The sequence below is a fragment of the Macrobrachium nipponense genome, chromosome 47, assembly GCF_015104395.2.
Source record: "Macrobrachium nipponense isolate FS-2020 chromosome 47, ASM1510439v2, whole genome shotgun sequence".
In the NCBI taxonomy this organism is placed as follows: Eukaryota; Metazoa; Arthropoda; class Malacostraca; order Decapoda; family Palaemonidae; genus Macrobrachium; species Macrobrachium nipponense.
In genome coordinates this window covers 33,823,244-33,946,220 of record NC_087222.1, presented here as the reverse complement: position 1 = coordinate 33,946,220, position 122,977 = coordinate 33,823,244, and the positions used below count along the sequence as shown (strand labels likewise).

General features: G+C 42.2%; 3 protein-coding genes across 9 annotated transcripts in view; 2 read left to right on the top strand and 1 right to left on the bottom strand.

Moving 5' to 3' along the window:
• The first annotated feature begins 3,021 nt into the window (after positions 1-3,021).
• On the top strand, positions 3,022-60,518 carry LOC135204858 (BMP-binding endothelial regulator protein-like). Of its 7 annotated transcripts, XM_064235072.1 has the most exons (15): positions 3,027-3,580; positions 3,679-3,724; positions 6,857-7,128; positions 17,993-18,930; positions 34,281-34,372; positions 40,575-40,674; positions 41,133-41,300; positions 47,067-47,249; positions 47,562-47,938; positions 48,265-48,378; positions 49,886-50,017; positions 50,207-50,336; positions 51,449-51,788; positions 52,806-52,939; positions 53,086-60,518. In XM_064235072.1, the coding sequence occupies exons 4-15, from the start codon at positions 18,024-18,026 to the stop codon at positions 53,292-53,294; spliced, it is 2,886 nt and encodes a 961-aa protein (XP_064091142.1). In that variant the 5' UTR covers positions 3,027-3,580; positions 3,679-3,724; positions 6,857-7,128; positions 17,993-18,023; the 3' UTR covers positions 53,295-60,518. The 7 variants fall into 7 exon arrangements, with proteins under 7 accessions (XP_064091146.1, XP_064091142.1, XP_064091145.1 ...); XM_064235076.1 differs by lacking the exon at positions 3,679-3,724 and having other exon boundaries at positions 3,022-3,052; XM_064235075.1 differs by lacking the exon at positions 3,679-3,724 and having other exon boundaries at positions 3,027-3,289.
• An 866-nt stretch (positions 60,519-61,384) lies between these two features.
• Positions 61,385-101,135, bottom strand: LOC135204857 (26S proteasome non-ATPase regulatory subunit 5-like). Its single transcript, XM_064235070.1, has 8 exons — positions 100,807-101,135; positions 98,534-98,678; positions 86,470-86,712; positions 85,993-86,245; positions 71,096-71,296; positions 65,475-65,584; positions 64,496-64,685; positions 61,385-62,218 (listed from the first exon to the last, which is right to left on the bottom strand). Exons 1-8 carry the CDS (start codon positions 100,983-100,985, stop codon positions 62,010-62,012), a joined length of 1,530 nt encoding a protein of 509 aa, XP_064091140.1. The 5' UTR covers positions 100,986-101,135; the 3' UTR covers positions 61,385-62,009.
• A 14,866-nt stretch (positions 101,136-116,001) lies between these two features.
• Positions 116,002-122,977, top strand: part of LOC135204856 (ERI1 exoribonuclease 2-like) — a 20,653-nt gene continuing 13,677 nt past the window's right edge. The window contains exons 1-4 of the mRNA XM_064235069.1: positions 116,002-116,092; positions 117,739-117,894; positions 119,056-119,117; positions 119,446-119,646. Coding sequence (XP_064091139.1) covers positions 117,872-117,894; positions 119,056-119,117; positions 119,446-119,646 — 286 coding nt within the window. The 5' untranslated portion in view covers positions 116,002-116,092; positions 117,739-117,871. The remainder of the gene's footprint in view (positions 116,093-117,738; positions 117,895-119,055; positions 119,118-119,445; positions 119,647-122,977) is intronic.

Genomic DNA, 122,977 nt, shown 5'->3' with positions numbered 1-122,977 from the left:
CAAAGTAAAACAGAAATATAAACACGAATTATCTAAATAAAATTACAGCAACAATGTCAGCCACTGAACCCAGCAAATTCCAGACATTGTATGAAATACTCCAATCTTTAGACGGTCCCTTTTGGGTCTATTTATAGCCCTGACACCCAAAATTCTGGGAGGAATCGAGAGGAAATTGTCCCTTGTACGTGTAACGTGACTGTACATATCCTGAGAGACGGGGGCGGGGACGGGGGATGGGTAGGAAATTGAATTAGCGGACTTATAAGGACGTATAAGACTACATTACGGGGTCTGCTATGGATGGCGACCGTTTGTATCGGTGACGTCACGCGCACGCGCGTTCGATGAGGGATGAATTCATACCTCTCTCTCTCTCTCTCTCTCTCTCTCTCTCTCTCTCTCTCTCTCTCTCTCTCTCTCTCTCTCTCTCTCTCTCTCTCTTATTGTCAATTCGTTCCGCTGTCATGATTTCGCGCCCGGGAGACGGAGTTGAATCTGTTTTTATGACGAGGTGCGTCTCTAAAAAGAAGAAGAAAAAAATCCTGGTATTTATGTGATTTTCGAATGTTTATTTTTTATTATTTTATTATTTTTCGTCCGTGCTCGAATGGGCAGTGTCTTCTTCTTCTTCTGTGTTATTATTATTATTATTATTATTATTATTATTATTATTATTATTATTAGTTTTCTAAAGCCGGTAGGACCATGGACCATAGGCCTACGAAAATCACCAAGTTGTAGTATTTTTAACAGTTTTCGTACTGAAAGTGACTCAATATAGTAATGAATAATAATAATAATAATAATAATAATAATAATAATAATAATATAATAATAATAATAACATCAACAAACAAAAGCCCTGACCTAAAATAATATATAATATAAAAAAAAGACGAGCCGAACGCGCCCATACAAACAAAGAAGCCACTGGCTGACTAAGCTCCAATAATTATAACTCTCTTTGTCTGCCGTGTCGTCATTGGTACATTTTACGCTCGTTGTTTGTCTTTTTTTAATTTATTTTATTATTTTCTTATTTTTTATGTAACGAAAACGGATATAGCTTCGGAATTACCACGGATGCGTTTACGTATTTTCCCTTTTTTTTCTTAAATAATGTCTTTGTTTAAGACGTCATTTTAGTGGTTTCAATCCTGTAGAGGATGATAGTTTTATATATATATATATATATATATATATATATATATATATATATATATATATACATGTATGTATGTATAGGTTGATAGATAGATAGATAGATAGGAGCAAACTCTGATAAACGTAAGCCTATAAAAACGGCCAGCAGCGATATTGCCTGTTATAGTCCTGATATATTATAATCTTAATATTTTTCAATATTAAGACTTCCTACTTCATATAAATATATTAATTATATATATTTATATATCATCACCTATTATCACGTGGTTTCAAGGGTCAAGAGAGGAACCAATGACTGTGGATCCTTTATAAGATTCGTCAGGAACCAATCTCTCTCTCTCTCTCTCTCTCTCTCTCTCTCTCTCTCTCTCTCTCTCTCTCCAATTCAGGGCTAATCATCTAATCGTCACGATTGGGGCATCCTATCCAATATGGCGGATAGGATTCAATTAAGCCCGATTAGCCTAATTAAGACCGGGGAACGTAATTGAGAAGGTTCTGGCCCAAGCGCGTATCACCGAATTGGACCACTGTGGGTTTGCGGGAAGAAAGTCTTTGAAAGCTCCATATATTCCGAAGCATAGACTTTGGTTTTCTCCAACAGTCTAAGCTTGGGGAGAAAGCCTTAACGATCTGCATAATCCTAAGCCTAGACTTGGTTCTCTCCAACAGTCTAGGCTCAGGAAGAAAGCCTTCAAGATCTACATATTCCGAAGTCTAGACTTGGTATTCTCCAACAGTCTAGGCTCGGGAAAAGTCTTAAAAATCTGCATAATCCTAAGCCTAGGCTAGATCTTCTCCCACAGTCTAGGTCTAGGAAAAAAGCCTTAACATTCTGTAGATATTTTTAAACTTAGACTTCATTTTCTCCAACAGTCTAGGCTCAGGAAGGAAGCCTTAAAAATCTGCATAATCCTAAGCCTATACACTTCATTCTCTCCAACAAGTCTATGGAAAAATGTCTTCCAATGTTATAGGCTTAGAGGCAGAAGCCTCCGACACACACACACACACACACACACACACATATATGTATATATATATATATATATATTATATATATATATATATATCTATATATATATATATATATATATAATATATATATATATATAATATATTATATATATATGTAAAGTTTCCAAAGTGAGATCTGTTAAAATAGACCTTCGATCTACGTGTTATAGATAGATACATCAATAGGCCTACGGATCTTAGCTGTCAGATCTGACGGAAGTCTGTCGGGAAAACTTATCTGTTTATGTTGACATTTTAATCAAGTTTTATGTCTTAAATTTCTTATGAGAAAAACTAGACATATTATGTTTATGTTGACGGATTAATGAAGTTTTATGGCTAAATTTCTTACGAAAAGAATCAGACATATATCTATGTTGAAAGATTAATGAAGTTTTCTCTAAATATCTTACGAGAAGAAGGACTAGACCTACTATATTAGCTTAACCAAAAGAGAGACGCTAATCAATACACAAACGTCTATAACGAAGCCGAACCAATCTACGGAAATATTCGTTAAACATCTCCCGTATAACGAAGCTATATAACGTAAATAGAGAACAATAAATGGCTTATTTAATTCAAGAGGAGGAGATCGCCATTAGTACGAGGATTACTCCCCGCCAATTATTTTTTTTATTTAAAAGCACAGCTGCTGCTGCTGGTGGTCCTCCATCGACAGCAGTAAGTAGGATACCAGGAGTAGCAGTGTAGGATTCAGCAGGAGCAGCAGCAGCAGCAGCAGTAGTAGTAGTAGTAGTAGCAGTGATGGTATGAGGGGAGGAGGAGGGTAGACCACTGGTATATCATGGAGAGCCTCTCTCACGGTCAATCAGTAGTGGTTACGGTGTCGTGGAGTGCCGACGTACGCGTCCCGCGCTCTCTCTCCCTCCCACCCTCTTTCTCTCTCTCTTTTCCTCTCTCTCTCTGTGCCTACCTACCCCTCCCTCTCTCTCTCTCTCTCTCCCCTACCCGCCGTTCGTGTGTGCATACAGTGTATATATATATCCCTGCTAGAAAAAAGGGGGAGAGGGGGGGACACGCCCCCTTTCCTTAAAAAGAAGGGGGGGTGGTACGAGAACATACATATATACCTCTGCAGGTGCTTAAAGGAAGAAGAAAGTGCCCAGGGTCTCATACCCTGGTGCACTTGAGGAGCCCCCTTGAAGGGGGAGGAGGAGGGGGGCATTTAGGGGGGTTAACCCCCTCCCTCCCTTTACGCCACATGCCCAAGTCCTGGGCGGAAATATAGTCGCCATTTAGAGAGAGAAAGAGTGAGAGAGACAGGGAGAGAGAAAGAGAAAGAGAGAGAGAGAGAGGGTTGATAATAGTTGTAGGAGGAGGAGAAGGAGAGAAAGAGAGAGAGAGAGAGAGAGATAAACCTGATTTCCAGGTAAGGGGGTTGATATATATTTTTATGAATTGATTTTTTATATTTATATCTTCTTATATTGAATATTTCTCTCGTGTTATATTGTGATCGTACGTCAGGCAGCGTCGTTCCGTACGGGACACCCTTCTCGCATCATGCCCAGGTGTAGGTCACAACACCTCCCTCATTCTCTCTCTCTCCCTCATTCTCTCTCTCTCCCTCAATCTCACTCACTCCAACATCATCATCATCACCACCACCAGGAAGCACTTTTAAAAAACAGTTTGATTAACTTTTATTTATTGGCAATTTTATAAATACTTGACAAGTGGGCTCCAACCACCATCACAAGTGGTTTCCAACCTTACGTAAGTTGCAGAATGGACGAAGGGGAAGTACTTTATTCATCTTGCAAGTTGCAAAGTAGGAGAGGGAAGTCCTTACTTTTTTAAGTTGCAAAAAGAGGGAAGTAACTACTTTTTTTAAGTTGCAAAATGGGAGAGGGAAGTACTTTTTTTTAAGTTGCACAATAGGAGAGGGAAGTACTTTTTAAAAGTAAGTTGCTAAATAGGAGAAGGAAGTACTTTTAAAAGTAGCACAATAGGAGAGGGAAGTACTTTTTATAAGTAGCACAATAGGAGAGGGAAGTAACTTTTATAAGTAGCACAATAGGAGGAGAGGGAAGTACCTACTACTTTTTAAAGTTGCAAAACGAGATAAAAGCACCTTTTGTCATCTTGCAAGTTGCAAAATACGAGATTAGTACTTTTTAAAGTTGCAAAATGAGAGAAAACACTTATATCATCTTGCAAATTTCAAAATACGAGAGGGAAGTAGTACTTTTTAAATTTTAAAGTTGCAAGTTATATATATATATATATATATATATATATATATATATATATATATATATATATATATATATAGTAGTGCGTGTGTGTGTACTGCGCGTCTTCACTACTGCTTTTGTGGCGCAGGACCCACACGAAAATTGGGCGTCCCGCCCATGGAAGGCATTTTAAAATGGCTGTTTTAAGATTAAAGAACCAAGGTGATACGTGCTGCCCTTGGGGATGGGCGGGTGCGGGGCTGGGGGCGGGGGAGTAGGGGGTTGGGAAGAAGGGCGGATGAAAGAGATGGTTGTAAATGCTCTCTCTCTCTCTCTCTCTCTCAGCCTCATTTTCGAAGGTGGTGAGTAGCCTGTTGGGGGTCGCATTAAGAGAGAGAGAGAGAGACGGGGGCATGGGGCTAGGGGGGAGGGAGATAGAGAAAGGTTAAGCATATATACCCGCATACCTTTCAGGAAAGTGGAACGGGTTTGTAGTAGTACTACTACTTACTACATTTACCCTTAGGCCTACCTAGGCCTAAGCTAAATTGGCTTTTTCTTATTAGCTTCGAGAACTCTCTCTCTCTCTCTCTCTCTCTCTCTCTCTCTCTCTCTCTCAGAGCTTATAGCTTGGAAAGTATTTTTTTTGCCATTCTGGGAAATGCAGATAGGTCTAAATGTGAAGGTAGGTAGGCCTAGATGTGACCCACCACAGTGACCTGACGGCCAGATAGGTGGACAGGTCAAATATAGTAGGTCTCACAGGTTAAACAGGTCAGAGGGGCAGGTCAAATCGGTCACAGGGCAGATTAAACAAGGCACAGGTTACGGGTCAACAGGTGCATAAATGATCGTGTCTGTCAGTTCAGAGAAATATGTCTGTCTCAAGTATCCTAGTTTCTCTCTCTCTCTCTCTCTCTCTCTCTCTCTCTCTCTCTCTCACAGATCTTACGCACACACGTAGTAATCCCATCACGTTCAAGCGGTCACTCCCCGTAACATGTTGTGCATGCTTGATACTGTGAATGGAGAGAGAGAGAGAGAGAGAATTTTGGCAAGGTTTATGAAGAACTTTGACCAACTTTAGTTTAGTCTTCGGGGGGAAAATTGAGTTTAACTTTGAACTAGGCCTAGTGGGTTACTGGAACCACTGCCAGAGAGAGAGAGAGAGAGAGAGAGAGACCCATCCCCAACCCCGCATCACCCCCCAGCAAACACACACACACACACACACACACACACACACACACCTTCAACCAGGTGTTGCCTGGTAAGGTTATCATAACTGGGCTGGGGGTGGCCATTGTTAAAAGGTTCGGTCTAAAGCAAGACTGGGACAGTACGAGAGATCCAATATATTTGGTTTCTTTCATTCCCTAATCATTCATTCCTTGTTTTTTTTTTTCCTTGCCTTTTTTCCATTGTCTTTATTTCTTGTTTTTGTTTGTTAAAAACAGCTGAAATAAACATATATACCTCGATCTGTCTCGTCAACAATGTTTAGGCCTATATACGCGAATCGTAAATTGAAGTGATTTCGTGAATTTTAGGCCAAAACGAGATTAGTCTTGAGCATGTACGCCTTCGATATTCATCTATGCGACCCTCGCGGTCATTAAATGCCCATGTAGAAGCGTCCATGCTGGCATAAGGCCTACTAAATCAGAATAGGCCTACGGGCATCCTGGTTTAAGTTACGCATATGCAGTATTATCATCTTAATAGGCTTAGATGTCCCCCTGTTTTTAGTGTGGTTAATGGGCGTAGGTGACCATTATAAGGGCGGGGTTGGGGGGGGGGGTTGAATGTAAAGGGGGGGGGAGGGAGGGGCGCATGCCCAGGTGTTCGTATAGCAACCCGAACGAACGCACCCATCTTTTTTTAAGAGAGAACCTCTCTCTCTCCAGGCAGCTCAGTTCAGTTCAGTCAGTCAGCACGTAATGGCGGTTGAAGTTACTCGTCGGGGGTGGGGTGGGGGAGCTTTTAATCATATATATTCCTCTCGTCTGCCCCCTTCGAAGGAGAGCTCTCTCTCTCTCTCTCTCTCTCTCTCTCTCTCTCTCTCTATAAGACACTTATTTTATGTAGATTTTAGATCTTTTGTCAGTACTAGACACGTGCTCAATCAGAAGAACTGTCTTTCCCACATATATCTTTTACTTTCGTATTGATTTATCATTATATCTTTTATTTTCGTCATATTTTATCGTATTTTACGTATTTATAAAACTGGAAATTAAATTACGTGTTTAAATTTTTAAAAAAGACGCATTTGACGTCAAAGAAGTGAGATATTTAAATATTTCTTAAAAAAAAAAAAAGTGGAATGCGCCTTGAAGTGGAATTTCCAGGGAAGGTGGATTCTAAGTAGTATAAAGTGCTTCCAGAGTGATGTTAACTCGCGTTTATATCTAAAACTTACTTAAGTTTCCACGAAGTGCGTCATTTAATTTTGCATTATTCCTTAGATGAAAATGAGTCGACCACCATGCTGTCTGAACCGTGTTATAAGAACGCTCGGCTAGGCCTAAGCCAATGACGCTCGTGTTCGAACAGTTTGGAAAAAAAGGAAAATAAATAAATACATATATTTATATATATTAGAATAAAAGAAGTCTATTAAAGATAAAGTGTCCCAACCTGCCAGAAAGTGCTCGAGATGATGATGAAGGTTGAAGAACGTATATAGGCCTACGTGGGCCTACAACGTCGTTCGAAAGCGATCAGAAGGCTTCGTTTGGTAAGTTTGAAATCACTTGATTTTGTTAATGGGAATTAACATAATTATATATATATATAATTTATGGATTTTTTAACGTAATTTATAGTCTGGATGACTCTGCTTTGTTCATTTTAAACTGTAAAATGTGAAATATAGGATTAGGAATATTTTAAATAGTTGGTTATGGAATATTTATTTAAAATATTAATAAAATATTCGTATATATATTTCGTTAATAAGTCATCTTTACATGTAGATATGTGACTGTATTAATTTTTGTATAATTGTATGTATATTATATATATATATATATATATATATATATATGTATATATATATATATATTATATAAAGAGAGAGAGAGAGAGAGCTCTTCAAAAGTGGACGGGATGTAAAAAAAAAAACTGTTTTAATTAGCGTAATATATATGTTGTCAACATCCGGTGTGGTACTATAGAGAGAGAGAGAGGAGTACCGTTGACGTATATTGGAGGGCTGTCCCCCAAATGATAATAGTAATTAATAATAATAATGATAATAATGGCTGAGAAGGGTTTGTTTTTTTTCTTGTCTCAAGAATGACCAATATTTTTCTAGGAAATCAAGCTCTCTCTCTCTCTCTCTCTCTCTCTCTCTCTCTCTCTCTCTCTCTCTCTCATTCCACGAACCTATGAAGAAGTATTTGGAAACAAGTTTTTTCGTGGAATAATGAGAGCCTCTCTCTCTCTCTCTCTCTCTCTCTCTCTCTCTCTCAATATGTGACTATATTATAAGCGTTACACTGGTGTGAATGGCGTGGTCCAGCGGTTAGAGGGCTTGTCATCTTTCTCGTAGCTTCCTCGGTCATTTTGCTTGGTGAGACGTTCCCGCGCACAGTCCGATTAATCAACAGATATCACGCGTTTAACATACGTCTAGAATTTGAGAAGTATCTAGAAGTGTTCGTGAACTGTCGGTGATAAGATTAGTGTGAAAAATAGTAGGATAAAGCGTCTAATAAGTTAGTTTATCAAGTGAAATACTGGAAATCGGATCAAGATGGCGTTAAATTCCAACTGTGGTAAGAAATGGCGAAATTTAGCGTGTTTAGCAGATTCGCAATACGATGAGGTAGCAGGAAGAGAGCTGGCATTTCTCATCTATGAGATCAACAACAGCCATAACCAAAAAGATACAAAAGCATTCATAGATATATTAGAAGGATATAATCCTTCAAACTGGAACAAATCAACAGAAAACATCTTGAAAATAATTGAAGAAGTTCCAAATAGAATCCAAGTGGTCAAGAGACTCATAAAGAAAATATACATAAATCAACATATTCCGACAACGAAAATGAATAAGGTGAACATTGTAAATATCCTAATGGATGCAATAGGAAAAAGAATGCCAAAAGCATGCAAACTGTGTAAGGTGTGGTACAGCATAGTTAATCCACAAAACCTGATCAGAAAATGTGCTGCATGCAACATTCCGACGCATCCAGAATGTGCTGAGGTAATGCAAGATATGAGAAAAGATACCAGAATATTTTGCTCAACGTCTATCATGGATAGACAATGTTATTAAATCAAGAAGAAGAAGAGGAAAACAAAGAGAAGTAAACAAAACTGAAATGACAGAAAAAAATAAGGAAAACAAAGAACAAGATAAAAGTATGGATGCAGAGATACTCATTGATACTACATATGAGGCAATCAAACAGCATACATACGAAGAAATAAATTACGACATGACAACACAAAAGAAAATCCCGAAGAGGCTCTACCCAGATTTGAACAATGATGGGAAAGAGGAAATAATAGACAAGAAAGACAAAGTCTGCAACCTTTTGAAAATAGGCAATTGCAGATTAGGAGAAAGATGTTACTACAAACATCCTAAGGTATGTCACAACTATGAAATATATGGTAAATGTGCATACCTAGACGGCTATGAGGATGATTGCAGAGATCTACATCCAAAAATATGCAAAAACCTAAAGGAAGGAAAAGGATGTAAGTTCGCCAAAAAATGTAAATATAGGTATGCACCCTGTAGCCATGAATCAAAATCAAATAAATAATCATTCAAATAATAAAATCCAAAATAAGAAAGAAACAAAGAGAGGAACAAAGAATATCAGGTGAAAGAAAAAACCAAGCCATCAACGCAATATGGTGTGTCACCAAAATATTTCCAACCATCAGCTCCAAGATACAACTCAAGAGATAAGAACTGTATTTATGATGCAAGAGGATATTGCAGATACGGAAAAAATTGCAGATTCAGACACAAAATGAATAATTATGATGAAGGAAGATCAAATATTATGAAAAAGTTGGCTTTTTTAATGTCAGAATTACTGGAAATGAAGAAAAGAACAACATACCAGAACAGGAAAGAGACATGGGAAAATCCTTATTACTACCAATATTAAATGAAGGAGAAAACACGCAAACCATCATAGTGATGAATGCGCAGGGTTTAGTTACTAGTAACTCAAAAAGAAAAATAGAGTACTTAGAAGAACTAACCCAAATTGAAAAGAAAATAGATATAATGAATATAAGTGAAACCTGGTATTCCCAAGAGACTGGGAATGATGATCAAATAAAAGGGTTCCAAACTTATAGATCAGATAGAAAAAAAAAGGAATCAAGGGGGAACCACAATATATTTGAAAGACAAAAAACAAGGAAAAATATATGAGAAATATAGTAACTCAGACTGTGAACTAATAGCGGTAGAATTTGAATCTGAAAAATTAATGAGCATAGTAATATATAGACCTCCAAATACTAAAGAGTTTGACATAATAATAGAAAAATTGGATGATATATGTAGAAATCACAAGGACTGGACTATTCTCTTATCTGGAGACTTTAACTTTCCTTTCGTAGACTGGAAAGAACGAATAGGAGATTGTGGTTGTATTTATACATATAAAAAAGAGAGTAATAGTAGTGCAGAAGATAAGAGGCAATTCGAAAAGCTAATAGATATGCTACTAGAATACAACATTCAACAAATAAATCACCTGCCAACAAGAAAGGAAAATACTTTAGACCTGAGGTGAATTATGTTAAAGAAATAATAGTTTATAATGCGAGTATTTCAGACCATAATGTCATAGAATTAACAGTCCATTCCAAAGCAAGTGAAAACAGAGATAAGCAAGAAATGAAAAAGTGGGAAGGATATGGAAAATGCAACTTTTACAGTAAAAAAATCTAAAATGGTCCCCAAGAAATATCAAATGAAGAATTAAACAAAGATTGGGATAACATTTTCGCAAGTGATGACATAAGGGTAAATACGGAGATATTATATAAAATAGAGAAAATAGTGGAAAAATATATACCGAAGAAGAAAAGTAAACATCAGTCATGCATACCAAGAGACAGAAGGATCTTGTTCCAGAAAATCAGAAAGTGGAAAAAAGGTCTTGCAAAAGAAAAAAATGCATGGAAAGTTATAGAACTAAAAAGTAAGATAGAAAATGCAGAACAAAGATTATACAATCATAAGAAAATGGAAAAACGGGACTTGGAAGAAAAAACCCTAATAAATATCAAGCAAAAAACCCCAAACTATTATACTCATACGCGAAAAGATGATAAAAGAAGAATAGAAATAGCCCTCTAAGGAATTGAAGGGAGATTAACGAATGAAAAAAAGGAAATATGCAACATATTGGCAGAACGATATAAGAGAGAATTCACCCCTAGAATTGATAATGAAGATAATGATACAGAAGTAAGGGAAGAAAATAGTGAATATTTAGCTGACATAGATATTAATGAAGCTGATATTGTGCAGGCTATTAATGAAATTAAAAATGGAGCTGCTGCAGGTCCTGATGGTGTTCCTGCTATTTTGTTAAAAAAAAGTAGTTCATTCTATCGCAAAGCCACTTGCAATATTATTAAGACAAAGTGTAGATACAGGCAAGATTTATGATGATCACAAATTAGCATATATTACCCCTACTTTCAAAAGTGGATCAAGACTAGAGGCAAATAATTATAGGCCTGTGAGTCTAACATCACACATTATGAAAGTGTATGAAAGGGTAATGAAGAAAAATATTATGAAACATTTAATAAAAAATAATTTGTTTAATATAGGACAACATGGTTTCGTACCCGGAAAAGTCACAAACCCAACTGTTAGTCCACCGTGAGAACATATACAAAAATATGAAAAGCAGAAATGAAACAGATGTGGTTTATCTAGACTTTGCAAAAGCTTTTGACAAGGTAGACCATAATATATTAGCGAAGAAAATTAGAAAACACAATATCATGGATAAAGTAGGAAGATGGTTAAAAGAATTTTTACACAACAGAAAACAGATAGTTATTGCAAACGATGAGAAATCGGATGAAGCTAAGGTAATATCCGGTGTGCCACAAGGTACGGTGTTAGTTGCAATACTGTTTGTTATTATGATTGTAGACATAGACAGTAATGTTAAGGACTCGGGTAGTGAGTAGTTTCTCCCCCCGATGACACAAGAATATATAGAGAAACTTACTTCGTGGTATGAAAGATTAGGTGAACGCTCTTACAAAAGAGTCCTTAACAAAGTATATGATTGGGCAGAGGTAAAGTAGGCATGGTATTTAACTCTGATAAATTTGAATCAATAAATTATGGAGACAGAGAAGGAAAGTTATATGCAATATAGGGGACCTAATAATGAGACAATCACAAATAAGGAAGCAGTTAAAGACCTTGGTGTGAGACGAATAGGAACATGTTATGCAATGATCAAATAGCAATTCTATTGGCCTAAAATGTAAAGCAAAAATGGGAATGTTGTTACGGCACTTCAAAACAAGAAAAGCTGAACACATGATTATGCTTTATAAAACATATGTTCGTAGTCCACTTGAATATTGCAATATGATATGGTACCCACACTATCAAAAGGATATTGCACAAATAGAGAGTGTACAAAGGTCCTTTACAGCTAGAATAGTAGAAGTTAAGGACCTTGACTACTGGGAAAGACTACAATCATTAAAATTATATAGTCTAGAAAGGAGAAGAGAACGCTACACGATAATTCAGGCATGGAAACAGACAGAAGGAATAACCGAAAACATCATGGAGCTAAAAATATCAGAAAGAGCAAGCAGAGGTAGATTAATAGTGCCCAAAACTATAACAGGAAAAATAAGGAAAGCACACAGGACATTAATCCACTACGCACCAGCATTGATAATGCAGCGTCTATTCAATGCGTTGCCAGCTCATCTGAGGAATATATCAGGAGTGAGCGTAGATGTATTTAAGAATAAGCTCGACAAATATCTAAGCTGCATCCCAGACCATCCAAGATTGGAAGATGCAAAATATACCGGAAGATGCACTAGCAACTCTCTGGTAGACATTAGAGGTGCCTCACACTGAGGGACCTGGGGCAACCCGAACAAGTTGTAAGGTCTCTCTCTCTCTCTCTCTCTCTCTCTCTCTCTCTCTCTCTCTCTCTCTCATCGGTGACCTCATGGTGACCGCATCGTAATTTTTTTAAATATATTTTTTTTTATAATAATATTTTTCCAACCATAAATCTCGTTTGTATTCACACACTTTTCCTGGTTGTGGTTGGGTTGTGGTCGTAGTTTGGGTTTTGTATGGTTGATTCATCTCTCTCTCTCTCTCTCTCTCTCTCTCTCTCTCTCTCTCTCTCTCTCTCGTATTAAACTATATTTCTCTCTTGATGTAGTAATCTATAATATCTCTCTCTCTCTCTCTCGTTTTAATCAATAGTTTTTTGTCTCTCTTGATGTATTAATCTATAGGATCTCTCTCTCTCTCTCTCTCTCTCTCTCTCTCTCTCTCTCTCTCTCTCTCTCGTTTTAAATCAACTAGTTTTTTGTCTCTCCTTGATGTATTAATCTATAGGATTCTCTCTCTCTCTCTCTCTCTCTCTCTCTCTCTCTCTCTCTTATTAATCAATAGTTTTTCTCTCTCTTGATGTATTAATCTATAGGATCTCTCTCTCTCTCTCTCTCTCTCTACTGATGTATTAATCTATAGTTTTTTCTCTCTTTCTCTTTCTCTCTCTCTCTTGTATTAATCTCTCTCTCTCTCTCTCTCTCTCTCTCTCTCTCTCTCTCTCTACCGACGTATTAAGCTATAGTTTCTCTCTCTCTCTCTCTCTCTCAGTAAACGGAATTCAAATAATTCTACCTGTGCCGACTTCAGCAATTGAAAATACGTACCTGATACTCAGTCGACTAATGGGGGTCGCAGATATTTTGGGGAGAGGGTGTGAGGCTAGCAGCCCCACCCTGTTAGTAGTAGGACGTGGGCGGGCGGGAGGTTTATAATTTTCCCCCCTGTCTGTGTCTACTATGTTAGTAGAGAGAGAGAGAGAGACCTTACCTTACCTTACAGACCTTACATCTCGTTCGGGTTTCCCCAGGTCCCTCATTGTGAGGCACCTCTGATGTCTACCAGAGAGTTGCTAGTGCATCTTCCGGTATATTTTGCATCTTCCAATCTTGGATGGTCTGGGATGCAGGTTAGATCTCTGTCGAGCTTATTCTTAAACACATCTACGCTCACTCCTGATATGTTCCTCAGATGGTGCGTAGTGGATTAATGTCCCGTGTGCTTTCCTTATTTTTCCTGGTATAGTTTTGGGCACTAGTAATCTACCTCTGCTTGCTCTTTCTGATATTTTTAGCTCCATGATGTTTTCGGCAATTCCTTCTATCTGTTTCCATGCCTGAATTATCATGTAGCGTTTTCTCCTCCTTTCGAGACTGTATAATTTTAAAAATGGTAGTCTTTCCCAGTCAAGGTCCTTAACTTCTTCTATTCTAGCTGTAAAGGACCTTTGTACACTCTCTATTTGTGCATTGTCCTTTTGGTAGTGTGGGTACCATATCACATTGCAATATTCAAGTGGACTACTTACATGCGTTTTATAAAGCATAATCATGTGTTCGGCTTTTCTTGCTTTGAAGTGCCGTAATAACATTCCCATTTTTGCTTTACATTTTGCCAATGGTATTGCTATTTGATCATTGCATAACATGTTCCTATTCAACATCACACCAAGGTCTTTAACTGCTTCCTTATTTGTGATTGTTTCGTCATTAGGTCCCCAATATGCATATAGCTTTCTTTCTCTGTCTCCATAATTTATTGATTCAAATTTATCAGAGTTAAATACCATCCTATTTACCTCTGCCCATTTATATACTTTGTTAAGGTCTCTTTGTAGCGCGTTCCTAGCTTCATCACAAATAATTTCTCTACTTATTTTTGTGTCATCGGCGAAAGTGCTCACTACCGATTCCTTAACATTACTGTCTATGTCTGCAATCATAATAAACAGCAATGCAGCTAGCACCGTACCTTGTGGCACACCGGATATTACCTTAGCTTCATCCGATTTCTCATCGTTTGCAATAACTATCTGTTTTCTGTTTCTTAAAAATTCTTTTATCCATCTTCCTACTTTGTCCACTATATTATGTTTTCTAATTTTCTTCGCTAATATATTATGGTCTACCTTGTCAAAAGTTTTTGCAAAGTCTAGGTAAACCACATCTGTTTCTTTTCCGTTTATCATATTTTTATAGATGTTCTCATCGGTGGACTAACAGTTGGGTTTGTGTAATTTTTCCGGGTACAAAACCATGTTGTCCTATATTAAACAAATTATTTTTCATTAAATGTTTCATTATATTTTTCTTTATTACCCTTTCACACACTTTCATGTGTGGTGTTAGACTCACAGGCCTATAATTACTTGCCTCTAGTCTTGATCCGCTTTTAAAAATAGGGGTAATATATGCTAATGAGAGAGAGAGAGAGAGATTGAAAACCTTTAGATAATTTCTTTAGTATATAAAGATGGAGAGAGAGAGACAGAGAGAGATTGACTGACAGCCGATAGGGAAATATGCCAGAAGAGAGAGAGAAAGAGAGAGACCAACACCAACAATCCTCTCTCTCTCTCTCTCTCTCTCTCTCTTACACACACACTCATTTACTAGGAACCACCATTCAGATGCCCCAATCACTCCATTATCATAGGAACCGAGTGCGTGTGAAATATTTGGGAGCTATATATAAAACCTACATCCATCCTAGACCCACCAGGTCCAGCCAAGGACAGGTCTAGCCGGGTCTGCCGCTGGAATGCCGGCTAGGCAGGGGCACACACACACACACACACACACACAGAGCCTTTCGGTGCCCAGATTCAAATGAAAATTGGGCATTTGTAAATGTCCCCCGTGTATCAACCACGTAACACAAGACTTGGGGGTTTTGTATACGCGAATAATAATATAATCATTTAGGGTATTTTTTCAAGCTGGGTATGGGGTAGGGGCATGGATAGAGGGTGGGGGGTTTAAAGAGTCAAGATTCCCACGCATGTTCGTCATACAGTCCCGACCCCCACCCCCCCTTACCCCCCTCTCACAGCCCCCCCAAACTGACGGAACTGTTCGTAATGACGTGACTTATCGTCTTCCGCGAGGGTATAACAGCTGGTCTGGGGTATTTGTTATTATTGTTTATAATTAATATTTATCCAGATATTAATTTCGCCGGGTGTATCGTGTCCTTGTGTTGTAGACACGGCACCTGGCTCTCTCTCTCTCTCTCTCTCTCTCTCTCTCTCTCTCTCTCTCTGTAGTATTTATTTATATTTTGACGTGTTAATCTATAGGCTTTCTCTACTGAGGTATTAATCATAGGTTCTCTCTCTCTCTCTCTCTCTCTCTCTCTCTCTCTCTCTCTCTCTCTCTCTCTCTCTTAATATTGATGGAGAGAGAGAGAGAGAGAGAGAATATTCTGAGATATCTAAGGCATAAATGAAATTCTCGTGAATTCACGTATGTAGTAACACGCTTGCATGAGAGAGAGAGAGAGAGAGAGAGAGAGAGAGAGAGAGAGGTCTCAGAAGGCACCATCTGGCGAAAGATTAATTTTTTAATTTCTGATGTGACTTGAATTACCAACACTAGATTTAATTGAATTCAGCGGAGGGCAATTGAGAGGGAAACTCTCTCTCTCTCTCTCTCTCTCTCTCTCTCTCTCTCTCTCTCTCTCTCTCTCTCTCTCTGTCGTATTTACATAATCTCACAGGGCAGAGGTCACGGGTCACAATGAGAACGGGGCACATCCTTATATGCTTTTGAATAACACCATTAATAATATATTTTTACTGAATATTTTTTTTTAAGCAAGGACGCGTCCGTATCGTATGACAGCATACGTGACCTTGGCTTCGCCCCGTCTCTTATTAAAAGTGAAATGTTTTCACGCTGATTCATCGTAGACAGACGGACACGTAGACGGGCACAGACACAAAAGACAGACAGACAGGCTAGACAGACGCACACTACAGACAAAGACACGGATATATTTACACTGTTCCATCTCACGATCGGATACGGACAATGAATATTTACCTTCGTAAATGGTACTACACATTTTGTTTATATTCTTGTACCAGTTTTATCATTTCTGTTCGTGTAGGATATGCATAGGATGCTTAAACCTTATCCTACGTATCCTATTAAGCAGAGGCAATTATTATTATTATTATTATTATTATTATTATTATTATTATTATTATTATTATTATTATTATTATTATTTCACACTCGAACGCTCTGAGTCTAAGTATCCTACGCTACAGTTGCCAGTTGCCGCCATTTCGGACACATTTGATTTCATTTTCCTTTAATAATAATCTCGTAGAATCCATTACTTCTTTTTAAAAATCTCCATTCTTAGGACGAGAGAATAAGAAGGTCGTCTATCCTTTACTTCTCTCTCTCTCTCTCTCTCTCTCTCTCTCTCTCTCTCTCTCTCTCTCTCTCTCTCTCTCTCGTAGATAACTGGAAGTTGCCACTTCGCGCCATCGAGGATTCCCACCAGCAAGCGTCTTCGTTTGATCACTTGATATACCGCCATTCGAGAATGGGCGTTCTTATAATTATAAGCAAATCGTCCGAGAATGTCTTTCCATTTCTCTGATTTGGATAAGAAGTAGGAGAAGGAGGGGAAGGAGAAGGAAAGGAGGAAAGTAGAAGAGGAGGCGGTTGGCCCTTGGAACTGTGGTGGTGGTGGTGGTGGTGCCCCTAATTAACCATTGCTCAACTTCGCAGCATGAGGGGTAGTAGTAGCCGTCAAAGTCTCTCTCTCTCTCTCTCTCTCTCTCTCTCTCTCTCTTTCTCTCTCTCTTTCTCTCTCAGGCAGATATCCAGTCGGTGGTACTGGAGGAATTATAAGAAAGAAGAGAGAGAGAGAGAGAGAGATGGCGAGAGAGAAATAGCAATGGCTCTTCTAGACCTATAGTGACCTATGCAACGGCCCACCGGGAGCTCTTATTGCAATGCTTCTGAAGAACTTGAAGGAGCGTAACACACACACACACACGCACACTTGATAGGGTGAGGGTATCTCTCTCTCTCTCTCTGCTGCGCAGAAGCGTGTGCGCAGTAGCGCTGGGTTCATTTGGCGCAAAACTATTCCCCTGGGAATCGTGAAATCGTGTAAGGTGGCACTGTGCTTCGGAGGCTCCGTGTCTTCGGTCCGGATGCTGACTTGAATTTTTTAAGAGTCTCTCTCTCTCTCTCTCTCTCGGGGCAGTCTTTTATTTTCCCCAGCTGTGCGTCCCTCGAGGGCAAGGCTGGGCATTTAATGCCCACATTAATGAGGCAATTACATCTGCATTTGGCACGTATGTCTTGGAGGGTCGTTTAGCATAGCCGCGACTAGCTGGCTGGCTCTCTCTCTCTCTCTCTCTCTCTCTCTCTCTCTCTCTCTCTCTGAACTTCAGTATGTGTCTGTATGGCCTGAAAATAACAAGGATTATTAATTAATAAAAATAATAATACTATTTTTCTTCTTTCAGATTGTCGAAAAACCTGACCAGGCACTCCACCATGATAGTGACCAGAGCACCAAAACCCAGTAGTAGCAGCAGCAGCAGCAGCACCCCCGTCCCTTGTGGGGGGAGGCCAGCCCTGTCCCAAAATCCTGCCATTTGTCTCCTCACCTGTCAATCACCCTGTCATCCGTCAGTCATCCAGTCAGCCTCAAATTCATCAAAGCTTAATTCTTCAGGTTCATTATTATCTAAATCTTCTTCGTCTGGTTCCCCCGCTCCTTCGAAGTGCCCTCGCGAGGGTCCTCTTGCCTTCAGGAGCCAGTCCGAAGACGCCGTTGTCCTCACGAGCAATTGCGAGGAACCTGTAGTCCTCAGGAGCCATTGCGAAGAACCTTTAGCCCCCAGGAGCCATTTTAAAGCACTATTTGCCCATGAGAGGAGCCACTCCAAAGCGTGTTCCTGTCTGGTGCCCGTAGAGGGCGATGAGATGACAACACCCGGGGCAAGGCTTCAGGGCGCTGGACCTACCGCAGAAGGAGGAAGAGGAACGTGCCACATCTCATCCAGGGATCCCTCGTCCTTACTGTGGGATTCCAGCGACGTCCTCGACGGGTCTCGCGCATCCTCAACGTCTGCTCCCTCTTCACTCGCATCTTCATCATTGTCATCGTCATCGTCATCTTCTTCAAGATCCTCATCTAACATGTCGCCTCGGGCGCCGTTACCCACAGCAATGTCCTCGGGAGGCGTCTTCAGAAGGCTGGCTTCCATGGGAGGCTCTGGGCGACCTCGGACGCCCTCCAAGGGCCTTGCTACGCCCTTGTGGCCTCTCCACGCTCAGCAGTCGTCTCGTGCCCATAGCTGGTCCTCGCGTGGGCGTAGTTTGCTGGGTTGGGCATTTCTCTGGATGACCTTACAGTTGGTGGTGCTCCGTGTCACGCCCGTTGGTGCCCAGGTGGTTGGTGAGTACCTGTCTTGTCTGCTTGTTTGGTTTTTAATTCACTTTTATAGTGAGTAACGTGGTTGCTTAGAAAGTAAGTCAGTTGGGTTTTGTAACATATTAAGTAAGTACTTGTTTACTTGGAAAATTTTAAATTTGGTTTTTATGCTACATATTCAGTAAGTGACTTGTTTACTTAGTTACTTAGAAAGCAATTAAGTGTTGTGTTTATGTGATTATTTATTTATTTATATATTTATTTAATGAGTTGATGTATATATATATATAGTTAATATATATATCTATATATATATATATATATATATATTATATATATATATATATATATATATATATATCTATATATATAAATAGATACCCAGTATGGGTAAAGCAAATATCACATAAATAAACCCAAAAAGAACATAGTCTGATGTGCTTTAGGTTAGAACAAAACCAGCAGGCCTGAAATAAGTAACGTGTTAGTTGTGAAAATGAGATTATCAATAGATAAAGAGAGAGAAAGGAGATTATTTTTGGAGTCTAAAATAACTGAGATGTTAACTTTAGAAATATATTTTTAATGATATATTGAAATATGAGAATATATTATTAGATACTAAATGAAAAAAAAATTGTAATAAATAAGAAATTGAAAATATAACTTTGATTAATAGATGGAAAAATATATTTTGAATAGATTGAAAATATTAGAATGTATTCATAAATAATAAACTAAAAGATTAAAAGAATATTTTTAATGATATATTGAAATATAAGAATATACTTTTAGATACTAAATGAAACAAATTTTTTTTTTTATTTTAAAGTTATTTTACATGTTAAATTGAAAATTTTATAAAAGTTATTTAAATAATATATATATAATTTGTTTAATTTATATTTTAAATTAAATATATATTTTTTTTTTTTCAATAAATAAAAGATCATGATATATTTTTCTAAATGACAGATGAAAAAATATATCGTTTTGGTACATAAAAAATTAAAATATATTTCTAAATAATAAAAAGGAAAAAATATATCTTAAATCAATTAAAATAATTATTAGAATATATTTTTAAATACTAAACTCAAATATTAAGAGACGCAAGAATTTATTTTATAGACTTTTTTAATCACCTGATGAGTTTGTCTGTCTCGTTCACTGACCGTTGCATTCTGGGATGAGGGTGCAACCCCTACGCCCTAGGACACAGCAACTGCGACCCACAAGGGTTGACTATTAGCCTTTTCTTTTGCATATGTGTCCTACTGTCTCTCATCTGTGTGTGTGTGTCTCTGCTTCTGTCTCCCCCAGCACAAGGGGGAGAGGACAGGGGGGGGGGGGGGGTAAGAGAGCAACATCAGCAACAGCAGCTGTGTCTGTCTGTCTAGGGGGTTGGGGGATAGGGGGGAGGGGGTGGTATTGGGGGGTCTCCTTATAAGGGCAATGACCAGATCATCCAAAGAATGCTTTCGCTAAATAGCTGTGTTGATAAGGTCTGCTGGTGGCTTGTTTTTTTTTTTTCTCTCTCTCTCTCTCTCTCTCTCTCTCTCTCTCTCTCTCCTGTGTGGGGGAGGAGGAGGAGTGCCCTTTTGCCTCTGCCTTCTTCTTTCGAACACTTCCCCCCCCCAACCCCCCCCCCCCCCCCCTCCCTTTTTCCCTCCCTCATCTTCTTCGTCTTCCTTCTTCTTCTTCTTCTTGTTTTGTGGTCGTTTCTGGAGGGTATTTTTGGCTGTTTTTTTGAGGATTTTTCCGTTTTCGTTTCTTGATTTTTTTTTATATATTTTGGGGGGTGGGGGGCCCGGGTGGGTGTTGCTGTAGTCTCTCTCTCTCTCTCTCTCTCTCTCTCTCTCAAGCTAATCCGGCTGACAAGGTCTGTCAAAAAATACGCGTGTCGAAATCGCCATTTCTGGGAAGCGCGCTGTGACGTCATCCACCTCCCGTGCATTGCATTATGGGATGAGATCGCAAGGCACCCGAAGTCGTCGCCAAGATGAGCGTATATATTATTTTTTGATCGGGTTTCATCCGCCGATCGGCGCCTCTTTCGCCGAATTTCCCGAGAGGATTGAACCAAGATGGCCCTCCCCTAGGGGTAGGTATATACAATCCCCAATCATCGCCTTCTCTTGTCTTGATTTCATGGCGGATTATCGAGTCGTCCGCTTTCAATATCGTAATGGAAAGCCTCTTCTATCTCTCCTCTTCTCTCTCTCTGTATCTCTCGGGGCTGTAGGGAAATCGTCGTACATCGGGCGACCCCACCGTCTTATATAATGGACTCTAGTCTCATAGCAAAATGCGTCGTTTTTTTTCTTTCTTTCTTTTTCTTTTTGAAAAGCAGCGGATATTTTTGCGCCAATGGGGACTTTAGGAGAGAGGGGGTGTTGTGGGGGTGGATGGGCCTTTCCCCCCACCCCCCATAAGTGGGGAAGGGGGTGAATGAAAGAAAGTAACAGGACGTCTTGTCCTCTTGAGACATCAGGATCGCTTTGATGTGGCTTCTACAGTTTATTAATTACCGGGACGAGAGAGAGAGAGAGAAAGAAAGCATCCAATCACCTGTTGCCAACGACGAGGACCCGTTTTGGCCTATATCTCGTATAAATCTGTTCTTTGACCTGCAGGTCAACTGCACAGCTGTGTTTACGTGCAAAGCATCTGACCCGTATCGGGTCAATGTCCTCTCAGTGTTGCTCAGGTCACTCTTGACTGGCAGGCAGTCGCTCTGAAACTCTGTGAGGTCATAGCAAACTGATGAAGTGGGTATGGACCCCATGGGACTACCCGGGTACTGTGATGACCTGACCTGACCTGACCTAGGCTAGGTTGTGACTACCCAGGTACTGTGATGACCTCACCTGACCTGACCTAGGCTAGGTTGTGACTACCCAGATACTGCGATGACCTGACCTGACCTCACCTGACCTAGGCTAGGTTGTGACTACCTAGGTATTGTGATGATCTGACCTTATCTGAACTGACCTAGGCTAGGTTGTCAGCTGGTGGGTACTATATACCCATACATACCCCTAATTCTATCACTTCTTAAGCCAGAGGGAATATTTAGCAAGATTGTTGTTCCAGGTTTAGTGAACTTTTATTTGACCGATGGGTGTTGTTCCAGAGAGGTCTTTGGCTGGGTTCGATTCCAACCGTGGGAGGAGAATTTCTTCATTCGATCATTTCCCTCCTTGGGTTCCAAGGCTTCCTGTTGAAAATTTTATCCAAAATAGCATGAGAAGTGATAGCGAGACGTGTAGTATTTGCTGTGCATATTTCTATACATTGTAGACACTTGTGTGTGTTATTGTGTTGAACTTATATACAAGTTTATTCTTCATATGTACGTAGTTGTGATGTATGTATATATATGCATACACATTTCTAATACTGTATAGTATGCAATGCATACTTCACTATTCAAAAGGCATTAAGATTTTGACAGGGACGAAGTGACCTAAAAAGAAAGCAAACTCTCTCTCTCTCTCTCTCTCTCTCTCTCTCTCTCTCGAAGACAAATAACCACGCCACATCCAGATGGCAAGAAGAAGAAGAATACAAAGAAAAAGAAGAAGAAAAAGAAGAGGATCTCCCATCGCCCACCCAGCTGGTTCATGGCGGGATCAAGTTATAACTCGAAAAAATATGGCAGACGTCTCTTTCTCTCTCTCTCTCTCTCTCACACTCAAGGTCCTTCTCTGACCCTTCTTCGTCTTCTTCTTCTTCTTTTTCTTCTTCTTCTTCTTGTAGAAAGGGAGGTCACCATGTTGAGTATTTGGTTCTTTGCTGACCAATTTGACTAGTACCTCTAGCCTCCAGACTTGGTGTGCTCTGTCCAAATGTTTTTGGCCTCCTTTTAGGGCCCTTTTTTTTTTTTTTTTTTTTTTTTTTTTTTGTTTTTTTTTTTTTTTTTTTTTTTTTTGCGACCAAGGTCGACCTTGGAGCCGTAGGAAGGTGGAGGGTAACAGGCAGATAAGTATCTACATCTGCACAGTGGTGTGTTTGTCCATATACGTGTCTCTCTGCCTGTCTGTCTGTCTGTGTTCTGTGTTTCTGTCTTTACTGTCCAGTGTGTCATGTCCATTCATCCAGTTAAGGTCAAGTCTTCTGAAATCCTTTCAGCGCAGAGACTTCAGAGATCTCAACTATGATCTGTGAACGATTGGTTCAACGTAGTGACGGAGCCAGAGGTCTAGGTCAGAGGTCATATGCAGCAAGGTCTTTGGCTGACGTCCGTTAAGCACTGACTTCAGCGACACTTGTAGAAATCAGGCGTCGCGCGGCGGAGAGACAGTTGCCTTAGGGAATGAGCCCATTAGAACCGGCCCCATTCATGTTCTGGAAGAAAGAGCAGAAATATATTGTAAATATTATAAAAAACTTCAAGAGGACAGCCATAGGGGTCCCTAGACCGAGAGACTTGCAAGCAGCGTCAGTTCAGACGAAGGCACGACAAGCGGTGCAGACGGTTCCTCCTCGACGGATTCCTTCCTGGCCCGTTCTGAAATAGGATCTTGTTTGTACATCTGACTGGTGTGTTTGCAGAAGCAGGAGCTATGTGGGCATGGGCATTTGATGACAGGGTATAGCCTCAGAGAGTGGCAAAATAAGCAGGATCCATTGGCTGTGGTGTCAATGAGGATGGAGGAATGCGTAACGGGGAACGACAGATGTCGTGTACCCAGTTTTAGGATTGTTGGAGCACGAGGACCTGAACCCATTTTGTTTTTTGGCCTGGGTAGGCCAGGGTATTGTACCCAATTCCAAGAACGCAAGGGCCTGAATCCATCTGGGTTTGGGACCCTAGGTAGACTAGTGTTATTAATTTCCCAGAAATGCAGCCATTTCTCCTGAGACCTTCTGGAAATGTTAAGTTGGCTTGCATAGAATTAGGTGACACTCACCCCTCTCTCTCTCTCTCTCTCTCTCTCTCTCTCTCTCTCTCTCTCTCTCTCTCTCTCTCTCTCTCAGCCTTCCTCCAAACAAGCAAAATTAACCAATGATGAGAAAATTACCCAGACTGCATACGAACGGTATACAGGTCAAGGGGTTTTACTTTAATTACAGTCCTTGGGATATAGTTACATCTGGGGATAAGTAAGTAACTTAAGTAACTTGATCATTCTTAGAAAAAATGGTGATGATATAAGAAGAAATCAGTTTAGACTGATTTTGTGTCGCTAACACTTTGGCAAAGCCCACGCCTCTATGTGTAGTTTACCAGTATTATTGTAGCTCCTACTCTCACACGGCTACCTGTCTGTCTGGTTTCATGGGGTTATTTAACCTGGGCCCCTATTGTACAGGTGATTTGATATCAGCTGATTGGAAGGTCCAGTTGTGTGTAGTTATATGACCAATTTAGGGAGAGAGAGAGAGAGAGAGAGAAGAGAGAGAGAGAGAGAGAGAAAAGTCTAATACCAATAATAATTACAAATACAGGAAGGCGAGGGGCCAGTATTTAGTGCCCCGGTATATTTACAAAGCACTTGAACTGGGGTATTCAGCCATGCCCCGAAATAGCTAACCTCCCCCCCCCCCCCCCCCCCCCCCCCCCCTCTAAACTCTCCTCTCTCTCTCTCTCTCCTCTCTCTCTCTCTCTCTCTCTCTCTCTCTTTGTCAATCTTGATTACATATGTATAATCACTCAGTCAGAAATCTTGTCTGGATATTTCTATACATGAGAGTATGAGAGTATCTCTCTCTCTCTCTCTCTCTCTCTCTCTCTCTCTCTCTCTGTGACTCCCTCTGTTCTCTCTCTCTCTCTCTCTCTCTCCCCCGTATACCGGATCTAATTTTATCTTTCGCCCACCTCTTAATTCCTCTGCCTTTTCTTTTTCTTTTCTTCTTCTTAATATTATCCGGTTTCTTCCATATCCTCTTCAGCTCTCTCTCTCTCTCTCTCTCTCTCTCTCTCTCTCTCTCTCTCTCTCTCTCTCTCTCTCTTCTTGTTCTGTATAGTCTTTTGGTAATGATGATAATGATAGAGGTATTAGTAAGTGCTTTTATTTAATAATAATAATAAAAGAATAATAATTTTTCTAGGTCAGGGTCAGCCTAGGAGGACAGAGGTCAAAATGGGAATAACACCTCCCCCCTCTCTCTCTCTCTCTCCTCTCTCTTCTCTCTCTCTCTCTCTCTCTCTCTCTCATCAGCCATACCAAAGGGTTGACTTTGTATTCGTATAAATTTATCAATAATAGAGTGATAGACAAAGAACCCAAAAGAGAGAGAGAGAGAGAGAGAGAGAGAGAGAGAGAGAGAGAGAGAGAGAGGGGCCTGATTGGTGGGTATGGCTCATAATGAGAGTACTGTGTGAGGGCATTTGGTCGAGATGCCCACTCCTAATTTGCTGCGCACGACCTCTCTCTCTCTCTCTCTCTCTCTCTCTCTCTCTCTCTCTCTCTCTCTCTCTCTCTCTCTCTCACACACACACACACAAATACACATTTTTTCAACCATTTTAACTTTAAAATTTGATTCTCATTCAAACCATTTAACCAATTTGCACCAAAATGAACAAATTGGTATTATCCGAAGGCTCCATTCTCAGCAACTATATGTATTAACTCATTTATACCGGATTTTAACTCCTTTATGCTTCATATAGAGACCATTTATGCAACTCATTTAATCAGTTTTATGCATATTTTTAACCCTCTTACACCATAATGATGATGGTGATTGATATGTTAGCCATAGGTAACCCATTTAAATTGTATTGAATTCATTTACACCTATTTAACCCATTTAAACTGTATTGAACTCATTTCAATACAGTTTAAATGGGTTACCTATGGCTAACATATCAATATGTTGTAAAAAAGTTAAAAACTGTTAAACTGTATTGAACTCATTTACACCCATTTAAAGTATACTAAACGCATTTAAACCTTTTTAACCAAGTTAAATTACAGCTCGTTTAACCTATTTAACAGAGTTAAAACCGAACTCATTTAAACTTATGTAACCCACAGATATGACATAGTTACCCACATACACCACGTTTAAATGGTACACCACATTTAAACCATTTAAATGGTAACTCATTCATGCACCTAACTCTTTTAAACTATATTCTGTAAATTTAAACACACCCTTTTATTAACCTACAGAAGCCACACTTTGCCCACGTATATACACAATTTAAACTGTCACTCGTTAAACTCATTTAATGCTTTTAAACTTTACTTATCTCATTTAACTCGTGTATTTAACCTGCAGGAAACACATTTTGCCCACTTACACCACATTTGACCCATTTAAACTTTACCGATATACATATATATAACCCATTTAAACTAGAACACCTTTATATATATTTTAAGACATTTAAACCACATTTGACCCATTTAATCTTTACCAATTAACATATATATATAACCCATTTAAACTAGAACACCTTTATATACATTTTAAGACATTTAAACCACATTTGACCCATTTAAAACATTAGTTAATTTACACTTTTGTAATCCATTTAAACTACATTTATTCCACATACACCATTACTGAACCCATTTAAACAGCAACTCGTATACATGTATTTGACCCATTTAAACTACATTTAACCCATTTGAATCATATTTAACTTACACTCTACTGAACCCATTTAAACATGAACTGGTTTACACCTTTCCAACCCATTTCAACCGCATTTAAACTATTTAAACTACAATTGAACTATTTAAACATCAAGTCATGTACACCTGTTTAACCCATTTAAACCACTTATATCCCATTTAAACCATATTTAACACAGGGAAAACCACATTCATCCCATTTGAAGTACATTTGACCCATATAAACTGTAATAGATCTACACCTGTTTAAGCCATTTAAACCACATTTAAACCCATTTAAACCATTTAAACCACATTTAACACAAGCAAAACCACACTTATCCCATTTGAACACCTATTTAACACATTTAGACCACAGTTGATCCATTTAAGTAGTAAATCACTTACACATTTAACCCATTTAAACCACATTTTAAAACTATTTAAGCCACATTTAACCCACTTAAAAGCACATTTAACCAATGTCCACACCACCTACACCCATAGATTTGGAGACCTGTCATACCATTTACACCCTACTGATAAAAAAACCCCTTCTCCTAACAACTTACACCACACTTACACCGTCTCCCATCCTCCCCCTTCCCCACAACCTTTAGGGGGAGACCCTCTTTACCCCTTCCCCCCCTCCCCCTTGGGTAACCATGGAGTCCCGAGGTTTGTTTACAAAATCCAAGGTCGGAGTTTTTTTAAAACGCTGTGTACAAATTTTTACAAGTGGCTTCGCTGCCATTATATCCTCCTCCTCCTCCTCCTCCTCCTCCTCCTCCTCCTCCTCCTCCTCCTCCTCCTCGGAGAGAGGAGGAGAGAGAGAGAGAGAGTTTTTTTAATCCACAAATTACAAACTCGACCACGTATGCATATTCGAGGTACTAGTGAGAGAGAGAGAGAGAGAGAGAGAGAGAGAGAGAGAGAGAGAGAGGTTATACCAATTCCCAGAGAGAATGCCAGAGGACCCACTGGGGAATTTAGGGGACCAGGGCCAGGGAGGTGGGGAGGGGGAGGGGGCGTGTTTGTTAAAATCGACCAGGACTTCTCAAGCGAAGGCACAGAATAGCAGTATATATAGAACAGTCTGAGCACAGCACATAAACAGCAGTAGAACAGCATTGAAGCAGAACAGCAGTAGATGACAGCAAGGATGTAGAACAGCAGTAGAACAGCCCATAAGAACAGTGGAACAGCGCAGAACAGCAGTATTACAGCAGCATTACAGAGCAGAGTAGCATAGAACGTCAGAGAATCACAATGACATCACTGGACACCATAGCACACCTCAGCACAGCATTGCCACAGCAGCATTACAGAGCAGAGTAGCATAGAACGTCAGAGAATCACAATGACATCACTGGACACCATAGTACACCTCAGCACAGCATTGCCACAGCAGCAGTAGTAGAACACCACAGCAGCAGCAGCACAGCATTGCCACAGCAATAGAACAGCAGCACAGCGTCGGAGGGTAGCGACAAGCAGCAAGGAGCACTGGGATTTGACAGACAAGATAAGGCAAGAAATAAATGCCCTTGTGCAGCTGTTGCATTCGTCTCAAATGTCCTTTCTCTCTCTCTCTCTCTCTCTCTCTCTCTCTCTCTCTCTCTCTCTCTCTCTCTCCGGGAATTACATTGACACATTTCCCTGAGGGTTATTTGTGGGTTAATATGTAGAAATTACAAGGGATTGACGGGACGGAAATCAATATAAACGAGGTCAAGGTCGTCAATCCGGCGAGGTCAGGGGTCACGTGGGTACCTGTTAGGTGCATTAATCTGGGTCTCGTCAAGGCGTAGTAGGTTAGGGGTTCTGTGGTGGGTTGTGGATCCCATGGTGTTGGAAACGTCCCTCTGAAATGTAGTATGATGAACCGAAGCACTGTTACCGGGTTAGACTTAATCCTCATGACTCTTTCTCACCACCGAGAGAGAGAGAGAGAGAGAGAGAGAGACTCCCCCAACGGCATCTGGCCGTCGTTCACGGTAGCCCATCCAGGCGCAGACCAGACAAAAAAAGAGCGTAAAGGGAAGATGTTCTGAGGTCACTTCGAAGTGATGTCAAAAGTCTCGATTGTGTGTGTGTGTGTGTGAGTTTGTTGGTTCGTGTGGATGCTCATAGACCCCTTGCCTTTCTCCTCCAGGGGGGAATTTAGGGGATAAGGGGATTAGTAGGGGCTGGGGGTATGGGGGGGTGGGAGGGAAAGTGAGAAAGGGTTGCACAACCATTTTGCAGAAGAGACGTCCCCTTGTTTGGATGAGGTCTCCTGTTTGCTGTTCGCTGCATCGTGTGTGACTACTAACAGGTTTTAGCCTCACACCACCACCACCAACTATTTATTTATTTATCTATCTTGCAAAGAACATCTCTCTCCCTCTTTTTTTTCTCTCCTCCATAATCCGCGAAGGATCCATTTTTTTTACAAAAGTCACAATCTAAAAGTCACCATCCAAAATGAATGATCCCCCCCCACACACACAAAAAATATGTTTTAGAATATTTTCAAATCTAGTCAGGGACCAACTCTCCCCCTGCCCGCCCCTCCCCTTCGCAAAATTCGTATTTAGACCCGTCTCGTCCATTCAGTGCAAGAAAGAGCCCGTGCGTGCCCTGGCTATCATAGTAAGGTCAGGTCAGGTCAATAGCGAAGCGCCTCTTTTCGAAGTGGGACGTCTCAATAGGTCATTAGACTATAGGTCACACGGTGGCAAGTTATACTGAAGTCTTGAAAATGAGAGAGAGAGAGAGAAGAGAGAGAGAGAGAGAGAGATTCTTCAAAGCCACTGACTGGCAGACGACGAGGAATGCTTGCAGACTTCTCAAACTACAAGCGCAAGAGACGCCTCCGAAGTCCTACGGTAATGGGATGAAAAAAAGAGAGAGAGGCGCGTTATGACCCCTGCAGGAGATCCTACTGTCTGCTGTAGGACGCGTCCTAGATGAAGAGGAAGAAGAAGAAGAAGAAGAATACAACATCAAGGGTCGTCTCCCGCCCTCTTGAACGCTATCCTTGGAGACTATGCAATGCGGATTCAAGGATTCAAGCTTTCTCAAGTACATGGAGGGCATATCGAATGTGCCCATGTGCCCAGTCCGTTTATACAAAAGGAGAAAAAGGCCTGGAGGTGCTTTCTCTCTCCCTCTCTCTCTCTCTCTCTCTTCCCTCCCTCAGGCTGAAGTCACTCTTATATTTAGATGCGTTCAAGTGAGTCGACTTTCTTCTCTCTCTCTCTCTCTCGTCTTTCCATCCAACCAGTGAGAGAGGAGGTACCAGTGTTCTCCCCCGTTATAGATAGATGTTCGAATCTCCCAAAATTCGGGTGTTTTTCGCCCCCCCCGTCCCCCTCCCCGTCCTCCGGCCCACCTTAGATCGACAGTGTCACTATATCCGCCAGTTCGTATATCAGGAGAGGTCAGTCAGCCTTACCCCAAGGTCACTGTAGATACAGTGAACATCACCGCGTAGGAAATCGACCTTCTGAAAAATACTCCTTTGGATATGTGGGGTGATTTGGCTGTCCCACAGAGAGAGAGAGAGAGAGAGAGAGAGAGAGAGAGAGAGAGAGCCAGCCAGGCAGCCGTTTGTTGATTGATCTGTGCGTCGGCAGCAGCCGCCGCCGCCGGCATTTCCACGTGATGGTTGAACTCGGGTACTGGTGTACCTCAAGTACAGAACAGATGACTGGGGACCTCTTCTGTTTTTCTTTCTTTCTTTTTTCCTAGAGGGGGGGGGGTATGGGGAGGGGGGAGGATGGAGGAATGGGGGCGACCTCGCCTCACGAGGACATCTGCTCTCTCTCTCTCTCTCTCTCTCTCTCACTCTCTCCTCTCTCTCTCTCTCTCTCTCTGTCATCCAGTGGGGACGGAGATGAACCTTGTACGATCATTGAGGCAGTCATTTGGCTGTGGTTAAGGATATTTAAGGTCTCTCTCTCTCTCTCTCTCTCTCTCTCTCTCCGTCTGGCTGGCTAGTAACTAGCGTCGTGACGTCACGGCGTTCCTATAGTAGTTAGTGGATGTCACGTTGTCAGTGCAATTAGTACAAATACCTTCTTCTTCTTCTTCTATCTCCAATTTTCTGAACCGATCTTGTAGCCTGGGAACCAGAAAAAATGTCCCTCTGGATCTGGGTGAAAATTTGGGGGGGATTTGACCCCCGGGGCCAAGGAGTAATTGGTCAGATCATATGAGGCAAACCCGGATATATGTGTTAGAGGTAGCCTGTGTCACCTACATACCTGCCTTCGTCAACCCGTAATTATGAGGGCATATGGCTACTATACTCTACTTCCCTCTCTCTCTCTCTCTCTCTCTTAGTACGACTCCAGTATAGGGGACTCTAGCAGGGGACCCCCCCCTTCAAAACCCCCCGTACCCCCCCCTACTCCGACAGTCATCCTGGGTCACAAACCAAATTTCCCGGGGAACAAAAAAGGGTTCTTCCCTTTGGTTTTTTTCACAAAAACAAAAAAAAAAAAAAAAAAAAAAAAAAAAAAAAAACACATACACATACACGTACATACGCACAAACACGCATACCTGAGGACCAGAAACCATAATTACAACCCCACGGGTACAATGAAAGACACACAAACAAGTCAAACTCCCAAGTAATTTCCCCAAGGGTACAAAAAACAAAAAAGCTTTAGACGCAATAACTACCTGTTTACCTTTGTGTGTGTGTGTGTGTTTTTGGCACCTATATGCGAACGTTGACACTGTCCTGGCAAAATTACGGATGGAATTCCGCTGCCGTCCGCAGGACGTTGCAAATATGCGGAAAAATCTTTAGTAGTATCATCCGAGTGATTGCCCACTAGGCCTAGTATTTGAGCTTTGGGCATTTGTTTACCTTAGACCAGCTCCCGTTAGCTCATTTAATCCCTTTCGTACGTTCAAAATTTGGTTTCTAGGGACATTCCTCTTTCCTCTTACCTCTTGAAGAACCCCTACTGCCTTCCCTTGCTTGCCTTAGACTCAAATATAGTCAAATTTGTACCACCAAACCAGTCAAGTGATTATTATCAGTCCTTGAAAAGCTACCAGGAAACTTTTGCAGATATATGTGTGGGCATGAAGTTGATCTAAGCGTTTCTGTTCATTATTATTAATGCCTCTCTCTCTCTCTCTCTCTCTCTCTCTCTCTCTCTCTCTCTCTCTCTCTCTCTCTATCGAAGTGGCTATAACGCGATAAACTTTATATTATATAGTTTTAGTCTAGATGTCAGACGAACTTGGGTTGATACCTTCATTTTTTTAAGAAAAATAAAACTACGAACTAAAAATCATTAGATTTCTGAAGCCGCCATTCTAAAGGGGACAGCGGATGATGATTAATTATCTGGAATGACCAATAAGATGCGATAAAGGAAGGAAAAGAGCAGTAATTCAATCAGATTATCAGAACGGAAAAGAGAGAGCAGAGCGTCCGTCCTGTCCATTTGAAATCAAACTGCCCCGCGCAGTTAAAATATTATCAACGGTCACTTTTCTATTACTGTATTTAAGTGGCCTCGTAGTACTTAAACCGTAAAGTAGTAGTTACTTATATAACTCCAGAATGAACATTGGGAAACTGGTTTAGTTTCCCCTGAGGGGAAACTAGACGTTAAATATAAGAGGAAAAAAAAAATACAGAAAAAACCATTGTGAACTCGTAGGTGACACGCAGTCTGATCTTGGCGTCTAGTCTGGGCCCAGAATTAGTGATAATAGTAGTAGTATGTATAGTATTAGGGGGAGGGGGGGAGGAGGAAGGGCATGTCCATATAACGGCTCTCTCTCTCTCTCTCTCTCTCTCTCTCTCTCTCTCTCTCAGCTACCCAGCTGCCAAAGGACGATCAAGTTACTTCCACCAATTTATGCATTTAGCAGATGAGAAAGAGAGAGAGAGAGATAGATAGATAGGGAGAGAGAGAGAGAGATAGGGAGAAAGAGAGAGAGAGAGAGATAGATAGGGAGAGAGAGGAGAGCAAATTCCAAGACGAGCACAGTGAGTGACGTAGGTTGTTTTTTGTGTCTTGTCGAGTAGTGGTGCGTCCTTGTTTAGTTATGGCTGGCGTTCGCTGCAGTCACTTTTTTTTTTCTTTATATTTATTTTCTTATTGTTTTTTTCAAACGCATTCGCGCCGTATTTTGCGTTTGTTTGTTCGTGCGTTTTTTTTCATCAGCTTATTCTTATTATTACTTCGAGAGTAAAACGTTTTTCTTTTTTTACGGGGATTATACTAAGGCGAATTAAGGAAATGTTGGAACATGGCGCTGATTGTCGTCGAAAATACGTTCATTTAGTTGTTTCATTGAAAAATAAAATAGAAAAACGTTCTCCAGAGCATATTATTGGAAATATTAATTAAACAATAACTTAAAAAACCTAAATAAAATATGAGTTAGCAAGAAAAATTCAGTTAAACAAGAATAAACAAAGAAAACTTCTCGTCTGTCGTGGCGATAACCTTACTGAACGCACCCTCCCCTGATGACGTCACAGCCTCTCTCGCTCAAACCAAAACAAAGAGATAACAGTTTCATTCTCAGAAAGTAATTTAGGATGGGGCTGCGTGCCCGCCCCACGCCCATCCCCAAGGGTGGTCACGACCCCTCACATGCGAGTAACGACCTCGCGCGTGAATTTAGGCGCAAATAAGAGCGGTGGTTGTCTCTCTCTCTCTCTCTGGCTGTCTTCATTAAAAACAATCACGGTTGATGAGTCCAGCCAGTGGTGGGACAGTCATTTGCAATGGCTGGATCTTTTCTCGTTCGAGATGGTCTTTTTTTAAAGTTTCTTTGTGGTTGTTTGGTTCGGCTTGGTTTCATTTTGGCTGTGAAAAAGGAATGGTTTAGTCTTTAGACTATATTGTTTAGTTTAGAGGAATGGTTTTAAGTGTTTTCGTTCCTAGCAATTAGAATTCTTTTAATTAGTTTAGTATTTTATGGGAAATAGATTAAATGAGTATACATTTTTCTAAGCAATAGAATGATTTAGAATTATTGTTATACAAAGCATGAACATTTTTTAAAATGAGTTGATTGCTGTTTTACCAATATAATTATTTAAATTGGTTGTTTCACCTCCTGTCAGACGAGCGCCTCAGTGGCGTGGTTGGTATGGTGTTGTCGTCCCACCTCTGTGGTCGCGATTTCGATTCTCGGCCATTCCATTGAGGAGTGAGAGATGTGTATTTCTGGTGATAGAAGTTCACTCTCGACGTGGTTCGGAAGTCACGTAAAGTTGTAGGTCCCGTTGCTGAATAACCACTGGTTCCATGCAACGTAAAAACGCCATACAAACAAACAAACATCTCCTGTCAGACAGAATAAGTTAAAATGGCTCAGTTGCATCCCATCGAAGTGAAGAATTGTTTGTTTCAACGTAAAAAATGATTTAAAATATTTTTATTCATTTATGCAGGTTTTGATATATATATATATATATATATATATATATATATATATATATATATATATATATATATATATATATATTAGTTTCCTGCAAGCAGGTGGTGGGTCATATGAATGAGGTGATTGTCACTTATAACTTCCTGTGTTTAGTTACATTTCATATAAGTTTCGTTGTCTCTGACCTACAGAATGATTTAAATAAGTTCAGTGCAGTTTCATCTAAGCCACAGATAGACTGAAATGAGTTTAGATTTAAAAAAAATGTTTTTAAAACAATAGTTTCATCCAAATGACGAAACTACCTAGAGCTAATTTGAATGAGTTTCGTTTCATGTGACTGACACTGATCTCTCTCTCTCTCCTTCTCTTTCTCTCTCTCTTCAGGTGAAAACATGCGGTGCCATCAGGAGGGAGAGGCCGTGGCAGTGCCCAAGGAACTCTTCAAAGACAACCCCTGCTTGGAGTGCGTCTGCGAGGTGAGTATCCTTCAGTCTTTGAGGACTTTTTTGTGGATTTAGAGGATAAGAGGAGCTAAGTTCTTCGAGGAGGACCTCGGTAAGGATTTTTTTGGGGAGGACTTGGAGGACGAGGTAAACTACCAGATCCTTTGAGGAGGGGCCTTGGTTGGAATCCTAAGCGGATCTCCGAGACTTGGGGACGACCTCGGGAGCTTGAAGACGACCGTAAGGACTTGAAGACGACTTCGAGGACTTACAAAACGACCTCAGGATTTTGGGCACTTGGGGACGACCTCTCGTATCTGGGGACAACTTAAGGGCGACCTCTGAAACTTGTGAGCGATCTCGGGGACTTGATGCTGACCTCGGAGATTGGAGGACGACCTCAGTGATTCGAGGACGACCTCGTGGATTTGAAAAAAAAAAGAAACTCTGGGAATCGATGACTACCTCTGGGTTTTGGGAAACGACCTCGTTAACTTAAAAAACGACCTCATGTAGGCTCGGGGGCCTTCGAATCGAGGCGTGGGATTCCCTTGGAGTTTTGTAGTACAGCTAATGTTGGGGGGGTGATTGCTCTCTCTCTCTCTCTCTCTCTCTCTCTCTCTCTCCAGTTTTCTTTACAAAGAATTTTAAGCCAAGTTCTTCCAATGACAAAATTCTGGTAGAAAAAAAACTGACTTTAGAGACAACAAAACAAAAAACACGAAATTAAAACTAGCAAAAAAAAAAAAAAAAAAAAAAAAAAAAAAAAAGGACAAAAGTATCTGAGAAAAACTAAATGAATCAAATATTAGTATAATAAAGAATAAAGTATAGTTAGAAGTAGGAAAAAAACGTCACGGTTTGTTCGTTGAAGTTTATTGGCCCCTGTCTTTTTGTTATCTTCAGGGAGGCTGGTTGTGCAGGGGGGGGGGGGGGGGGGTGTTTGGTTAGCTAGTAGGCAATGTGGTTTGGGTGGTAGAGAGAGAGAGAGAGAGAGAGAGAGCCAATTGGTCTTGATTAGAATTGGTGAGTGGAGAATGGCGATAAAAGATTAGCAAGCAACAGTTTAACGAGAGAGAGAAGAGAGAGAGGCCCCTCTCCTCCCGTTGCCATGGTTACCATGACGCACACATTGATGCAACAAAGACCCTTCCTTGAGAGAGAGAGAGACAGAGAGAAAGAGAAGATATTAGCAAGCAACTGTTCCTAAAACTGTCAAATTCACTCCAAGCAGGTGTACCAACCTTCCAGATCCCTACCAGCAGGATCTCGGAAGGGTTGGCAACCTCGTATACCCACAGGGATACCAACCTACCTCGCTAATGACAAATATAGCTCTGGTTCTTAAAAGTGAGTTATTCTTCTCGTACTCTTTGAGGGAACGGAGGTTTTTTTCCCCTCATTAAAAGGGAGATTATTCCCAAGATAGGCAGCGATGTCTCGTCCCGAGAACAAAAGAAGACGCCTTTGTTTTGGTCAGAAAGACGAGCGTTTCTGTTGGTGCTTGCTACGGGATCCTTGGTTGGTCTGAATTAGGTAAAGATGGATTATTCAGCCTTGGTCAAAGTTTTCACGCGTTATAGGTATTGTGTGCATATATATATATATATATATATAATATATATTATATATATATATATATCTATATATATATATATATATATATATATATATAATATATATATAATATATATATATATAAACACAACTTATGGCCCAGTATCCAAGACAGTATCCTCAAAAACCTGAGAAACAGGTTCGAGTCCTTTAACGGAATAGACATATTCTGCGCATCTGTTGGCCAAAGTATGTAACGGAATACTCGATACGCGACTGTTCATCAGACTTCGGTGGATCACAGCTAATAAATTGCTAACAAAGAAACATAAAAATTTATATGTTTATTTGATGAAAGATCAGGAAAGACGTTGCCAATAAGGTCAGCCATTATTTAAAACGACCCAGTCTTGGAGAAGCCGGGAGAAAAGGTATCTATACATATCGTGACCCTGGTGACCTTGTGACCTTGTCTTAATAGCCATTAGATGAAGTTATTCCCTACTAGACCTGCAGGAATTATAATACCAGTGTACGAACTTGTATGCAGAAGCGAACCTACGCGGAAAGACACACGCACACGTCTGCGTTTGCGTCTGCGCATGTCTGTTTGCAAACCAGGGACAGGAAATATAGAGTTACAAGCTTAAGACAGCCTTAGCCACAAGAAAAACAGGGGAGTTGATTAAAAGAGCATCAGCTCTGGAAAAAATTAAATGTCAACAAGCAGCGATGGTTTATTGAGACAACAAAAAGCCCTGGAGTTTCTGATTAAGAAGAAGAAGAAGAAGAAGAAGGAGAGACAATATGGCCAGCTGAAGACAAAAAAAAAACTCCTGAGGCTAATCGCTCGTGGACACTGTGATTCTGTTTTGAATTGGATCGACACCTGTTTGGGAGAGAGAGAGAGAGAGAGACAGGACGTTGTCCCGAGAGAGAGAGAGAGAGAGAGAGAGAGAGAGAATAGTATTTGTTGTTTCACCTGCCAATGTCGTCAGCTAGCGGACACATCCACACCTGTCAGCTGTCAGCATCTGGTGATGTATTTATCCTGCCAAATGGCGAGCCCACCACTCCGGAGTCTCGGCCTGACACCTGAGGGCAGTTCAGATGTCACATTCCTCTCTGCCCAATTGACTGGGGCGCTCTTAAATGCCCATTGTCGATTGCTGCCTTCCCCTCGTGGGTATTTCAACAGCCTTGGCTGTCGTCTCTTGAGCTACGCTGTCATATTAATGGTGTCTTTGGTGAGGATTCTGATAAGGAATTCTGTCTAACTCTGATACTAGATTTATTAAGTGGTCTTTTGTTAAAACACAAATCAAACTCATAGTATCTACTATTCTACTTTCTTTATAAGTAAATTGAATAACTACTTTAATTCCTATAGAAGATTGGCTGAATTTTTATAGTCTGTTTGTCAATTATTAATACTATTTTAGGCTGCTCACTCGCACCAGGCCATTTTAATCTAAGCTCAAGGCTAATTCTTTGCTTACGCAGTCAAAATGTGGTTTATTTCTTGTCTTAAACGATAGGTTCAGTCTTCTGAGTAGCGTGGGTTCGATTCCTGTCCGGGGTAAAGAGTAGGCTTTGTCTTTCGAGCAGCGGGGGTTCGAATCCAGCCCCAGGGAAGGGAATAGGCTCTGTCTTCTGGGCAGCATGGGCTCGAATCCTGTTTTGGGAAAGAGAGTAGGCTCTCTTCTGAGCAGCGTGGGTTCGAACCCTGTCCGGGGGAAAGAGTAGGCTTTGTCTTTCGAGCAGTGTGGGTTCGAATCCAGCCCGGGGAAGTATAGTTTCTTCGCTTGCTTCCATTCGGAATTTAAGGCTTGCGGTGAAACCGGCGTCGCATAGGAATTAGTTAGATAATAATAATAATAAATACACACAAAGATATATTGGTAGTTCATGGTGTACGTTGGAGAATGATATACAAATCTCTCTCTCTCTCTCTCTCTCTCTCTCTCTCTCTCTGGTAGTCTGCACATTGGCTGATTATTTAGAATGTTGATAATGAGTTTGTTTGTGGAATGAGACAGGCCGCTCTATATTTGTTTGAAGTCTGAAGGCCCCAGCTCGACGTGACTTAGAGAGAGAGAGAGAGAGAAAGAGTTAGTTAGTTAGTGGGCGCGGTCAGAGTTCGCCACATCTGACCACGCCCTCCCTCCCTCCCTCCCTCTATGACCTCAGAGGAATCACTGAACAAGGAAGATAGATCAATACTATATCATAGCAATGCATTTGATACAATCGTCGATGACGTCAGAGCCAGACAGACAGTGACGTCATCCGGTGACGTCACCCTTTCATCCTTCTGCTCGGCCAATAGGAATCGAGGTTGGGGGGAATCGTCTACTCGGGTATCGGCCAATCAGGGGCGCGCTTGCTTGAGATCGATGACGTCATGATGGATGATGGTGAGGACGTCAGCTTTTATAGACTGTTGATGGATATACGGGTTCTCTCTCTCTCTCTCTCTCTCTCTCTCTCTCTCTCTCTCTCTCTCTCTCTCTCTCCGGACGAAGATTGGCCTCGCTTTGGGCAACACTTGACGCAATTTTGCGAGAGATAGGAATGGCTTCGTCCCGTCTTGGCGGAGGTTTGCTGTCAAAAGATATATACTCACAATACCAGTTCGGTATAGTGTCCAGTCACGGGTTCGATCTCTCTCTCTCTCTCTCTCTCTCGACGCGGAAATATCAATAGGTAAGGTATGACACATCAGCCGGGCTTAGTCACTGAAGTATTTCAGGACAAAGAAGGAAGAGGGAACTCTCTCTCTCTCTCTCTCTCTCTCTTCTCTCTCTCTCTCTCTCATACACACACACCTATGCATTCGTGAGTCATGCTTATTCACCCTTGCGTGATAGTTCGTACAGTTCTGTCTTGTGGGACATTGATTTTGAGAGAGAGAGAGAGAGAGAGAGAGAGAGAGAGAGAGAGAGAGAGAGATCACCGTTGAATTCGTATAGAGGTGTATTAGATACATATGAAATCACGATACTCCAATATATGAATTCTCTCTCTCTCTCTCTCTCTCTCTCTCTCTCTCTCTCTCTCTCTCTCTCTCTCTCTCTCTCTCTCTCTCTCTCTCATATTATGAAAGTGTATGAAAGGGTAATGAAGAAAAATATAATGAAACATTTAATAAAAAATAATTTGTTTAATATAGGACAACATGGCTTTGTACCCGGAAAAATTACACAAACCAACTGTTAGTCCACCGATGAGAACATCTATAAAAATATGATAAACGGAAAAGAAACAGATGTGGTTTATCTAGACTTTGCAAAAGCTTTTGACAAGCTAGATCATAGTAATATTAGCTAAGAAAATTAGAAAACATAATATAGTGGATAAAGTAGGAAGATGGATAAAAGAATTTTTACACAACAGAAAACAGATAGTTATTGCAAACGATGAGAAATCAGATGAAGCCAAAGTAATATCCGGTGTGCCACAAGGTACGGTGTTAGCTGCAATACTGTTTTTTATTATGATTGAAGACATAGACAGTAATGTTAAGGAATCAGTAGTGAGTAGTTTCGCCGATGACACAAGAATAAGTAGAGAAATTACTTGTGATGAAGATAGGAACGCGCTACAAAGAGACCTTAACAAAGTATATGATTGGGCAGAGGTAAATAGGATGGTATTTAACTCTGATAAATTCGAATCAATAAATTATGGAGATAGAGAAGGAAAGCTATATGCTTTAGTTTTAGGGACCTAATAATGAGACAATCACAAAATAAGGACGCAATTAAAGACCTTGGTGTGATGTTGAATAGGAACATGTTATGCAATGATCAAATAGCAATTCTATTGGCAAAATGTAAAGCAAAAATGGGAATGTTGTTACGGCACTTCAAAACAAGAAAAGCTGAACACATGATTATGCTTTATAAAACGTATGTTCGTAGTCCACTTGAATATTGCAATATGATATGGTACCCACACTATCAAAAGGATATTGCACAAATAGAGAGTGTACAAAGGTCCTTTACAGCTAGAATAGAAGAAGTTAAGGACCTTGACTACTGGGAAAGACTACTATTTTTAAAATTATGTAGTCTAGAAAGAAGAAGAGAACGCTACATGATAATTCAGGCATGGACACAGAGAAGGCATTGCCCGAAAACATCATGGAGCTAAAAATATCAGAAAGAGCAAGCAGAGGTAGATTAATAGTGCCCAAAACTATACCAGAAAAATAAGGAAAGCACATAGACATTAACCCACTAACGCAACCAGCGTCGACAATGCAGTATCTATTCAATGCGTTGCCAGCTCATCTGAGGAATATATCAGGAGTGAGCGTAGATGTGTTTAAGAATAAGCTCGACAAATATCTAAGCTACATCCCAGACCATCCAAGATTGGGAGATGCAAAATATACCGGAAGATGCACTAGCAACTCTCTGGTAGACATTATAGGTGCCTCACAATGAGGGACCTGGGGCATCCCGAACAAGATGTAAGGTCTGTAAGGTCTCTCTCTCTCGCATCTCTCTCAGTCTCCAAAGTTTAAATATTTTATTTTTTTATCATATCTGACAAACTCTGTAGTAAATTCAGTTTTAATAAATCCATAATTCTCTCTCTCTCTCTCTCTCTCTCATATATGTATATATAAAAGTCCAATATAATGAGAGATTATTGTCTCTTCCCGTCACAGAACGGCATCGTTGTCTGCAACAAGAGGAAATGCCCTTCGATGGAAGGGTGCTATTGGAGGCTGGAGGCTGCAGGGGGCTCCTGCTGCCAGGATTGCAAAGGTAAGTCTGAGTCTGTAGATCACTGTAAAAGAATCTAGCTAGTGTCATGACAGGGTTGCTTTCTCATGCATTGTTTCTGTATAGCACTGAACAGGGACCTCTGTAGATCACTGTACCAGAGCTTCTGTAGATAACTGTACCAGAGCTTCTGTAGATCACTGTACAAGAGTCTAGCTATTATTATAACAAGGGCTTCTGCAAATCACTGTGCAAGGTAGAACACTGTACAAGTCCTGTAAGTCACTGTAAAAGGTCCTCTGTAGATCACTGAACAGGAATCTAGCCAGCATTATGACAGGGCTGCTTGCTCATGCATTGTGATTCTGTATAGCACTGAACAAGGATCTCTGTAGATCACTGTAGAAGTGCTCCTGTAGACAGATAACTGTACAAGTCCTTCTGTAGCTTACTGTATAGTCCTCGCCATCTCCCTCTCAGTATTTTTCTTCTTCTTGCAGGATGCATCCACGAGGGAAGGATGCACAAACACGGCACGAACTGGACAGACGGCTGCTCCCACTACGAGTGCCAGTCGGGCGTTCTGACGGTGTCCCAGTCCCAGTGCCACCTGCCCTGCTACAGGTCCTTGCCCCTGCAGGAGGGGCAGTGCTGTCAAAAGTGCCAAGGTGAGAGTTGAAAGGAAGGAGGAGGTGTCTGAAGGCCTCTCTCTCTCTAAGGGTGTGTGTGTAGGTGTGTAGACATTGAGGCTGTCTCTTAAGGATGCTTCAAGGTGTCTGAAGGCCTCTCTCTCTCTAAGGGTGTGTGTAGATCATTGAAGCGGTCTCTAAAGGATCCCTGAAGGTCTCTTTGAAGTCTCTAAGGGCCTCTAAAGATCTCTAAAGGTCTCTTAGAAGTCTGTAAGGGATCTGAAGGTCTCATGGAAGTCTCAAAGGGCTTCTAAAGATCTCTTAAGGTCCATTAAGGCTCTCTAAAGGTCTCTTAGAAGTCTTTAAGGGCTCTGAAGGTCTCTTAGAAGTCTCAAAGGGCCTCTAAAGATCTCTTAAGGGCCATTACAGGTCTCTAAGGGCTTCTAAAGGTCTCAAAGGGTCTCTTAGGCGCCTCTGAAGGTCCCTTAAGTATGGTGATGTAAGGGCGGAAGTTTGTGTGGGTTTGTGTGCATGTGTTTGTGTGCTTGTGTTTGTGTGACAATCAGCACGCTAAGAAAAATGTCACAAATATGACACTCCTCTACCAACCCCGACTTCAGAATTCTCTCAAACGTCTCCTTGTTCCCTGATATTTGTAAAAAGTCGTGGGTTTATTATTCAGACTTGGATATATACCTGATCACAGACGAGACATTTCACTTACGCAAAACACAAAGAGTTATTTATATATATATATATTTTTGCAAGAGACCCTGTTTTATTATCTCTTGTTTTTTCCGGTCATTGTTTCCTGAGAATGAATTCTGGGTAATTATAGTCTCTCTCTCTCTCTCGCTCTCTCTCTCTTTTTGCTTCATTCTCTATCACTCTCTCGCTCAGTTTTTTCTCTCTCTTTTTGCTTCTTTCTCTATCACTCTCTTTCTCGCTCGGTTTCTCCTCTCTCTCTCCCTCTCTGTCAGTTTCTCCTTCTCTCTCTCTCTCTCTCTCTCTCTCTCTATGTTTTTTCTCTCTTTTTGCCTCTTTCTCTATCACTCTCTTCTTGCTGCTTCTCTCTCCCAGTTTCTCTTTAATACTCTCTCTCTCTCAAGACAGATTTTATTTAATACATCACACTTCCAAAACTGTCCCTGAAATATAATAAGTAAAAGGTCGAAGGTCAAATGAGGTCACAGTAAGGTCACATTAGGTCACAACGAGACCCTGACATACATCACTACATATATACATTAACCAACTCTGACCTCCTCATGTTTCGGCTCCAGTCAAAAATGACCCAGAGGGAGGAGGAGGTCAATTCTGGGTCACGTGACCCTAAAAGGTCACACCAAAGGTCACTGTCATAATAAAAGGGTCAGCAAATGAAGGGTAGGATGGTTGAGTGTGACCTTCCCAGGGTTTAATGTCAGAATGGCCAGTTTGGCTTTCGTGTTAAATTGTGACGCTGTTTGTGTCGTTTTTCCCGTTTGTGCGTGTGTACGTGTATTTGCGCGTGCGCACTCCTAAACGATCAACGAGATGTTGTTATTAACGAGAAACGCGCGCAACTCGTTAATTCGTTATAATTCCCGTTTAAAAAAGAAAAAACCAGCGAGATGAGGCGGCCTAGTACCATAATCATGGCGGTTGTGTTTATTCTCTCACTTACCATCTTCTTCAAATTCTTCTTCTTCATCTTCTTCTTCTTGTCTGAGCTGCTGGCATTAGGGCAGAGCTTCGTTGCAATGTTAATAAGATATTTATCAGTATTAAGTTCCCCCTTCTCCTACTTTCTCGTCGGGAGAAGAAGAAGTATAAGAAGAAGAAAGGAGTTCAGTTCTTCGCGCGGCCGATAGGAGGCTCTTGGATCGGTCTATGTAACGGACGCTTCAATAATTTATATATTCTAAGCGGAATAACTATATTCTAAGCCTGATTCGATGTATTTACTTTAAAGGAATACGTTCGATATATTTCTACATTAACGATTATGTTTTTGACGGTAACTGAATCTATTTTCGCATTTTATTTTACGATAATTTTTAGGTTTCGTATACATATACATTCGATATATTTTTATATATTTGTGCACTAACATCAATTTACTTTGATAGAAAATAAATATATTTGATATATTTTTGCACTGAAATATATTTCTACAGCAGATAAGTATAATTCTGTATTTTAAAATAAGTCACGAAACGAGCTAAATTGGGTATATATCTCTCTCTCAACCGTTTATAAAAGTTACCTCCTGGTCTAGGGAAACCCCAACTCTCTCTCTCCATTTTATTTCCCCTTGCAGTCTCTGTTTATGCACTAAACTGCTTCTAGTCATAACACGTAACACCGGGATGCCCAGATGTGTTTACGAGATCGGCATCTGGGCATAATGCCCCTCTTTCTCCTTTGGGCTGTGCCCATGGCCATACTAGGGGGTGGGGAGGTTGGCTCTACCTATCTATCTACCCAACTCTACCTTGACCTCCCCTGGACACTGGGGATCTCTATATATACCCACCTTCCTATCTACCTTGACCTCCCCTGGGCACTGGGGAACTCTTTATACCCACTTCCTATCTACCCAACTCTACCTCGACCTCTCTGGGGTCACTGTGACCCTCTAATCATCTATACACACCTACCCAACCCTCCTCTGGGCACTGGGGATCTCTATACCCACCTACTTATCTACCCAACCCTCCTCTGGGCACTGGGGATCCCTATAACCACCTACCTATCTCCCTACCTCTGTGACCTACCCTGGGCACTGTGACCCTCTATCTACTCACCTTGGAATAAGTCTTGGAGGATATGCGAGGTAGTACAATCCTCCACAAAAGTGTTGGCAGTCACGGGGACTTTGAATGTCATGGTTCTAGGTCTCAAAAGTTCGTTGGATATCCTCACTGAGGGAGTCTGGGGATTATTCAGTAATAAATGTTGGTATAATTTAATGTCTGTATTTTAACTATGAGAGACTAGGGGAGGTGTTGGAGAGAGAGAGAGAGAGAGAGAGAGGTGAAGTCTCTCTCTCTCTCTAGCTCTTCTGTTGGTTGAAATACAGAGAGAGTGAGTTAGGCCTAGTCCTAAGCGAGCTTATTTACTATAGATCAGAATTACTCCCCCGAAATAAATTGACAAATAAATTAAGAAAAACGAAAGAAAACGAGATTCAGATGTGGGGGATGGGTGAGGGAAAACCCCCCATCTTATATCCTAACGGTTCTTCCATCCATTTTCATCCGCTTTCATCCATTTTTCTCTAATCATTCTCGTATATACATTTTCATCCAGCTCCCTCAACCGTTGTTGTGCTGAGCCACGCCAGCGCAGTCTCCTCCCCTTAGACTAAGAAAAAAAAGTAGAAGGAATAATAATCCTTGTTAATAAAAGCTGCGATGATAGACACAACAACAGAGAGAGAGAGAGAGAGAGAGAGAGTTGGTTGGCTGGCTGGCTGGCTGGTTGGTGGGGTAGCGTCAAAAGATTGATGATGGATGCATGGACTCCTCTGGGGTACTGAGAAATTTCGTGGATGGGGCGGCCCCCTGTTGCTAAGCAGGTGGTTTGGTTGGATGGGTTTGTCGAGGAGAGAGAGAGAGAGAGAGAGAGAAACATGGTCAGTACTCGAGGGCCAACTTTTGGGAGTTTTTGAAACTCGTAACAATAGGGAAAATTTGTATTTTACGTGGTGACAAACAACTAGGAAATTTCTCTCTCTCTCTCTCTCTCTCTCTCTCTCTCTCTCTCTCTCTCTCTCTCTCTCTCTCTCATAGGCCTACAGATTCTGTTTGGGTTGATAAATCTAAGACATATACAACCTTCTGCAGTAAGCTCATTATTGCGAATTATATAAGCTGGTAAACTGGTTTTTATTTAGAAGACTTATGAAACAGTGACAAACTAATTCCCTCGTGGGCATTACTGGGCACAGCTGCCCAGGGGCACATTTTAAATTCACAGACGAGGGCGGGGAACCTTGTAGACATTACCTAAGGTTCTTTGCAGCCTTACGAAACCCAGTACTTGACGTTTGGCCTGAATTTTATATTCCATTCGACAAAGACATCTGGGAGTGCCATTTACAGGTATCCAAAAGAGAATATCTCACCTTGGGGTATTCTGAGGGTATCATTTGTGTTCATAGCTTTGTTGTGACTAAGATTGACCCCAGATCACTGTCTACAGAGGGATAGAGTACCTAGATGACCCGTGGATAACTGTCCAGCAGCTTAGAAAGAAGGGAACTTTTAATTTTGAGGTCCAAGTGTGCGTAAAGTTATACCATATTCACGAACATTTTATTAAAAATGTGGTAGAGATAAGAGCCCCACAGGGCAAGGAGGTTAAATGTGCCAACTTTATTTAGTGAATAATACTGGAATAAGCATTAAATCGAGATGATCTCAAATTAACAGACTAATATAAAAGGTAGCTTTGTTGATATCAACTACCATATCTGTTTATTCCATAAGAACTTGGGTTTATCTTCTGAATAATAATAATACGTGTAATAATTAATACTAGTAGATAGGTCAATAATTAGTGCGCGATTCACCTGACGTTGCCCCTAGCAGCACCCACTCGTGCGAGCTCAAGGTATCAGGGTTCTTGTAAACCGAGAGTATATATAAAGGGAATATATAAAAAGCTATCCGAGTGGTGTCGACAGACGAACGAAGATAATAATAGGCATTGATAGGAAGTCCCAGAGGCGTTAACTTGATGAAAGAATGTTTGTTTCTGTTCGGCGAAACGTCCGGGATGGATGAGGAGGTCACGTCAGGGCGGGGAAGTCATGCATGATGTAGATTTTTACAGGGTTTTGTTATCTCTCTCTCTCTCCTTCTCTCCCACTTTCTCTCCAATTAGCTAAGCTAAACATTGAGTCTGGTCAGTGATGGAAGGGGTGGCCACCCAAGATGTGCTCTCAGATGGGTACACAAGCACTTGTTCACATGGTATTATATTTGTAGATTTTTAAGCCCAATATCTTCCACTTGAAATCGTGGTCACTGAAAACTGAACAATTATACTAGAATCTTCATCATTTACATTCCCAGGAGTTGTTACAGCCTTGGTCAGGTCAGATTTTGTGGTATGGAGACCACCCACTATAGATTGGTGAAGTGAGCAGTTCAGAATACTCCCCCCCCCCTGTAAGTACTAATGCTTCTAGAGGTCTTCCTTACATGGCTGACCAACTCCTGGAGGAGGTCTTCCTTACATGGCTGACCAACTCCTGGAGGAGGTCTTCCTTACATGGCTGACCAACTCCTCCGACTCTGCCTTGTTCCACTTTTCACCTCATTCCAGATTAAATCTACCAGATCAACTCGAGGAATCTGGAATGTGACTCAGAGACCAGATTTCTAACCATAAATTCAAATGTCACCCTTGATCTAGTCTTGGGACTGGTATAGTGGTGAATCGTATTTGGCTTTTTACCTAAATTTTGTAAAGAAAAAAATTCCTTTATGGATATTTAAGATAAAAGTATTTAAAAAAAAGTATTATTCTATGGCTATTTAAGGTAAAAGTACCTCAGCTGCCCTCAGTAACCTGGCCTTTTGGTAAGTTGAAGAACAACTTTACATTTTATTTGATCAATATGCGGAACAAACCTTCGGTCTTAACAATAGGATAAATCTTCTGACACACTGGAAACTGGTTAAAAATAATCAAAGATTGCATATGCAAGGAATCTGTGGCGTCTGGCCTCTCTATTTTAATAATCATTGACTTCCTATTATGTATAGCTTCCTTTTTTCATCACAAGATTCACTCCCTGATTTCTCTCCGTAGGATGCTGGTTCGAAGGACGCAGCGTTCCTGAAGGTGAGACGGTGTCCTCTCGAGCTGACCCGTGCATCCAGTGCGCTTGTTCCAAAGGCAATCTCTCCTGCGAGAAGAAAGCCTGTCCTGTTTTGTCCTGCCCACCATCAAGGCAGGTTCCTGTTCCAAATAGCTGCTGCAAGACATGTATAGGTAAGGAGGCATTTATCTGTTGTTGCGCGCAGTGTTTTAAACTAATGGTTTTTATATAGTGAAATGGGCAATATTTTATATATATGTATATATCCCTTGTTTTAATATCCATTTTAAGTACCATCAGTGCATCTCCTGCTGTGCAGTGTAGTGTCATAATGCAACTGCAAGCTTCTCTTCTGTTGCACCTTCCAACACCTTTTACTCTCACTTCCCCTTTCAGCACTGAATGACTTCATAGGTCCCAGAGCTTGGCCTTCGGCTTAAATTTTATACGTATTCCAATCAAAGCCGCACTTCTTTCTCCCTCAGGTTCTCGGAATCTCCTATCCCCACCCAACGGCAGATGCTTCCTCAACAGCCACCTGTACCTCTCGGGAGGAGAGAGGACCATAGACCCATGCACCGTTTGCACCTGTCACCATGGGTATATCACCTGTCAGCGGCGCACCTGTCCCGTCCTCAACTGTTCCCGTGAGTTCCAGATTGTGCTGGAAAACGAATGCTGTCCAACTTGCAGCGCTGCGGCAGAGCTGGAGAACGTCTGCCGTGTCCCGGGGATGGTTCGCAAACACGGCGAGGAGTGGCAGTTGGAGAAGTGTATGTCGTGCAGATGCGCTAACGGAGAAACGTCGTGTTGGACCATTTCTTGCGAATATGGCAACAAGCCTTGTCCCCCAGGATTCAAAGTAAGTGAAGAATGAACCTGTAGCTTAGCTAATCATGTTTATTGACACAGTGGCTTCAGAGGGGGCATGTTTTCCTCTAGAAACATGTTCCCTCTGAAGTCGCTGTGTCAATAAACATGATTAACTAAGCTACAAGTTCATTCCTCTAGAATCATAAACTTACACTCCTGATTTTCTTACCATCATCAATTACTTCGTCCTGCTAAGATCATAAAATGAATACTATAGAGATTCAGGTAAAATAATAAACTTAAGATCTAAGCCACAACCAGGTTTATATAGATTTCTGAGCGGTTCTCCTAATGGGTCCATTCTTTCCTTTCCAGCGCATAGAAACCGAGGATGAGTGCTGCCCCAGATGTGAAGAGGCCCCTGGCGTCTGCACTGTCTTCGGAGACCCTCATTATCTCACCTTCGACGGAATGCTTTTCAACTTCCAGGTGAGTTGGCGGTCAACCAAGATTTCTCAGTCCTGGTCTAGTTAAGTCGTATGACACTACTATTCCAGTTCTTCCCAAGCCATGACCTTGAGCTGGCAAGGGGTAAATTTTTCATTATACACAAGTACCTATTTAGTAATTTGTATTTCCTAGAGTAAGACGTGTACATGTACAAGAATAGTTGTAGTTAATACAATGGTAAATTATGTTCTTAAATTGTCCTGAATTCCGTTTCAGTGTGTGGTGGGGACTCTACTAGAAATGACTAGGATTGAGACGCAAAGAGAGAAGAGAGAAGAGCGACGAGGATGAGAAGAGAGGAGAGTGGGGGGGGTGGGGGGGGCGGGGCGGGTTAGTGATAATAAGCCCTAGTTCTGCATCTATTGGTAAGTAAAAGTCGCTTGAATGATGTCGTTTTCGATTTAGAGGCAGGTTGAAAATCCTGTGTGCCTGAAGCGTGGAAGAGTGGGCCGAAGTTTGTGCAAGGTCATCTCTTCACTTTATATGTTTAAAACATGCTTTTCTTCTCAGTGAGATGGAATATTTATGTTCTATGAATAACATGCTTATATCTTGCCTTCTTGGATGAGTTGGAACTGCCAGCTAAACATAGGCGCAAGGAGCTATTTACTAAAGCAGCTTAATTCTAAATCAATTTTTGTTCTTATATTATCATTTTTGCTTATGTTCCCCCCCCGTTTCGTCCTCTCCGCTTACGTTTCCTCTGAATTTCTGATCGTTCTTAAATGCTTCTACAAAAAAAATTTTTACTTGTTAAATGTAGGCAGCTCCTTCAACCTTGCGTTCAATTGTCTGCGTGGATTATTTAATATAACGTTTTGTGTCCTCACGATCTGGAAATTTTTAATCGTAAAAAAAACTCTCAGTAATATACTTTCACATCATACATATATTCATCCTTAATTCCAGATAAGTTGTTTTACAGATGAACCAATGATTCTGAAAACAAAAATGTTTTGGTCAAAATTTTATTCTAGTAATATACGGCAGCCTGCGCAAGATTGTCCAAAGGACAAACAAATCCAAAATAAATGACGACCTTGTCCTATGATGTCATGAACAAATGCATTAACGACTTCATTTTATGTTACACTCCTCCTCATCTGTCATTGTCGTCTTTTTATTTTAAAAGAATGTTTCGGGGTGTCAACAATCCTGATACTTTGGGGAGTTTCCTGTCTTTGAGAAGTGTTTCAACTCTCCCAACCCCAATGCAAATTCTCTCAATCCCATAAGTGCAGACATTATTTTTTGAATACCTTCACTCATCCCAAGTTTCTCTTAACGTTATGTTTGGTGGACGTGTTTCATTTCTCCTCCATCATTGACTGAAACAAAGAGCCCAGACTTAACTTGGAATGATATGACTCTTGCGTGCATTCTTAAATCTCAAAGGTTATGTCAGTATGCATAGTTTTATAGGCAGAACTCCTTACCTGCAAAGACTGTATATAATTTAATCTTGAATAACTTTGTATACACATAGGGTGCTTGTCGATATACGCTGGTCAGGAGCTGCAAGGGAAATGCGTTCAGCCTGAAGGTGAATAATGATGCCAGGCGATCCGCCCTCTTCTCCTGGACGAAGTCCTTGTTGCTTACACTGCCAGGAATGAAGGTAAGATAATGGCTGGCAGTTAATCAGAACTAATTTGGAAGTGGGGGACATGACTGCTTTATGGTGAATGTACCAAAACCAGCTTTTCAATGGACGGAAATCCCTGGCTTTAAAAAATTGTCTGTGACGAATATTGTTTGGTTTCTATGAGGATTTGGAATTGAAGTTATGCACCTTCTTATTCCGCAGGTAAAGCTGGGACAGAAATTGCGAACCAAAGTCAACAAGAGGCGCATTAAAATGAAGTACCCTTACAATGATCCAAGTGGGCTGATTATAACACGAGAAGGTCTGGCCATGAAAATATCAACTCCAGAGGGTAAGAGGCTAGGTTCTTAGTTCTGTCAGGTCACTGTCATTATAGATGTTTTTATTTCAGGTTTTCCCTTTTTGGCATAAGACGCAAAATGAGTTCCCCCAACTTTCTTCTGTCTTGTGCCATTTCTGCTTGAACTTCTGTCAGGGTTTGGTCTTCACTTTTCTTCTTCCTTCATTTCATATGTCTTTCTACTGGGCTTTTGTGTTTTGTGTGTTGTTTTCTGACCAACTGCCCCTTAATCCTTCTCATCACATTCTTAAACTTTCATGATATGTATTTGAGATCTCAGTTTCTTTCAGCCTGTGGAGACACTATTTCTCCACCAGTATGATCTTCCAACCATACTCTGGCTTTAATTTTCTATGGCCACATTTTCTCAGAAACTTCATTTTCCTTATCTGTGTAAATACTTCCGCTGTAGTATAGGCTTCATGTATTTGTAAAGCTTTTATTCACTCTGCTGTTGGGACTTTTATTTACCAGTAGTCTAGCTATCTCTCCTTTTCATCTATGATGTGTTGGTACTCTTTCTTACTTTCTTTTGCTCAGCTCCCTTGGAAGCATTTTCTGCTTCTTGATAAGCAGCAAATGATTCGAAGCTGATCCTGGATGAACACCAACATTTGTCTCAGATTTTTTATACAGACTGCCACTGTCTTCTCTAGATCTAGTGTTATGGTAGCGTAACATCACTAGCTTAATATGACTCTCTGGTACCCTGTACCTTTGTAATGTGCATTTACAGAAATTAAATGTGTAGGGACTCTTTCAGATGCCTTTTCACGAACAACAATTGCTATTAACACTTCCTCTTTCCTTGGAACTTCTCTGTAGTTGCCTCTTTAGCAAGACTGCTTCTCTTTTTGTTTCTTTTATGAAGCCAAACTAACAATTATCTGTTTTAATAATTTTGCCGACCTTTCTCTACCATCTTTTTCAGTATTATCATAGAATAACTAAGAAGTCTGTGCTTGATACATTGCAATGCATCCCAAATGTTTTTTTTTTCAATGTCAGTACATTATAGTATGATGTTTCTAATCATTTCCTTTTGTCAATCTTTTATTTAAAATCCCAAAATGGCTCTCAAACTATGTCCACTTTTGTTGCAGGCATAAAGATTCTCTGGGACGGGGCCAGTTATGTGGAGGTAGAAGTTCCCCTACACATGCAAGGCAAAGTGTGCGGGCTGTGCGGCAACTTCAACCGAAACATCACCGATGACCTGACCACGTACGACGGTAAGATGATGGAAACGCCGGACCAGATGGCCATGTCCTGGTCCATAGGTAAGCCGAAGAAGTGCTCCGTCAAAATGAAGAAGGGGAAAGGCCTTCGTCTGCAGAGGCAGAACTGCCCAGAGTCCAAAGAGGGACTGACTCAGTGTTCGCTGCTCAACAACACTATGTTCCAGTCGTGCCATGCAGTAGCACCCATCGATCAGTTTTACAAGTATGTAGTGGTACTTTTTTAACTCTTCAAATTTTACTCCCTGTAGTTGATGGGGTAGCGGTGTCATTGCGCCTCACACAGTGTACAGTAGGCATTACTTGAGGTTCTTAGCAGCAACCCTTTTCATATCTTATACTACCACTCTCCTCCATTCATATTCTCTTTCTTCCATCTTACTTTCCACCCTCTCCTTATGATTGTATCAACATTATCCTCAGTGCTGAATGACCTCATAGGTCCCAGTGCTTGGCCTTTGGCTAAAGGAAATTTAGGGTTGATCAGTTTCCAGCATAACAACTTCAAAATCCTTGATCTCGAAGAAATTTGGGTGAGGAGAGAAAGGAAAGTACTATAGGATAGGGCAGTTCAATTACTTGAGACATACAATTGTATGTACAGTATATCCTCATTGCTGTGTTTAGTTGCAAAAATCAACCTTCATTTGACTACTGATAGCGGACAGTTTGGATATACGTACAGTATATGCCAGCCGTCTGTCAGCAGCACATAAAACTCAAGGAAAAATTATCATAAGTCTTGTGATGAATTAAATGCTATAACTTTCATTTAACAGTTTTTAACAATTTCTGTGATTTTGGCAAGAAAAACAGACTAATTATGCTTCCCCAATTACTTTTGTCCTCGGCATGCTATACCCTGGGTACTTTATGAGTTCTCATGGACACACTTACTTTTTAAATGTCGTTCTTTGAGGAGTCTATATTATTTTGAAAATCAATAGAAAACTTAGTCATTTTTTATGGATTTTTTCATCGGTATTTAAATCATATGAGAATCAGTGAAATACAGTAATCTGGACAGTATTTTTGGTAGAAATACAGTAAATAATTTGAGAAGAAAGCCATGGCTTTGACAAAAATTAGTATCAACTGAGTCAGTAATGTCAGTCAAAGGGATGATAAATGTATGAAGTATGAGATGTGTTACTTGATAGACTACAGGTGACGTCAAAGTACTTTGGAATCTCAGGTGTACAAATTTCTCTTGACCTTACAGCTCGTGCATCCTGGATATGTGCGAGTGCAAATCCAGTCGCCGCTGTGAGTGCGACACCATTCAAGCCTACGCTCGTCACTGCGAGCGACTGGGAATAGCAGTTCCTGATTGGCGGAAAATAAGCAATTGTGGAGGTTAGTGCATTTTCTTCTTTATCAATCTATCATTGACTACATGATTACAAACTGTTGGCTACAGAATTCCGGATTAATGATCAAAATGGACTTGTCCCCAAAGTCCACATATTTCTTTTAATAATGATTACTTTTCCCTGATTTAGGCCTGGAGTGTCCTCACGGTGCAGAATACATGGAATGCGCGCCCCCGTGCAGACCCACCTGCAGGAATCCCAACCCAAACCTCGACTGCTACACGAGGCGGTGCAGGGAAGGATGTTTTTGCCCTCCGAAAACAGTTCTTCATCGCGGCACTTGCATCCCCACGGAGGACTGTCCCAACAAGGGCAGGAAGCGCCACAGGAACAGCTGAGGGAATGCAGTTCCTGGAGCAGCCAGGAAGGTTGCTGTCCTGTTCTCAGTCAGATCTGCTGCTGATGTCGGTGGCGATTGCCACGGCCTTTCAAAAGGAGTCGTAGAGTTTTCCGCAGTGCCGTCAATCTCTAGGGTTGCGTAGAAAAATGTCTCGAGAACCCTCACCTTTCTTCTTCTGAGTCGTTGTTAGCTAAATCATTGACCGATGCATGCTGAGTTTATTTCTACTCCCAGAAGTAATATTGTACATATAAATCATAGCGAGACAGTGCCATATACAGGAATCCAGCCTACCCATAATGTTTGTGGTTTGAAAAAGACTAGTAATGTATTGGTAATGTTGGTTCAAGGAAGGCAAGGTGTCGTTGATCTCATGAATTGATGAGTTGTGCTCAAAAGCAAAAAATGCCTTGACATGATTTCTCAGTGGGGAACAGTCTCTCTTTCTCGTCAAGAAAGTCACTTGATAGTGACCATCAAGAAGGTGCCTGCGTACTGCCGTTCTTCGCGTAAGTGTGAGAGATATATCATAATGAAATTCCTTTCTTCACTAGATGAATAACGTACTGTTGAACTCGGTGTGCTGTATTTCATCAAGCTTGGCAGTCAGCTCTCCATTATGTTTTGATAAGACACATATAACCGGCTTTAACTGTGGCAGATGTTATGTCTCTCTCCTTTGTACGACAGGACAGGATAAGGTTCTTTCAGAGTGCCCTTAGGACAGCGAAGGAGTGATTTCATATGATCAGGGAGGTTGTTTGGGGGAAGAATCCTTTCGGGATCATTGACTTGTTAGCAGGAGTCTTCCTGTTGGTCAGTTTTCTCTCCCAGAGATCGGGATTCAAGGATGTCTCTTGTGTGGCTTGTTCGATATTGGCTGTTTGTTGGCTTGTCTGAAATATGAGCTTCAAAGGTTGTTAATGAAGGTTGTTAGGAACTTTTTTTTTTATAGTTTTTTACAGAAATAGGTTACCGGTATGGTTGACGTGCAGACGAGTTCAGTGTTGGATATGCAGTCATTTCATATTATTTATATTTTCGTATAATTGTAAGCGAGAGTTTCGTAGCTTATCAAATGGACCTGCAGACAATGTAACAGTGGTCGTTTGTTCGGTGCAGTAAATGGTTTGTTAATGTTAATAAAAAGCTTTTTCCAGAACTATAAGTAATGAACTGTAGTTTTCTCAGATGTGGAAGACATTGATATAAGGTACTTTGTCAGTGGGGACTTGATTTCCTGAAGGCTTTTGACAATTTAAGCCAGATTATATGCAAACAAAGATAGCAGGCAAGTCCTATATGAGTGGCATCCCCATTACACTGTAGAATAACTTGGTTTTTAATCAATTTTTCATGTGTAGCGCAGTTCTGCGCACACGAGTCTTCACTTTTCTGTTTGTTGATGTTGCAACTTAATTTGACTGTGTCTGGTTAAGTGTTTTTCAGGCATATCATCAAGAAATCTTGGGGATACAGTACCGATGTATACACACGCTCGAGGTTAGTTCGAGCAAAGTCACCAATGGAGGAGGAATAACTCTGACCAGTTGAAAGCTTTGTCAAAAATGATAGTATATGTACTACTTTGGAAAATTCGCAAGTGTAAGAAAGTTATCATTGGCAGTGTATTTAATTTAGTTGGTAAGCTTTGTCAAATATACTTGCTTACTGTGCCTTTTGGGGCCTTATGTGATAGTCAGAGGTTGGATAAAAAGTCATTTTAAACCAGGCCTGGAGGTCAGTAGTTAGCCCAGATAGGAATACTTTTAAATCACTTGGGACCAAAACATCATTGTTAACATTAGGCTTAGAAATTGTAAAATAAGTGGGAACCAAATATGGTAGTGTTCATCGTCCCAAAAAGCCAGTATATTTTGTCACTGGGGCAAAGTATGAAGGTGTATGGTATGCTGAAAAGGTAATGTTGTATCAGTTATATAATATAAGGTGGAAAAAAGTTATACTTTATCAAGAGTCAAGGAGGTATATACTGTAATAAGCAAAAGGGTCCAAATACTGCAGTTTCTGTTCAAAAGTTGAAAAGATAAATGTACGTTTTCATTTTATTGGTCAAATGTATTGATATAAATTAAGCTGAAAAGTTTCTGCCTCGAGCCATATAATTTTAAAACCCTCGTGACTTTTGAGGACTGCCTGTACGTGTGTGTACATTCGTGTAAGGAGTTTATACAGACAGTTTTAAAGGTGGATCGACATCCAGAGGCATGGCCAACACACTGATAATAATTGGTTGGTTCGACCAATTTGTTTCTCTCAAGAAGTACCAAAGACTATGTGTATTATGTGAATCAATGCTATGTTGTTGTTTTCCTGTGTTGATGTTTGTACATAAGACAAATGTTCACTCTTCACCGTCAAGAAAATAGGGATGTGTTATGAGTTCTCCTTCAGCATTGGTCCTGTTCATTTTTCACTACAGCAAAGTGGCAAGTTGAAGAGGGAAGGAATACCAAACCTTTTATGTCAAGAGAAAATTGTGTAGGAGATGCGAGTGGTTTGATCTGGTGATGTCAAGTGATCAAGTGGTTCTCTGGGGTGGATAACAAATGGTGAGATTGATGTATACTTGGTTTAGATGGATGAAGTCTCTGAGGAGGCAGATGCCCAATTGACAGAGCAACTGGTGATAGAGGAGGAATCTCTAGACTGGATTTAGCTGGTTATTGAACGAGATTCTTGCAGAGATGAAATGGATTGTGAAAAACCAGCAGTTGGACGGTATAGTTCAAGGAGAATGTCAGAAACTCATTAGTGTATGTTCAAGAGTTGGATATCTCCACACATTGCTTTACTTAAGAATTGCTGAACTGTATTATGAGTTTAATTTGAGTCCAGTGCTGAAACAGACTGAACAGAAATATAGAACTGTTTCAAAAATAACCAGATAGATCAATGAAATTATGACAACATTCGGTTCTGAGACTTGAGAAGTGGTTCAGGAATGAATGTCCAATAATTGTAGGGCACAGCATTTTATTCTTAGAGTTGGTCATGAGTTTGCCATGTAGTACTTCTGGGTTTTGTAAAGACAGGTGTTGATGAAACAAAGTGCATCACATTTGTGTAAGATATGGTCTTTGGTGTCCTAATATTCCAAAGTTCCTTGTTGCTACTTGTTTAGAATTATTGCTCTTGATTTTTCTCTTACATTAACAGACACTTTTGAGAAACTTGCCGCCATGTTGCGTACATGGAATGGTGTTGGAAGAGATTTTAATTAACCTTTTTTTCCTTTGTAGATTATGACAGAAATCTACTGGAATGTGTTTCCTATTCATTAGCAAGGAAGGGATACAAGTTTATGACTTTAGTACCCCAAGGGAATGTGATCTGCTCACAGCCTTGAGAAGATAACCAAAGTTCTAGTTCCTGTCGACCGCTTAAAGTGAATCGTTCAGGCAGCTGCCCACTCCTGCCGTGGATTACGAAGTGGTAGATTTAGCTCGTGTTTCATGCACTTGTTCAGGCTGTCAATTGATGATGCTCCACTTTCATAGAAAAAGGGGAAAGTGGTTCAGGAAGTGCCAACTCCTAATCACTAATCAAAATCTCTGTGGATGATGAAGTCTCTTTTTTTCAAGCTGATCCTTCAGGTTAAGCTTATAGGAACCAGGTGGAGATTGGATGAGGTTACACTGCCCCCATCCTCGTGTTTCCAGAGGCTGTCACATTGTCTCATTTACCTTCTTTGTCTGGTATTCATTAGTGTTCACTAAGTTACCTTGTCATATTGCCATCATTTCCAACAGTATTGATGTCCTCAGACCCCGTATATTTTCCTTCTTCAGAGATGTCATTTAGACCTTCAGAACAAATGCAAGTCTTTGTGCTGCCAAAGTCTAATCAGATGGAGCCTGTCAATCAATTGAGAGAATTGGATTTACGTCTTGTTGTGTATTACATAAAAAGTGCCAGGTACAGTTTGGGATTTCAAAATTTATCATCATCCCCAATTATAATAAGTCTCATGGATTTTACAATGGCGAATGAAAGCACAGGAAAGTGTACCTGTGGTGAGGAATTTAGTCAAAAATAGAAAAAAAAACCAATATAGAATCCCTGAAGAGGAGCAGGTAAGCTCAAAATTTATACTCCTGCTCTTTGGGCTGAACACCAATGAAGAATTGGAAGTTACACAGAAAGAATACACAAAAATACCAAGAGTTCTGTGATAGTTTACTACTCTACCAAGGATCCAATTACTGTCCAAGTGGTATTTTTTTTTATGCCTTTTCTTATTGTCCAGGGTCTTGCTACGATACCATAGCTAAGAAAAACTCAGCGGAGCTTGCCAATGCTATTTCTACAGTGTCAGAGCTCTGAAAATGTGTATTTTGGCACCATATTTTTCGTAATCTACAACTTTTGGTTTTCGGAGAATTTGAACTGTAAAGGTAGAAGAACAAACTTCCTCATAAGTAGCCTTTGGGTAACATCTTGGCAAGGATTATCTTACAATAAGACATCAACAGGCTTTTACATTTGTTTAAAACTGCATAAAACTGCATTGTAGTGCCTCAGCGGCGTGGTTGGTATGGTATTAGCGTCCCACCTCGGTGGTTGCGTGTTCGATTCTCGGCCATTCCAATGAGGAGTGAGAGATGTATTTCTGGTGATAGAAGTTCACTCTCGACGTGGTTCGGAAGTCACCTAAAGCCGTTGGTCCCGTTGCAAAAACTGCATTGTGTTTGGCTCCACTTTTATTTTCCAGCAGAGAAGAGCAGGGACTGTTTAGTGTCCATGATGTGATAGATTGGCACATTGCCTGAAATATGAAGGTTCCGAGTTACAGAAAGGGGGTCTGTACAGTCTTCAGTACTGATGGAAGATGCTTTGCCAGTTAAAAGTTCGTCGTTGGTAGTAAGGAGTGAGACCAGATGTTTAATCATATCCCTAATTGTAATCATAGTAACCTAATCTATGGAAGTTCCTGAAAAAAGCAGTTTGTTGCAGCATGTCAAGTAATTTAGTTCATCACCTCACTGTAGTATGTAGTTTGTTAATCCTTCTTGCTCAGGGGTAAGGTTGAGTTGAGTGTAGAATGCTTAGGGAAGTCATAGAAGAAAAATCCTTTCAGAACACTTATTTCCATGCTTTCAGTTCACAAATACCAGGTCCCAGTCACCTTCTGCATACCTTGTAAAGCATGAACACTTAACAACATAACTTAAATACCCATCCAGATAACTTGTAAAGGACCCTGTTTGTTCCAAAGGTACCTTTCCCGATACCTTTCGAAGGTGATGACTTGCAAACCTGTTTTCAGATAATTTTCTGGGTACAAATACACACTCCAGCTACCTTTCCAGATACCAGTCATTGACAGCTTAGGTGCATGAGATAGTTGCTGTAAATGGCGAGGAATGTTTTGGTTCACGTTGTATGTCACCAGTCAAAGTTGGGCATCTGCCAGCGCCTGCACATTCACGGCGTGGCGTTCTTCACGGCTCGTTTACCTGTGGCGTGTCACTTTTGTCATTGACCATATATTTAGTCCTAGAAATAGATAAGGCCATATCACATAGTCAGTGACTAACCCTTTGTGTTCAAGCAGATTCGTGCATGCTCTTTTGTTTTTCCTTTATCCTCACTTTGTGTAGATTCATATGCATGTGGAAATTGTTGCTTTAGGAAATTCTCTGATATGACAAAGGCAGGCAGAGCATCTGTAAGTCTCCTGGGCCTTTCCCAGTCGTGTCCCTCAAATGGGGACTCGTGTTTGGGTTGTCTTCTTCCTTCTGACTGACCCTCTTTGTCATTTCTGTAGTCTTATTTTTTTCTAACCTTGATACAGTATTCTAGTTTATGATGAGTGACTGTTCTGATGTTCTGATACGGTCACTGCATACATTTTTGAAAGTTAAGATCACAACTTCGTATCATTATTTTTCATAGACTGGGCAATAAATATTAGCATTTCTATCAGAGGACATCCATGAATATTGTGGTTGATGAATAGGTAGAAGTTCACTCCCAACTGTTCCGCTGTTGCCAATCCGTTGGCAAACCTTTGGTTTGAGTTTTATATCTTTCTTTGATAATGCAGATCTACAGATCTTCAAAGCTGCCCAGAATCTATGTAAATTTCTGTTTGCTGGCCCAAATCCCATATCAGTGAGATATCTTTGCAATTTCGTTGTGATGTTTGATTGTTTTTGTTCACGTAGTGATCAGGTTCTTTTACCACGCAGTCGTTCTTTGATATTAATTTCCATTGGGGCATTTTCTCTCTCTTGGACACTTGCCCTCGTCTTACTGTCTAACTTCCTTGACATTGTAAAGCTTCTATATCATTTCAGGACAAAGCCCTTGGGCCAGCCATCACTGGGAATTGTGAAAGTACAATTTAGTGGCTTGGTCAAATTGTGACATTGATCGCTGATCCAAAAGGATTCAGGGTTAAAAATGAAAAGATTTTATTGTAGCGACAAAAGAGAATTCGTATCACACATCCAAGAAGAAAACTACGTAAGTAGTCTTTTGAAAAATATTGTTTCATCAAGTGCAAACCCATTGTTAGTGTTGTCATTAGGGCTCTGGTAGATAATTACAAAGCCAGAGTGATTCATTTATGTTTCTGCGGGCAAATTTTAATTTTCATGTCAAATAGCCAATGTCAATATTTGATCAGCTTGTCTTTTTGTAGAACCTTGTAATTTCAAGTCCACTCTTTATTTGTAAGGCCACATTAAATATACAACATACTTTTTATGTAAAGACCACATAGTCTATGATTTTGGCTTTTTTTTTTTTTTTTTTTTTTTTAATTACCGCCCCACACAATCCTGATATTTCATGTAGTGTAATATTCACCCTTTGTGCAAGACTGTGTTTCAGCTCTCTTTTTCTAAGACCACAAGAAGTGTATTGTAACCTTTTTATTTTTGGTGCAACAGCAAATTTCACCACTTAAGCTTGTTCATGAGACAGAAATCTATGTTAGCATTTCTTGTACTAAATAAACCTGTAATGTTTAGCCTCCTTTGTCAGACCAGCTGTTTTTTTTTTTAATATAAAATCATGTGAAGTATTTACATTATTCCATTGTTTTGGGGAAGAGAGCAATTTTGCAAAAGAAAAAAGAACAAGTGACATTTTGTCTTGGTTGTTCAAAAAACTAGTTTTTAAGTAGAAATGTGGCTTCTTATATTTACCTATGTTACGATGATATTCACGAGATATTAAACGTTTAAATGTGTCTGTTGTTTCCATCTACCGGTTTATCTTAAGAAAATAATCTTTTAGTATTTGTTATACAGGTACCTTTGATAGATAGAAGACTTTAGACAGTATATACTGACAAACTGGCAACTCATTTGAAGAGTCAAGAGGTTCACATGAAGCCTCTGATCCCCTTTCAACACTCACTGCCTGGGACACAAAGGCAGCTTGATCTGAACCAGCCAACAACCAGGAAGTTATATACGTGATAGCTGTCCAGCTTTCTCATTTAGATCCCGTTTAATTTTGTAAGTATCGTCTGGCCGCAACTTGTACCAAGACAGCGAGGGAGACTCAGGCCCAGGTTGAACATAACAAACCCAAAGTGGTTTTTATCATACAAACTGTTGTCATTACATAGAAAAATTAAACCCGAATGTAATTTAGTTCTCTCACGATCGTTTTGGTAACCAATGTCACGCAGTCGAGTGTCAAGTGATACACTTCCTTAGCTATTCTGAGGTCAAACTGTTGAACCAGGCTCTGATAACAGTTGTACCAAATGAATGTAAGATGGAATTTAGACCACAGGCCAAGCCCTGAGGCCATGAGGTCATTCAGTGCTTTATAGGAAATTAAGAGTAGAAAGTTGTGCATGTAACAGGAGGAAAACCTCGCCATTACACTATGAAACAATTCATAGGAGAGGGTGGAGAGAAAGATGGAAGAAAGACAATATGAATGGAGGTAGAGAAAAAAGAATGAAAGGGGTTGAAGCCACTAGGGGCTGAAGGGATGCCACAACGAACCTTAAGTAAGGCCCGCAGCGGACCGCATGAGGTGCACTGACGGCACTACATATTCCCCCTACAGGAAACGTACCAAAGGAAGAAAATTACAAAGAAATCAGTGAATTATTTATTCATATATCACAGGGAAAACATGGAAATTCCTGAGCCTCATGAACTAGCCTGAAATTAACCAAAACATATGGCCTAGGCCTACTGTAGAATTCTTGAACTAATATGTAGGAAGTTCTGTAGCTTTTTATACAATAACTTTGGAATTTTAATTCTGTTATTGAAAATTAAAACCGGATTATATTCGGTATTGCCTAATTAGCATGAAGCTCATTTTTAGCAAATGACGTAAACAGGAACCCTAGTGTTTTCCACAGATGCTGAGTCCACAGTTGAATGAGCACAGTGCTTTCTTATAAACAAAACAAAAAAAAGAAATAGTAAATCTCTGAAATACAGTCCTCTCTGTATAACTGAAAACGATCAAAAGAACACTACAATCTCGTCTACTTTTCCTGTACATTTTACAAAAATAGTCCTCCAACATTTACATGGGATACTAATATACCTACGTATCTTACCATTCTGAAAAGTGTAACAAGACTGAAAAATGCATATACAAGTTTAGTGTACAAAGGATAATCATCCTGAAATTGTTACAAATAAATCCTCAAGTTTGTCTATCAAAGCCTAATAATGTTTTTCTCATATCACTTTGATCAATATCGCTACTGTTCGCCCTCCACCGCAACTTCCATACACGCCTCGACGAAAAACGGGCCTTCGTTGTAGTACTTTGTGAGTTTGCCGACGTAGCCCTCTGGGTAAGGGAACGCACTGGTGTGCGACTTGACTAATGTTCCTACAATGTTCCATTTGGCTTCCATTCCTTCCTTCACACTTTCTGTACTTCTGTCTAGTATGTACTCAATAAGGCCTGTGACGAGGAGTTCGAGAGAATTAGTAAAGAAAAAATAAAACAAATACAGACACTACGCTACTTAGCAACGAGTTACATTCTGGGTGGCGATTTTTATGTTGAATTGTTTGTAAGTTGGTTTCTGTATTCCTCATTTTTAACTTACGGGTGGAAAAGGGGAGAGCTATGAACACAATTTCAAATTGCAATCCCATTTGTATCCGAATGTTCGTAAGTAGGGTGGCGTCTCTATATGCTTTCACAAATACAGATTACAGTTTTAAGATAATTGTCTTCATCTTGGCTGACCAGACACATTCAAGAATTAAAATACTACCATCATCAATAACGAGGAAAATGGTAAACAAGGTTGCCGAAGTGTATTATGCATAAGAACTACTATAGAAAGTTTTATACACCACTGACATGCACAGTTATTCTTAAGGGAATCTATCAAGAGGCAGTGGAAATGAGAAATACTACAAACAGACACCTAAAACCTAGGGCAAAATACAGAGCACTGACAGTTACCATTCCAATGGGACACCAAACGATTTAAGGTGGACGGCTACTTTGGCAACACACAATGAAGGATGAAGATATATATAGGTACGTATAAAAAGTGTCTGCCATGACAAGGCCTATCTGTAAGTGTTAGGATACCTGAAGGTGACATCACCAATTCGACGCTAATCAGACCACATTGAATAACAAGAGGAAATATAAGTACTCTAGGTTTATCACTGAAAATACTACTACGTATGTATCTGTTTACAATGAAAAGCTGATGAAAGAAAACATAATAAGATATATGAAAGGATGTTCTCAAAGTAGAAACAAAAGTTAAAAGGTACAAGGGAGTGGCCAATGCCAATGGAACATCTTTATTCAGTAGGCAATATTATCAGAAATCTGAAGATGACATTATCGTACTCCAGCAACTAAGTGATTCAGACTGTGTTTAATTTTTAATAGGACAGCAAAGAAGCAGTTATCAACATTATTTGAATGGCCAAACAAATACACAGGCAGCAGCAATAAAGGCTACCATCCATTTTTGTTTAATTTTATCCTTGAAGAATGCAGACTCTTGCAGACCATTTTGTTACTTCATCAAGCTGCTGATACCATAAGGTTCTAGTGTCAGGTCATCTGGCCAAGCTTTCTTGAACCAATTCAGCGTAACGTTGGTGATAAGTATTCATAAATGCTTAAATACTGCCCTCCACAAACCAGAGCACAATTAGTAACTCGGCTGTTCCCCCTTTTGTTAATTATAAAATGTATGTCATACATTTTGATGCACAGATTACCTTTCACCATTACTTCTTGGATTATTACCCACAAAATATGTAATACCTCAATATTGTTGGTTTCTACTGCTGGTGGATTACATAATTGACAGAAGAAATAAAAGGAGAAGTCTTAGAATTAAATATCCACAGCAAAAGTACACAGTTGAATATACCATCATTTGCTTTCTGTAGCACTGAGAATTTCATTCCCAGCTATTGAGGACAAAATAGTTGAACATAACTTCAAAGCTTCAGGCCATGGCACTGGAGCAACACCGAAAAGTGAAGGATAACTCTGCTATCAGGGTATCAGAGGCTGCTACTTTACATTAAACTGGAACCAATTCAATGTTATGTCAGAATTCAGGAGCGTATTGTAATAAATATCTGTGGAAATGACTGGAAGTTTACTGTGATAATATACAATGCTGTGGGATTAAGAAAATACAAGTCAGGCAAGAGGGACTTAAAAGGAGTGGGCCTATGACTCTATCCTCATAGAGTTTTGAACCTTATGCAATATTTTCCAACAAGTGTAGTTACATTGGAGAAGATAGGTTGTCTTTGTCATTTTTTTTATACTCTGAAATTAAAACCAAGCAATCTAACTGCCTTCTCCATTACTTCCAGCATATTTAGTCACTAGTCTAAACTGTCAAATGTTTTTTTATGCTGTCATACACAAACTCACACACTTTTGGTTAAATGGTACCCAGAAAATATTGCCTACCGCCACCAACCAATGATGACAAAACATTTGAATTTGCAAGTTAGACAAAGCAACCACACTAGAAGAAAGTCCTCTACAATGATATTCCATTAAGAACAGCCCAGTTAATCTGCAGAAATAAACTGCTGAATGATAAGCAAATTCAAGTTTCATGACGAAAAACTATTAAGCGACTCAACATTACTGCGCTGAGGAAGGTGAAATGATCAACCTGAAACAGATTCAATTTACAAAATGGTTTAACCCAATAAAAACGTGTTTTTCACATACCTGGTTCTGTGAAAATTAGTCTCTGTCCCCATGGCATGCTTGCTAAAGAATTCAGGAGCTCAAGAGCGGTGCAGTGAAGATCCATAAAAGGCTGACGGGCCACGGCAATGACCTTCTCCAGGCTGACTCCTCCGACACCTGCCCACCAGAGTTCCAAAAGTTGTAAGAGTTCCTCAGTATGGTCCTCCAACTGCAGGATGAAAAAAAGGCATCAGTCATCATAAGATTAAATCAATATTGTTGCCATAGCTATGGCAAAATCCTTATTCTAAGAATAATATTAAGAGGGTAGGTGGCAAATAAAATAAGTCCAATACAGTACAGATTCATTTGTGAAAAAAACATATGAATGCCCATACCAATATGAGACCATTCAGACTAATTTTAGAGATAATTTCTCAGGTAAATGATGCAGATTTGATCACCCTACAGAAAGTTAAAATATTACATATACAGGCAGTCCCCAGGTTACGATGGGGGTTCCGTTCTTGAGATGCGTTGTAAGCCGAAAATTGTCATAAGCCGGAACATTGTCAAAAATCCTAAGAAAACCTTACTTTTAATACTTTGGGTTCATTCAAAACTATGTAAACTGCATTCTTATTGCATTTTTCATCAAAATACCCTTCAAATATTGATTATTTTGCATTTTTGGTGTCATATTTCTTCTGCCAGATGAGCGTTGTAGGCGTTAAAACCCTGGAACATGCGTCATAAACCTGGAAATAATTTCTGATAAATATAATTGAAAAGCCCTGTAACCTCGGAATGTCGTAAGCTGAACCCGTCATAACCCGGGGACTGCCTGTATGTACAGTTGCACAATAGACTCATAGGGTTAGTACAACAAACAAGACTGAACTGAACAGTAAAGGGATTAAACGAATATGGTAAATAATGTGCAGTTCACGTCTCACGTCCTTAAAACACATATACGTACTTCCAGTTTAATACTGAAGAGCTTGCATGTAGTACTTACATTCAAGAAGAAGAGCTGTGAAAGTGCGTCTAGAACGCGGACTCGCTGGTCTGAGGGGGCCATTCGGATCTTGGTTCCCAGCATGTCTAAAACTTCGTCCATTTCTGTTTCTGTTGGAGTAAATTGACAAAGATTAAGGCACCGTACGTTTTGGGAAAGAATTTTGCAGACAGTCCGGCTCCAACATTCAAAGTTGGGAAAAACTGAGAAATGTGATATAAAGAAATAAGGCATAAATTTTTGAGGATGAAAAACAAAGAAACTTTACGAACAAATATGATATTTTAGAACATTTGTATCTGTAAAATATTTTATTTCATGTTAGCTAAGTGAAGTATTATGACTTCATACAACTGAACTCTCCTAATGATAACAACTGCAAGCTTTCAATGTGCTTATCACACAAACAATACTTGGTATCTTAGTTATCTTCAACAAACCACTTTGCTCTATAACCTTACCTTACAGACCTTACAGACCTTACATCTTGTTCGGGTGCCCCAGGTCCCTCAGTGTGAGGCACCTCTAATGTCTACCAGAGAGTTGCTAGTACATCTTCCGGTATATTTTGCATCTTCCAATCTTGGATGGTCTGGGATGCAGTTTAGATATTTGTCGAGCTTATTCTTAAACACATCTACGCTCACTCCTGATATATTCCTCAGATGAGCTGGGCAACGCATTGAATAGACGCTGCATTATCGATGCTGGTGCGTAGTGGATTAATGTCCTGTGTGCTTTCCTTATTTTTCCTGGTATATTTTTGGGCACTATTAATCTACCTCTGCTTGCTCTTTCTGATATTTTTTAGTTCCATGATATTTTCTGCTATTCCTTCTATCTGTTTCCATGCCTGAATTATCATGTAGCGTTCTCTTCTCCTTTTCCAGACTATATAATTTTAAGAATTGTAGTCTTTCCCAGTAGTCTAGGTCCTTAACTTCTTCTATTCTAGCTGTAAAGGACCTTTGTACACTCTCTATTTGTGCAATATCCTTTTGATAGTGTGGGTACCATATCATATTGCAATATTCAAGTGGACTACGAACATATGTTTTATAAAGCATAATCATGTGTTCAGCTTTTCTGTTTTGAAGTGCCGTAACAACATTCCCCATTTTTGCTTTACATTTGCCAACAGAGTTGCTATTTGATCATTGCATAACATGTTCCTATTCATCATCACACCAAGGTCTTTAACTGCTTCCTTATTTGTGATGGTCTCATTATTAGGTCCCTTATATGCATATAGCTTTCTTTCTCTGTCTCCATAATTTATTGATTCAAATTTATCAGAGTTAAATACCATCCTATTTACCTCTGCCCAATCATATACTTTGTTAAGGTCTCTTTGTAGAGCGTTCCTATCTTCATCACAAGTAATTTCTCTACTATTCTTGTGTCATCTGCGAAACTACTCACTACCGAATCCTTAACATTATTGTCTATGTCTTCAATCATAATAACAAACAGTATTGCAGCTAACACCGTACCTTGCGGCACACCGGATATTACCTTGGCTTCATCCGATTTCTCGTCGTTTGCAATAACTATCATTTTTTCTGTTGTGTAAAAATTCTTTTAACCATCTTCCTACTTTATCCACGATATTGTGTTTTTCTAATTTTCTTCGCTAATATATTATGGCTACTTTATCAAAAGCTTTTGCAAAGTCTAAATAAACCACATCTGTTTCATTTCCGCTTTTCATATTTTGAATATGTTTTCACGGTGGACTAACAGTTGGGTTTGTACTTTTTTCCGGGTACGAAACCATGTTTGTCCTTTATTAAACAAATTATTATTAAAGTTTCATAATATTTTTCTTCATTACCCTTTCATACACTTTCTTATATGTGATGTTAGACTCACAGGCCTATAATTACTTGCCTCTAGTCTTGATCCACTTTTTGAAAAGTAGGGGTAAATATACGCTGAATTTGTGCTCATCATATATCTTGCCGTATCTACACTTTGTCTTAATAATATTGCAAGTGGCTTTGCGATAGAATGAACTACTTTCTTTAACAAAATAGCAGGAATTCCATCAGGCCCTGCAGCAGCTCCATTTTTAATTTCATTAATAGCCTGCAACAATATCAGCTTCATTAATATCTATGTCAGCTAAATATTCACTATTTTCATCCCTTACTTCTATATCATTATCTTCATTATCTATTCTAGGGTGAATTCTCTCTTATATCGTTTCTGCCAGTATGTTGCAAATTTCCTTTTTTTTCATTCGTTAATCTCCCTTCATTCTCAGAGGGCCTATTTCTATTCTTCTTTTATTCATCTTCTTCGCATATGAGTATAATAGTTTGGGGTTTTGCTTGATATTTAATTAGGGTTTTTTCTTCCAAGTCCCGTTTTCATTTCTTTTGATTGTATAATCTTTTTTTCTGCATTTTCTATCTTACTTTTTAGTTTCTATAACTTTCCATGCATTTTTTTCTTTTGCAAGACCTTTTTTCCACTTTCTGATTTTCTGGAACAAGATTCTTCTGTCTCTTGGTATGCATGAATGATGTTTACTTTTCTTCTTCGGTATATATTTTTCCACTATTATCTCCAATATTTTATATAATATCTCCGTATTTACCCTTATGTCATCACTTACGAAAAATTTGTTATCCCATCTTTGTTTAATTCTTCATTAATTTCTGACCATTTTATATTTTTACTGTAGAAGTTGTATTTTCCATATCCTTCCCACTTTTTCATTTCTTGCTTATCTCTATTTTCACTTGCTTTGGATGAACTGTTAATTCTATGACATTATGGTCTGAAATACTCGCATTATAAACTATTATTTCTTTAACATAATCATCTCGTTCACAAATACTAGGTCTAAAGTATTTTCCTTTCTTGTTGGCAGGTGATTTATTTGTTGAATGTTGTATTCTAGTAGCATATCTAATAGTCTTTTCAAATTGCCTCTTATCTTCTGCACTACTATTACTCTCTTTTTTATATGTATAAGTACAACCACAATCTCCTATTCGTTCTTTCATTCTACGAAAGGAAAGTTGAAGTCACCAGATAGGAGAATAGTCCAGTCCTTGTGATTTCTACATATATCATCCAATTTTTCAATTATTAAGTCAAACTCTTTAGTAGTAGGAGGTCTATATATTACTATGTTCATCAATTTTTCAGATTCAAATTCTACCGCTATTAGTTCACATTCTGAGTTACTATATTTCTCATATATTTTTCCTTGTTTTTTGTCTTTCATATATTGCGGTTTCCCCCTTGATTCCTATTTTTTTCTATCTGATCTATAAGTTTGGAACCTTTTATTTGATCATCATTCCCAGTCTCTTGGGAATACCAGGTTTCACTTATATTCATTATATCTATTTTCTTTTCATTTTGGGTTAGTTCTTCTAAGTACTCTATTTTTCTTTTTGAGTTACTCGTAACTAAACCCTGCGCATTCATCACTATGATGGTTTGCGTGTTTTCCTCCTCATTTAATATGATAGTAATAAGGATTTTCCATCTCTTTCTGTTCTGGTATGTTGTTCTTTTTTTTCATTTCCAGAAATTCTGACATTAAAAAAATACCAACTTTTCCATAATATTTGATCTTCCTTCATCATAATTATTCATTTTGTGTCTGAATCTGCAATTTTCTCCGTTTTCTGCAATATCCTCTTGCAAATAAATAAATACAGTTATTATCTCTTGAGTAGAATTTCGGAGCTGATGCTTTGAAATTCTTTGCTGACACCTCTGCATATCTCATTGGTGGTTTGCTTTTCTCTTTACCTGATATTCTTGATTTCTCTCTTTATTTGTTTCTTTCTTATTTTGGATTTTATTACTTGGTTGGTTATTTATTTGATTATGATTCATGGCTACAGGGTGCATATATTTGCATTTTTTGTCGAACTTACATCCTTTTCCTTCTTTTAGGTTTTACATATTTTTGGATGCAGATCTCTGCAATCATCCCATATCCATCTAAGTATGCACATTTACCATATATTTCATAGTTTTGACATTATCTTAGGATGTTTGTAGTAACATCTTTCTCCAAATCTGCAATTCCCTCTTTTCAAAAGGTTGCAGATTTTGTCTTTCTTGTCTATTTTTTTCCTCTTTCCCGTCCATTGTATAGATCTGGGTAGAGCCTCTTCGGGATTTGCTTTTCTGTTGTCATATCGTAATTTATTTCTTCGTAGGTATGCTGCTTTATTGCCTCATATGTAGTATCAATGAGTATCTCTGCATCCATACTTTTATCTTGTTCTTTGTTCCTTATTTTTTTCTGTCATTTCATTTTTGTTTACTTCTCTTCCGTTTTCCTCTTCTTCTTTTTCTTCTTCTTCTTCCTCTTCCTCTTTCTTCTTCATCCTCAACTATTTGTACATTCAATCTTGATTTAATAACATTGTCTATCCATGATAGACATGTTGAACAAAAAATTCTTGTATCTTTTCTCAAATCTTGTAATACCTCAGCACCACTGTGGATGGGTCGGAATGTTGCATGCAGCACATTTTCTGATTAGGTTTTGTGGATTGACTATGCTATACCAAACCTTACACAGTTTGCATGCTTTTGGCATTCTTTTTCCTAATGCATCAATTAGTATATTCACAAGATTCACCTTATTCATTTTCTTTGTCGGAATATGTTGGTTTATGTATATTTTCTTTATGAGTCTCTTGACCACTTGGATTTTATTTGGAACTTCTTCAATTATTTTCAAGATGTTTTCATTAGATTTGTTCCAGTTTGAAGGATTATATCCTTCTAATATATCTATGAATGCTTTTGTATCTTTTTGGTTAGGACTGTTGCTGATTTCATAGATGAGAAATGGCCAGTTCCCTTCCTGCTACCTCATCGTATTGCGAATCTGCTAGACACGCCAAATTACGCCACCTTTTCCCGCAGTTGGAACTTACTGCCATCTTGTTCTGATTTATAGTATTACACTTGATAAACTAACTTAGAAGACGCTTTATCCTACTATTTTCACACTAATCTTATCACCGATAGTTCACGAACACTTCTAGATATTTCTCAAATTCTAGTCTTATGTTAAACTTGTGATATCTGTTGATTATTGTGACTTCACGCGGGTACGTCTCACCAAGCAAGATGGCACAGTTTGATCACCAAGCAAGAATTACAATTTAATAATAATATTGGAGTAAAGAAAATATGCTAACATTCAATATCATTAACGCCGCTTAAAAATTTCGTACTGAACGAATCTAAAAAAAGGCACTGCAGTGTAAAATAAACTCCATCAGAATAAAATGCATACATGAGAAAAGACAGGAAAGAAACACAATAATGAAGAGAGGTTAATACTTGCATGTAAAATCAAAAACCTCAAGTGAGGTGCCCACTTCATCCAAAGTACAATCAAAATCATTTATTTCAATGCACGGAAACTTTTATAACATCTAGCACTTTCTTTCAACCACACCTGCAATGCTTTTTGCATTTCCTTTCGTCTGTTTGCTTTCAAGGTCTCTCTGTAGTACGTACTTAGTTATGGGTATACCGTAGGAGGTTCGACTCAGTGGTCTGGTTCAGCAACCTGACAAAAGTGCTAATCTCCCGTCATCAAAACGTTCATAAAAAATTCAAATACTCACTGAATTTCCCGAGAGCTGACTTGCCCTCTGCTGTCGCACCTATGTGAGCAACTGTCTCAATTGCAACGATCTGCAGTATAGGATCCCCCAAGTCCATGGTGCCCGAGGCAAGACGAAGAATCATCAGCATCACAGAACTAAATTCGTCTACCATCTGCTGCGGCCTACACTGACCCATGTTGCCGAAGAATTTAACCAGACCTGAAATTGACAGTATGAAATAGAGCATACAGAAGTATTCTAGATATTTTTCACACCATAAAAACCTGTACTTTCAACGACCTTTTCCAGTGGTCTGCTTTAACTATTGAAAGATAAATATGATATTGTTATGATACAATAAAGTTTTATGCATACTTACCTGGCAGGTATATATATAGCTTATCCTCTTGACGCACTGGCAGAATTTCAAAACTCGCGGCAACCGCTAGTACACTGGTAGTTCAGGTGATGGCCACCCCGTTCCCGTGGCGCTGGTACTTGGAACTATTCCCGTTTTCCTCAGATTTTCTCTGAACCCTGTCTCCTGAGGGGAGGAGGGTGGGAATTTAATTATATATACCTGCCAGGTAAGTATGCATAAAACTTTATTGTATCATAACAATATCATTTTTATGCATGACACTTACCTGGCAGGTATATATATAGCTGATTGACACATTTGGAGGTGGGTCATAGACAGCAACATCGTCATAATTCAAAAATTAACTAATTTTTAAAATTACTTATTAAGTTCCTTACCTGCTAAGGTAGCTGACTTCGTAGGTATTGCCTCTTAGCCTGCTAAACCTTAGTAGCTCTCAACTAGGATGTGACCTGTTTGTTGAGAAAGCTAACAACAAGGGTCTGACAACTGGACATGACCAATCTGCTGACAGAGAACCCTAGCCCTCATTTACCACAGGCATTCATGCTAGGAAAGTTAGTCACCTGAACCACACACACATACAATAATAAACACTACACCAAAAAACTGAGCTGGTATTAACCTTCTCAGACAACCATAAAAAACACTATAACCTAATTAAAATAAAAACCTAGCATGTTATTAGGTTATGGGGTGGAAACTCCTTTGCCCAGTACTGTACCTGAGGATACGTACGGGCCTAACGTTTGACAATTATCAAAAGTTGTCTTCACGTCTCTAAGGTAATGAGAGGGAAAAACCAGAGTTTGCCCTCCAAATGACAATTTGTCGAAAATGCATTTTTCCTAACTATACAAACCTGACGGTCCTTTAACAATAGGAAGTAGCTAGCGGCGCAGCTGGAACGGTCGTTAAGCTTCGAACAAGGGGGAGAACGGTAGTTAACTGCTTGTCCCGACAGTCGCGCGCCACGCGCGACTGGGAGGTAACCCAAAATACACTTTTGCTTTTGGCCATGCAAAATACGCAGTGAGGGGGTGGCATGAGGAGGGACTATATGTAAAGGACCTCAGGTTTGTATAGTTAGGAAAAATGCAATTTTCGACAAATTGTCATTTGTTCCGATACGTAATACAAACCATCGGTCCTTTAACAATAGGAAGACTCACTTCTTGGTGGGAGGAATCTGAGTCTTTTGATGAAACAGACTGGGTTCGTCCATCCCTGGAAGGCCTCCCCTGGTCGTAAGAGCGAGGGAGGGATCCAAGCCTCTGTCCGATTGATCGGGGGGTGTGGCACCGCAGGATCAATGGTCAGACCTCTGGGCCGAGTACTAAGAGAGAGGCAAGCGTATCTCTTCGTACCAGCTAAGCAAGAACTTGTTCCTGTTTGCAAGAGGCAACATAAAGTATGGGTTGTCTCAAGCTGGCATCCACTTCCTCCCCCTTGTTGGAGGAAGTGGTGGATAGTAGCTCACCTGCATCTTGTCCTTATCCAGCAGGGTGACGACCGTGTCCCTCTAACCACAGGTAGAGGGGAAGAAAAAGATGGGAAGAGGAGCCAGTCACACTCTCATTCACTCATCCATTCTTATGGTCACACCAGGACTCGATGCTGTTCAGCCTGCGAGGGTCTGGGTTCGCTACACAACGTGTGATGCAGCCACCACGGGTCCCAAGGAAAAAAGATCCAAGGACCTGTGGGCAATATCCCGAAGTAGATAGGAAGGGAGGGCAATGTGGTCTGGGTTGACCAGACCCCTGCCTTCAGTACCTGCGCCACGGAGAAGTTCTTGCGGACAAGGCAGCATCTCCTTCGCATCGAAGGCAGTGAAGTCCATTAGGGAGGGGATTGTGAACGACTCGAACCAATCGTCAGGGACCGAAGGGTTCTGAGTCTTCGCTACGAAGTTCGGTACGAAATCGAGCGTCACGGATCCCCATCCCCTGGATGCTTGACTTCGCAGAAGTCATGCAGTTCCTCAGAGGAAAAGAAGGAAATAGTCGCATGACCTATCCCTCTTCTCTACTTCGGTTGATGTCCAGTACCCATACTGGTCTGTCCGTTTGCCACGAAGCTCTCGCATCCTCCTATCCCCATGCAGCGAAGTTCTCGAGTAGGGATAGGACACCGACACTCCATGGTGGGTGTCAATGGTATGGGTACTGTGACAAGCTATTAAAACGAAGTAATGATTGCTCTGTAACAACCGAACTAAGTCAACAGCGTAGTTCGTAACTGACCCGGCCGCTCTGACAGCTGCCGACTGACTGCGTTCGGTAGGAGGCAAGTTGTCAAAGCATCCGAGTAAGTCACGGTGACCTTCGCCTTTAAAGGGGGGTTATGCCGAGAGACCAAACAAATAATGTATTTTGTTTGTCACCAATGCCGGACAGCGAGGTGATGATCTCTTAAGGCATGTGCCCACAGGCGAAAGTCAATTGCCTTCTAGAGACCGAGGTCCCTGAAGGTAAAACATCTCATGGTTGTTGAATCTCAGCTAAGGAGAAACAACACTATGTACCGTTGAAGACGAAGGTAGATATTGAATGCGACCATACGTCTTCACAGATGAATCGAGAGAAGGATTCTCAAGATTCATAACCTGTGCTTACAAATGACTGAAAACGCTAACGCTATTTCATTGCTGTCCGGTGAGAAGTCGTAGTTGCAATGAAAGCGGGGCGTTCTTCAGTAATGAAAACACAGGGGAAAGCCGCCTGAAGAACTGCTTCTCATGGGCTGAACATTGGAAGAAGTAGAGCTGTCAGGGTCGGAGAGTAGGCGATGTCTTCTGACACATCTCGTAACTTCGGTGAACAATGAACAATTGTACACTACGAATAAGAGATATTTTGAAGACAAACCCAGATGTCTGCAAAATCATTCGCATTATCGCAGTGCAATGCAGCGGGAGACTTGTACAGACTTCTGTTACCGTGCGGTAAACAGAAAGATGAAAGAGTCCAAGAGATATCTTCTGTTGAAAATTCTCGCAATGTCGAAGGCGATGGAATCTAGCGTCACCGCAGTAGATGGTCCTTCATTATTGCGAGAATCCCCGTTAATCAGAGACCTAAGTCCATGATTGTTGGGCAGAGATACGGTTCGTAGTCAATCAAAGCAGGGCAGAGAGAGACATACATGACCGTGCATATCGGAGGCCCAGCTGATACTGAGCTGCTATCAGGCAGTTCAATACGCAGTAGTTGAGCCTGAGCTCTCGCCGACTCGTCATCCTGAGTTGCCAGGTAATCCATTATTCCACGAAGAAGGAATGCGTTCGGCTAGAACTACCGAGCATAAAAGATATGCTCGAGCAATTATATTTAGGCGAAACGAATTTCGGTAAATATAAAAGTTGAAATGGTGTTGTCGTGACAAAACCATAAGTATATAAAATTGAAACTGAAAACTCCTGGGAGGTTGCAAGGCAACCCCGAGTTGCAGTTCAATTAGAATACTTCTCTTATAAGTCGCAATCCGTAGATTAAATAGGATATGCGCCTACCCCTCGGACAATTCAACTGCTTAGTAGAATCATGTCGCGAGGTTAATATACGTAGTATATTTGTAGGATTCTGAACAACGATCTCCATCCTAAATTCTTTCCTTCAAGAAAACAAAATAAGGATTGGAGATCGACCACCTTCGATCTCTCTCAAAGAGAGTGAAGGAGAAGCTCCTCGAAGGAAGCTTCAATGGTGAACAGAATACTAAGACGATAGTTCAAGCCAAACTGGATATTCCCGTCCGATCTTCTCTAGTCCAGGTTGGTCGCCTACTGTGAGATAGTTTTCTTCAGCAGCAGTCTTCTTCCCAATGCTAGAAATTCCAGGAATTCGAGCATAGGCGAGGTTCCCGATTATCGTGTATATCGGGGATTCTCGTCTCGCTCACTTTGGACCGTGGTCTCGCGTAAGTGTTTGGAGATCGCAAAAACTCAAACACTGAATGCGTTAGAAATTCCGTAGAATTCTAAGCAGTCTGCTGAAACCCCCACCGAATTCGTCAAACGATATCGGCTGGTGTCCTCTCGATTCCCGTAGAAATCGAGAATGGGGCAGGATTCCTCCTCAACGACCGGGGCTTACGTCAGGTAGGACCCGAAGGTCCCCCCGGTAGCGCAGTCCCGAACGTGGGATCCTAAAGAGAAATCTCTGTAGGATCCCTCCCCTTTCCCTCGTAACCGTAAGGAGAGAGGGAATGGGGGAGGAATTGGATACTCGCTCGCCTTCCCAGTGGAACTAGCAGTTGGAGAAGAGTAGGAACAGCCATCGCCTTGCGGCGATGGCCTCTCAGAGTCTGGGAAAACGTATCGTCAGGAGAAAACGTTTTCCCGCGGAGGGTTACGAACTCTCACTGTAGGTAAGGGTCTGCCGCCACTGTGAACGTCGTCTGGGGTGGGGGGTGGGGCGGATCGACACTGACAGGAGAGAGCCGATACCGTCCTCCGACTCCATTCCAGTCCTCGCGAGGTCGAAACCTCTCAGGAGGACGAAGAGAGTATTTTCAAATACGGTGTCCGAAGCACGTAGAAAAACGTGAAACCGCTGTCGCAGTAGGAGGAGGTGGAAGTAGCTTGATCGACCGGCCCAGAACTGAGAGAGCCTTCTTGTCCGGAGACGAGAGATCTGGTTCGAGACAGAATCGGCAAGTTCCGACGCGGCAGACCCACCGTCGGTTTGGGGTTCCCTCTCGGGCCCCAAAACGACTCGAGCAGAGACGTGGGCTCTGCTGGTGGGAGCGGCAAATCCTTCCGCAAGGTCATTATGCTGACGAATCAGCTTAATGACTTCTGCAAATTTCCTCTGTATCTCGGGAGTAACCCGTGTCTTGCGGAGTAGGACGTCCAGTCCTCCAACAAGAACAGATCCCTCGAGATACTCCTTCCTTAGAAGGAGGAACAGCGGAGACCCCTGACGGTCGCCTCCAGTACTTGCGCGTATGTCCTGGTCGGTCCTAGAACCGTGCCTGGTCCAACGGCGTCATAGCGGGATCGCGAGCGGCGCACCTCTCGCGATCACTCATAGGTACCTCGCTCTCCGGTGTAGCCCGAGGAGGTTGAAGGTACAGGGAGAGGCAGACCTGACGCTCCCCCCTAGCTCGCTGGCAGGACCAGCGTGCTTGGAGGGCTGCTGCTGATCGTCCCCCACCCGCAGTGGCGATCGAGCAGCAGGCCTAGCCTGCCGCTCGCCTGGGCCGCGAGAGGTCGGCTGAGAACGTCGACGCTGATCTCTAGCGTCAGGCGAGCTGTTGCTGGGGTTTACGTCTCCGCCCGTCCCGATGGGAGCGGCGTCATAGTGACCTGCTAGGCTCGTTGTCGCAGGGTGAGACCGGCGAGCGTCTCTCGGCGCGTCGAGCGCTGTACCAGCCGTCCGGCTGGTACCGACGACCGCGGGGGACCCCTTCCTCGCCTCAACCGTGGCTGGTCAGCGACCGTCACGTCAACCCGAGCAGCCAGCTGGTCGCTGCGAGAGCGTCCAGGCTGGCCTAGCGAGAGTCTCTGCATGACACTCGCCAGTCTTCTGCTCCGCGCTTCGGTCCTTGGCGGACGGAGCGAGCTCGAGTGTCAAGACTTTTGGCTGGACGGTCTCCCGCGGGAGACCGTTCCACTCGGTACTTTCTCGCTAAACGAGAAGCCGAGGCGGATCCTGGTTTAGCGCAGAAGAAGGAAACCGCTAGAACCAGGCGAGGAAGTGCCAGCCGAAGCTGGTACTCCTCTGGTCCCGTCTTCTTCTCCTTGGTAGAAGAAAAGACGGGCCCTGTTCCCGGAGGGAGCAGGAGGAACCAGCAGAGAATGCTCCCCGAATCGCCGGAGCGAGACGGGCCCTTAGGAAGGTTCCCGAAGGAGCCTTCTTAGGGGGGGAAAACCCGGAGTTACCAGCTGGTCGCTGCAAGAGCGGCGCGGGCTGGCAAAGAGTCACCTCCGAGCGTCTCTCACCAGCCTTCTGCTCGTGCCGCGTCTTGGCGCCGAGCGAACTCTGGCGCCGAAACTTGCTGCACGGTCTCCCGAGGGAGACGTACACTCGGGATCTCTCGCGAACAAGAGACCGAGCCGGAACCTGGCGTAGCGGCATCGCCGCTAGCACCAGGCGAGGGGAAGTACCATGAGCTAACCGATACTCCTCTGGTCCCCCGTCTATCTCTTCCTTACGGAAGGGGAGACGGGCCCCGCTCCCGAAGGAGCAGGGGGGGGAGGACCAGCAGAAGGACCCCCCCACCCCCCGTCCCACCGGGGTGGGACGGGCCTTAGAAGTCCCGAAGGAGACCTTCTTAGGGGGGAAAGGCAGCCTTCTTCTTCTTCGGCTTATGGGCTTAGAAGTCGAAGGGGAAAAGAGGCAGCAGCAGACGATGAAGACGAAGATGCTTCCTCTTATCCCTTTCCTCGTCAGCCATCGCAGGACAGTCGTTCAGGTCTCCATCCAGGCCGAGCCGGGGGCTATTTGGCCGAAGCAACACGGCCCGACTGCACCTGTCCGGAAGGACCTGGGACTGGGGAAGAAACACCGTTGGCAGGACCAGCATGGACAGGCACAGGAACCAGGAGCGACAGGAACAGCAACCAGCTCAGGAGCGGCAGCGGTAGACCCATAAGGCAGCCCAAGCCAACAGCGGGAATCACATCAGCGGCAGGTACAGCAGGCCCAGCGATCTTCCTCGTAGAATCATCGGCAGCCAGCGGCCGGTCCAGGGGCGAGCTGCTGAACAGCGGAAGTCTGGGGCAGGCAACACGAAGAAAAAACAGGCTGGCGGCGGCAACCCCACCTCGGTACGGCTGCGGCCCTAGTAGCGGCAGACGGCGTCATCGACACAGCATGGGGGAGTGTAGACCAGGAGGGGGGGGAGCAGCATAAGCGGCCGTGGTAGTAGTGGAGACCGCCCCAGACCTCGCTAGACGCTGCAGCAGCCCGTGGATGCTAGGCACGCCGCCTCCGCGGTGGGTCCATACCTGTCAAGGTCGTCTCCCACGGATGTAGCACCTGCGGTAACATAGATAGATTAGTAGGGGTTCCCTCACGCACGGGGGAAGACATGCCCCACCCCGAACGCAAGGAAGACCCCAAATACAAAATACCAACGAAGAAGCTGAGCGGGGGCAGGAAGGAAGACGAAGAATCGGATACCAAGGGAGTCGCGGGAGAGCTTTCCGACGACTTCCTGGCAGACCTTCGCTTCCCTACCCCCGCACAGCAGTGAAAAGTAATATGAAAATGAAACAGAAATACTGCCCTTGCGATTTCACTTCATAGAACTTAAAGGGGAAAAGATTCAATTCCGGGTAAGAACGGGAAACTTGATCCAATATGATGCTATCATAAAATATATATGAAAATGAAACAGAATACTGCACTTGCGATTTCATTTCACGTAAAAAAAAAAACGTAAGGATCAATTCCGGGTAAGAACGAAAATTGATCCAAATTAAATTTCATGCAAAAAATAATAAAATAAAATGAAAAGAATATCTTGCAATTGCGAATCCACTTTCATTGCATCTATTATACAAAATTAAAAGGCTCGTGCCGAGCGCAATCACACTCTCGTAACGAACGCACAGGGCAAAAATATAAAGAAAAGAGTACTACATTTTTCAATTACACACTTTCCCGCCCAAAATACATGACTCGGCGCGATCGCGTTCCCGCCCTCGGCACGAGACATAATTCAAGGGTTCAATTCATGAAAAGAGAGGAAATCGCCGCATCTACGGCGATAACCCATGTTGGTTCATAATTTAAGTAATGAAAATGAAAACAGTGTACTTACAGTTTCATTTTCAAGTCAAACAAACCATTAGTAGAAAACACAATATAAACAAAGCATACGACGATGAAGCGGGCAGAGAGCGATGACGAACACGTCCTTCACACCCGCGGTCCGAAAGCAAAAGTGATTGTTTACCTCCCAGTCGCGCGCGCGCGACTGTCGGACAAGCAGTTAACTACGCGTTCTCCCCTTGTTCGAAGCTTACGACCGTTCCAAGCTGCCGCTAGCTACTTCCTATTGTTAAAGGACCGATGGTTGTATTACGTATCGGAAAAAACAAACGTCGAATCTATAATGTCCTTGAGGGCTAAATTTTTCCTGATGCTAAGGACGTAGCTACTGCTCTCACCTCATGAGCTTTAACCTTAATTCAAGCCGAAGCTTCTTCTAACAAAGTAAATGAGCTTCTTTAATGACTTCTCTTACAAAGAAAGCCATCGCGTTTTTTTTTTAGACATAGGTCTAGTAGGATCTTTAACAGAGCACCCCAGAGAACATGAATTCCCCCTAATGCTTCTTGTTCTTTCTACGTAAAACCGTAAGGCTCTTACTGGGCAAAGAACCCTTTCTTGTTCTTGACCTACTAGATAGCCAGTCCTTCAATCTCAAATGATCTTGGCCACGGATGCGAAGGGATTCTCATTCTTGGCTAAGAACTACTGTTGAAAAAGAAACAAACTGCTTTGTTGTGCTTCCAACCTACTGCTTGTCAATAGCTTGCAGCTCGCTAATCCTTTTAGCTGTAGCTAAGGCTACTAAGAAAATAGTCTTCTTCGTTTAGCTCTCGCAAAGACGCAATGCCCATAGGTTTCAAACTATCTGTTTCCACAAGAACTTGAGAACGACATCCAAATTCCAAGAAGGAGTTCTGCAAAGTCGATTCCTTCTTTGTATTAAAAGATCTGAGAAGATCTCTTAAGATCTGCGTCGTTGGACAGATCTAAACTCTGTGTCTAAACACTGCAGACAACATACATTTATAACTTTAATTGTCTGATTAGCCAAAAAACCCAGTTCCTTCTTCAGATACAGAAGGAAATCTGCAATTTGTGTCACAGAGGGGTACTGGATGAAGAAATCTTCCGATTCTTACACCATTTACGGAGTTCTCCCACTTCGACTGGTACACTTTGATAGTTGATGGCCTTTTTTTTTTTTTTTCCGTGCTCTTGCAACTGCCTTCGCTGCTTCTCTAGAAAACCCCCTCGCTCTGACAAAGTCTTTCGATAGTCTGAACGCAGTCAGACCCCAGGAGCGAGGGTGTTCTTGTGGAAACCTGTCGAAGTGGGGTTGTTTGAGAAGATCTACTCTCGTGGGTAGACTTCTCAGAGAATCCCACTGTCCATTCCAGTACCTCTGTGAACCACGTTTGGGCCGGCCAGTATGGGGCTATCAGAGTCAGCCTTGTTCCCTCGACTTTCTGAATTTTCTTCATTACCCTTCCTAAAATCTTGAACGGGGGAAAAGCGTACGCATCTAGACCCGTCCCAATCTAGGTAGGAAGGCACGACTGCGACTGCAAGAGGTCCGGGATTGGAGAACAATAGTTCGGTAACCTCTTCGTCGCTGCGGTAGCGAAAAGATCCACTACTGGTGTGCCCAGAGCTTCCACAGTCTCTGGCATACTTGACGATGCAAAACTCCACTCCGTGGAAAAGCACTTGTCCTTCCCTGCTCAACAGGTCCGCTCTGACGTTCTTCTCTCCTTGAAATGAACCTGGTGAGCAGGGTGACGTTTTCTCTCTCCGACCACAGAAGAATCTCCTTCGCCAAGTTGCAAAGGGACAACGAGTGGGTTTTCCTCCTTGTTTTCGTATAATACTGTATGCCAGAGCTGTGGTATTGTCCCGCGCTTGATCTGCACCACTTTTGACCGCTGATCCACGGTCTGAACGCTTTCAGAGCCAAGAAGATCGCCATCAGTTCCTTCACTGTTTATGTGCCATGCCTTCTCTTCTTCGTTCCAAAGGCCTGACTCCTCCGAGGGCCCAGCGTCGCTCCCCAGCCTGCGTCTGACGCGTCGGAAAATAATATCCGGTCTGGGTTCCTCTGCTGGAGTGACGTACCCTCTGACAACCTCCCCGGAACTAGCCACCACTTTAATTCCTCCTTTATCTTTGAAGGAATTGGAAACCGGAAGGAATCTGGTTGCGATCTTCTTGGCCAGACTTCGTTCACAAAGAACTGTAAGGGCCTCATGTGAAGTCTCCCTAGGGAAATGAACCGCTCTAACGAAGAGTGTCCCCCCTCCCCAGCAGGCTCATCCACTCTCTCGCCGAGCATTGGTCTTTCAATAGGAATTCTTGCACTTTCCGCAGGCACATGGTCTGCCTTTCGGGTGACGGAAAAGCCCGAAAAGTCACTGATGGATATCAGAATCCCCAAATAAACTAGCTCCTGGAGGGAGGGGATCAACCATGACTTTTTGTTCAGGTTTAGGCCATCATGAGCCCCCGAGTCGTGGCTGAGGTTAAATCCAATGTGATGTTCGTGTCCTCCAGACATTGCTGTTTTGATTGTGCTCTTATGAGCCAATCGTCGAGGTAGAGAGAGACTCTACTCCTAACAAATGAAGCCACTTCGCCACATTCGACATCATTCTTGTAAAAATTTGAGGAGCCGTGCACAGACCCAAGCAAAGGGCTTTGAATTGATAAATCCTGTCCTGGATCACGAATCTCAAATATTTCCTGGACCTTGGATGAATCGGAATATTGGAAGTACGCATCCTGAAGGTCCAGCGTTACCATCCAGTCCCCTGGTCGTACCGCTGCCAGTACTGAATCGTTCGTCTCCATCGTAAACTTGGTCTTTTCTACGAACAAGTTTAGCTGACTTACGTCCAGTACTGGCCTCCAACCTCCTGATGACTTCGGTACTAGAAACAGACGGTTGTAAAAACCTGGGGATTCGTGATCCAGAACCGGTTCTATGGCCCCTTTTTTTAACATGCTGACAACTTGATGCCAAAGAGCCTCTCTCTTCTCTAAATCGATGTAATGAGCCCCTAGGGCTCTCGGAGCTGTAGCGAGAGGTGGTTTCTTGAGAAAGGGGATCTTGTATCCTTCCTTCGCTACCTTTACAGACCAAGGATCCGCTCCTTTGCTTTGCCAGACTTCCCAGAAGTCTAAAAGTCTGGCCCCACACAAGTCTGGAGGACTTCTGACTCATTGCTTGGTTGAGGTTTTCGAACCTCTTTTTGGCTGGAACTCTTTTCCCTCTAAATGCTGGTCGGGAAAAGTCCTACCCCGAAAGGGCTGCTGTGATGTTCCTGTATCCTTCGGAGTCTTTCTTCATTACATTAGAAGGTAAATACTTCCTTACAGAAGACGTTAGTAGATCCTGAGTAGCCCTCTGAGTGAGGGAGAGCGAGATGTCCTTAATGATATCCTGAGGGAAGAGCTGTCCTGAAAGAGGAGAACATCAACTCCGACTTTTGGCGGGGTTCGAGACTCCTTTAGCAGCGAACGAGCACAAAAGATGTCTTTTCTTCAAAACGCCTGCTGTAAAAAGTGAAGCCAATTCATTAGCTCCATCTCTCAAGGCTTTATCCATACAGGACATGATACTTCTCGGTAACTCGGATTCTGACGAATCTTCCATCTCCGAAGTCCGAGCCAGAGCCCCCAACGACCAGTCAAGAAAATTAAAAACCTCAAAAGTCCGAGCCAGAGCCCCCAACGACCAGTCAAGAAAATTAAAAACCTCAAAAGTCCGATAGATACCTTTGAGTAAATGGTCGAACTCTGACGAAGTCCACCACACTTTGGCTGAATGTAAAGCATGTCTACGGGAGCTGTCCACTATGTTGGAAAAGTCTCCCTGGGAGGAGGCGGGAACTCCCAGGCCAAGACTTTCCCCCGTAGCGTACCAAACACCAGACTTAGAAGCCAACTTGGCCGGAGGAAACGCAAAAGAAGTCTTCCCCGACTCTCTCTTCTCCTTCAACCACTCATTTACACATTGAAGGGGCTTTTCTTGGCCGAAATAGACAGAGTCATTTTCAAAAAAGACGATTTCTTGGTTGTCTTCGTCTTCGAAAATTGAGACAAAGGCGATGGCGGGCCTGAAGGTTGAAAATCTCCTTCAAACAAAGAAAGGAGGCACTCTGTTAGTCTCTTGTAGTCCGAGGAAGGAGCTTCCACATTCTTGTCCTCTTCCGCACTCTCCACAAATTCTTCCTCCTGTGAAGAAATATCTTGAAAACCAAGATCCTGATGACTCTCCAAAGCGGGATCCTTATGCAGAGCCTGCTTAGAGAGCGAATGCGGAGCTGTCTCCTTGTAAAACTCCTCTCTTCCTTGTCGGAGAAAAAGTTTCCACCTGCTGCCGCCTGCGTCCTGCGTCCTCCTGAACGTATGCGTCCACATGCGTCCATCACTCTTCCTCTTGCGTCCTGCGTCCTGCACTGCTTTCGTCCTTCTTAAGGGATGCAACTGCGTCCTGGCTTGCGCTGCACGTCCTGCGTCCTCTTGGAGGACTTAACCGGGAGAGACGAGTCCTTACGTCTAACCGAAGGTTGTTCGGGCTTCTCCCATGATTGGACAATCACTGCTAATCTCTCCTGCATGTCCCGCAGAACTTCCTTCGTCTCCGCTTCCTTACGAGACTCCTGATGATGAGGAGATCGAGGACGCACCGGGCTAACACGGAGAGGCGAGCGAACCTGCGGTCTACGCAGTGGAGTTCCTCTAAGCGGAGAAACACCTCTCACCGCACCGCTAGTTACTTCCAACTGACGAGAAATCCTTCTTCCTTTTGATAGGGATAAACTTCTTCATCCTCCGATGAAAAAATCTCAGGGCTACTCCACCCTTCTTGATCAACAGCCCTTTCATCCTGTGATGAGGACGGAAAGTATGACCTCTTGAGAGGATGCGATACTTCCGCGAAACGCCTACTCCTTCCTGACGCCGAACTATCCGATGAATAACAGGCACTTCCCAGTATCGCCTTTCCATGGCGTACTGCTGCAGCCTGGGAAGCAACAGGACTGCCTGAAGGGACGACTGATCACGAGTAAACCCCTCTCGCCTCCCTTCGACTGTCGACATGCCTTCTCCCTTGGGTCTGGGAGCTTGACAGAGGTCTCGGTCTAGGAGCACGAGAGGGACGATCAGGCGCCCCCTCCACAACACTGTCACTAAACACTTCCACTTTGTCTGTTAATCGTTTAATTTGATCTCCCATGGACGCAAGGGCAGCGAAACACTTTCACAATTTGTGGATCAGTAGTATCCTCAGATACAGCAACGGGGCGCAGGAGAAACCTGAGGGGAAGGTGCTACGTCTACATGTGAATGAGCTGGAGAAGACACATGCAAAGATTCATTCATAGGCTTACTCGAAGACCGATCTCTCACTCCTAGAGACAGATCTTCTAACCCGATCTTTTTCTAATCTCTCAACATACTTCATAAGAGCCTTCCACTCTTTCTCATTCAGACACGACATTCATTGCACCTATTGTCCCACGTACATACAAACTCCCGACACTTCTTACAAATAGTAATGTGGATCTACCGATGATTTCGGCAGTCTCACCTTACACCCTTCTTTCACACAAACTCTAAACATACTTCCTGAATCAGACATACTAAATCAAAATCCAAACCAAATGCGATTGCCACGCTAACTTCGTGAATACGATACCAATATCCAAAAAGTCAGTCAACGAGCAGGAAATTCTATCAGAGAACCAACAACGATGTTGCCGGTTCGGCTGGCAGAGAAAATCTGAGGAAAACGGGAATAGTTCCAAGTACCAGCGCCACGGGAACAGGGTGGCCATCACCTGAACTACCAGTGTACTAGCGGTTGCCGCGAGTTTTGAAATTCTGCCAGTGCGTCAAGAGGATAAGCTATATATATACCTGCCAGGTAAGTGTCATGCATAAAATAATATTTTTTGTCACTCAAACAGAAAGTAGTCAACTTAAAATGGTGAATTTTGGAAGTCAACACATATGAAGGCTTCATTATCTTGGCCTGGCAACATAAATACACGCCATGGCCACTCGGCTAGTTTCTGTTGGACTTCCAAGCGTGGTATTCCTAAGTTCAAACCATGCTCAAGGCTTGTAAGATTTCAATAACAATACGACCGTACTCTTCTTCTGAGGTAGGGATGGGAGCTTGGAGGTCCACAGAACAATGAGCAATAGAGCAATGACCTATATATTACCTCTCCCACTCATATCATGTGAGATTATCGCGGGAGCAATAATGAAATCTTCAGACTCAATGACTGCATCCATAATAATCTATCTTTACCTCAATCTTATGCTTCTCCTACGAGTTGTAACATTCATTTCATGTTGTAAAATAGAACAAATAGAAAGAATATAGAATTTAGGCCAAAGCCCAAGTGCTGGGACCTACAAGGTCATTCAGTGCTGAAAGGGAAATTGACGGTAAGAGAGGGTCAAAAGTAAGATGGAAGGAGGAGAAAACGAATGGAGGTACAATAAAAGAAATGAGAGAGGTTGCAGCTGGGGGCCCAAGGGACGCTGCAAAGACCTCTAAGTAATGCCTACAGTGAACCATGTGAGGTGCACTGATGACACTAACCCCTACAGAACAGCATGGTGTATCCAGGTACATCTTAGTAATTATATACTACATATACAAAAGAAATGAAAACATTTTAATTTAATAACTTCCTTCAAACTATTGAGAAGCTTAATCTGTGTATATGAGCATCGTACAAATATCAAATCCTCATCAAGAGATGGTATTTCAAAGAAACGTTTTTCCCTACCAGGCATTAGCATGGCAGCCATGGGATCCGCCTCAGCCAGCGACAGCAGATACTGGAGCTTAGAGATGACACCGCCCTCTAGTAAGTGTTTCATTCCCGACGGACTCTGAGCAAGAGGAATCAGGAGCTCGAGGGCATTCAGCTGGGTCAGAACGTCGCCAGTGGTCACTTCGGCTGTCAGCCTGTCCAGCAACCCAGAATTGGAGACCATTCCCAGCGCCATGTCTCCAAGCAGGCTGATCTTGACTATGCACTGAAAGTTATGAAGTAACATTTCAAAAATGAAAACCTTTCTGTCTCTGTCTTACAAAACTTTTACAAACAAGTTTATTTCAAATTAAAAAACAAATCTGCAGAAATTAATATGAAAAAAAGGCAGCGAAATCATCAAACGATAAGCACTACTGAGTACTGACATAGATATAGTATAGACCAAGAGTAGTACGGTACAACAGTGCATTACTGTATTCTACGTACCTCATAAACATTAAATCTTGCCGAATCAGACTTTGTCATTATGTTTTGCAAGTTGGTGATGCATTCGTTCGAAAAAACTGCATTTAACCCTGTCTGCTGACCGCATAGAGCTACAAGTGTGTTTACGGCGAGCTTCACAATGCTCTGAGAGGAATCGCCCAGTGAATTGATAACGGCCAACAACAGAGAATGCTGCGTTATGAGGGTGACCATTCCATTCTCACTTTCAGCACACTGCAGGACCTGAAAACAAAAAAATTGTAAGTCACCATCTATTCCTCTGATAGGGATCTTGGTATCTCAACTACAAACAGGTAATGTACATGAGTAATCAGTGTATGTATATGTTTTGATAATAAGTCATGTATTAGCATTTTTTTTATTTTTCATAGTGTTGTTCACTGTTCATGGTTACCGACCTTTTCTCTGCATTTTCTTTCCCTTGGTTTTCTGAAAACGTACTAAGTTTCCCAACCACTGCTATAAACCTTGTTTTGTTTTCAGTGCCTTATACCTAATGTTAAAACTGTATGATTAACCTAGCCACTGGAGGTGGGGGAGGCAAGGCCAGCCCACGTCAGTAACAATCCAAAAATGACAATTTGTCCAAAATTGCATTTTTCCTAACTATACAAACCTGAGGTCCTTTTACAATAGGAAGGTACTAGCGGCAGCTGGATAGGTCGTAAGCTTTCGAACAAGGGGTTCGGTAGTTAACTGCTTGTCCGACAGGCGCGCGCGCGCGACTGGGAGGTAAACAAATCACTTTTGCTTTTGGCCCAAGCAAAAACTGCAGAGTGAGGGGTGGCATGAGGTGGGACTATGTGTAAAAGGACCTCAGGTTTGTATAGTTAGGAAAAATGCAATTTTGGACAAATTGTCATTTGTTCCGACACGGCATACAAACCTTCGGTTCTTTTACAATAGGAAGACTCACTTCTTGGTGGGAGGAATCTGAGTCTTTTGTGAACAGACTGGTGTTCGCCCAACCTTGGAATGCCTCCCTGGTCGTAAGAGCGAGGGAGGGATCCAAAAGCCTTCTGTCCGATTGATCGGGGTGTGCACCGCAGGATCAATGGTCAGACCTCTGGACCGAAGTACTAAGAGAGAGGCAAGCAAGTATCTCTTCGTACCAGCAAACAAGAACAAGTTCCTATTTGCAAGAGGCAACATAAAGATATGGTTTGTCTCTTGTTGGCATCCACTTCCCCCCCCTTGTAGGAGGAAGTGGTGGATATTCGCTCCCATCCCTAGTGAAAGGGATAGGATGGGGCTCTGTCGAGTAGCTCACCGGCATCTCGTCCTTATCCAGCAAGGTGATGACCGTATCCCTCTACCCACAGGTAGAGGGGAAGAAAAAGATATGAAGAGAAGCCAGTCACTCTCTCATTCACATATCTATTCTTACAGTCACACCAGGACTCGATGCTGTTCAGCCTGCTAGGGTCTGGGTTAGCTACACAACGTGTTGAGCAGACACACGGGTCCCAAGGAAAACGATCCAAGGACCTGTGGGCAATATCCAAAAGGTAGAAGGAGGTGCCAGTGGTCTGGTTGTACCAGACCCCTGCCTTCAGTACCTGCGCCACGGAGAAGTTCTTGTGTAACTCGAGGGAGTGTACTTCTAGGTCATCTTGGTGCTGACGAAGAGTCTTCAACACTCAGCCTGGGATGTCGAGTTTCTTCAGAAAGCGCGGTCGCGCTTTCACAGGACAAAGCAGCATCTCCTTCGCATCGAAGGCGGTGAAGTCCATTAGGGAGGGGATTGTGAAGGACTCTAACCGATCGTCAGGAACCGAAGGGTTCAGAGTCTTCGCTACGAATTCGGTACGAAATCGAGCGTCACGAATCCCCATCCCTGGATGCTTGACTTCGCAGGAAAAGTCTGCAATTACCTCAGAGGAAAAGAAGGGAATGGTCGTATGACCTATCCCTCTTCTCGACTTCGGTGATGTCCTGTACCCATACTGGTCTATCCGTCTGCAGCGAAGTTGTTCTTCTCGGTAGTGGATAGGACACCGACACTCAATGGTGGGTGTCGATGGTATGGGTACTGTGACAAGCCGTTAGGACGAAGAAAAGACTGTTATGGAACAACCGAACTAAGTCCACAGCGAAGTTCGTAACAGACTTGGGCGCTCTGACAGCTGCCACTGACTGCGTTCGGTAGGAGGCAAGTTGTCCAAGCACCCGAGCAAGTCACGTGACCTTCGCCTTAAAAGGGTTATGCCAAGAGATTAAACAAATAATTTGTTCGTCACCGATGCCAGAAGGCAAGGCAAGGTGATGACTCTCTTAAGGCATGTGCCCAACAGGCGAAAGTCAATTGCCTTCTAGAGACCGAGGTCCCTGATGGCAAGATATCTCATAGTATAGTTGATCTCGGCTAAGGAGAAACAACACTATGTGTCGTTGAAGACGAAGGTGTACAGAAAATGCAACCTACGTCTTCACAGCTGAACCGAGAGAAGGATTCTCAAGATCTGAACCTGTGCTACAAAGACTGAGAACGCTAACCGCTATTCATTGCTGTCGGTGAGGATCGTAGTTGCAATAAAAGCGGAGCGCTTTTCAGTAATGAAGACAGGGAAATACTGCCTGAAGAACTGCTTCTCATGGGCTGAACATTTGGAAGTAGAGCTGTCAGGTCGGAGAGTAGGCGATGTCTTCTGACAATATCTGTTAATTCGGGGCGAGCAATGAATAATTGCACACCTACGAATACGAAGATATTTTGAAGACAAACTCAGATGTCTGCAAAAATCATTCGCATTATCGCGGTGCGATGCAGCGGGAGACTAGTACAGACTTCTGTTACGTGCGGTAAACAGAAAGATGAAAGAGTCCAAGAGATATCTCTGTTGAAAATTCTCGCAATGTCGAAGGCGATGAAATCGAGCGTCACAGCAGTAGATGGTCCTTCATTATTGCGAGAATCCCCGTTAATCAGAGACCTAAGTCCATGATTGTTGGGCAGAGATACGGTTCGGTAGTCAATCAAACCAGGGGAGAGAGAGACGTAACCGACCGTTCATCTCCGAGACCTATCTGATACTGAGCCGCTATCAGGCAGTTCAATACGCAGTAGCTCTCGGTGACTCGTCATCCTGAGTTGCCAGGTAATCCATTATTCCACGAAGGAATGCGTTCGGCTAGAACCATCGAGCATAAAGAATACGCTCGAGCAATTATATTTAAACGAAACGGATTTCGTATATACAAAAGCTGATTTGGTGTTGTCATGACAATACCAAGTATCTAAAATCGAAACTGATAAACTGCTGGGAGGTTGCAGGCAACCCCGAGTTGCAGTTCAATTAAGATACAATTCGTCTCGGTCACAAACCGTAGAGTTAACTACGGTATGCGCCTACCCCCCGGACAATTCAACTGTTAAAAGAATCATGTCGCGAGGGTAATATACGTAGTATATTTGTAGGTTCTGTACCACGACCTCCATCCTAAATTCTTTTCCTCTCGAGGAATGAGAATAAGGATTGGAGATCGACCGCCTTCGTTCTCTAGTCAAGAGAGTGAAGGAGAAGTCTTTCCCAAAAGGGGAAAGCTTCAATGGTGAACAGAATACCGAAGACGATAGTTCAAGCCAAACTGGAAGTTCCCGTCCGTTCTTCTCTATTCCAGGTTAATCGCCTACTGTGAGATCCTCTTCTTTCAGCAGCAGTCTTCTTCCAAATGCTAGAAATTACAGGAATTCGAGCATAAGCGAGGTTCCGATTATCGTGTAACAATTATCGGGGATTCTCGCTCACTTTGGACCGTGGTCTCGCCTAAGTGTTTGGAGATCGTAAAAAAACTCGAACACTCTGAGTGCGCTAGAAATTCCGTAGAATTCTAAGCACTCTGCGAAAACCCCCCACCGAATTCGTCAAACGATATCGGCTGGTGGTCCTCCCGATTCCCGTAGAAAATCGAGAAAGGGGCAGGATCCCTCCTCAACGACCGGGGGCCTTACGTCAGGTAGGACCCGAAATGGTCCCCCCGGTAGCGCCTAAGCCCCTAACGTGGGTTGGGATCTTACAGAGAAATATTTGTAGGACCTCCCCTCCCCTTTCCCTCGTAGCCGTAAGGAGAGAGGGAATGGGGGAGGAATTGGATACTGGCTCGCCTTCCCAGCGGAACTAGCAGTTGGAGAAGAAAAGGAGCAGCCATCGCCTTACGGCGATGGCCTCTCAGAGCCTGGGAAACGTATGTCAGGAGAAAAACGTTTTTCCACCGAGGAGGGTTACGAACTCATACTGTAGGTAAGGGTCTGCCGCCACTGTGAACGTCGTCTGGGTGGGGCTGATCGACACCTGACAGGAGAGAGCCGATACCGTCCTCCGACTCATTCCAGTCCTCGTCGAGGTCGAAACCTCAGGAGGACCGAAGGGGTATTCAAATACGGTGTCCGAAGACACGTAGAAACGCCTCTGTCGCAGTAGAGGAGGTGAAGTAGCTTGTTCGACCGGCCAGAACTGAGAGCGCCTTCTTGTCCGGAGACGAGAGACTACCTGGTTCAACACAGTCGGCAAGCTCCGATCGCGGCAAGACCCACCGTCGAATTTGGGTTCCCTCTCGGGCCCCAAAACGACTCGAGCCGAGACGTGGCTCTGCTGGTGGGAGCGGCGATCCTTCCCCGAGGTCGTTGTGCTGACGAATCAGCGCCATAAACTCGGCAAAGTTCCTCTGGATCTCGGAAGTCACAGCATCTTGCAGAGTAGGACCGTTAAGCCCTTCGAACAAGAGCATATTCCGAGAACCTTCCTCCTAAGAAGGGGAACAGCGACAGCCCTCTCGGGTCTTCTCCATCCAACTTGCGCATCATACGTCCTGGCCGTGTCCAAAGAAACCGTGCCTGGCACGTAGGGCGTCGTTTGTGGGATCATGAGGGGCGCACCCCCTCACGATCACTCCTCAATACCTCGCTCCTTCCCGGTGTAACCCGAGGAGGTTGAAGGTAGGGGAGAGGCAGACCTGACGCCCCTCCTCTCGCTCGCTGGCAGAACCGCCAGGCTTGGAGGGCTGCAGGCGCATGGTCAACCCGCGGTGGCGATCGAGCTGCAGGCCTGGTCGAAGCCGTCTCGCTGTGGAACGGCTGGACTGAGCACAGCGGCCCCGATCTCGAGTGTCAGAAGAGCTGGTGCTGGTTGCCGTACCCGATCGCTCTCTGTGAGAGCGACGGTCAGGCGACCTGCAGGCTCCACTGTCACAGTGAGACCGGTGCTTGTCCTCACGGCACGTCACGTCGCTGGTTCCAGCCGTGGCTGGCACCAGCGAACGGGAGGAGGACCTCTTCCCAGCCTCAGCCCGTGGCCGGTCGTGGACGTCACGTCCCCGGGTAGCCAGCTGGTCGCCGCGAGAGCGAGAGCTGGTCTGGTGAGAGTCGCGTGAGCGGCTGTCACCAGTCTTCCGCCCCGTGCCGTGAACCTGACGCTGAGCGGACTCAGAGGTCTGGTTCCTGGCTGCACGGTCGCTGGTAGGCGACCGTACACTCGGTACCTCCCGCGAACGAGAGGCCGAGACGGACCCTGATGCAGTGGCAGAACCACTGACACCAGGCGAGGAAGTTACCGGTGTAGCCGGTTACCCCATCTGGTCCCCACCGTAGTCTTCTTCCTTGCGGAAGCAAGAGACGGGCCCCGCTCCCGGAAGGAGCAGGAGGACCAGCGGGGAAAGGAACCCTCCCGGTCCCACCGAGGTGAGGAACGGGTGTCCCGAGAAAGCTCCCCGAGGGTGAGACTTCTTAGGAGGGAGGAGGCGCAATCTTCTTCTTCCTCGGCTGTGAAGCCTTAAAGAAGTCGCAAGGGGGTAAGAGGCGGCAGCCGAGCGACGATGGAAGAAGATGAAGAACGACGACGACGACGCCTTCCTCCTCTTCTTCGTCAGCTTCCTCAGGACAGACGTAAGATCTGCTATCCAGGGCGGAGCCGGGGCTGCTGTAGCCGAAGCCACAGGGCCCGGACGCACCTGTACAGACAGACCAAAGTCTGGGGTAGTTACCACCACGAACAGGGACGACGTCAGCAGGTATGGGCATCTCAGGAACAGCAGGCACAGCCAGCACAGCATCGGTAGGGACAGCCAGCGCAGCAACGGCAGGGACAGCCAGCGCAGCAACGGCAGGGAAAGCGCAGCAACGGGGGCCAGGAGCTGCATGGACAGTCAGCCCAGAATCGGCAGGTACGGCAGGCAGCACCGGAAACACAGGAAGTGGAGCAGCAGCCAGCAACATCCTGGTACCGGCGGCAGGTCCAGGGGCGAGCTCTAGGGCAGCGGAAGTGTGGTCGCGGCAGCGCGGCAACCACGAGCGGCGGCGGCACGCCCCCACCTCTCGGTACGGGCGAACGGCACTTCACAGCGGCTGTAGGCAAGACTGTTACCACGTGAGGCGAGATACCACCAGGTGAGGAGGGTACGTCGTCACCTGGAGCGTGGTCACCACTCCATGGGTGGACCGCAGTAGGCCCAGACATAGAACCGCAGACCTTACCTTACAGACCTTACATCTTGTTCGGGTTGCCCCAGGTCCCTCAGTGTGAGCACCTCTAATGTCTACCAGAGAGTTGCTAGTACATCTTCCGGTATATTTTGCATCTTCCAATCTTGGATGGTCTGGGATGCAGTTTAGATATTTGTCGAGCTTATTCTTAAACACATCTACGCTCACTCCTGATATATTCCTCAGGTGAGCTGCAACGCATTGAATAGACGCTGCATTATCGATGCTGGTGCGTAGTGGATTAATGTCCTGTGTGCTTTCCTTATTTTTCCTGTATAGTTTTGGGCACTATTAATCTACCTCTGCTTGCTCTTTCTGATATTTTTAGTTCCATGATATTTTCTGCTATTCCTTCTATCTGTTTCCATGCCTGAATTATCATGTAGCGTTCTCTTCTCCTTTTCTAGACTATATAATTTTAAGAATTGTAGTCTTTCCCAGTAGTCTAGGTCCTTAACTTCTTCTATTCTAGCTGTAAAGGACCTTTGTACACTCTCTATTTGTGCAATATCCTTTTGATAGTGTGGGTACCATATCATATTGCAATATTCAAGTGGACTAGAACATATGTTTTATAAAGCATAATCATGTGTTCAGCTTTTCTTGTTTTGAAGTGCCGTAACAACATTCCCATTTTGCTTTACATTTTGCCAACAGAGTTGCTATTTGATCATTGCATAACATGTTCCTATTCATCATCACACCAAGGTCTTTGAACTGCTTCCTTATTTGTGATGGTCTCATTATTAGGTCCCTTATATGCATATAGCTTTCTTTCTCGGTCTCCATAATTTATTGATTCAAATTTATCAGAGTTAAATACCATCCTATTTACCTCTGCCCAATCATATACTTTGTTAAGGTCTCTTTGTAGAGCGTTCCTATCTTCATCACAAGTAATTTCTCTACTTATTCTTGTGTCATCTGCGAAAACTACTCACTACCGAATCTTACATTATTGTCTATGTCTTCAATCATAATAACAAACAGTATTGCAGCTAACACCGTACCTTGCGGTACACCGGATATTACCTTGGCTTCATCCGATTTCTCGTCGTTTGCAATAACTATCTGTTTTCTGTTGTGTAAAATTCTTTTAACCATCTTCCTACTTTATCCACGATATTGTGTTTTCTAATTTTCTTCTCTAATATATTAAGGTCTACTTTATCAAAAGCTTTTGCAAAGTCTAATAAACACATCTGTTTCATTTCCGCTTTTCATATTTTTGAATATGTTCTCACGGTGGACTAACAGTTGGGTTTGTGTACTTTTTCCGGGTACGAAACCATGTTGTCCTTTATTAAACAAATTATTTTTTATTAAATGTTTCATAATATTTTTCTTCATTACCCTTTCATACACTTTCATAAATATGTGATGTTAGACTCACAGGCCTATAATTACTTGCCTCTAGTCTTGATCCACTTTTGAAAGTAGGGGTAATATATGCTAATTTGTGCTCATCATAAATCTTGCCTGTATCTACACTTTGTCTTAATAATATTGCAAGTGGCTTTGCGATAGAATGAACTACTTTCTTTAACAAAATAGCAGGAATTCCATCAGGCCCTGCAGCAGCTCCATTTTTAATTTCATTAATAGCCTGCACAATATCAGCTTCATTAATATCTATGTCAGCTAAATATTCACTATTTTCATCCCTTACTTCTATATCATTATCTTCATTATCTATTCTAGGGGTGAATTCTCTCTTATATCGTTCTGCCAGTATGTTGCAAATTTCCTTTTTTTCATTCGTTAATCTCCTTCAATTCTCAGAGGCCTATTTCTATTCTTCTTTTATTCATCTTCTTCGCATATGAGTATATAGTTTGGGGTTTTGCTTGATATTTAATAGGGTTTTTTTCTTCCAAGTCCAGTTTTTCATTTTCTTTGATTGTATAATCTTTTGTTCTGCATTTTCTATCTTACTTTTTAGTTCTATAACTTTCCATGCATTTTTTTTCTTTTGCAAGACCTTTTTCCACTTTCTGATTTTCTGGAACAAGATCCTTTCTGTCTCTTGGTATGCATGAATGATGTTTACTTTTCTTTCTTCTTTGGTATATATTTTTCCACTATTTTCTCCATATTTTATATAATATCTCCGTATTTACCCTTATGTCATCACTTACGAAAATGTTATCCCAATCTTTGTTTAATTCTTCATTAATTTCTGACCATTTTATATTTTTACTGTAGAAGTTGTATTTTCCATATCCTTCCCACTTTTTCATTTCTTGCTTATCTCTATTTTCACTTGCTTTGGAATGAACTGTTAATTCTATGACATTATGGTCTGAAATACTCGCATTATAAACTATTATTTCTTTAACATAATTCATCTCGTTCACAAATACTAGGTCTAAAGTATTTTCCTTTCTTGTTGGCAGGTGATTTATTTGTTGAATGTTGTATTCTAGTAGCATATCTAATAGCTTTTCAAATTGCCTCTTATCTTCTGCACTACTATTACTCTCTTTTTATATGTATAAGTACAACCACAATCTCCTATTCGTTCTTTCCATTCTACGAAAGGAAAGTTGAAGTCACCAGATAGGATAAGTAGTCCAGTCTTGTGATTTCTACATATATCATCCAATTTTTCAATTATTAAGTCAACTCTTTAGTATTAGGAGGTCTATATATTACTATGTTCATCAATTTTTCAGATTCAAATTCTAACCGCTATTAGTTCACATTCTGAGTTACTATATTTCTCATATATTTTTTCCTTGTTTTTTGTCTTTCCCATATATTGCGGTTCCCCCTTGATTCCTATTTTTTCTATCTGATCTATAAGTTTGGAACCTTTTATTTGATCATCATTCCCAGTCTCTTGGGAATACCAGGTTTCACTTATATTCATTATATCTATTTTCTTTTCATTTTGGGTTAGTTCTTCTAAGTACTCTATTTTTTCTTTTGAGTTACTCGTAACTAAAACCCTGCGCATTCATCACTATGATGGTTTGCGTGTTTTCTCCTTCATTTAATACTGGTAGTAATAAGGATTTTCCCATGTCTCTTTCCTGTTCTGGTATGTTGTTCTTTTTTTCATTTCCAGAAATTCTGACATTAAAAAATCCAACTTTTCCATAATATTTGATCTTCCTTCATCATAATTATTCATTTTGTGTCTGAATCTGCAATTTTTCTCCGTTTCTGCAATATCCTCTTGCATAATAAATACAGTTATTATCTCTTGAGTAGAATTTCGGAGCTGATGCTTTGAAATTTTTTGCTGACACCTCTGCATATCTCATTGGTGGTTTGCTTTTCTCTTTTACCTGTATTCTTGATTTCTCTCTTTATTTGTTTCTTTCTTATTTTGGATTTTATTACTAGCACGCCCTGCAAATGGAAGGACGCCCATACCTCACCACGGTCCACCCTCGTGGCAGTAGCACCTGCGGAAATAACAGTAGTAGCTGATTAGTGGGGGGGAAGTCCCCTCGCGCTGGGGGGTGAGCCCTCTCCGAACGAGTGGAAGACCCCGAATACAATTGTACATCGGGCACCGAGCGCCCTCCCCCGCGCTCGACGGATCGGGCGAGGAGAAGAACGCAGATAACCTCCCCCCCCCCAAGGGGAAGGGCCATCTGTGGGAGCAGAGCGGGGGGGGGGGGGTTCTCGTTCCCCACCCCCGCACAGCACCCATTGTACCCAACAATAATAATAAGAGCCCGAGAGCAATCGTGCCCTCGGCCCGAATGCAAGGGTATAAGGATCAATTCCCTGACTGAGCGGAACTTGAACCAAATAAATATTTGATGCAATCAATAATAAAAGGAATAAAATGAAAAAGAATCTTGGCATTACGATTCACTTCACAATGAACTAAGGGCTCGGATCGAGCGCATTTGCGCCCTCGGTACCGAGCGCAAGGGTAAAAGGATCCATTCCCGATTATGAATGGAAACCTTGATCCATAATGAATTGATGCAATCAAAATATATATGAAAATGAAAAAGAATACTGCGCTTGCGATTTCACTTCATACAAATAAAATGGGGAAGGATCAATTCCCGGGAAATAGCGGAAACATTGATCCAAGTAAACAATGCAATCTCAATAAAATATAAAATGAAAAATGAAGAACTGCACTTGCGATTTCACTTCATTCAAAAAAAATAAAAATTTGGGTAAAGGATCAATTTCCGGGTAAGCTCGGAAACTGATCCAAAATGAGTATTGCTACAATCAAAATAATATATATGAAAATGAAAAAGAATACTGTACTTGCGATTCCACTTCCATACAGAATAAGTTTTCGTGCCGAGCGCATTCGCTCGGCAACGAGCATACAGGTCAAAAAATATAAATGAAAGAGAGCACTTACTTACGATTTTCATCTACACATTTCCAACCAAAATATACGCTCGGAGCGAGCGCTCTCCCGCCCTCGGCACCGAGTATACACAATACGAGGATCATTTCTGGGAAAATGAATTCCCGCACTTACGCCCTTCAGTCCCGGCACTCGGGTAATCGGAGGGCGTGGTGAAACCAAGAACCTTTAATTCACAATTGAATTCAATGGAAATAAATATGAAATGATTGTACTTACAATTCAGTTTCACTAGATAAATAGAAAAAGAAAAACACAACCATGCGAAAGCAACGACGATGAGCGTGCAGAGAGCGATGATACAACGTCCACACGCCAGCAGGGCCGAAAGCAAAAGTGATTTGTTTACCTCCCAGTCGCGCGCGCGCGCCTGTCGGACAAGCAGTTAACTACCGAACCCCTTGTTCGAAAGCTTACGACCTATCCAGCTGCCGCTAGTACCTTCCTATTGTAAAAGGACTGAAGGTTTGTATGCCGTGTCGGAACAAAGGGATGGTTGGAGTCAAGAAGGACATCAATTCATAGAACATTTGCCAAAACCATTCAAGAAATGAGCTGTTCAAAATGAAAACAGTTGGAGAGTGTTCATTAAAAACATCAAACCCCACTAGACAATCTGCTAAGACAATGGAGAGACTGCATGCAAGAAGACGCAAGAAACAAAGGAATAAACAACGGAAGGACACAAGACAGAAACAGCTGGAAAAGGTTTAAGAAGATTAAGAAGTTAACATGTATTACATGTGTTTCGTTGCCTCCTTTTATAGAGGATGGTTCTGCTTCAAAGTATCGGGTAACGAGAGGGAGTGGAATACAAAGTGAAAGTCAGTATGTAAATGGTTTTGTTTATATTTCTACCTTGTCTATAACAAATAACAAGGTAGTAATTGATCAGAGGTGGTCAGTCACAAGTGTTTGTTCCTCGTGGAACAAAACATGCTCAAGAATCCATATTTCATGATAAAGTGTAAGTACATTACAGGATTACTCAATCTATTGTCATGTATAAATATGCTATTTGAAACTACCTAATGGGTATAATAAAGATACTACATACAGCTGAACTGTTACACCTTATCATAAATTGTCCCAAACAAAGCATCCTTCCACTGACAGGACATATCAAAATATAATGAAAATTTCACAACCAATTCAGCTGGATGACAATGAATTCTTTCTCATAAAACTTGATGTAAAGTTGTGCATCATACCTGTTTGATGGCCAAGTGCCGAACATTTTCGTTTGGATGCGCTAAACCTCGAAGCAGCTGGTCTCCAAATCGTTCCACTGCTTCTTGAGAGCTGATGAGCGGTAAAAGGTAGTTTAGGACGTCAACGCATAACTCCACCTGTTCCCTGAAATAAAAGTAATAAAGTTGAATATTAGGAGTATCGTATTTTTCAATAGACTATAAACAGACCAATCAAATAGTGATGAATAGCATATAAATGTGTGAGACTGAAAAACAAATTGGAACAGTGATGAAAAACTAATTTCAGGATTAACTTGATCAAATATAAGATGTGAAAAATTATCTCCATATTTTTAGATATATTTTCCTAACAAAACCTATCTAAGTTCTTAACATATTTACACAGTGCGTGCTTGACTTATGGCGCCACCAATTCATGCCGATTTGATTTTACCGCACTTTTCCAGCGCCATTAATGATATACAGCGTCGCTGACCAGCACCGTTGACGGTGCTAATGGCAAGAATAGGCATCAAGTCAACCACGCTTACGGCACAGTAACTTGATGCAATATCAAGTTATGGCGCCATAAGCGCTAAAGCATCGATAACAGTGAAAACAGACCTACGGCGGAAATTAACTTACTACGCAGCGATGTATTACATCTTTGTGTTTCTTTTGAGATACTTGTCAGATGAACACAACCTCACCATAATTGTGACACCCGTTTTAGCAACCATAACTTCACCCAAATAAAAAATCTACAGATTGTTGTTAGCTTAAATTAAAAGAATCTTAATGCACTTAATGACCTTATGCAAAATTTTCTTATTTAAATGCAAAAATAATCAGTAGAATGAGCACACACATGACAAATTTTAAAATCAGTTTGTATTTTTCATAGCTAACAAACCTTCGGTCTTAACAATTGGATATTTTTCAACTGCTACATGGTAACGGTTAAAACAATCAAAGATTGTAAAGCAAGGAATCTGTGAGATCTGGCAACATCTGCGCATACAAGGTGAAAGCTGGTCAGAGACCTCGCATTTTAGGTCTGTTAAAATAACGGAAATTTTCTGTTAGATATAACAGAATGGAAACTCCTTTCTTCATGGGAATAAATACATATTTAAAACTGCTAGTAAGTGTATGGTAATTGCTTAGTGATCTTCTATAATTACCAAAACAAAGCCTTGCTCTTCATTTTGCCATTAATTTTTCTAAACATTTAAGTAATTATGTAATTTAAACAGTTTTCTGGGACGACTATCACGAGAGAGGATAGACCTTTAGATGGCCCCATGACAATTCACAAAGGATTAATTACATGAAATACAAAACACAGACAGATGGCATTGTATAAGGTTATAATCCCTGCCCAATACCAATGCCTTAGTAGCCGAGCCTGGGCCTATCCAAAATTTGATCTTGTAGTCTACTTACAAGATAGAAACAATAGGCTGACAATACAAGTACGACATGAATTAAGCTATTAATAAAACCTAATACAGCATTGAGGTAAAATTGCTGAAACTCTGCATAGCCTGTAATAAGGCCATGTATTGGAAGGTCACAGACCAGAGGTATATTTCAAAACGGACATATCAAAACCTACGTTGAATTAAGCTATTAATAAAATATTAAACGACGCCAAGGTCAAATTACTGAAAAGCTGCATACCTAATGGGCCTATGCCGGCAGGTCACTGATCAGAGGTACATTTCAAAATGAACAGTTGAAAGCTACGTCGAATTAAGCTATTAATAAAATATTAAACACCATAAAGGTAAATTGGCTGAAACGCTGCGTAGCCTATACGTAATAGGCCATTATCGGCTTGTCACGGACCAGAGACCTATTTACAAATAGACGCATCAAAACCTATGTCGAAATGTAACTTCCCTTTAGCCTAACCTATACTAGGGTGCCACTCCCCCCTATAATAGGCCTATATCAGCAGGTCACAGATCAGAGATCGATTTCAAAATAGACACATTGAAACATACATCGAAACCAAACTTCCCTTTAGCCTAACCTATCCTAGGGTGACATACCCTCCTGACCAATGCCCACTGACCGATATATGACGACGCGAGCAATCCTAGGCTAGGCCTGAATGGCATGAATGCGTGCAACTTAATGAAATTATTTCTAGCGTTACTGACGGACTTAAGACGTAATTTTAACACTTAATGGACGTTCATAATATAACGGCATAACAGACGACACGTCTAGGGTAGCGTTAGACATTAGTGCGAAACGGCTCGTATAGGCCTTGACACGCGTACCCATCGGAGCTGTTCAAGCTGTCGAAGAGGATGTTGAGCTCGGCGCCCCTGAGGAGCTTCAGCTGCTGGTTGGGGTCCAGCGACGCCATCAGGGTCCTAAGGTCCGAGAGGTACTTCTTGGGGTCGTCCGCCAGTGACAACTCCCCCAGGAGGCGGACGACCTCGTCCAGGGCCGACATTTTTTACGTATTTCTGGGATTTTCCTGTCCTTTATCCAATTCAAATTGGTTTTTTAGATCATCCGGTCAATGGTCTAGACGTCTGGAAGTCTGGAAATGATGGTGCAGTTTTGTTCGAAATTTCACGGATGTAAACAAAGCAGATTGATATGTTTGGGTGTTTGCTTTGTAACGGCTCCTCTCTCTCGCTGTCTCTGTCTCTCCCTGTCTCTCCTGTGTTTCTTTTCTCTCATTTCTTTCTCCTCGCTTTTTGTAACGTTTTCATATTATATATATATATATATATATATATATATATATATTATATATATATATATATATATATATATATATATATATATATAGGTACGGGGATACGGAAGGACATGGCACATTACATGATTCTTTATTGCTAGCGACGTTTCGAGACAAAGTCCCATCTTCAGGCTAAAGGCAAGAAATAAATATTACATCATTACCAAACAATTAGGAATGTTAACGTAAAATTATTAAATTAAAGTATTTCTAAGTAAAATTACGAATTTAAAAAATCTCAAAGAATGAGTATTACATCAATACATAACATATTCAAGAAAAGGAAATGTAAAATCATAAAAAAAATTAATATGTTTCTAAGTAAAATTACGAATAAAAAACATTAAACAGAACATATGTATATATAAATATAAAAATAAAATATGAGGAAAATACCTTGCTCAAGCAGAGTCCCGCCGTTCCGTGTCAGGACGGTGGAAAAAAAGTCAAGAAGAGGCAAAGAACAAAGTGACGTGTCTTATGCTATAATACAAAGGTACTGAGGTAGTATGGTTAAGTAAAGGTACCAGTTTCTTAATTGCCAACTTTCAAGAACGAGGAGGTGGTGTTCATATGGTTGACGTCATAATGACCTTAAAGTTGTTATAATCTTATCTCTGCCCTACAGATTCTGGCGTGATTCCTAATATTTGGATTGTTCAGGGGTGGATACTTTGCTGCCCGTTCGGTAACTTACACCTCTATGAGCATCAATCATCCTCACTTGAGTAACCGGCGCGTACTTCCTACGTAGTCTGCTGATTACATCGGCAGCAATTAAATAAATACACTACACCGGTTATTGCATCAAGGAGGGCAATTTTCTCTTTGTGTTTTAGGAAGCTACCAATATTTCTAGGATTTTATGCAAGTGAATCTGGTATCAACTGCTGGATAATGGCGGTTTAAAATTTTCTTAAGGGAGGGCAAAAACTTCCTATCATGTATATAAGGTATTTTAATATAGTATCTAATTTCTGTCTAAATGGACTGGACTAGGTGGATGAAAAAAGTTATTGATGGTATTTTTGACGTATTTAAAAAATAATCCCGATGGGTAACAATTGCTTTTGAAAAATCCCTCAAGAAATATTATTTCGTCATGGAATAATTTCCAACGGTTTATAGCCCTGTGGAGGAGCGTTGATAAAGAATTTAATTTAAAATTATAAAAACAAAAACTGTAGAAATTCAAGCCAAGACCGGTAAGGTAGGTTTCCTGTAGATTCCTATGTTAAAACAGTTATCTTTACGAACTACCATTGTATCTAAAAATGCTAATTGTCCATTTTCTTCTAATTCACAGGTAAATTTAATATTTTGATGTTTGGAGTTAGCATATTGTAAAAATGAGTCGCTATGATGCCTATTTTTAAACAAAACAAAAGTGTCATCTGCATACCTTTGGTAAAAAAAAAAGTGGTTTAAAAGACGGAGGGCAATTGTCCAGCAGTTCCCTTTCAAATTTGAGCATAAAAATATTGGCGAATGTACAACTTAGGGGATTCCCCATACCTACACCCTCTATTTGCAAATAAACTTGTCCATTAAAAATGAAAGCAGTGTCCCGCACTGCTAATTCTAACAATTTCCTAAAATCATCACGTTTAAAGCCACTATATGTAGTATCGTCTTCTGTAAAAATAGTATCTAAAATAAAGCTGATGGTTTCCTCCACAGGTATATTAGTAAAAAGTGCTTCAACGTCGAAGCTTGCCATGGTTAGGTCAGAGTCCTGGCATAAAATGACAATTTGTCGAAAATTGCATTTTTCCTAACTATACAAACCTGAGGTCCTTTAACAATAGGAAGTAGCTAGCGGCAGCTGGAACGGTCGTAAGCTTCGAACAAGGGGAGAACGGTAGTTAACTGCTTGTCCGATCGTCGCGCGCCGCGCGACTGGGAGGTAAACAAATCACTTTTGCTTTTGGCCCATGCAAAATACGCAGAGTGAGGGGTGGCATGAGGAGGGACTATATGTAAAGGACCTCAGGTTTGTATAGTTAGGAAAAAATGCAATTTTCGACAAATTGTCATTTGTTCCGATACGTAATACAAACTACGGTCCTTTAACAATAGGAAGACTCACTTCTTGGTGGGAGGAATCTGAGTCTTTGATGAACAGACTGGTGTTCGTCCATCCCTGGAATGCCTCCCTGGTCGTAAGAGCGAGGGAGGGATCCAAGCCTCTGTCCGATTGATCGGGGTGTGCACCGCAGGATCAATGGTCAGACCTCTGGGCCGAGTACTAAGAGAGAGGCAAGCGTATCTCTTTGTACCAGCATTGTAAGAACTTTTTCCTTTACATGAGCAAATGTAAAGTAATGGGTTTGTCTCATGTAGGCATCCACTTTCTCCCCCCTTGTTGGAGAAAGGGGTGGTGATATACACTCCTATCTCTAGTTAAAGAGATAGGATGGAGCTCTGTTGAATAGCTTACCTGCATCTGACTCCCTTCCAGCAAGGTAACGACCGTATCCCTCTGCCCACAGGTAGAGGTGAAGAAAACTGAATGGTGAAGAGAAGCCAGTCACTCTCTCATTCGCACATTCATTCTCCCAGTCATACCAGGAATCGATGCTGTTCTGCCTGCTCGGGTGCTGGGTAAGCTTACACAACGTGTTGAGCAGCCACCACAGGTCCCAAGGAAAAAGTATCCAAGGACTGTGGGCAATATCCCGAAGGTAGAAGGACGTGAAGGTGGTCTGGTTGGCCCAGACACCTGCCTTCAGACCTGCGCCACGGAGAAGTTCTTACGGAACGCTAAGGAGGGTCCGATACTCTGACTTCGTGGGCTCTCGGTCGGAGCGTACGGATGTCGTCGCTACCATCAGCCTCGTACGCTCTCCTGATCACCTCACGCAGCCAGAAAGAAAGCGTGTTCTTGGAGACTTCTTTCTTGGTAACCCCAGTGCTAACGAAGAGGCGTCGGACACTCAGGCCTGAGATGTCGAGTTCTCTTCAGATAGCGCCGTAGCGCCCTCACAGGACAAAGCAGCATCTCATCCGCATCGTTATCGGTGAGTCCAGAAGGGAGGGGATCGTGAAAGACTCGAAACTGTCGTCAGGGATCGACGGATTCTGAGTCTTAGCTACGAAGTTCGGGACGAAATCGAGCGTCACAGATCCCCAGCCTCTGGTATGTTTACATCATAAGAAAGGCCATGTAGTTCCCCTACTCTCTTCGCCGATGCCAGGGCCAGCAAAGAAGAGGGTCTTGAGAGTCAGATCCCTGTCTGACGACTCTCGGAGTGGCTCGAAGGGTCTTCGAGTCAAACTCCTAAGTACGAGAGTCACACCCGCAGGGGGCCTGAGTTCCCTGGGTGGGGCAAGACCTTTCGAAGCTCCTCCATTAGCAAGGAGATCTCGAACGAATTCGAGATGTCCAGTCCCCTCAGTTTTAGGATGAGCGACAGTGCTGCTCTATATCCTTTAACTGTGGGTACTGAGAGGGTTGCTTCTCTCGGCGAAGAAACACGAGGAAATCCGCTACCTGCTGAAGAGTGGCTCTGAGAGGAGACAGACCCTGTCTACGACACCAACCACAGAAGACGGCCCACTTCCCCTAGTACACAGCTGCAGAGGACTGTCGGACGTGTCCAGCCATCTCTGTTGCTGCGCTACGAGAAAAGCCTCGTTCGCAAGAGATGGTGGATAACAGCCAGCCGTGAAGTTGAAGGGACTGGACTGCTTGGTTGGTACCGTTCTACGTGTGGCTGGGCTAGAAGGTTGTGCCAAGTGGGTAGCTCTCTCGGTGCGTCCGCAAGAAGAGCCAGCAGGTCCGGATACCAAACGGCTTGCGGCCGTTTGGGAGCCACCAGGATCATTCTGAGATTGGGAGTGACCAGCGCTCGACTGATCACTTTCCGAATCAGACAGAAGGGAGGAAAGGCGTAAGCGAAGAGGTTGTCCCAGGGGTGTTGGAGAGCGTCCCTCTGCAGCTGCCCATGGGTCCGGCACAGCTGAGAAGAAAACCTGAAGTTTTCTGTTGTGCCGGGTGGCGAACAGGTCTACGACCGGTCGCCCCCACAGGTTGAAGAGCCTTTCCGCTACGTCTTGGTGTAGAGACCATTCGGTCCCTATCACCTGATCCCGACGGCTGAGTTTGTCTGCTACTACATTCCTCTTGCCTGGAATGTAGCGTGCTGACAGCTCTATCGAGTGAGCCGTGGCCCACTCGTGCACCTGCACCGTCAACTGATGGAGCGGAAGAGTACACTAGCCCCCCCTGCTGTTGACATATGCCACTACTGTGGTGTTGTCGTACATCAACACCACTGAGTGTCCCACCAAGCGGTCCTGAAACTCTTGGAGAGCGTAGAACGCCGCCTTGAGTTCCAGGACATTGATGTGAAGGTGCTTTTCGTGATGGTCCCACACACCTGCAGTCAGCAACTCCTCCAGGTGTGCGCCCCATCCCTCGGTCGATGCGTCTGAGAACAGAAGCATCTCCGGGGGGGAGTGCGTATGGGCCACTCCTCTTAAGAGGTTCTTGGTCGTCGAGCCACCAGGCTAGGTCCTGCCTCACCTTGTCCGTGATAGCCACGGGAAAGTAAGGAGGATCCTTGGCCTGAGACCAACTCTCCCTTAGCCTCCACTGGAGAGACCGCAGGTGTGAAGACGCCCGTGAGGGACTAACTTCTCGAGTGACGACAGATGGCCGATCACGACTTGCCATTGCTGTGCTGCCTGTTCCTGCCGCGACAGGAACCGGCCGGCTGCCTCCCTGAATTTGCTGATACGCAAGTCTGCGGGAAAGGAACCTGCCCTAGGCTACCGTGTCTATCAGCATACCCAGGTACTTCATCTTCTGCTTGGGTTCGAGATCGGACTTCTCGTAGTTTATCACGATCCCCAGATCGCGACAAAACTTAAGGAGTCGATCTCTGTCCTGTAGCAACTGCGAGCGGGAGCTCGCCAGGACTAGCCAATCGTCGAGATACCTCAGAAGACGTATCCCGTGCAAATGGGCCCAAGCTGACACCAGAGTGAACACTCGCGTGAACACCTGTGGGGCGGTTGAGAGACCGAAACAGAGTGGCCCTGAATTGGTACACCGTCCCGTCGAAGATGAAGCGGAGGTACTTTCTGGAGGACTGATGGATGGGTATTTGAAAATACGCGTCCTTCAAGTCCACTGAAAGCATGAAATCGTTTCCCCCTGATCGAGTCGAGCACCGATCGTGCCGACTCCATCGTGAACCGCGTCGTGCGAACGAAGCGGTTCAGGGGAGAGAGGTCTATCACCGGACGCCAGCCCCCCGATGCCTTCTCCACTAGGAAGAGGCGGCTGTAAAAGCCCGGTGACTGGTCCTCCACGATTTCTACAGCTCGTTTCGCCAGCATGGTCTTGATCTCCTGTCGAAGAGCGTTGTCCTTTACTGATCCCCCGGACATAGGTTCTGTAGGTGGACCGGATTGGAGATGAGGGGGGGCCGAGACTCGAAGGGTAGTAGATATCCCTCCCGAAGGACGTTTCTACTATCCAGTTTCTCGGCGCCGTAGCGCTGGCCAAGTCGCCCAATGGCTCGCTAGGCACCCCCCCACTTCCGGCAGCAGGTGAGGGGGAACGCCGTCCCTAGCGTTTCCCACCTCGTTTCGACTTCTTTCCAGCACCCCCTCGGGGAAAGGAGGGCTGGGAGGAGGGCTGGTTGCGGCCTCCTCTAGCAGAAGTTGAAACTACAGGAGTCTTCACACGGGGTTTGGACGGTGCAACCGTCTTCGCCGCCGTGGAAGCGCTAGCCAAGCTCTTTGGTTTTTGGCCGCAGTCGCTCGAGATTGCCCAGTAACCTTCGAGACTGCCTGGTGAACTAAGCGGTCACTCTCGTCAGTGCGCCGCCTTTCCACCGCAGCGTCCACCATCTCTCCAGGGAAGAGAGCTGGGGAACTCCTAAGAGGTCCATTTCGAAGCCCGAGTGCCGCCTCACGCCCACCCCCTTGCCCCCTTGGTCACTCGGGTAAGGACTGCGTCCCTACGTCGAAGAACCAAGTTGGCCCACAGGTTAGCAGTCTGATGGGCGAGGTAAGAGATTGCTCTTCCTCCAGACTGGCACAGTCTCCTAAAAGAAGCGTCGTCTTCGAGAGCAGAGCTCCCAGAGCCGGCCGCTACTTTGGATATTGTGAGGGACCACAAATCCACCAGGGAAACTGCCTGGAATGCTGCCATAGCGGTAGATTCCAGGGCAAGTGCCTCCTGCTGCGAGAACCATAGGTTCTCCGACAGGAGCTGCTGCAGGGACACACCTGGAGTCAGCCTCGCTAACTCCGGGTTAACCTGTTTCGGCAGTATCGGGTCTTCCGAAGGCACGTAGAATCGCCTCTGCCGCTGTAGAGGAGGAGGAAGCAGCTTAGAAGACCGTCCGGACTTTCAGCGAGTCCTCCCGTCCTGAGACGAGATTCTCCACCTGATCCGGAGGTCCGAGTCTGCAAGCTCAGATCGCGGTAACCGCCCCACCATCATTTTGGGTTCCCTCTTGGGACCCCCCCAAAATGATTCGAGCCGGGACGTGGGCTCTGCGGTGGTAGCGGCGATCCTTCCGCGAGGTCATTATGCAGACGCATCAGCTTAATGACCTCCGCAAAGTTCCTCTGTATCTCGGGAGTTACAGCGTCTTGTGGAGTAGGACGTCCAGTCCCTCCAGCAAGAGCATATCCCGCGATACTCCTCCTTCAGAAGGAGGAACAGCGACAGACCCCTGACGGTCGCCTCCAACTACTTGCGCGTACGTTCTGGTCGGTCCTAAACCGTGCCTGATCCGTACGGCGTCATAGCTGGGTCACGAGCGGCGCACCTCTCGTGATCGCTCCTCGGTACCTCGCTCCTCCCGGTATAGCCCGAGGAGGTTGAAGGTACGGGAGAGGCAGACCTGACGCTCCCCCCTCGCTGTTCGCCTGGCCGGGAACCAGCGTGCGGTGGAGGGCTGCTGCTGATCGTCAACCCGCGGTGACGGTCGAGCAGCAGGCCTAGCCTTGCCGCTCGCCTGGGGCGATTGGCTCGGCTGAGAACGTCGAGACCGATCTCTAGCGTCAGGCGAGTTGCCGCTGGTCACCGTCTCCGCCCGGTCCCATCGGGAGCGGCGGACGGGTGGACCTGCTAGGCTCTCTGTCGCGTCGAGACCGGCCAGCGTCCTCTCGGCGCGTCAAGCCGCTGGTACCAGCCGTGGCTGGTACCGCGGCCGTGGGGACTCCTTCCTCGCCTCAACCCGCGGCCGGTCAGCTACCGTCACGTCAGCCCGAGCAGGCCAGTTGATCGCTGCGAGAGCGTCCACTGGCCTGGCGAGAGTCGTGTGCACGACTCTCGCCAGTCTTCTGCTCCGCGCCGCTGTCTTGACGGCGAGCGAGCTCGGGCGTCAAAACTTTGGCTGGACGGTCTTCTTTGGAAGAGCGTCCACTCGGTGCTTCTCGCGAACGAGAAGCGGCCGAGACGGAACCTGGTTTAGCGGCAGAACCGCTAGCACCAGGTGAGGACGCACCAGCCGAGGCTGGTGCACCTTTGGTCCCCGTCGACTTCTTCTTTGCAGAAGAAGCGACGGGCCCCGTTCCGAAGGAACAGGAGGACCAGCAGAAGAGCTCCCCAGCTCGCCTGAGCGAGCCGGGCCCTTAGAAGATCCCGAAGGAGTCTTCTTAGGGGTGGGGGGGAGGAGGCAACCTTCTTCTTCTTCGGCTGTTTAGCCTTAGAAGTCGAAGGGGAAGGAGAGGCAGCAGACGACGAAGAAGACGACGAAGACGACGACGACACCTTCTTCCTCTTCCTCTTCTTCTTCGCCAGGCTCCGCAGGACAGACGTCAGGTCTTCCATCCAGGAGGGAGCCGGGGCAGTTGCCGAAGCAACAGGGCCCGACTGCACCTGTCCGGAAAGACCTGAGACTTTGACAGCACCACCAACAGCAGGAACAACAGGAACAGGTCCGGGAACAGCAGGAACGGCAGGAACATCTGAAAGTGAATGAGCAGCAGGCCCCCGATCTGAAAAGGAATGAGCGGCTGGGACAGCAACAGGTACGGCAGGCACGGCAGGTACCACAGGAGAGCCAGGCGTCCTGTCGGCAGCTACCGTCATCCTCGGCACTGGCGGCAGGTCCAGGGGGGTACTCTTTGGGCAGCGAAGTCCGGGGTCGGCAATACAAAGAACCCAGGTGGTGGTGGCACCGTCCTCTTTGACACGGCAGGAATGGGTTTTTTGGATCGCAGCCGTGGTGTCACCGACATGATATGTGGTGTATACACCAGATGCGGTGGCATCTCATATGCTGGTGTCGAGATTGTGGTTGTTGTAGTGGTCACCGCACCATGAGTGACCACTGCCGACCCCCCACCCGCCAACCGCTGAATCAACCCTGTATGCTCGGCACTCCCTGCAGTCCCAGCGACTCCCACACCTGTCCCAGGTCGTCCTTCGCTGATGGCACCACTGGCGGAAGCAACAGTCGGGTTAGTTAGAGGGGTTTCCTCACGCCTGGGGGGAGAAGAACCCCCCCCAGAGCGGACGGAAGACCCGAGTACAACTGGACGTCCGGGTGTAGCGGGCGCCCTCATCCACACTCGACGGATCGAGAGAGGAGAAGGACTCCGCTACCCCCCCGACCCCCCCCGCAGGGAAGGCGCAAACCGTGGGGGCTGCCGGGGGCAGGAAAGAGGACGAAGTGTCCGTTACCAAAGGAGTCACTGGACTTTCCGATGACTTCTTGGGCGGCCTAAGTCTCTTCCTGCCCTCGTACAGCACCCACTGCGCCCTCGGACCAATTCATACATATTACACAGGGCTCGTTGCGGGAGCACTCTCGCCCCCGACAACGAGTACAAACCTCGTGAGGATCTACATCGACAAACGATCTAAATCCCCCACATCTACGCCCCTCCAGCCCGGGACACACTCTACGGGCGACCGGGGGCGTGGTGATATCTCCATTTCTTCTTCACTCATTGCAATGATCAACAAAAGAAATGCAAAAGTACTTACAATCACTCTGATTTATACAGAAAAAGAGGGCAAATACTCAAACTCAAAGCAAACGACAAGCGGGCAGAGCGATGACGAGCACGTCCTTCCCACACACGGCCGAAAGCAAAAGTGATTTGTTTACCTCCCAGTCGCGCGGCGCGCGACGATCGGACAAGCAGTTAACTACCGTTCTCCCCTTGTTCGAAGCTTACGACCGTTCCAGCTGCCGCTAGCTACTTCCTATTGTTAAAGGACCGAGGGTTTGTATTACGTATCGGAACAAATACTGTTCTTAACATCAAGAGAGTTGGTTAGATTATATTCATTTTTAAAATGATTCTCTAACAGAGGTGTCAAGAATTTAGCTATTTTGTAACCTGGTGTAGTATAGGATGAAAGGATGGGTCTCATAGGCATACCCTCCTTGTGTATTTTTGGTAGGCCATACATAACACCCAATGAAGAACCTGTTACATAAAGATTTTCGTAAGTTGTTTGATCTATCGTTTTTATTATCTTTTCAACGTTTTCAAGAACCGTTTATTCTGTCCTCGTTTTTAAAAATTAGTTTGTAGTCAATGTCACCCATGTTTCTAAACTTGGTAGCGTCTTTCAGAATTGTTTCCATTTTGTGAATATACTCTGTTTTATTCATTATGACGGTTCCCTTGCCTTTATCGGGTTTAGAAATATACCAAGGTCACGTTTATTTAAAAATGGTGCCCATCTTGGTTTTAGTTTGTTAAAATTGATATGGGCAAATGTGGACAGGTCGTTTTGAAACTTCGAAAGGTCAGTATTCAGAGCTAAGTTTTTTAATTTTGAAAACAAAATTTCAAATGGTAGAAAATATTCATAATATGAAGGTGTGTAAACCGGCAAGCAAAAATCCAGGCCTAAAGATAAAAGGAATTCCTCTCTCTTGGTTAAATTGTAATCAGATAGGTTTTAACACTACCTTATTCCTCCTTCATTGAATTAGGTGTAATGATGCCTAGTTTCTGAAGCTTGTTATTATGCGTGTTTTTTATTTCATCAATGTAGTGGTTAAGGTGTTTAGTCAGTAAGCAATTGAATATAATCAAATCAATAAGTGTAAAGTTTCTAACAATTTCATTGTGCAAAGGTTGAATGGCATTTTCATGTTTCTTAATTAGCTTTTCTTTTTCACAAATCTCCAAGTTTAACAAAGTAGTTGTGGAATCAGAATAAAACCTGGTATTATACAAAGATTGTCTATACAATTTGAACTTCACAAAATTCGGCACAACATGGTTAAGGCTACAGTACTGTAGAAACTCTAGGTCAAGCTTGGCTTTGGACAACTTTTTCAATGTGTTTTCAAATTTGCGACATTTCTTCAGCAAATATCTGTTGTATCTTTTCACTATTATGTCCCGAAAATGTACTAATCCTCTCGATCTAAGTCGCCCCAGAAAGAGCAGGGCAAACATCCAGGAAATCATCGTGGATCTGAAGGGATAGGCGACTCAGTTCCAAGAACACGGCAATACAGACTCCACTACGTATCTTCCTCAAAGAAAAATCCACATAAAAATATGATGGCCATTGAAACAGGCGAGGTTTACACAACGTAGATCCTCATGTTCACAATAAGATATTCTTCATCGCTGGTGGGTCCTGACACGGAACGGCGGGACTTTGCTTGAGCAAGGTATTTTCCTCATTTTTAATATTTTTATATTTATATATACATATGTTCTGTTTAATGTTTTTATTCGTAATTTTACTTAGAAATATTTTAATTTTTTATGATTTTACATTTCCTTTTCTTGAATATGTTATGTATTGATGTAATACTCATTCTTTGAGATTTTTTTAAATTCGTAATTTTACTTAGAAATACTTTAATTTATAATATTTTACGTTAACATTCCTAATTGTTTGGTAATGATGTAATATTTATTTCTTGCCTTTAGCCTGAAGATGGGACTTTGTCTCGAAACGTCGCTAGCAATAAAGAATCTATGTAATGTGCCATGTCCTTCTGTATCCCGTACCTATTTCATCGAGGATTAGCCCACCAGCGATGAAGAATAATATATATATATATATATATATATAGTATATATATATATATATATATATATAATATATATATATATATATATGACTGGTATAAATGTTCTGTAAACAACAGAGTTCCATCTAATAAAAGGAGCCCATAAAAACACCAAAATAGAGAAAAAGTACTATATTTCAGAGACTGCTGTCTCCCTCTTCAGGTAGATGAATGAGAAAAGTTCACAGAAAAGGTGGTATTTATACCAAGAGGTCCATCCACAAACAAGCCATTTTAAGTCACCCCCAGCTGATAATCTTCCTCTAATCTTCTTAAGGGTTGGTTGAATGAAGACGTTGTCGATCGTGTCCGAAATCCATCCTCCTTTTGAGATGTTCATTACCTTGCCTCTCTTTTATTAAGGCCGATTCCATCATTTGACTCTTGTACCGGCAGTTGCTGCTATAAATTACACGTGACAAATTCCATTGTTTATTCTATGGTTATGTTCATTTTATGTTGAAAATAGCCGAGTTCTGTTGTCCATACCTAACTGACCGTTTGTGTTGTATTAATCTCTGGGGAAGGATTTACCTGTAAATCCGATGTAAGATTGGTCACAGTCCTGGCATGGGATTTCGTATACAGAGTCCTTTGGAGATGTCTTTTGTTGGACGTTAATCAGGGATTTGGCTAAGGTGTTTGGGTAAGTAAATACAATAGGGTTCGATTTTCCGAGGGGGTTGGTTATTCTCTTAATCGTGTCCAGGTGGGGAATTATTATTTTATTGTTGGGTGTATCTCTGGTCTTGTCTTTAGGGGGTCGGTAGAAAATTACGTTAGCTTTGTGAATTGCTTTCTCAATTATATGGTCAGGATATTTTAAAGACGAAAGTTGCTTGCGAATTAGTTCAAATTCTTTTTCCAGGAATTCTGGGGAACAAATTCGTAAGGCTCTTAAGAACAAGTTACTAGCTACACCTATTTTGATAGAAATGTCATGATAGCTAAAGTAGTGATGTATGAAAGTGAGAACGTTGGTTTTCTGTATATGGTAAATTTGTATTCTGTCGTATCTCTGATTATTAAAACATCAAGAAAAGGAATTTTGTTGTCTGTTTCCCATTCAACTTTAAATTTGATGCTGGGCACTAATGTGTTTAATTTCGAGAGGAATTCATTGAAATTGCCCACCTATTATCCCAAAATGTTAGGATATCATCCACGTATCTCATCCACAGCATGTTTTTGGGTTTTATTGCATTTATTACTGTAGTTTCAAAGTATTCCATGTACAGATTGGCTAGAACAGGACTTAAAGGACTACCCATACTACACCCGAATTTTTGCTTGTAGAATGATTCCCCGAATGAAAATACGTTATTAGATGCACATAATTCAACTAGCTTTATTATTTTGTCAAGCGCCAATGGGAAATGATCTGAATAGGGGGATAATTTTACCCTTAAAAACTGAAGAACGTCCTGTACTGGTACTTTAGTGAACAAGGAATCTACATCAAGGCTTAAAAGTTTTATGTTGTGAAGTGGTATAGGTGCTTCTCTGAATTTGTGACAAAAATCTTCCGAATGTTTAATGTGACTGGGAGAAAAGTGCCTAAAAAAGGGGGAAAGGAGGCCAGCTAACCATTTAGAAATTTTGTAATTGAAAGCACCGGCACATGAAACGATGGGTCTGAATGGAAGATTGTCTTTGTGAGTTTTGGGAAGGCCATAAAAATAGGGTAATTTAGGATTAATTACTTTAAATTTCTCTAACAGTTCAATACTCTTTTTGTCTTTGCCAATTAATCTTACTTTCCGAAAAAATTCTGTGGGAACGTTTTGGAGGGGATTTTTCGTCAGTTTTTCGTATGTGTTTGTGTCGCTAAGGAGCTGGTTGATTTTGTCAAGGTAGAAGTCTTTGTCCATTATTACGATTTTGCCGTCTTTGTCGGATCTACTTATTATAACATCTAACTTTTTTAGCGAGTGGATGGCTATCATGAATCTGCGGGGAACAGGATATTTCTTATGTAAGTCAGTTAAAGCATTTAGTAACACTCCTTTTAAACATATCTCTTCACGGTTGTAGTTTTTGTCAGATATGAATTTATCAAAAGCCACTATGAAGTCTAGGTTGTTTTTGCGGTCTGGCATAAGGGCAAAGGATAAGCCTAAATTTAAAACTAAATGTTGATTTACAGTAAGGGGGTGTTGGATAAGTTTAAAACTTTGTCTTGTTGCTCAAGATTATTCCATGCACTATTGTCTATTAGTTATTTAACTTGCGTAGAAGTCTGTTGGAATGAGTCACGCTATTATAGGCAGCAATGTCGGAACAGAATGAATCAGATACCTGTATATGTGGTCCGTAGTGAGGAGGCGAAGATTAGACTGGGTTCCATATATCACTCTGCGTAGTACGAAGATGTCGTTTTTCGTATATAGTACTTTTTCTCTATTTTGGTGTTTTTATGGGCTCCTTTTATTAGATATATATATATATATATATATATATATATATATATATATATATATATATATATATAGAGTATTTCCTTTTTACTTTATCTCCTCACCTTCTCTGAACGTTTTATAGCATTTGATTACTTTATTTTCAATATAATTCTTACGCTAACTGCATTTTCCTTCTGTTATTTTTAATATTTCTTTTTCTTGACTTTTCATCTCATTTTCAATACTATTTACGTTTAAGATCCGTCTTTCTGATGTAGATAATAAATGTGAAGCTAAATTTATATAAAAAGTTTAGTTCCCCCAAATAAAGTTCCCTGTGGATTATGAAAAATAATAGTTTAACTTTTCTAGATGTCATACGTAGTTTACCACAATCCAGACATCCACTAATTCCTTCTCTTTTGAAGTATCTATCGCAAACCAACTCATTCAGAAAAGCATATACATTATTTTTCCTACCATAGTCCAAGTGGAAAGTCTAAATTCATGGTGAATTTAGCTATAAGAATACTGTGGGCAGTCAGGTTATAAGAAACAGACAGGACCATAGGATGTTTAATTGCCAAAATCAATTTACTGGATTCACTTTCAACTGCTCTACCTACTTCTGTTTTCCTGAATATGCCCTGCAGGTGCATCATACCATGGAGGGGTTCTTAAAAGGGGGTATCCATACCCTTTGGGGGTATGAGAACTATTACATGCTGCAGGGGGTATGGGACTTGAACTCTAGATATTTGTATATGTATGATTTTAATGTGTCAATGTATACTTGGGTAAATTTCGTAAATAAATAACTATATTCTGTTCTTAGCTTTTCATACCTAAAGTGTGTATTAAAATAAGGATGTTAAGTAATATTGCCAACAAATGGGACTTAAGTGGACTTACAAGCAGCTAGACGTTCCCGGATAATGGCTCATTGACAATCAAGCAATCCTGGAGTTGCCTGAAAAAACAAAAAAGCTATTTTTAGCTTCCATTTTCCTAAGACAGATATATTATTGTCTAATCGTTTATTCAGGCGGCCAAATGATCAAGTTGACGAAAGCTTGCCACTATATATAGCAATATATATGCATATTTGGCGACTTTATTTGTGCAATGAGGAGATAATTATGACATATAGCTTTTAAAAAAGGATATTAGATGCACTTGAACGCGTTATGTAAGCGAATACCACTGGAAAACGAGAAAATATTAGCTTTTTTATGTTATATATAAATGCACATATGGAGGTGCCGTTACATAGATAGTGTCATTGTTTACGTTAGTAACTAATTCTACCTACTACTACTACTACTTAAATAAGAGTCCAGTCCGACATTAGTGTTTAAAACCGTTTTTTTAAGTATTTTCGTATTAACAGGCTAGTTTAACACATTGATTTTGTTGTAATAATAATTAGTTTGCATTTATTTTATTATTGTATATTTTTGAGGTTATTAGAACTTAGGTAAATTATTCCTAGAGCGGGGTACCTTAGGCCGGTATCCCTAATCATTCTGCACATCGGAGGGGGGCGAGGCCATACCCAGGCATTTTAGGGGGAGGGTTGACATTCTTTTTAACAATTTGGTATATTACCTATAGGTCATTTTTAAGCCTGTAGGATGTAAAGTAATAGTTCTACGACCTACCCTAACCTAACATTAGTACTCTTTGGGGGCTGTTGATGGCTAGGAGTCATTTGTAAGAGTAGGGAGACAGTGATAGGATAGGCTAGCCTATACATAGTATGTCATTTTTGGGGCTCCCGGGGGGGCAAAGCCTCTTCTACCAGATCAGGGCATGATGCCCCAAGGGAGGTTATGATACTAGCCTAGGTAGTAGTTAGGTTGTTCTATGCTCACCCCCAGAGAGAATAGGCCTAGTAAGGTACAACCTAACCAGACTTACCATTGCCTGTCCACGGTCTCCTTAAAGGGGTAGTGCCGTCAGTGCGCCTCATGCGGTACACTGTAGACATTAGCTACCTAAGGTGCTTCGTGGCATCCCCCCCAGTAGCTGCAACCCCTCTCTTCCTTTTACTGTACCTCCTTTCCTAGCCTATTGTCTTTCCTCCATTTTACTGTTCAACCTCCCTAACAATTGATTCATAGTGCAACTGCAAAAGGTTTTCCTCCGGTTTCTCCTTTTTAACCTTTCTACTCTCAATTTATCTTCCAGTGCTGAATGACCTCATAGGTCCCAGCACTTGTCATTTGCCCTAAATTGTAAGCTATACAGTGTATTCTGTCTATCCATATCTAACCTGATGGTAATTCTCTGCAATAAAGTCCCGCGAATACGAAAACCACTAGGGATTGGGGCGTCAAATATATTTCGCCGTGTTTAGCTAGTACTGGCCCCTGGAGGTTAATTACAGCTGACTCCCAAAAAATAACGGTAAAGTCTTCATATGCAACCCAATTACTCTAGGAAACCAATTTCCAAAGAAATACCCTACGCGGAATTATTACATAGATTAACAAGCTGACCTCGGTCAAATGACATGTCGGTGTTTGATTCAGTAAGGTGATTGGTATCTTGTAAGACTTCTTCTAATGTAACTTGATATTTGGGCTAACTTTACCCGAAAACATAAAATCAACATAGTACATGGTCTTAGTAAGGCCTAGGCAACTTTCATTATCTGAATGTTCATATGCAAACGTTTATATTTTTGACAAATAGTAGTAGGGTAAAATCCCAAATGGCCTCTACTGTAGGGCGACCACCTTCCTGAAAAAGTACTACTTTATAACACATCCTGTAACCCAGGAAAGACATTAGTCAAGAGCCAACATCCATCAAAACAACACCTCGAGACCCCTACTTTCCTCTCGAAGTCAGTCTTCTCTCTCAAGTCACAATTTGCCACAATTTCTGATTTTTGGGAAGGTGGCTGTGCTATGCTAGAGGCCGGCCATTTGGTATTTTACCCTGTTTGTTGTGCTTGTCTGTAAATCATAAAGGCTAATTATTTGGTATGACTGATAAGTTATCATTTAGTATTCTGGTGCTTATTTGCAGATCAGGAATGGCCACCTACCAGCAGAGAGAATTAAGTGGATTGTGACAAGTTGGAGTTGTGTAGGGGGAAATGGGAGACTTTAGTTTCAAGGTCCTTGAACGACAGCTATGACCCTTTGCCTGCGGATGAGTCATGGCTACCAAGCGGCTGGCACTGTGAGTATTGAGAATTTTGCAGATGTGTCCTGATGCTAAGCTGATCTTTGTATGTGTGAACCTCAGAGAGACGAGGATTGTGGTAGAATGGTGTTACAATTGTGGTGTGTTTATGGATGTAGTATTTGTTCCTACACAGATAAAAATCTCTGTTCTTTACATAGGATTTAGCTTTTGAGTGCAAACTTTTTGACAAGGTATAATTATCTAATGACAGAGAAGGTGAATCCCCATCCACCTGTCAGCTTGCACTCCAAGTTGCTTCCAGATGCTGTCGAATTCAGATCTCTCTGGAGTCTTACCTAAATTTACCATTTTTATGAAGAAACTTGACTGTTCTTTTTCTTTTATTTGTTTTTTGTACTATGTTTTTATATTACTGATTCTAACCAAGTATAGTTAAATAAGAGAGAGAAAGAGAGAGATTTTACCCCAAAAAAAATTTTCTCTGGAACTGGAGAAAATTTTTGGAAATGTTTCAGTAATGAGCACATTTTTACTCAACCTTGGTCTACCCATGTCAAAAAAATGTAAGGATAAAGGTTCGGAAAAATGAGTCGAGTAATGAATTTTATAAATGATAATTTTTTTGCTGAATAAAGTACTGTAATACGTTAAAGTTTACAACACTTGACCTGATGTACGAAGGGGTTACACGCATCCTGTGTATTGTTATATTAATTTATGGTATGATAGAACTTCACATTTATAGAATATAAGCGTTGCATAGGATATACTATTTAGTATACGTATTTGTACGTGTTGAACATCTTTGTTCATTTTTGTCTGGCAGATTAGAGGTAGGGCTCTTCTCATTAGAGACCTGTCAAGTTTATTTGTGCAATGAATTTGATGTCTTTAAAACGTACAATTATGAACTCTAATGATGCATCAGAACCTCACTGAATTTTGTTTGGTTTGCACTATACCAGGATTTTGAGTCATTATTAGCCCAATAAGTCTACATTATGTGTTACACTTTTGTTACATTCAGTTTCTCCGACTGTCAGGAGATCGCACAAGTTGCTTGTGGATTGTGATAAAAATTTGGCCGAAGGTGGAACTTGTAACTGGCTACAGGTGGGTTGGAATTTGGAATTAGACAATTTCAGGATGCTCTTGTTATGTTTTGCATATACTGAACTTCCAAGTGATTTTCAGGGAGTTGGGACTGGTCCAGAAGAGGAAAGTGAAGGATGGTTCGGCACGTGCTTGCAGAGTTGGTGAGTACCGAATAGTTTCCCAAAAGTAGATTTTGTAACTTGAAAGATTTTTTAGAATATGTAGTCACTGCGAGGACTCATGCAAGCAAAGTATATGTCCTGGTTAAGGAAAATGTGATGTAGTAGTTTATTGAAACTGTATGTAGTATGTTCAGAAATACAATGTCTATTGCTCAAACTCTCTTATACCTTCTGGTAAGCATTAAAGATCTTTGTGCTTTGCAAGTTTTATTAAGAAGAAAATGAATACCTGTGTAATTTACCCTTTTATTGTTATTTTTATGCTGAAAATTATGAAGGAAAATTTTATCGTAAGTTTCTCTTTCAGCCCAAGAATTTGACTTCTTAGTTGTGTTAGACTTTGAGTCGACCTGTTGGGAAAATGGAGCACGCATGGGTCGGCAGGAGGTCATCGAATTCCCAGCGGTGCTGTTACGTACCGCCACAGGAGACATTATGTCTGAGTTTCATCAATACGTTATGCCTGTAGAGCAACCGATACTCTCAGAGTTTTGCAAGAATTTAACAGGTTAGTCTACAGCTGGGTCCTGAGGACTGTGATTGGCTTTGTTTTGTGACTTAAGTACAGATCCTTGTTATTGCAAATTGATCTTCATATTTATTTATGTTTTTCCAGTTTCTGCAGAATATATGAAAGAGCTGTTGCCTTGTATAATAAGGCGCCCTATGAGGTTATGTTAGACTTGCAATAATCTTACACTAAGTCGGTTGGTTATGCACTGCCATACTCATTGGAGTGTCTTGGGGTTTGTTGATAACTTACGAAGTCGGTATCTTCTTTGGTTATGACGACGATGTGTTAAACTCATGATGATAGTTATAACTTCATTCGATCTCTTTCTGATGTGAGGTTCTAGTAGAAAACACTGATTACAAAAAATAGTTCTATTCTCTGAGATTACATGATGAAGATCAGAGGAAATTTGTACAGGTCTGCCAATGATGATGGCTAATTCAAATCTACATGATGAAGCTTAGATAAAGATGTACAGGTCTTCTAATGACAATGGCTTGATCGCTTCTGCCATGATGATGGCTAATTCTATTCTGCTACCATCTTGGTTACAAATCATAAAGGAAGCAGACAGTAGCTCGAACATATGAACATACATACATACAGATGACACAGATTACAAATCACGTAGGCCGTTTGAATTATAGGTCACGGTAGTTGTCTCAAGCAGGAAGCTTGGACTAATGTTTTCAAAACAAATGAAGGACCACAGGTGACGGCACGTCATCATAGCCTACTTTATTGTATATGTCATCTTAGCATACTTTATCGTCTCTGGTCTGATCACATTCCTGCAAGCAATCTGGTTGACCTCTTGGGTCACTGGTTTTAATTAATCATAGTTTTAGTTTTTTATATATATGGAATAACATTCCATATTTTTATTATGTAACACTTACATATATAGTCTTGAATTCCTTATTGCCAGTTTGTTGGTAGCTAATTAGCTTGGCAACACGCTGGAGGTGCTTCAGCTTTCGCTTTGTTTTCATTGTCATCTTCACTTTGTAATTTTGTTGGTTTTCATTTATCTTTTGTAATATTTTGAGAATGTTTAGTGGTTTCTCTCTTATTTTGGCATATTCAAGCATTTTTCATGTTGTATTTCTTGTAGTCTTCCATGCAGAATAGCATGCAATTCTAAGGACATTCTCTGTCCACTGCCTGTGCTTGCAGTTTGGCTATGTCAGAGCCCTCTTCTCCTGTGGTAGCTGTTGAATCCTAAGGTAAAAGTGCTTGTCCCCCAACTGTAACTGTAGAGTGAAGGTAGCAACCGTAGTGGCAGTGATACCACCTGTAGGCTCTGATTATAAGTCGCAGGGGTTAATGCAGTGTCATTCTTTTGTGAAAGAGCCAAACAATGCTGGGTCCCTCTCATTTCGTGAAGCAAGTTTGATGTGACTGATAGGTAACGGGACCAGCTGTCACTAGTGCAGTGTTCAGAGTAACAGGTGGTCTTGAGTTAGTTACTTTTATCCAGAAAACAATAGGCTACTGGCCACAGTATTTCCCATCTACAAAACTGCAAGGATTATAGAAGCTGTGTTTGAGAAGTTCCTTTTATTAGAATCAGTTCTTGAAAACAAGTGAAAATTGAAGTTAGGTACAGTTAAAGAAGTTTTGCAAGGCATATTGTAAGCTATATGTACTTCCATAAAGGGTTCTGTGCACTGTAATTAGCAGCATGGGTACTACATGTATGCATAGTTGTCAAAGACCAACTGTGCTTCTTACTGGCATATCTAACGTTTTTCTTGGATTCTTACCCAAGGAATGATCTCTAAACTCCAGTGCTCTTCTCCAGTAATTAATGGTGTCAGACCTCCTTAGAATTAGTGAGAGTACTGTTGCTATGGTATTCAAACCCAGACATACTAGATGAACATAGCAATGAAAATAAAGATGACTTCAATCTTGAGCAGGAAATTCTTCCTCGTAAAAGACTACCCTCGCTGTCTACGTCATCTTTTGCCTCATCCTCAGTGTCTTGTCATATGGTACCAGCTGGTTTTGATTGCTTGTCTTGGTTCTCTGTTTGTAAAGATCATGACACGTTTTCTCCAGTACAGTTTTTGCTTCATTGTATAGACTGCCCGTTTTTGTTTTTTGTACATGAACTTTCCTGTCAGATATATACTTAGCTTTACGTCTCTGACGTCACGACAGAATTCAAAACTCGCGGCACACGCGACAGGTAGGTCAGGTGATCTACCTTACCCGCCGCTGGGTGGCGGCTGTAAGAACCAATCTCCCTTTCCAGCCAGAATTTTTCTGTCGCCGGTGACGACTACACCTGTGGTTGTTACCTCCTGACAGCTTTATTCGATTCTCGTTGCCGTGGATTTATTTGGACTGACTTTCGGTGAAGTACCTGAGCTTGTTGGCTTGGCATACGCATTTGTGGATTGTTTTTGGATATTGATTTGGATTTTTCTTTGATTTCAAGATGTCTGATTTAGAGGTTAAGAAATCTTCTATGTTTAGGGTGTGCTCTATGGATGAATGCAAGGTGAGACTACCGAAAGCTACGGTAGATCCTCACACAGTTTGCTTTAAATGTAGAGGGAAAGAATGTTCTTTTGTTAACCCGTGTAATGAGTGTGAGAAGTTGGATGAGGGTGAATGGAAGTCTCTTTCTTCCTACTTGAGGAAGTTGGAGAAAGACAGGGTGAGAAAAGCTTCGTCTAGAAGTTCTAGTAAGTCTCGTATTAGCGAGGTAGAAGTAGACTATCCTGTCGTAGCACTAGATCCTTCTCCCGTTTCAGCTCCTGCTCCCTGCATCGAACCTAAAGATACGCCTTCGGAAGTGGCAACCATGAGAGCCACGATCCTTAGCATGGAGAAGAAAATTCGTTTGTTGCAAGGTAAGAGTAATAGTGAAGGTGAATTGTGCAGTGACCCCAGTGCAGTGGAGGGTGCGTCTGATCAGCTCCTTAATGCTTCCAGGCCTAGACCTCTTCCAGACTCCCAGTCCCAGTGGAGGAGGAAAGTCAACAGCCGCAGAAGGTTAGGGAGAAACTCCCACCGAATCAGGCGTCCCTCGGTAGATCCTGATGTTCGTACCCAGGCTGCCCTTGTTCGCGCGAAGAAGGAGGTATTGCGCCAATGCTTCTCTTCTTCTTCCTCACCTTCTCCTAGAAGAGGATGGAGCGCCTCGGATTCTTCGCGACCGCTGAAGAGAGCCTGGAAGGCTCCTGGCGATTTTCCTTCCAGCCCGGAAGTTTTTCCAGAAGAGCCGGAAGTAGAGATCAAGAAACCCAGGAGGGAGCAGGAGTTCTCGCCTCATAGTAGGCTTCGAGCCTCTTCTCCGGTGGAGGATTTTGCA

Coding starts and splice junctions, on each gene's coding strand:
- LOC135204858 (XM_064235076.1), top strand. CDS start 18,024: ATGATAGTGACCAGAGCACCAAAACCCAGTAGTAGCAGCAGCAGCAGC. Junction 40,675..41,132: donor CTGCTGCCAGGATTGCAAAG/GTAAGTCTGAGT, acceptor TTCTTCTTGCAG/GATGCATCCACGAGGGAAGG. Junction 48,379..49,885: donor GAATGCTTTTCAACTTCCAG/GTGAGTTGGCGG, acceptor GTATACACATAG/GGTGCTTGTCGATATACGCT.
- LOC135204857 (XM_064235070.1), bottom strand. CDS start 100,985: ATGTCGGCCCTGGACGAGGTCGTCCGCCTCCTGGGGGAGTTGTCACTG. Junction 98,679..100,806: donor AGCTTGAACAGCTCCGATGG/GTACGCGTGTCA, acceptor CTTTTATTTCAG/GGAACAGGTGGAGTTATGCG. Junction 62,219..64,495: donor ACTAATTTTCACAGAACCAG/GTATGTGAAAAA, acceptor TCCTCGTCACAG/GCCTTATTGAGTACATACTA.